This window comes from Schistocerca nitens, chromosome 3 (assembly GCF_023898315.1).
Source record: "Schistocerca nitens isolate TAMUIC-IGC-003100 chromosome 3, iqSchNite1.1, whole genome shotgun sequence".
NCBI lineage: Eukaryota > Metazoa > Arthropoda > Insecta > Orthoptera > Acrididae > Schistocerca > Schistocerca nitens.
In genome coordinates this window covers 437,185,405-437,329,583 of record NC_064616.1, presented here as the reverse complement: position 1 = coordinate 437,329,583, position 144,179 = coordinate 437,185,405, and positions in this window count along the sequence as shown.

Here is a 144,179-nt window from a genome sequence, read left to right as displayed (position 1 = left end):
ACCTCTGTCAACTTATTTCTGCTACGGATTCCGCATTCCCAGTAGAGGATCTCGCTGGAATGTCCACTGGCTTCCCCACTGCATTCCCTCCAATGAAAATGCTTGGAACAGATCCCACACCATAACCCACTAGTCACAAACCAATAACAAGGTCCACACGCCTCACTCATTGTTAAATTTGAACAGTTACTGAAAAAACTAAACGTCTACGTTACCTAAGTTCAATTACAACAGTAGAGCTACTTAAAGAACTAAGAATAGTGGTCTCGAATTCTCTCTCTGCTAAGAAAACAACAACTTTCATTAACACTACTAAACTACAACTAATACCAAAATCACCAAAACTACACACAATTTCTTAGCTAAAACTAAAAACTGAAGCAGACACTCGAACTCTCAAGGAAATTAAAACAGCGAATGAAAATTTTACTGAAATACTTTACTAGAAACAATAAGAAACGTCAGTTGAAAACTACCGCACTAAATTAGCTGGTCCCGGCGAAGGTTCGAGTCCTCCCTCGGGCATGGGTGTCTGTGTTTGTCCTTAGGATAATTTAGGTTAAGTAGTGTATAAGCTTAGGGACTGATGACCTTAGCAGTTACGTCCCATAAAATTTCACACACACACAAATTTGCTAAACGACTTCAACGCACAGACAACTCTAAACAAACAGTTGTCGAACGTTTCCAAAAGTTTATTAAACCGTTATTTCACCACAGACAGCACAGGGATGTTGAAGACCTTAGGAAAACGTCAGATGAGATATGGGAGGCAGCGATAGAGTGCAAACGTGAGGGTAGGAGAGGCAGATCAGTAGCACGAGATGCGCGAAGAAATGCCCAAATTTTGGTACATCAGGCAAAGGTCGAAGTGAGGGCTACCAAGAAGGCTATTTCTGGTCTTAAAAACAGGGACAGAGAATAGCTGAAAAGACGGAAGGAAGCTTAACAGGGTAAGACTCTCAGCGGAGCTCCCTCAGTCAGTGGTGCGAAGCGCACGAATTATCGAGCTGGACGACGACTGCTCGCGACTCAGACATACGAAATATTACCACATGTCTCTGATGACACGAGACGAGGGTACAACAGTATTCAGGGATCGTTCGGCCATGAATCCTTCGACGCACACGGGCCAGAAGTTAGAGCAAGTACAGTGACGCAAAATTTTAAATATTTCGACTTAAAACATTTTCTCTCAGTTTCAAATTTTCAGGTTTGCAAAGAGAATCACATTTCATTTCATCCCAAATGATGGATTGCTCAGTATGATAGGGTACTACCCGAGTCATGGCCAATACTAAACCAACTCGAATTTAAAACTTTTATCCATTCTGGATGTTTTGTGTGGCATTTGTAATAAAATATATATATTTATGACATTACTTTCTTTATAAAAATTATTATTATGTTTTTACATTGCAAAATTTTCTTGTGCTATTTACAAAGTCTACAACAAACTATTTAGGACAATATTTTTGGTTGTTCAAAAATGTTCAAATGTGTGTGAAATCCTATGGGACTTAACTGCTAAGGTTATCAGTCCCTAAGCTTACACACTACTTGACCTAAATTATCCTAAGGACAAACACACACACACCCATGCCCGAGGGAGGACTCGAGCCTCCGCCGGGACCAGCCGCACAGTCCATGACTGCAGCGCCCTCGACAGCTCGGCTAATCCCGCGCGGCATTTCTGGTAGTGAAGTTATTTTTGGCATGTTTCTCATTGCTCAATAAACAGGATAGCATACATATGGGAAGGTTCAAATGGTTCAAATGGCTCTGAGCACTATGCGACTTAACTTCTGAGGTCATCAGTCGCCTAGAACTTAGAACTAATTAAACCTAACTAACCTAAGGACATCACACACATCCATGCCCGAGGCAGGATTCGAACCTGCGACCGTAGCAGTCGCCATATGGGAAGGGGTGAGGGTGCAGGGAAGGATGGGGAAGGAGGGAGGGAGGGAGGGATGGGAGGGGGATGGGAGAGAGAGGGAGGAGGGGAGATTATGTGTGTGTGTGTGTGTGTGTGTGTGTGTGTGTGTGTAAAAGAACTAGAGTTTGTCTGTCGATACGTGGAAGGTTCAGTGTCAGAGCAGATGCGTAGCGTCGCAGCAAACTATCGCAGCTACGGCGAATTCAGAGACGCTTTCCTAAAGACCCACTCGTCACAATACACTCAAGAAAAACAGGAGATTATGTTAGGAAAGGTTTTTGAAGCATCGGGGTGCCGCAGTTCAGTAAAGTTTTTCTAGAGGCTTGTCAACAAGAACCGTTACCTGGTCCAACCGAATAGTGATAAGGAGATAATGAGCCACTGCTAGATGGAACTGCTATTGAGGAACCTGGAGCTGCTCACTGAAAGTGTATTGACACAATAGAGTCGTTCAGAATCGCTCTACTAGAGTCAGACTTTGTCAAGGAAGCACAAAATGCGATCGACCGAAGGAGACCTAATGAACGAAATTGTCATCTGGTGGAAATAATCACGGGCAAAACACAAATAGAAACAGAGTGACAAGAAACCATTATCAAAGCCGAAGATTTAATATTGTGCCTCTGTGGGATGACAGAAGCAGACGGGGGACGTATGGTGGTAATTTTCAAAAAAACAGAAATAGCAACAGGAGGGAAAATGCAAAATTCTAACCAGTTCATGTAGCCGGTCTGGAATACAGGGCAAACAAGGAGTATTGCGGATATTGGTAGGCGAAGTCCGCAATATGATGACCACAATGACATAGGGGAAATCAGATCAATTAACCCCTCAAGCAGAAACCATACCAGAAGTCCGCGAAGGTAGTGACAGCTGGCCGCTGTCGCCTCTGCTCAAAACAATGCCGTACATGATATAGGTAGGGCAAACTTGTACAGTTACATCATTAAGTTAGTGTTACGTATAATTAGTTTCCAATTCATTTATGTAGTGATTTAGTGTAATGTTCTTTGTTTGCCCTTACAATTTTTGGACGATTTGTTATTATAATTAGCGGAGAAGATCTCCTTCGACATCTGATTCAAGGTTATTGCCAAGGTAATATTTTTCTTTATGTAAAGATGATAACATTTGGCTTCATTTAGACATATATTTATGATTAAAGCAAGTGACGGCTTGCAACATCTTCAGAACGAAACGTACTAGTTTATGAAATAGCCTGTAGTCGACAGTTTGGGCTAATAATAGGCAGCTTTAATCACTGAGCGAAAGCGGAGCTAAGTTTTCTCACGGAGACTTTGGCGGTGGCTTTTGAAGTCCCTGTGCCGTTACTGACCGGAGTCTGACCATTCTATTAATATTCACAACCAAAGTGCACGTAAGGAGCCCTGTACTGGGGAACTTTTCTTAACACGTATTGCAAAATGGCGTGTTGAGGAAAGGTTCATTCACATGACAGTGTCCAAAGGCAGAGCATCCCTGGCAACGTGCAGCGCACAACTGCAGTGACATTGGCGTAGTAATGATTAATCGCTTAAATGTAGTACAGCCGACGTAAAAATGACAAGTGCAGTTGTACTGATATGGAGTAATAATGTCAGGCTGACACAATATTTATAACAAATCATTTCGGTTAGTGTTACGTTTATAAAATTGTTAGAGTTTTAGGCTGCCTACATAAGATGTCCACTTCACACTTCTTTATCACTCTGGACTATTCGTGGCCCACTGGGAAGAAGTAAATGGTCATTCAGTGGATCCTCTGTCTACACAGCCATAGCCACCAAGTGTGAGAGGAGGAGGGGGAAGGCTTTAACCCTGTTATTTTAGGAATGGCTCCTGCTGGCGACCACTGGCTAGCAACGTCTTAGACGTGAAGCGAAAGCCATCGTGAACACACACACACTCGAGCGGCAGTGACTGCGGCGGCAGCGCTGGTGGCGTACTGGTAACTATCAAAAGAGAAGAGAGCGCCACCACGAAAATCGCGGCACTATTCGATATGCATGGGAGCACTTCAAAGTGTGGTGTTCGTGTGAATGAGGACGTTTTAAATACTCACTCCTATCTCAGCAGCGATGACAGTTATTTAAACATAATTTATAGACATCACTAGTGCTAATAATGGTGGCTCTTGTGAAAACAAGTTCTTTAGATTTTTGAAAATATTCCTGCGTTATAGCTAAAAAGTAGGGAATTGTGAGACCTTGAAAAGTAGCCGATAATAGGTAGCCGGAAACTTAAAAAGCCTCATTTATTACATGTACACTGCTCAGAACAGTTAGAGGGAAAATACACTCCTGGAAATTGAAATAAGAACACCGTGAATTCATTGTCCCAGGAAGGGGAAACTTTATTGACACATTCCTGGGGTCAGATACATCACATGATCACACTGACAGAACCACAGGCACATAGACACAGGCAACAGAGCATGCACAATGTCGGCACTAGTACAGTGTATATCCACCTTTCGCAGCAATGCAGGCTGCTATTCTCCCATGGAGACGATCGTAGAGATGCTGGATGTAGTCCTGTGGAACGGCTTGCCATGCCATTTCCACCTGGCGCCTCAGTTGGACCAGCGTTCGTGCTGGACGTGCAGACCGCGTGAGACGACGCTTCATCCAGTCCCAAACATGCTCAATGGGGGACAGATCCGGAGATCTTGCTGGCCAGGGTAGTTGACTTACACCTTCTAGAGCACGTTGGGTGGCACGGGATACATGCGGACGTGCATTGTCCTGTTGGAACAGCAAGTTCCCTTGCCGGTCTAGGAATGGTAGAACGATGGGTTCGATGACGGTTTGGATGTACCGTGCACTATTCAGTGTCCCCTCGACGATCACCAGTGGTGTACGGCCAGTGTAGGAGATCGCTCCCCACACCATGATGCCGGGTGTTGGCCCTGTGTGACTCGGTCGTATGCAGTCCTGATTGTGGCGCTCACCTGCACGGCGCCAAACACGCATACGACCATCATTGGCACCAAGGCAGAAGCGACTCTCATCGCTGAAGACGACACGTCTCCATTCGTCCCTCCATTCACGCCTGTCGCGACACCACTGGAGGCGGGCTGCACGATGTTGGGGCGTGAGCGGAAGACGGCCTAACGGTGTGCGGGACCGTAGCCCAGCTTCATGGAGACGGTTGCGAATGGTCCTCGCCGATACCCCAGGAGCAACAGTGTCCCTAATTTGCTGGGAAGTGGCGGTGCGGTCCCCTACGGCACTGCGTAGGATCCTACGGTCTTGGCGTGCATCCGTGCGTCGCTGCGGTCCGGTCCCAGGTCGACGGGCACGTGCACCTTCCGCCGACCACTGGCGACAACATCGATGTACTGTGGAGACCTCACGCCCCACGTGTTGAGCAATTCGGCGGTACGTCCACCCGGCCTCCCGCATGCCCACTATACGCCCTCGCTCAAAGTCCGTCAACTGCACATACGGTTCACGTCCACGCTGTCGCGGCATGCTACCAGTGTTAAAGACTGCGATGGAGCTCCGTATGCCACGGCAAACTGGCTGACACTGACGGCGGCGGTGCACAAATGCTGCGCAGCTAGCGCCATTCGACGGCCAACACCGCGGTTCCTGGTGTGTCCACTGTGCCGTGCGTGTGATCATTGCTTGTACAGCCCTCTCGCAGTGTCCGGAGCAAGTATGGTGGGTCTGACACACCGGTGTCAATGTGTTCTTTTTTCCATTTCCAGGAGTGTAATTTGACAGATTGTATCACGTACCACGTACGTAGTCCGTGGTTAAGATATATACTGTTGCTCTTAGTCTCCCGACGTGTTTCAATTATGAGAACAGTCCTCCAAAGTACTATTGATATCCATGGCTTAGTGGCAGTATTAAAATCGTGCACACCCATGGGTGAAATGGACGATCAATCTCTCAGTGTGTCATCTAGTGTGTGTGAGTAACGACTGCGTCTTTATAGTCTTCGTGTACGTTTTATCTTCCAACTTGATGGCTTCTGATGGAGGCAGAACGAGTTCGGGTTCAAAAACGGCTCTAAATACTATGGGACTTAACCTCTGAGGTCATCAGTCCCATAGAACTTAGAACTACTTAAACCTAACTAACCTAAGGACATCACACACATCCATGCCCGAGGCAGGATTCGAACCTGCGACCGTAGCAGCAGCGCGGTTCCGGACTGAAGTAGTAGCTCCTAGAACCGCTCGGCCACAACGGCCGGCACGAGTTCTGGAAGTGACATGAATGCATGATGGTAGACTGTTCGTGAAATGTCTACAGAGCTCAATGAGGCTTCATCCGTTGCTGGGAACGTTTAGAAACGGTTTCGTGAAACTGGAACATACAGAAAAAGGAAAACGTCGACAAGGAGCGACCGGTATGTGGTTAACTCTTCTATATGTTGGCGCACTGTGACTGCCCAGATCTTACAATATGATTTAAGAGTACCCAATGATAACAGTGTCAATGACCAAACAATACGCAGATGACTCCGAGAGGCCGGTTTGAGACTAAGAATACCTCATCCTAGTCCCGCTAATGGCTACTCGGCACTTAGGAGGTCGACTTCGATTAGCCGAGGAACATAGCCACTGACACTGCGTCACTGGTGCAATGTATTGTTTACAGACGAGTTCCGCTTCCGTCTGGCACGGTGCGACAGACGTACTGGTGTATATCGTCGTCGTGGTGAACGTCGTAATGAAGCAACAGTCGGCCGGCCGGAGTGGCCGTGCGGTTCTAGGCGCTACACTCTGGAGCCGAGCGACCGCTACGGTCGCAGGTTCGAATCCTGCCTCGGGCATGGATGTGTGTGATGTCCTTAGCTTAGTTAGGTTTAAAATAATTCTAAGTTCTAGGCGACTGCAAACCTCAGAAGTTAAGTCGCATAGTGCTCAGAGTTATTTTTTTGAAGCAACAGTCGAGGAAGTGTACAGATTAAGCTGCGGCTCAGTCATGGTAAAGGTGGCGTCACAAATAACGGCCGATGGGACATTCAAACACCGAGAGGTACATCAATGAGATTCTACGGGCTCATGTTACGTCCATTGCAATCGTAATTGGTCCACATTTTATCCCGCAACAAGGCAATGAGAGAGAGTATTCAGCAGCAGCCACAATGGAAACATAACAGGACCTCGCGATTCAAACATTAGAGACTGGCCTGCTCTGAGTCCTTACCTGAGTCCTTTTTAGCATTTGTGGGATATGCTGGATAGACCACTTCGAGCCCGTCCTGCAGCACTACAGGCTCTTGAACAACTTGGAAAAGTCGTTATTGAGGAGTGGAAGAAAGTTCCTCTAGAAAATGTCCTTAGATATGTTAGGAGCATGCATCGACGATGTCAGGCACGTGGAGGGCCTATTAAACACTGAAATATATCTTTTTGTGCCTTATGTGACATACGTGAAGGACTTTTCACTTTGGTTTACGACATTGTGTTGGATTTCTGGTCATAGCACCAAAATTTGTGATTAGAGGAGAACAGGACATGTACTGCAACAGTTCTGTCACTAAATGTAACTGGGTTTTCTCTTTTGATGCTAGTCACTTGTCAGGATGAGCATTACTGCAAAGGGCATTTGATTCTAAAGCATTATTTCAGGGTGAAAATAGTAAATAAATTAATTTTTCTCTCTTAACAACATGTGGGCAGGGTGGGTTCCTTGGCTCGGGAATGAGGTAGAATGAAACAGTATTTTTAAGTAAGATAAATTTTATTGAAGATTTGTACAACGGTTTCCTTACTCGATGTTCTCGCTCGGAGAGCGGCAGCTGTGTCGTTTGCGAAGCCTTCTGCTGCGGCAGCGGCGGCTTCTGATTACGCGTGGCAGTGTGTATCTCGTGTCGCCGTCTCGCCCAGTTGACTGGAGACACGCAGCGCGAGGTGGCCCGTTTAATTATTGAGAGCGAAGTCGTGCACCGTATGGTGATACCTTGCATGTGGCGTCCCAGTGTTTCTCTTCTCTAAGCGGCCGCGTGTGTTGTGCGTCGGCCAGCGGAGCGGCGCGGCGGGGGAAGGCCAGTGTCCCGGACTCGAACAACGGACTCCCGCTTGCCAGTCTTTGGCTGTCAGATCTTCATCCCAGCTCACAGGTGACTGCTGATGTGAGGCCGTCTCCTTCCCGTACTCACGAGTCACCCGGGTACGTAAAAATCAGACTTCAAATATCTTTTACCTTCTGTCTTCTGGCGCCGAGGCTGCGGCTTGCTATTCCATTACGGCGGCGGATTTGGTGCATCTGTGTATGATGTAGTCTCTTCTTGCGTGACGGTCTTCAGCACCGAAACTGACTGAAAACTACTGCTACTCTCTTCTCTTTTCTTCCTTCGTCTGTCTGGCCCACTGCATCTCGCGTATTTATTCACTTCAGTTCACTGAAGGTGAACGACTTCACCGTCATTGCCTCGTCTGTCACGTTGAAAAGCTTCTCGAAGAATCTTCTTAACGTCGGTCATTGGCTCTTGGAATGTAGGCGAGGGCCGTTGCTCGCATGTGACAACTGAGAAACACGTGAGCCGGTCGGGCGATGCCCTGACGGCTTAATCGACAGCGTCCGCTTATGTGGAACTTGCTGACTTCACGGTCATTGTCTCTTCTGCTCCGCTGCTGTGCCCGCTGTTTGCCAGTGTGTAATTCTTCTAAACTAAATTAAGTTTTTCATTTATTTTCTAATGTCTACTTCACTTTGATTTCACTAATTTATTTACTTATCTTAAGTACCACTCAACGGTACGTTTCAGTTAAATAAAGATTTCGTTTCCAGAATAAAATTCGGTTTCACTGCAAATATACACGAAAAAATAATGCAGGTTTTCAAAATGTTGTTCTCCTAATTTTTAAGGGTGTTTGAGATCAAATAAGTGTGTCGAATGCTTAGATATTTGCCACTGTAAACACAGAGATAAGTTGTAGCCAGCAATGAAAAGAGTCGTCTGAATGCTGGGTGACACCACCCAGTTTGTGTTCGCAGCCGAGTACCGTGTAAACACCGAGATGACCAGCCAGTTCGGTGAGTCAAACAGTAACTCGCCTGGTGCGGTGCTTATCAGCTGTTGCGTGTTGTGAGGTATAAAAAACATAAAATATATTCGCGATTGCGAATGTGAACCGCCTTCAGCTGTATAATGGGATGACAACAACGAAAATCTGTGCCTGACTGAGACTCGATCCCGGATTTATGCGAGCGGTCGCGTTAACCGGATCGGCTATCTGAGCCTGACTCAAGGCCAGAACTAAGCTTCGATATGTCGTCGCCCATGTGTCTTATCTGCACTAGAATATTACAGTAATGTTATTCCTGTACAGGAGAGATATATTATTTGTAGCTCGCAGGTCCGATATGTCCAAAGGAACATTGCATTGTATTTCTTTACAACACAGGCACTGAAATTTCGTACTTCTTAGGTAATCGTAGCTGAGCGTGAGACTAGCAACTCTGCAGTGCAGCGGTTATCAGCTGTGCACCGAATAGATTATTTTTAACGTATTATTGAGCGCTCCGTGATGTATTTTAACAGCCTTAAAGTGCAGGAACTGGATCCTACCTTACTACAAACATAATCAATGTTAAGTATTAATTTTCGAGACCACAGTAAAAAGTCAATCTTTTTAATTGCAGTTTATCACTGGCATTTTTGGACAAAAATGCTGTGCGTTAATTGTTAAAGTGCACTATGTGATCAAAATCATTTGCACACCCCAAAAAACATAGTTTTTCATATTAGTTGCATTGTGCTGCCACCTACTGCCAGGTATTCCATATCAGCGACTTCAGTAGTGATTAGACATCGTGAGAGAACAGAATGGGGCGCTCCGTGGAACTCACAGACTTCGTACTTGGTAAGGTGATTCTGTGTCACTAGTGTCACACGTCTGTACGCGGGATTTCCACACTCCTAAACATCCCTAGGTCCACTGTTTCCGATGTGGTAGTGAAGTGGAAATGTGAAGGGAGACGTACAGCAAAAAAGCGTACAGGCCGACCGACCTCGGCTGTTGACTGACAGAGACCACCGATAATGGAAGAGGGTCGTAATGTGTAATAGGCAGACATCTATCAACACGCATCTTTCAACACGATCAAGCACCTGTTCATAATGCACGGCCTGAGGCGGAGTGGTTACACGACAATAACATGCTTTTAAATGGACAATGTTCTGACCTGAATCCTAGAGAACACCTTTGGGATGTTTTGGAACGCCGACTTCACGCGGGGCCTCACCGACCGACATCGATACCTCTCTTCAGTGCAGCACTCCGTGAAGAATGGGCTGCCATTCCCCAGGAAACCTTCCAGCACCTGACTGAACTGATGCCTGCGAGAGTGGAAGCTGTCATCAAGGCTAAGGATGGGCCAACACCATACTGAATTCCATAATTACCGATGGAGGACGCCACGGATACATTTGATCACATAGTGTATTTAAAGCCTTATGTGTTTCTTTAGCGTAAGCTCTCGAAAAGTGAGTATTTGGAGTACTGGGAGAAAATAGCACCAAAATTTTAAAAGTCTGTCCCAAAAATATAGAAATGAAAGGTGCTCATATATTACGGAAAATACCATTGAACATCCATGGCGTCATTAAATTATAGTCGGCCGGAGTGGCCGAGCGGTTCTAGGCACTACAGTCTGGAACTGCGCGACCGCTACAGTCGCAGATTCGAATCCTGCCTCGGGCATGGATGTGTGTGATGTCCTTAGGTTAGCTAGGTTTAAATAGTTCTAAGTTCTAGGGGACTTATGACCTCAGAAGTTAAGTCCCATAGTGCTCAGAGCCATTTGAACCATTAAATTATGGTGCAGTACAACGCCCCAGTACTTCTCACATATCCACTGTACTATCAAAGTATCTGACATCTCAAATCATAATAAGTAAGACAACAGGTTAACACCATGAATTTCCCGCCAATTTTTTCAGCAACAAAAGAAGACAAGCAGGTGGGAGAGGGGAGGCGGTAGTTCGAAAGGGTTCGGATGGAGATACATACCAGTCTCAATTAAATAAAAGAAAGAAGGATTGGTGCTCAATTTTTTTTTACAATAGGATGATAATTTACACTTCAGTAATGTCATTGTTTACGATAGGAAGGGCACATATGCATGGTTCGTTCACATAAGGGCCAAGGTAAAGTGAGCAGTTTGTTTACATCTGTATCGATGCCTACATCGGGCACTTTGTTTATAAGTCTGATGTATTTCTGTATGTACTGTCGATAGGACATGCGGTAATTTTGCTTTATGGGGAGGGGTGGAGAAGGAAGGGCGGACAGGGAGGTGATCTTGGTAGTGACACATATGTCTGTTTACATAGAGAGATCTGGAAACAGTTCAGAGTGGGTCAGTAACTAGCCTGTTCTACCACTTACAGCTCATTTTCTATTTGTCAACTATTTTGCATTTGCTGTAACATGACAGACAAAAAGCTCCTAGTACCATACACACTTGATCTCACTCAGTATGGTTTTACAAAAATTCTGCGCATTAATGACGCTGTATTTCATGTTTATCAGCAATGCAGTGCCATTAAACTTTATACCCTCTTTCTCAACCACCAAGAATCGAATTGCATACCTCTGAGTCTACCGACAATGCTCAAGTGTACATCAGCAATCTCTGCTACATCTTTTATAATTTTTTTTTTTTTTTTTAAATACATTAACCACCACTTCTTCTTTAAAGAGAAATCCCAGTTCGGACCGTGGACTGAACTAAATTTTTTCCTAATTAAAGAACCTCTCAATATTTCAAATAAAAATAAACGTTTTTCTCCATAAGCGCCATTGTGGATTAAGTTGTTGAAATGACACTGATGTCTTTAGAGGCCAGCTCTCATCGTCATATTTTTCTTCGTTAGACAATGTCTTCCGTCTTTGTATAATGAAATAAAAAATAAGCTAGTATGAATAACACTAAAAAATAAAATAAATGTATTTGTCATAAAGCTCATAGCTGTTGGGAAATAAATGATGTCTTGCAAACCTGGAACTGTCTTGAACAGTGGATTTTTCATGCAAATTAAAACTCTTTTGAGAATCTTGATCTGCTTTGCAGCTAAAAGTCGTCTAATGAAGAGAAAATGTTCTATAAACTAATTGATTTCATAGAATTTAACAGTCAATTATCCTATCATATTTGTATTAGAGCTATGAGTCTCGGAACAACTTCAGTCCTTGTAGCAGCATGTCAAAGCACAGAGTTTCGTTTGTGAGTTAATTCCACCGTCGTGCGGTTCTAGGCGCGTCAGTCTGGAACCGCGAGACCGCTACGGTCGCAGGTTCGAATCCTGCCTCGGGCATGGATGTGTGTGATGTCCTTAGGTTAGTTAGGTTTAAGTAGTTCTAAGTTCTAGGGGACTGATGACCTCAGCTGTTAAGTACCATAGTGCTCAGAGCCATTTGAACCAATTCCACCGTCATTAGTATGGACAGGGGTTGTGATTGCTGCGTTGAGATGCGAGCTGAGTTAGTGACCCTTCATTCACAGCTCCAGGCGGTACTGGCTTCGGTCACGTAACTTGGTGCTGTTGCCAATGAGCGTCATTGAGGGGGATCGAATATGGGGATTTAAGAGACGTACAACATGTCCCACGCATCCCTCGAGCCACTACTGTGAGCGAACCGGATCCTGCCTACATAAGTCTCGTCTGTGGTCTAGTGGGTGGTCGTCTCAAGATGTGGCAGACAGTGAAAGATTTTCCGGGGACCGATCGAAAGGTTTCCGCGGTTTGCCTGAAAAACGTGTTTCCGGTGCCATCTGTGGTTGATGTAGATCCTGAGCCAGACACCGTCGCTAACCCTGTTTCATAGAACGCCTCTTGGCCCCCCAACATCTAGGCATTCACAAAGGGTGGGGTTAGTGGTAGATTGTAGCTCCAATGTTACGCTCTTAGCTGAGCCCATTGTGGAAATCGCTGCCAAGCATGGGAAAAACTCCATTGTGCAATGTGTGTGCATACGATAAGGAGTCATTCCAGGTATGAACAGCTGCTTCCATATGCCATGAAGACCACAGATCGTACGAAAATGTAGGTGGTGGCTAATGTTGGAACTAATGATGTGTGTGAACTGAGCAGTTCAAAGGAAAGTTGAGAGTCGTTTCAAATAGGTAACCTACTCATTTAATTATAGTTAGTGCTTGTTTCAGTGTACCCTCGGTATGTTGGCGACAATTAATGTTTTAAGTCGTTGGTAGGCACAAAACATTTTCCAAAATCGTACTGAACGTTTTCACTCAAAATTATTTTGAATTATTAGTAAAGGAGCTCACTTTGAACTGTAAATGGTTACAAAAACATAGATGACCGCTTAGAAACAAATAATCCTGACAACTAAGGAGCATCGTGACGGTTACAGGGATCAGTGGCCGCAAGGTCGTTGTAACGAGACTGAAAAACGTAACATTTAAATCACAAAAAAAAGCACAAAACATATTTATTTATAAAAACAGACAAAAATTCGAGTGACGCCTTTCTAAGAGACAGTCTCCATTCCTTTGAAACTCCAGGCTGTACTGAGGATGTTGCACAGTTACGAATCCAAGTCGCCCAAACGTAGTTTTGTCCAACTGGCAGCGTAGGGGCGGACGTCATCGTCCAGTTTCGACTGGAGGGTCCTTTGCTCGTCGAGTTCCTCCAGCATTGAACAACGATCACTGTGCATCGCTGTGAAAACACTTCGCAGAAACTGCGGCACGCTATAAAGTCAAAACACGCAGGACTGTTGTCGGACGGAATCATCCTGTTGCACGGTAAAGCCCACGCACAACTGCCAGTCGGATGAAGGCTAAGCTTCATCGAGTTGGTTAGGAAACACTGTAACATCCTCTGCGCAGCCCGGATCGTCCACCGTGTGATTTTCATATCTTTGACGACCTGAAGAAAGATATGCTTGGACTTCGAGTTCAGTCGGACGAGGAAGTGCAACAGTGGATCCGCCAGGGACCAACTGCGTTCTACGAAACAGGAATTGATCGCCTCGTCTCCCAGTGGGATAAATGTGTTTGCAAGTGTCTCGTTTACATTTAAATGGAATAATTCCATGGCGCAAATAATAATGGCCCAGAGAACAGAGTTCCAGGATACAAAGAAACATAGCAGATTAAGAAAATACAGTACTAACCTGACTATAGCAGATGTTGAACATGAATTCATCTCTCGGCACTTTTGGGCACTGCTCAGCAAGTTGCCGCAGCCAGTTCGAAGGTGGACTGCTGGAATTGCTGCAGTCTCATCCGAAATGTTTTGCTACAGTTCTTGAAGACTATGTGCGTTGTTGGGATACACCTTTGACTCGAGGGCTATCCATACAAAGTAATCGCACGCTGACAGATCAGGTGACCTGCGTGGGCTGCTAGGGCTACTACCAGACTGACCTTTGCTATCAACCCTATAAGGCGTGCAGAGCGTGTAAAAGTGCTCCAAGGCTCGACTAGCTGTATGAGCAGTTGCTCCATCCCGTTGGAAGTAACTGTAGGTGGTTATACACATACATTCACGTCTATTTGTATCTACCCGCCCGGGCCACTTTTATTTGCCCCAACCTGTAGTATCGGCAGTAATGGAGAGCTTTTTGCCGTATTAATTAGTAAAAGATGGTACTGATCCCCGGTGGTACGCAAATTAAGTTAGGACACTCTTGCACCAGCAATGAAAAAGACACATTTGCCAATTACTTGGCAGCTGACTCACCTGTTATAACAGACAACACGTAGAGAGTAGTTGGTAAAATAGGGTCTTCCGCTATGCTGCGAGGTTTCTTGCTTTTTGCTACACAGTAGGCGACTTCGTGAGATGGAAGAAGAGCCTTTGTCGGAATCCTATCTTGTTTAGTAAAAGTTTTTTGTTTTGTTCTCTCATTTCTTTCAACTTGTGGGAGTAAGTATTCTCGTGGTTTGTTACCATACTATGGTATCGTGAATTAACTAGAAATTTCATTTCATTTTACTAATACGTAGCATATTGAACCGAATAACATATTGTGGTCGTTCTTAATTTCCAACAATGTACACATATACCGAAATTCAAATAACTGGCTTCATATTTCTCACATTTTCGTCTATTTATATTTTTAGAACTGCATGATTTATTTTAAATATCACGTACTGTACTTACACTGAAAACTTTGTCCATATTGGCAGAGCAACGCCAATTACTGAAGACAAACAACAATTAAAAACAATCTCAATTCGACAAAACTAATATTCAAGGTGATCGTTACTGAATAAAAGTAAATGTTATTCGTCTTTCATCTATCACGCTGCCATGGTGTTACCATGCCTGCACACGACAGGTCACTACTAGCTTACACGTTCTTCCTTTATTCAGAGAGCAAATAAATGAGATTATCATTTGTATGAAACTACGGCGATGCCCCTACTGCGACGCTTCAACGCCCCTGGGAGCCGCAACGCATAGTTTGAAAATCCTGTATTAGACATAAAAACTTACCTTGCTTGAGAATTTGGAATTACTCGATTCACTTAAACTGGTACACTCTCATAACTATTCTTAGTTTAATGATAAGATGTGCGAACAGAAACAGGACTGACGAATTATGAAATAAATTTTTTAAAGGGAAAAATAAAGTTTTTGGAAAATAGTTCATTCCAGGGGACATATTAATGACACACTAATCCTGTTTGATGTCACAAAAGATGATCTTGGTTAACTTATTAAAATATCTAATTCACTCTATAAGAAAATAAAGTTTACAGCAGAACATTACTCAGATCATTTCATACATTTCTATAACCTCACGATTGTTAAATAAAACAGAAGTGCAACTCTTACATATACAAGAAATCTACATACATTCATACCAGAATCCACGAATGATAGTGCCTTGATTACAGCTTCCTCTCTCGCAGGCCAACATTCATTCAGGTGCTGGAAGGTTTCATGCGGAATGGCAGCCCATTCTTCACAGAGTGCAGCACTGAGGAGAGGTATCGATGTCGGTCGGTGAGGCCTGGCACGAAGTCGGCGTTCCAGAACATCCCAAAGGTGTTCTATAGGAATCAGATCAAGACTCCATGCAGGCCAGTCCATTACAGGGATGTTATTGTCGTGTAACCACTCCGCCACAGGCCTTGTATTATGAATTGTTGCTCGATCGTGTTGAAAGATGCAATCGCTATTCCCGATTTTATCTTCATCAGCGGGAAGCAAGTAGTTGCTTAAAACATCCATGTAGGCCTGTGCTGTGATAGTGCCACGCGAAACAACGGGTGCAAGCCTCCGGCATAGAAAACATGACCACACCATAACACGACGGCCTCGGAATTTTACTGTTGGCAATACACACGCTGGTAGACGACGTTCACTGGGCATTCGCCATACCCACACCCTGCCATCGGATTGCCACATTGTGTACCGTGATTCGTCACTCCACACTACGTTTTTCCACTGTTCAATCGTCCAATGTTTACACCCCTTACATCAAGTGAGGCGTCGTTAGGCATTTACCTGCTTGATGTGTGGCTTATGAGCAGCCGCTCGACCATGAAATACAAGTTTTCTCACCTCCCACCTAACTGTCGTAGCACTTTTAGTGGATTCCGATGCAGTTTGGAATTCCTATGTGATGGTGTGGATAGCTGTCTGCCTATTACACATTACGATCCTCTTCAACTGTCGGTGATCTCTGTCGGTCAACAGATGACGTCGGCCTGTACGCTTTTGTGCTGTATGAGTCCCTTCTTGTTTCCACTTCACTAACACATCGGATACAGTGAGCCTAGAGAGGTTTAGGAGTGTGGATATCTCGCGTACAGACGTATGACACAAGTGACACCCAATCACCTGACCACGTTCGAAGTCCGTGAACTGCGCGGAGCGCCCCATTCTGCTCTCTTACGATGTCTAATGACTATTAAGGTCACTGATACAGAGTACCTGGCAGTAGGTGGCAGCACAATGCACCTAAAATGAAAAAGTCTGTTTTTGGGGTGTCTGGATGCTTTATATCACATAGTGTATGTCTGTGTTGAACGGGGCACACACGTCACCTCTTACTTACACACAAAATCACAAACAACTGCTAACATTTTTAGAAGTATCAACATAAAAATATTTTTCTCTGAAACCCTTATCTCACGCTGAATCATAAACACTCCTATAAGAGTACGTAGTCAAATATACAAATTACAGTGTAACAGTTCTCCTGCATTCCACATAGCCAAACAGGAAGAGCTTCCAATACACGCTACAAAGAGCACAAAGATGCTTTCAGGCTCATCCGCTTTGACAAATCCTCAGTAACTAACATCATGCATGTGAACGGACACACATTAAATGACACATACAAGAGCTTAACTGTACTACACATAGAAATTAACGGAACAAATCTTGATCTACTAGAAATACAGTTGCACAGCAAAAAATGTTCTGAGAAACTGTTAAACGAACAAACTGAGTTTAACAGCCACAGTGTTTTCAGCAATTTCAGAAGCACATATTTTCATAACGAAAGAAGAATTTAATCGCTACAAATTTTTAAATATGTACTGTTATATATTATATATGCAGAAATAATTAGTTTTCCAAACGACATTGAGGTGGAAATACTAATGTAACATCTTCCTATGATCTTGCGAACGGCCTTGCCACAATGGTAACACTGATTCCCGTCTGATCGCCGAAGTTAAGCACTGTCGGGCTTTAGGATGTATGACATCTGGGGTCTGCCGACTGCTGTTGGCAAGCGGAGTGCACTCAGCCCTTTTGAGGCCGATTGAGCACCTACAGGATTGAGTAGTAGCGGCTCTGATCACGAAAACTGACAACGGCCGGGAGAGCGGTGTGCTGACCGCATGCTCTTCCATATCCACATCCACTGACGCCAATAGGCTGAGGATGAAACGGAGGTCGTTCAGTGCCGTCGGGCTTTCCAAGTCCTGTTCGGACGGAGCCATGAGGTTTTCCTATCATTTTAGGTATAGCGACGTCTATGAATGTGTGGAATTTTAACATCGTTACATTTGGATATTCTTTGACTTGGTTGAATTTGGTTTATTAATATACTGTGAAACGAAAGTTTGTATATGTATGTAAATATTTCTACATATATCGGGCTTAAATCTATGTAAACACTGCTGGAAATCGTAAGTAATGTTTTATTTCCATCTTTGTTCGATAGAAATTGTAGTCACGACGTGCTACCTTGAAGTACATGTACGTTTCCTCAACAGGACCAGTAAAAACATGTAGTCAAAAAATAATGTAAACTCCTCAAGTACCTGAAGGTTACCCCACGCCTCGAAACGCATCGTATATTGGAGTAAAAGTCACTATTTGTGACTGAAGGCTGTTTTTTATTCTTTATTACATTATTACCCTGTAACGAGCCACCGGAGGTCAAGGCTACTATAAGCCAAAATACTCAAAAAATATCCCTTAACTAGCATGGAAATTTGATCTGTGAAGTTGGGATTCACCCTATATAATGTGCTCACGGTTTGAGACGATTCTGAAAACTGTGGACCATTGTCACAATATTCTGCCATACAATTGCGAAATCCCACGCACAGATGCTGCATCCTGCATATTCGACAATTTTCCTGAGTGCATTACGTGTTCCCACCTCTCGCCGTGTGTACGTACGTCTAGCATTGTCAAACATGACCGTTTTGGTGCTAGATGTTATGGTGTGGGAGGCGTAAGCCTGCTTGGGCACACTCACCTCCAAATCATTAAACACGGTACACTCAGTGGCCAAAGTTATTGTGACACTGTACTCCTTTCCTATACGTGACTTTTCTGGGGTGCTTTCGACCCTGATCTAAATTTTGTGGATGACAGTGGGAAACCGCACATGTGCAGTAGCTCTTGCAACGCGAGGCTATTCAGCAGTTGGATTGACCTGGACGTTACCCGACTTAATCCCATCAAACACGTACGGCATGCGTTGGGGAGACAGCTTGCAACATGTCCGCATGCTCCAACGGACATCCAGCAGTTTTCAACAGCGCTGTTGGAGGAATGTCACAAGAACTTCTTACCGACTTTGTGCCAGAATGGGGGCAGGGGGCACAGCATGAACTGTCGTCCCAGAACCACATCCCACCTTTTCAATGTCCAGGGAACTTCCAAGAATCACAGTGATTTCAGTGCTGTCCTTGTCTTTGAACCTAAGTGTCATTGCTGATCCTCTCAGTGAGTATTTCTTTCTGCTACTTTCTGTGTTGTAATGAAGCAGTTCTTTCCAAACACTGTACAAGTTTCATCGAGCACTGTTACTTGGCAATAACACGTCATGCGGAAGTTGCGTTCATCCTAAAGTTTAGCACACCATTTACTTTAGATACGTCGTCCTCGCAGCGCAAGATGCAATTGAAATCATTATAATTGAAGTCTGGTATCCATGTAAGAAGGTTGTAAATTTAATTGTGGCAGCTACTTTTTGCGACTTATAATTAACAGATAAATTTTTAAAAGTTTTACTGTCTTTCAAATTAGTCACCAGCATAGTTTATAACCTGTTACCGGCGATGTGGATGTCATATAATACTCTTAGCAGTGCCAACTGTGTTGTTAGCTCGAGTGGAGCAGTTTATTGCCAGAAGAATCTCTGTAACAGTTCTGAAGCGGATTCCATGAAGCGCTTCTTTCGTCTTAGATATCACGTTTAAGTCAAAAGGGCTCAAGGCCGGGAGAGTAGTGCGTAGTACAGCGTTTCCCAGTCTCACCGATCAACCAAATCATTTACTACTTGTGCCAGAAGCGCCCGGGCATTGTCCTGCAAACTGATGGGTGGGCCCTGCAGGAAGTGTCGCCGCTTCTTTCCTAAGCAGGCTCTCTTCTAGAAATGAACAGCTTAGAGAAAGGACTGGTGACACTCACTGCGAGACCAGACCATCAGTTTGCTTTGGCGTACATGGAACAAGTAGTGACTGATTTGTTTTATCCATAGGGCTCGTAAGTGCTGTACCACCCACCGTACTTAAGCCCTTGTGACTTCAACTTGATTCCTAAGATAAAAGAAGCGCTTCGTGGTATTCGCTTCAGAACTGTTACAGAGATTCATCGGGTAACAGACCGCTCCACTCGAACTATCAACACAACTGGCTCTGCTAAGTGTATCCTGCGACATGCACACTGCTAGCAAAAGGGTTGTACACAATGTTGGTGACTTCTATGGAGGAAAGTAAAAATTTGAAACATGTATCTAGTTTGCACAAGATGTAAATAAATAGTTCGCCAGTATCATCTTACAACACTCTTATATGTGATAAGATCTGTCACGGCGTTTGCATAAACCTCCGTCCAAGCTAAATTCGCATCATCAATTAGCTGTGTTCTTTTCAATAGAAACATCCTGACATCTATTTCGGGAACGTGAGAAATGACATTTCCTTAGAGTTTACACTGACATTTACTTGCGTACAAGCTTACTATCATACGATGTGTAGGAACTTGGCCTTCTCCAGTAGGTGGGCGTGGGCAAATCCAGTCACGCTCAAAATGGTATCAGTCAATTTATTTATAAATCCATATCACATACATTTATAAGAGAGGTATTATGCACAGACCCAAGCGGGACATGGGGGTCGGACCCGCAATACTCATTGCGGAGGCGTTGTCATGTAGGTAACCCAGCTGCCACTCTCAGCATATCTAGGAAGTGGAGAAACGTTTCGTCATGCGCATTCCAGGCCGGCAGTGGAGCTACCCCAGGTGCTGAAGCTGCGGTCAGGCGTCGCTAAGCTGCTAGCATCGGCTTTTACTTCCGTCCTAGCCGTGCAAGTGACGGAAGTGTAGACGTATAGGAAGTGAACCCTGGCCGTCACGTATGGCTGGCGGTGCCTGGCGACGGTGGACGCCTTGCGGATCAGCGGCTGGCATGGTTTCAGTTCGATCCTCGTCTCAACAGAGCGGAGGCTAAACCACCCAAGGTGGCTGGTCCGATAGGTTGGCGAAAGGAATTGGCGTCTTCAGTGGATGGCGAGTGAGCGACGACACCTCGCAGTGATAGCCCTCTCCAAGGTGGTCGCCGACTCCCAGCTGGACAGCCTGTATTTATACACGCAAGAGTGAGGCATATTGGTAAGAAGACGCACCAGCTCTCACATAGAGCTCTCGCTGCAACGCTGACGAAGCATGCCGGACGTCGGTAGTATCATCGGTCATCAACATAACTGTGATACCAACTATCGAGGTGGGTGTGGTGGGTAAATGCTGCTCTAGCTGATTACTGCAGACAGCGTGACTATGGCAATGATCGATGACACCGGCCAGCACTGCTACACATGCATAGCAGAGGGTGGCTTGTACAGCTTGTAGTCATTTCCTCTCCTGTTCACACGTAAATAGAGTAAGATAGAGACGAGTGTCTATAAGCCTCCGTAAAAATCATAATATTTCTCTTGTCTTGTCTTTACGGTCCTTGGGAGAAATACGTTGGAGGCAGCAAAATTGTTCTGCATTCATTCACAAATGCAGGCTCTCTAAACTTTCTCATTAATTTCCGCGAAAAGAACGTCGTCTTCTCTTCAGGGATCCAAATTAGTGTTCATCAAGCAATTTTGTGACAATATTTTCGTGTTGATCAGTCCTAATGGTTACAAAATCAGCAGCACGTTTCTGAATTGTTTCCTGGTCGTCTTTTAATCCAACATGATGGGGATCCCAAACACTCAAACAGTACTCAATAATGTGTCGTACAAGTGCTCTGTACGCTGTTATTTTAATATATGAGTTAACTTCTGTCACCCATTCGCTTTCCCTATAAAAGACGTTATGTGCTCGTTCCATGTGATATTGCTTAGCAACGTTACGCCTACATTTTTAATTGACATGACTGTGTCAAACAGCACCTCAAAACACTGTATTCGATCACGACATGGATAATTTTCTACCCAACAGCGTCAGCTTGCATTTTTCTGCATTTAAAGAAAGAAAAACTGTCAAATTATACTGTATCCTCCTATAGTCACTCAGCGACGACACTTTCCCGTACCTACAGTGTCATCAGTAAACAGACGGAGATTGTTGCTCACCTTATACATCAGATTGTTTTTTTTTTTTTTATATAGAGAACGGACTCTGTTGGCGATACTCATGTCTCTGATGGAACACTCGTTCTCAAGGATCATGAACTGGGTTCTACTACTTATTAAGTCTTAGAGCCACTCACATAACTGAGAAACTATTCTGTATACTCGAACTTTCGTTAACGGTCAGCTGTGGGGCACCATGCCAAATGCTTTTCGGAAACCTAGGGATTGGAATCTGCTTGCTGTCCTTCATCCATGGTCCTTATCGCGAAGCAGTGTCCATGATTTAAGCACAACGGCGGAAAGAAGAAAACGGTAAGAGGAAATGTGAACATCAACTGCAAATACTGGTCAAAATTATCCCACAATCCACAACAATGCTGCCTGTGCAGGAAAGGAAGGAGCACAGGTTTAGAGAGTCCAGTAGACGACGTGGTCATTTCATACGTAGCAGCGTCTGGGATTTCGAAAAGACACGCCAAGAATTCGACTGCGTTCTCTACGAAGAAACTATCGTTGCATTTGCCTTATGCGACTTACCTAAACAAAGGAGGACTATATGAAGGTAAGCAGACGAGGATTTAAGTCGGAGTCCTGTCGAGTGTGATCCCAGTGTCCTGCCACTGTGCCACCTACAGTGATATATATGAAAGTAATGTCTCTGATACGACTGAAAGGTAACCAAAACATTATAGCTTACCCGTAAATATTGCAGTCAAGTCTGCACTTCCGGAATAGCAGAGTATGTTTTGGTGAGGTTTTCCTACGTAACTCGTCAAAGACGCCACTTAACTCTCTTTTGCAGAGTCCTGACGCAGACTGAACACTCATCAATGTTGAATACACCAGAAAGTTTTGTTTCAGGGTCTCCCTGACAGATCCGGTACACAAAAAATGTTCGTCTTTGCTAGTGAAATATCGATAGAGATTACGAACTATAAACCATTATATGTGTCTGGTCTTATCTGCACTACATAATTCGAAGATGTCTACAGGAATACTGTCAGCGGAACTTGCTGCTCATATGTGAATTCCAGTTTCCACTTAGTTTTTACGTCATAGGTTGTGCAGTACGTTTTCCGATCACAGCAAAGAATGAGTAACAAACGCTGGGACTGAATGGCTAATAACTGGAGGAATGTGTTCTTCACAGATGAATCGCACTTCAGTATGTGGAACAATTCTCACTGCACATTCTGATGGAGGGAAAGTTATATCGACTAGAAGCAAAGGTATATTAGGGAAAGAAACATGTTCGGTGGCAGCGAAATGCCGTTGCAGACAGATGCTTGCTAACCGGGGGAAAGAGCTTCAGTTCCTCGTTGACGGTAGGTTCAAACGGTTCAAATGGCTCTGAACACTATGCGACTTAACTTCTGAGGTCATCAGTCGCCTAGAACTTAGACCTAATTAAACCTAACTAACCTAAGGACATCACACACATCCATGCCGAAGGCAGGATTCGAACCTGCGACCGTAGCGGTCGCTCGGCTCCAGACTGCAGCGCCTAGAACCGCACGGCCACTCCGGCCGGCGTTGACGGTAGGAGAAATACTGTTACCACCAAGAGGAACTGCTTGTCTCGGTCCTTTCATCGAAAATAACTGATTTCCTCTTCGCCCTGCTCTGGTAAATTAGATATCTCGCAGGTTATCTACGACATGTTCCTGTGAAACTACAATACAGTTGTGACATTAATTTTTTTCCAACCTTGCATTAGTAAGAATACTGATTTATTCTATGACTGCGAAATTTTAACCGTAATTGCCACCTAAATATGATTTCCATGATTGAAATACTCATACAATGCCGGGAAAAAAATGCGAAACACACAGAAGACATGATGTGGTGGCAGTGGAATTTTGTACACGTATACACCATCTGCAGGTTTGCAGATAATTGGAGTTGCTGTTCTATGAACCTGGCCGAACCACCAGAGAGGGTCAGTGTTGTCATGTTTCATCTTGTTGCCAGGACTGGTAAAGGAGATAAGGGGTGTGAACAGTGTTACGTATTGCGTGATCACTATGAGGGACTCGGAGATGACGCATACTCGTGACAGACAGCTTTGTCAGCACGTGACAGAGCTTGGAATGTGCTTCTGTGTGGGTCTCAATTTGGCCGGAAGGTCGAATCGTGCAAGATCCATTCGTGATTCGGATGTGACAGTGACACAGTGTTGTACTGCATGGTAATGTGAGTAAAGTCATACTCCTCATCAAGATCATCGATCAAGTCTCACCACCACGAGGCTGGATCGCCGTACTGTCCGCCATGCACATCGTAATCTTTTATATCTACGCCTACCATCCGTGAACAAGTAATAGACTGAATGCAACATTATTTGTCATCCCGCACTAATTGTCGGAAATTGGCAGCATACGGACTAGGGAACTACCGTTCCATGCCTCGGTTGTTGTTAACAACACAGCACAAACGGGTGCGTCTGAAGTGGTGCCATCACCAGCAAGCACGTAGTTCTGATGAAAGGTGTCGCATTGTGTTCAACGGTGAATAAAGTTTATGTACTCCAATTATTTCAATGCTCTGGAGATTCAAAGCAGTGTTACTCCTGGTTTCGTGGTGTGGGGAACCATAGGTAGTGACTGCTGGTAGTGACTGAGGGAACTGTGACGCAAGGAACAACAGTGCGTCATGGGTATCCCACGTCATCATCCCACAGTACCGTTGCGCCATTTTCGACGATAAAATGCTCGTCAAAATATGGCACGAGTCTCTATGAACTGTCTGCGTGACGTTGAGGAACTCCTGTGATCAGAACGATCCCACGTCTGTTTCCGGTAGATCATGTGTGGGACCAGTTCGAGCGTCAGTTCTGACCCACTGCCTGTATCCAGGACATCAAGGACCAGTTACAACAGTTGCATGCATGCTTGCCTTAGGAGATGATGCTACGACTTCATAACACCATTCCCTACCGAATCAGTGCATGCATCCTTTCTATAGGCGTTGCAAGGTCATGCTGATAATTGGGCTCACACCGGAACGTTATTTACGAATTTAACTCGAATCGCGGAAGGAACATGACAGACTCTCTCAAGCACTGAAATTTCAATTTTTTCCTCCACTGCATCTAGGTGGTTCTTGTTCTTTTTTCAGTAGACAGCTTGTATTTCGTAAAGACTAATTGTAAAAACCCTTGTAACAGCATATAAATAATTTTGGCACTGCATCTTCGCCATTCGGGAAACATTAGAGAAACGCTACAGGAAGTTAAGCTTTCTGCGTGTTTGGAAAGAGTAAACTGTAATTGCAGCCACGTTACGCCGGGAAGTACGTGTGTTGAGTGCACCATCTCCAACCAGCGTGGAGATGTGTATGACGTGCAACACGATACATTTGTCCACGTGAGGCCAAAACACAATTCGAAAGGCACGATGGGGGGCCCTACAATCGTTTGCAACTAATCCGAATTCTCTCATATGAAGTCGAGCTATTTGAGCATTTTTGCTGGCGCCAGCACTGTGGTCTCAGCAGTATAGACATCCTGTGAGACTGTTCTCAGCAGTTCAGCTTACAACCTTTGTAAAGCATACGCAGTAAATTTCAATGACTCACAATGAATTTGAATAATAACGTTACTTGGGTAAAATTTTTGCGCCCCGAGAGTACCATTAACATGGATCTCGTACCTTTCTAATTTTAAAACAACATAGTGTCATTAATTCTGTCGAATGTAGAAATTCTTCAACAGTTTATGCCAGTTTCGTTATTCTTATTTATATATAGCATATGGCACTATACACATGGTTTACGTGGGTTACATGATCATTGATTAAATGTATTATAAAATATGTAAGTGAAGGTTACAGAATAAAATAAGATAAAATAAGATGAAATATAGAATACAATAAGGCAATAAACAAATCATAATATCGCAGCAGATAAATTGCGGAACTTGTTTTTTCATGTTCAGATGTCCAAATTAGCGAACCATTCGAGGCACGACCGTGTGGCAGTGAAGAAGTCAGCCATACTACCCTGATAGGCTCTCAGTTCACGGCCCTGGGCGGTGTGTTGGACAGTTCGACTTGGAGTCCCAAAGTTACAGTTAGGGCTGGGTAGCTTTCACCAAGTGTAGGGCGTGTGTCCACGTATTCCATGTCCTCCTCGGAGTGGTATTTAGGCAATCTGTCGTGGAAGTTTAAAGCCTTTAGGTTTATTTACTCGATTGATATGGTCACAATTTCTGAGGGAGGCACTCTCACTGCAGCTCTCGTGCCACTTAGTATACATGCTCAAGTTAGCAGTTGTCTGTTGTTGGGCCACTCTAGGAGGGTGGTCTCTAGAACAACGTCGACTTGTTTCCAAAATTGTTGCACCTTCGTGGATCATAAGCAGAGGATTGGTATTTAATTTCGTATATTCCTTCAGCAAAGCTTCCTGTCTCCTCATGGATGGTGGGGCTACAGAGCTAAGTGTTGGGAACCAATATTGTGGTGTACTCTTCATACACCAAGCTTTAATCCTCACAGGAGCGTTGATCTGGATGTCCACCTTCTTTACATGCTTGCTGGTAAACCACAACGCCGCTCAGTACTCTACTGCAGGGTACACTAAGACAAGTACAGAGATGTGTAGTGTATCCGCTGATGCTCCCCAGTTAGTGCTGCAGAGTCTCTGAATGAGATTTCTTGATGGACTTATTTTATGGGTTATATTTTCAGCGCGTGTTTTCAAAGACAGGGTCTTGTCTAGAGTAATTCCCAAATACTTTGGATGTTGTTGATAGGGGATTACAGTGTTATTCATATGAAAAATTCAGCTCGTATCTCATTATTTTGTTGTTAAAATGAATACAGCTGATCTCAGCCTTTGTGAGATTTTGTATTAGCCTCTGTTTAGTGAAATACCCATGTATTTATTTCAGGTCAGTAGTGCCAATGTTTGCAGCATCTTCGAAGTGCTTCTTTTGCATAGCAAGCGCCGTATCATCAGCATAACGGAACTACCCTGACACGGTTTCAGGCGGGTCAAAGATGTAGAGGTTAAAAAAATATGCTCGCTAAGACTGATACTTGTGGCAGCCGGTTATTCAGTTTCCTCTCTTTGCTTACGTTATCACCCTGAAGCGTCTGGAAGTTTCCATCGGAAAGCATATTGCTGGTAGGTCTCAGTGGGATTTGGCATGGGAATATTTTTATCAGTTTTCTTAGAAGCTCTTCTTTCCTCACAGTGTCATAGGCAGTTGTTAGGTCCTTGAAAGCTACCGCTGTCTTATTTTGTTTTGGAAAACCTGCCTCAATGTGTGTGGTTAAGCTCAAAACCTCATATGTACGACTCCTGCCTGCTTTGGTTGGATGACTTCTAGGGCTCATGGACTCATCCTACCCAAAAACACCCATCTATGAGTTTATAGCAGCAGCTGAGAAGGGATATTGGGTGATAACTCTCTGCTTTGTCCGATGATTTAGCCGGCCGCTGTGGCTGAGCGGTTCTAGGCGCTGCAGTCTGGAACCGCGCAACTGCTACGGTCGCAGGTTCGAATCACACATGGATGTGTGTTACGTCTTTAGGTTAGTAAGGTATAAGTAGTTCTAAGTTCTAGGGGGCTGATGACCTCAGATGTTAAGTCCCATAGTGCTCAGAGCCATTTGAACCATTCCGATTATTTGTTTAGTTTCACAATTGCAATTACTCTAGTATGCTTAGAAGCTTTCGGCAGACAACCCTATGTTTGTAAGCAAGAGCAAAATTTGGTCAGCCATTTCGTCGTTTCCATCCCTCACTGAGTCAGGAATTCAAGGCTAATCCCATCAAAGTCAGGCACCTTACCCGTTTCACCATCACTGAGAACATTTTCTAGCTCTTTAACTCTGAAGCTCCGAGACTACTCAGTTCCCTGTGGTGCTGCTCGTTGTGTATATGTATATTACCGTTCTACTTTTTTGTGTGATATTTGTCCCGTTTTTCTCTAGATAGTGATAATATTCTACTTGCTATCTGATCTGGTGATACTGGACCAGTTTCTTTCACTGGTGGTTTTCTTCCCCCCAACTTCTTCAATAAGTTCCACGCTCGCCTGCTAGTTTTCTTAAAATCCATACCAGTCTTAATCCAGCTGTTACTTAATGCCTCGTCCAGTCTCTGTAGCAAGTCGCCGGTTATGTCCGCATCGCTTTTCTTTATGTAGGTCTCAAAAAGTTCTTACCAGTTTTTGTTCCATGCCGGGATGTATTATTTGCGGTACGATCGTGATATTTAATTTCGGCGGCTGCAATCACTGCACCTACGAATCTCTTGTAATTTTTAGATGTTTCTGGGATCCACTTTATAATCTTGTAAAGTTCGCAGTAAAATTGTTCCCTGTTTGCCTTCTGGAAATTTCATCTAGGTCTTGGGACAGATCGGATCATCGGGATTTACATGCGTATTACACATACGACTGGGCGATGTTGACGGCGTGGGACATCTGATAGGGCCATTGTGAATATGCTTAATAGTGGGTTATATTGATTGTGGGTTGGGAAGCAAGTATCAGACCCATGGTGCTGATCTGGGAATTCCTTTATCCTTTTCATCAGATATGAGACAGGTTGTTTTCCATCATCCAGTCTGCGAGAGTCTGACATTGGTGTTGAATTTCTACATTGTATGGTGGATGTTGTAATCTGCCTCATGGAGAGCCGGATGGGGAAGCCGGTGTAGTACCTTGGAAGGCCACTGGGCGAGTAGAGGCATGTAAACATTAGCTATTGAAATCTCTTCTACTTTTGTAGTGACACTGCGAATTCCGTTATCAACGCCAAAGGGCAATAGTAGGTCGTTTTTTACGTTGCTCCGCCGGCCAGAGTGGCCGTGCGGTTCTAGGCGCTACAGTCTGGAGCCCCGTGACCGCTACGGTCGCAGGTTCGAATCCTGCCTCGGGCATGGATGTGTGTGATGTCCTTAGGTTAGTTAGGTTTAAGTAGTTCTAAGTTCTAGGGGACTGATGACGACAGCAGTTAAGTCCCATAGTGCTCAGAGCCATTTGAACCATTTTTATGTTTCTCCGAATAAAAGTGGCGACGCCGTGTCCATGATAGTATGTGGCACCTCTATCTCTTATCCAGCTATTCCGTTTCTTGCTTTAAGATCAGCCACAGTGTCCATGTGAGTCACTTGTGGCGCAAGTGCTTTGATATTCCTCTCACGCAGAATTCGACGCAGGGTTTCTCGTTTTGATCTGCCTAGCCCTTCAAAAGTTAGTTGGAAAATGCGGAGGCTCTGTCCGATATTTCTTATCACAGACCTCTTAGGAGCGCCATTATCATGTAGGATTGATTCCATGTGCTCGAAGCCACGACATGTTCCTGGGAAGGTAAGTCGAGCACCAGGCATCATTCTAGCTTATTTAGTAATTACCAGGGTTACAAGTGTGTAGTTTCTCTACGGACATGAGTTAGTTTACACCCCTTCTTTCAATGAAAATTAATGACACCTTAATGACCCAGTCAACTTATTATATACAATAATAAGGACCGTACATGTAACTACATTTCTGAGAGAAAGCAAATAGTAAAGTAAATTTAAAACGAAATAAGACTGGTAAAGCAAAGATTAAAACAAAAGTTTAATATTATAGATTTTGCGTATCATACTTGTTAGGTGAAAATATTTTCTCTTTGGCCTGATAGGTCGTACTCCGGCGTTGCATTTATGTGTTGAATCTTGATCATTTTGTTTAACGTAAATATTTTCCAATTATTTAAAAAATGAAATTCCATCACTTTTGTTTGGGAAGTTAACGGAATTCACCTGTGAGGTAACGCCGTTTTAACTATAACACAGAGCTTTCACCATCCAAAGATTTCAGTAACGATCATTTGCACAACTTTCCGAACAGTTATTTAAAACATTATCTAAAATTTTGCTTTGTTATCTGGGCCTTCGAATTTTAATGTAAAACACTTAAAGTTTTTTAAATGAAACTAACGTTATTATCATGCTACATGTTTAGTCTTCATGTTTACATATTTATTTCGGAACATAACCACCCAGGCGATGAACATACTTCTCCCAACGAGGCACCAATTTGTTGATACCGTCGCTGTAGAATGTTTGACTTTCTTGACGGAGTCACAACCTCATTCCCGCTTTCATCGCTCCATCACTTTCAAAGTGAATACCTCGACGCCATTCTTTGAGTTCTGGGACAAATGAAAATCGGATGGGACTAAATCGGGACAGTATGGAGGATGATCGATAACAATGAACCCAAGGCATCGGATTGTAGCAAATGTCGCGGCGCTCGTGTGTCGTCTGGCTTCGTCTTGCTGAAGGAAAGGGCGCTCCAGGAACTACAGGGCGTTGTTTCTCACTCACCGACACAGTTACGTAACACATCGCCATGCTACTCGCTCTAATTCGGAACCCTCTAATAGCAGAGGGCCGCAAAAGTAAATATATAAAGAATAAAGATGTAAAATCTTAATAACGTTTGTATTATTTATAAAGAGGCATTACTTTCAGCATACCCTGTATTTCGTCAGTAAGCGTTTGTTCAGATTAACTCAGTTATAATTACTGTCATGAGAACCAACTGCTTAATGAACAAATCTTGTCCACTGGTACTGGAGACTGTATCTGGAAACAAATTCATTCATTTGCTTTGGGTTTCCAAAAACTTTATGGTACTTTTCGTTGTTTTCGTTGTGTATGATTTGCACTATTTTAAAATGATTATTCAGAATTTATGTAAGAAGCGATTGGAGTAAGTTGTTTGTAAAAAAAATTCATTGTGCACTTCACCAATCAGCTGGTACTTCGGGACCGATTGCCTTAATTTTGTGATACAATTAGTCTTACGCAATGACTGCCATTTTCGGGTAGCCGAGTAGAGATGGAGAAAATTAGCTATTGAGCGATGGCTTCACATCTCTATCCCATAGAGAACGTTGGGGACGCTCTGGGGAGACGAAATGAGACGAGATGTAACTCTTCCAGAATCATCAATGTTCATTCTCGCGAACAGGTTGGAATACCAACACATCTCTTGAATTAATTCATAAGGAGTATGCCATAGCGTTGTCAATCACGTACAGTAGATAAGATTAAATGTACAACACATTACCTGATTCGCTGCTGTGGTAGATTCAACGGCTTCATTTCTCTTTTTAAAGTGCATCTTCGTTTATATAACTTCCCTGGCAAGAAATTTGGGACTCCATTGTGTGAAAAATGTTTTGTTGTTACAATTTTCCTTGTTCTGTAATCCTTCCGACACGCTCTACAAAAACTTTCCTCATTCATTGATCCTTATTAAGACTCGGGCAAGAATGTAGGATTTATCACATTAAGATAGCCTGACAGCTTTGGTGTATGTAATTCTACGTCCACCTTTTTTAAAATTACTCTTGTAGCTTTCTTGGCGATGAAGGTAATAAAATAACTTTCAAAGCAGTATTTATTATCTATTGGTTGATATGGTGTCAAGTCTTTTTATATGCAAAACCTCGTTATTATCCAAATATGGAATGTTGAGGATAGATAACCATCGTACGCTTCCTGGAGTTCACCACTAATTCATTTATAAATGCATGAAAGAGTCACAGTATGATGGATATAACACACCTCCTTCGCAAATTGTTGGAGTTCTTAATTACTTACTGATAAATATATGTGAAAACAGAAGAGAACGTAAAATCGGTGGTAATGTTGGTCGGGACATCCTTCACTGTTCAGGCCCTGGTCTGGGACAGTCTTACAAGAACTTGATTGGGAAGCCCTGCGCTCTTCATAACAATGACCCCGTTCCTTTGCGTTCTATGTACTGGGTCTTGAATATATCAAATCAGTGTATTTGACTGTGGTAAAGTTTGAATGTCACATTTGTGTTCTTGATGACGAAGAGTATTAATCCCGGTACCGGAAAACAGCCGCCTGCTACTCTCGAATAATACCAAGGGACCATAGAGTTTACCATCTCCATCTACCGGTCAAATCACGGTCAACAGTGTCACATGCCCTCATTCCATCAGACACTGCAGAGGGGTTTATTTGAACCGTCAGATTGTCTCAAAGTGTGCTAGGCAAGAACTGTACACAACATCCTGTCCGGTCCTTGCCAGCCTAATACTGTCGAAGATAATTTTTCCATGCCCCCGGACTCCACGTTTCTATGTCAGGGTAGAGTGTCATCGCAAAGGCGTAGATACAAAGTAAAAAGTTGCTCGCTCCAGCTCACACACATTTATCGCTTACATCTTCCGTTAAATAAAATGTAAGAGCAAACACAATCGAAAGTCTATATTTTGTCCACAGAAACTGGACTTAATGCGCCATCGAAGAACTTAAAACCGTCTAATAATATATTGTAATATTGTCCCTGTAGAGGAAAGCAGTCGGAAAGGCAGGTATCGTCAAAGGACACAGGTTTCTACTTGTGGACGGGACTCCGTAGTCCACCTTCAATGGAGCTAAAAACAAGAATTCACAATAAACCGATGTCTTTCGCCGTCACGACTACTATTTCGTCTCCACTTCCCTTCTCGAAAAGAGAAGCCGGCAATTCTCAATCGCTGTTCTGCCTGTTGCCAGTTCTCATCGATTTTCTGGAATAAAGAGACGCCTGGAAGACAGCGACGTCTGACAAGCGGTTCGCATTCACAGCACGTGCTTCTCGCCCACGCACCAGCCGAGACCGGAAGCCCTACCACTCCTTGGCAGCAGTCCATTTCCTTTTGTGCCAGGATCCCGGGTACTGGCGCGTATATTGCTGTTTCACAGCGATGAGCTGTTGGATTTATATCTTGAGCTGAATTTCAGTTCGACAACAAATAATTTGTTCTCCCTTTCTCTATATCCTAATATTTCTCTACTAATATCCACATATGCAGAACGTCTTTTCCCCCTCTTCTTTATTCTTCCTCGCTAAAAGAAGACTCGTAGCGTTTACTTGGCCTGTGGCAGGGTTCGATAACGATGAGCTATCACCCATAAATTTTGCACTTCTTCTTACTTCAGCTGTTTTTAGGATTCCCTTTCTGTGACAGCAAACAACAGTTACTCTAAGGAAGGAGATACCTGTAAGTCATTTTTGTATGAATACAATGCGCATCATTCTAGCGCTACAGCTGCAGCTACTTCTACACTTATATTCCACGTATCACCTTATGGCGTAGGAGGGATAAGAGGGAGAGTACTTCTAGTACCAGTAACAGCCTCACCACCCCCCTCCCACACACACACACACACACACACACACACACACACACACACACACACACAGGTTAGCACCCATCCTCTTTTGCACATGTCGACAACGCCCCAGTTTTGTTACCAAGGTACAGCCATAAACATTAAACTCATTAATTTTATTGAAACCTTTAGATTCCCCATCGCCTACGTATTTCGTATATCTAACGTTATAAACGGGCACCAACCTCTGAAATATTTTTAGAGCTCCATCACACTCAATATCTCCACTGTAACTATCATAACTCTTAGAATATTGATGTTCCATATGTCCTTCAGTGTTACCATGGCAGGTGTGGCAGTACTTAGATAAGCACTCAACATCAACAACTTTTCCATTCTCCAGAGAAGTAACACTTACAGCACCATTCAAGGAACAATTTCCTCGATGTTGCCATGTCCCATCAAGTGCAACAGCAATGTCCCTGGTTCCACTAATATTTACAGTTTCTTCTACCACACGTTTCATAGATGCCCAAGACACAACCACCAAAGCACCTAAAAGTATTTTTATGTGCTTGCTGAACCTATTGAGAGGAGGAGGAAGGTCCATTAAACCACAAAACGTTTGAGCAGCTTTTTTTTTCCTTTTCCTATTGCACGCACTGCATACACTAACTTCAAATTCACATAATGTGCATGATACACAATGTTCGAAGTCATTTTCGAGGTAGATTTACAGGAGGATTAACACAGAACTACTAATTGTTACGCTAGACCCTTCCTGCTACTTTGCTGTTCAGTTATTACCAGACAGCCTACACCATAAAATTGTTTACATTTCGCCACTTCCTTTATCAAAGAAGATAAGATTCCCACATCAACAACAACAAATCCACTACAAACAGCGTCATTGTTAACACAAAAATTTGAATCACCAGGAGACGTGCCATGTGGGAGTTTCTCATCTCAGGAGCTCATACATAGGTTACTTTCAAGAGTGTCGCTCGCATTGTTTGTGAACTGGTTACCACGAAATTTCCTTTTATTGAACATCTTGATGCGTGGCATAGTTCGTATTTATGGCACAATGAAGGATATGTACTTCCACAATTATATGTCGCAGTTGGGCAACAAACATTCAGTAACACGCGAACAAACTGCTGGAGTGAAACAAACGTAAATACTAGCAACGACAATCATTTACAAACACTAGAAAGTTGCAGTTTTACCAACACATACAATTTATCATATGTATCATCGCTGGAAACAGGAAGTTCGCAGTTCTTCTCGAAATAATACTGGTTTCTGTAACAGAAATATAGGGGGCGTGGCAGTATACATGGCCGTAACTTTAAAATTCGGTATATATGTGTTACTTTTCATTTGGAACCCTATTATGTATATAACAATGTAATAATGAAAGACTACAAAATTTAATAAATTCATAAAAAAATTTCTATTTTTCCACCATTTATAAGTACCCTGTATCCTTAAAGGTGTTCTTGACAAACATCAATTTAGCACATCCAACCTCAAAGGTACCTTATGCTGAGGACCGTTACAGCGTGTATTTAAAGTAAACCTGATATGTATCCTTATAGCGGTGCTACTAGCGCCGCTCTTATGCGATTGGCGTGAAATTTGAATAGACATTATCTTTCAGATGCAGAAACCAGTCTGCCAACTTTAATTTATGTCGCACAACTCCTTCTTGATGATGCGATTTTTTTCCATCTGTGTACATTGTAAATAATAATGGTCTGAAACTTCCGGGCAAATTAAAACTGTGAGCCGGACCTAGAATCGAGTCTCGGTGCGGCACACAATTTTAATCTGCCAGGAAGTTTCATAACAGCGCAAACTCCGCTGCAGAGTGAAAATTTCATTCCGGAATAATGGTCTGGCACAATTCCTTCGCGTACTCCTGAAATTATGTTTATATCCGTTGATTTTTTTCCATTAAGAGCGATGTGTTGAGGACTGTCAACAAGGAAGTCATGAATCCAGTCACAAATCTAGCCCCTTTTCGGTAAGTTCAGACTTTTTCACTATATGGTAGTGGGGAACTGCACGAAATGCATTTCTGATGTCAAGGTACAAGTCATCAACATCATGTTTTTTTTCTTATTTATTTCATTTGTGGTAAGTTCCTATGGGAACAAACTGCTGAGGCCACATGTCCCAAGGATTATACACCACTTAATCCAACTTCATATAACTTGCCCTAAAAACGACACACACAACCATGCCCGAGGGAGGGCTCGAACCTCTGACGGGGGGAGCAGCACGAACCGTGGCAAGGCGCCCGAGACCATGCGGCTGCCCCGCGTGGAGGCATAAAATGTATTCCTCATTCTACAATAGATAGACGTCGACGATATAGGCCTGTAATTAATGTACAACAGCCCAACGAACTTTCTTAAAAACGGGAATGACCTGCACTTTTGTCCAGTCACTAAGAACCCTTCGTTGTTTCAGCGACGTACAATGAACTGCTGTTCGAAAGGGAGCAAGTTTTTTCCAGATAATGTTTGTATAATCTTCCAGGTACCTTATCTGGTCAAATTCACCTTTCAGTATTAAGCGAATTTAAATAATTTTCTATTCCGCCATCATTTATTTCAGTATTTGTCATTACTACGAACGTTCGACGACTGAGAGGAGGAATCGTATTACAATCTTCCGCGACGAACGAGTATTTGGGCGTCCTCTTCGTCATCTTCCATTTCGGTGTTTGTATGGTCATTGAGCGTCTGTATAGATAGTTTCGATCTGTTTACTGACTTTACAAAAAAGCACAACTTCTTAGAGATTTAATCAGATTAGGTAGCAAAATATTTCTTGAAAGCTTCGCTCCTTTTCGCTACGTTTACCTTTTGTTTGTCAGCAAGACTTTAACTTCAGTTACATCTATTAAACAATCCCCCTTTACTTCCGTAGTCAACTTTCTAACACGAGTATTAAACCCTGGTGGGTCTTTACCTTCCATTAAAACCTAGGTAGCCTGGAACCGCGAGACCGCTACGGTCGCAGGTTCGAATCCTGCCTCGGGCATGGATGTGTGTGATGTCCTTAGGTTAGTTAGGTTTAACTAGTTCTAAGTTCTAGGGGACTAATTACCTGCCGGCCGCGGTGGTCTAGCGGTTCTGGCGCTGCAGTCCGGAACCGCGGGACTGCTACGGTCGCAGGTTCGAATCCTGCCTCGGGCATGGGTGTGTGTGATGTCCTTAGGTTAGTTAGGTTTAAGTAGTTGTAAGTTCTAGGGGACTTACGACCTAAGAAATTGAGTCCCATAGTGCTCAGAGCCATTTTGAAAGCCTAGCTCTGCACGTAATTGTTACGTGAGTACTGATCGATGCCTTTGAATTATATTAATTCGTGCTACACATCTTCGTCCTCAGAAGTGAGTGGGTGAGAGTGTTGTACCTAGAGGATAGTCTGCCCAGGAACATATGATTTTCCTGGTTGGTACGTCAGTCTACTGAGTGATTTTAGAATCACATGAGACAATGTGCACTAGAGACCATCGTGAGCAGTTTCCGCCATTTTATACGGTTTTTGTTATTGCTAGACAGAAGGTGGTGTTGTGCACACTTTGTAAATGTTTCGAGTTCTACATACGTAAGTGTTGCATAATATGCTAAATCTATCTGGAATACGTTGTTAATTCTCCTGATACAGAATTTTATGGCAAGTAAATGGATATACAGTTTTGAAACTAGGTATCTAACGTATCGACTGTTGAGCCACTGTTCGTCGATTATACGCCATCTGTTACTTTGGAAAACAAGAAAGTCGTTTTCCAAGAAGCATTTGATATATGACAATTAATTGGGTATTGTTTATATTTTAAAAATTTTGTCTTTCTTGGAAACGCTAAATTACGTTAGCATCCAACAGCTTCAGTTTCAAAATGTGTTTGACTTGTAATTTTTTTAATAACAGTTTTGCTTAATTTGATTTCAAGTACTTTTTACTGGTGTGTGACAGAGTAATAACGTAACAGACAGACGTCTAAATACGTTATTGATATGATTTTATCGATTGCAATGCTCTTAAATTTCAGTAGAATACTTGTTCCTAGGTACACGACCACCTTCAAACATGTTTTTACATTTGTAATAGCCTTATCTTTCTAGAGTAATTTTTTGTAATTTCAGAAAACGACTGCAGATATAAAAAGTGAATGTCATCATTTAGAAATCGAACCGACAAGAGCCGGAAATCTGAAAAGTGTCCCAAGGGACAACACTATCCCATAAATTAATGTAGACTACTTTTTAATTTGTATCCTGCACAGTAGCTATGCGAAAATATTTCCCTACCTTTGTTAATAGTCTTTTAAGCCCCGTTGTCACTGGCGCTACCACAGCCTTTTGACCACTAGTGGCCTCCTCTACGTGAACTGCTTCGGAAACTTCAAACTGTTCGTCGCTATGGAATCTAAGATGTTACCCCAACGACTTGGTTCCTGGATTTTCTACTCGAAATAATTTTAGGACCTGAATTTCTCGATAATTTGACCCACATCTCTGTCTATGGTACTAGTTTTTATCGTATGACTCTCCCATTCTATAGATGGTATATTTCTGTCAAATCGGTTTTGAAACATCTTCCTGTTCCTAATACCATCTGGGTAATAGCCCTTTAATCAACATTAATCGGTTTACTCATTGACGAGTGTCGTGATCTAATATCTTCATTCGTTTCTTATATAACCGAATCTTCGACTAAACGTCTCCGTCCACATTGATCTTCAGCTCTTCTTAACGTAATGTGAAGAGATAGGTCGGGAATCTTCTCCGCCTGATCCAACGGTCTGCTTGCTACTCTTCATCGTTGCCCTCTGTCTTCCATTTCGCCTTACAAGATAATTCCTTTTTCTAAATCATCCTCTTATTTTCTCAAAATATGCGCAAGAAATAGGAAGAAGCATCGGCTAATATAGGGAGACAAACTTCTTATCACGATAAGTCCTTCTACAACGGAAGCATTAGTTCTTCTTTCTGTCCATGGTACGCGTAAGATATCTCGAAGACATGAATTCGACTTTTATCACTATATTTAACGACCCAGGTTTCAGAGGGATACAGGAACACAGGGAACACCAATGATTCCAGCATGCATATCCTCGTTCTTTTGGGTATTGCCCCCTTCTGCCAGATCTTAGTGAGTTTAACCATTGTGTCTCGGCCAAGGATGATTCGTCGTTTAGTTTCTTCACCACAGTTTCTTGTGTTGTTGATCAGAGAACCTAGATATACAGAACCATTCACTACCTTCATATCCCTTAAGCAACCAGTAAATGGGATTTGATACAAATTTTGTCGATTACTTAACCATTAGTTAAGTCTTTTTCATGTTTATCTCTTGACTGAAATTCAAGCTAACAGTGTTCACCCTAGAGAACATATCACTAAGCCCCTCCTCACTTCCATCACTGAAGATACGTTCATCACTAAAGCGTAAATCGTTTATTTTCCCGCCGCCATATGAAATTCCGCCATCAAAACCATGCATTGCGCCCTTGATGACGTATTGGCTCAAATGGTTCAAATGGCTCTGAGCACTATGGGACTTAACGTCTATGGTCATCAGTCCCCTAGAACTTAGAACTACTTAAACCTAACTAACCTAAGGACAGCACACAACACCCAGTCATCACGAGGCACAGAAAGATGATGTATTCTGCATAGATATTGCTCAGCTGAGTTGACAGTTCGCGGCCTTGTCTGACTCTATATGTTACACAGAAAATCTACAGGTATTCACCATCCACATCTATATTGTGACTGCTATAGAGACCTGTTAGTTACGATACTATGTTTTGGAATATTAAACTTTTATGTTTCCAGTCTGAAAGGACTAACGTTTACAGAGAAAAATGTGGCTTGTCTATCTTCGATTTCGACAGTCTTTTTATCACTAATCCCAAAGACTAACTAATCCGAAGGAACGCTGCATCGTACTTCTGAACAACATAGGCACAACATACCGTATTTATATGCCTACACCGGGTCAAGCAACTTTCAATTAAAATGAGTCTCCTGTATGAGAATATAAATAATGGAGGCCAGAGTACAGGCTGGAGGCACATGGCTAACGACATATGGAAGTTTGAATCTGGCCCTGAAGCACGCTCGTATAGCCTAATGTTCCCGCTTTGCACGTTGGGCTATTAGGTTGCCCTAGTTCCGGCTTCTACCGCAGCACTGCGTGTCTTTCTTGTTTTCCCTTCAGTCTCGCGTGAGTCTACGTCCTCGTCCCATTGCTGTTTGTCATCCAGTGTATGCCCTTCCTGAAGCGGCATTGTCTTGCTCCGTGATATCCATCAAATTTCTCACGTCTATTCCACTTACAGGTACCATCAACTTCACTTTTGATAAGTCCATGCGGCATGAGCAGCCCGGTTCCTTCGAGATACACGACTGTTTGGTAGATAAGATTAAGGTTTCCGAAGATCAGCTACATACTGTGTACCTTTATTTGGAATTATATGCGTTTCTTGTCAAATTTCTATACCGGCTTCACGTTTAGAGGATATTGGTACCAAACGGATCTCAGATCCTTATACCCATCGTGATCGCTTCACTAGCACGGATCGTTTGGCGAATGCAGAACTGCCCTACGCAAATATTCTGTATTTTAATCTTTCACCCGAGGTAAATGACAGTTTTCTATGGTCCATCCTCTTGCCTTATGGAGATAAACACATATTCGAAGAGAACGCTGGTCTGCCAACACCGCTTACAGGTCTAGACTGGGGTTCGGTCGGTAGAAATGGTGGTTAAAAATAACTCTCTCACTCGCAAGTATGTGGTTATCGGGTTCTATTACTTATATCGGCCAGAAAGGAACCTGCTGCATTTGTAATCAGAGCGGCCACCTTCATACGAATTGTCCTTGTTATGTGGGGGTAATAAACCCGCATACGAACAGTGCCAAAAATTGACTTCAGCTTATCTTCTACCACGGGATTCTGACGCTGAGCAACCCCGGTTATTGAGGCTCAAAGAGGATGTTTGAGGGTAATGTTCACGATGTCCCCCCCAATGCCCACACGTAGAGACATTAACACCGTCATTTCCGTAATGCTGACCTTAGTTACTAGAAACAAGCGTCGCAAACGCAGGACGATTTCCATTGGTTTCGGATAGCCGTCAATTTATGGACCACCTTCTGAGGCCTGAGTTTGTTGACGAGGTGCCATGGTTGCCTCTACACAAGATCAGGTGATTAATGATTAGTGAACTGGTGATTCTCTCGTCGTCGTGGCTGCCCCGTCGGCGCCGCCTTTTAAGGAATCTGTTTCAACCCATTTGACTCCCGCGGCTCTATCGGATACCCCTCTGTTGTCTCGGCTTCCAAAACTACTTCTGTGCCGTCTATTGCGGCCTCCACGTCACAGTCTCTTAATGAACATAACTTGATTGATTGCCAAGGGAAGGAGGAGGACTCCGTCATAATTGAACAAATCTCCATACGTGAGACCCTATCCGTCGACGAGTGGTGTGCGGAGGTTCCTCCCCATCACTCTGAGACGGATTTTCTGCGTGACCCAGCCACACAACCGCATGAGGTAGCAGCAGCGATTAGGAGCCTCAGTATACAACGCATTCAGCCTGAAAGAGTTGCACCACGGAAGGAGAAAAGACAGGTGGAAGAGGGAGGATATGTTCACACTTCCTCTCTCTCCTTTTCTGCCATGGATACTGATACGTAGCTCCGTCAGATGAGGACTTTGTAATTTGATAGTTTTTGTGCCTGTTCAGTTTTCTATGCACGCATATATTTTTCTCGCTTTGAATATTAATATGACTGATTCTGAACTCAAGCTCGCCCCTTTGTGGCACTTTATACATGGCTCTGCTGCACACGGTATTTTCTTACAGGGAGTTTTGTTTGACCAGTTTTCAGTTCCTGGGTTCTCAACCTTTTTTAATGTGGCTTCTACGGCTTCTGAACGTTCTACAGGCAGTGCCTTGTTTGATATGGAAGGAACTGTATTACGAGAATTCGAAATCCATGATGATAGTAGGGGTATAGGATGCTCCTTTCGTGATCTCACTTCACTTATTCTCTATGCCCGTTCTGGCTCTGGTCGTTCTTTGGAATGTTCACGTATCTGGAGAGGTGAATTCAGTTACGTACTTCGTAAATCCCCGACAGTAGTTTTAGTAAAGAGCTTAATGACATGTATCGCTCCTTGCACATATGTGACACGTGAGTTTGTCGGTATCCTATACTTGTCCGACATATGTATTTTACTGCCACCACTAGCAGTCGACTAGACAGCTCTTACCTTCCTGATTCCTCGCGTGGACTGGTTTTGGACGTTGACGTGATACGTGACACGTGAGTTTGTCGGTATCCTATACTTGTCCGACATATGTATTTTACTGCCACCACTAGCAGTCGACTAGACAGCTCTTACCTTCCTGATTCCTCGCGTGGACTGGTTTTGGACGTTGACGTGATACCCACCCGTTTTACTGATCATTCTCCCATAGCCATCACATTTAATTCTGTGCAGCAGCCGGTAAAATTTTATCGTCTTTTCTGAATGCTTGGTATTGTCTCTCAATAAGACCAATCTCTTGTCGTTGTCATCCTGGAAGCATGGACCCGTTGCTTTCGTGCTGTAGAACGGTACTCATCCACTGTGGAATGGTGAATACTGTATGCCAAACCACAAATACGTAAATCTCTCATGTTTTCTGGTTCGTGAAGGCGGCAGACGTCCGGCGGACCAAAGAATTTTGTGTCTCCGTATTGCGTCAACTTTACGATAGCGCTAGGCAAGCTCCTCTACGGATTACGGGTGTAGGGCGAACTAAAGCCGAATTGCTACAGTTAAAGCAATTTCAGATGGAGAAACTCAGGATGAGACGTCAACTACATCCCTCTTTTTAAGATGAACTCCCTTCGCAATTCCATCTCATCACTATCAGGCTCACAGGAAACGCGTTTGCATTGCTTCCCTCACTAACATCGATAGTTGGGTACCAACACCTCAACGTGACATTTCCAATTTAATTTTTAACTGCTTTGCTAAATTGTATGATGCCCATGTTCCGGCTGAAAGTTTTCCTGACAACTATTCCCGTTTGGTGTGTTACATCGTCACCCCTGAATTAAATCAAGTGTTTTTGAGTGATTACCACAAGGACAATATACAGGGTGAGTCACCTAACATTACCGCTGGATATATTTCGTAAACCACATCAAATACTGACGAATCGATTCCACAGACCGAACGTGAGGAGAGGGGCTAGTGTAATTGGTTAATACAAACCATAATAAAATGCACGGAAGTATGTTTTTTAATACAAACCTACGTTTCCTTAAAAGGAATCCCGTTAGTTTTGTTAGCACATCTGAACATATAAACAAATACGTAATCAGTGCCGTTTGTTGCATTGTAAAATGTTAATTACATCCGGAGATATTGTAACCTAAAATTGACGCTTGAGTACCACTCCTCCGCTGTTCGATCGTGTGTATCGGAGAGCACCCAATTACGTAGGGATCCAAAGGGAACGGTGATGGACCTTAGGTACAGAAGAGACTGGAACAGCACATTACGTCCACATGCTAACACCTTTTTATTGGTCTTTTTCACTGACGCACATGTACACTCTTTGACATAAAACTTGACCGGCGGCCGGCCGCTTCAGAGGCTAAGTCCGCGCCGATCGCTACATGGGACAAAAAAACTGGCCAACTCGCTAATTCTCTAAGTCCGGTTATCTGCACAATCTGGCAACACTGTAGACTGCGGCACTTCCTGGAGGAAAACTTGTCCCATGATAGAGAAACTCTAGACTGATTACGCCTGTGGTCTAGCGGTAGCGTGCGTTGTTTCTGTTCATAATGTCAGTGGATCGAGAGCAGCTGGCATAAAATATTTTTATAGCCTCTTCTGTCTGAATGCTGAAGACGTGAATGTAATGGTAGCGCAGATTCAATCTATTTCGCTTTGTGTCACACCGATATCAAAATGTTATCCAGTAACGATTTTGCGGCAGATTTCCTGCAGACTGTCCTCCTCTGGACGCCGTATGCGGCAAAGCTCTGGGATCCATTTGCTGGCTACTGGCAGCGGCCGTGGCGACAGCAGCGGCGCTGCACTCCCCCGTTCTTTATCGAAAGCGCCTGCTACCGCTCATCCCTTTTGATGATTTAAAACGCTTTATTATTAAATGTTGCTCCACAGAAAATTTCTACAATTTCCATTCACGCTCAAAAGCAACGGAGACAGACGCCCTGATTAGTAGGCGGGTATTATATTACATTAATCGGCAAGAGCTGAGTATGGCCCGAAATTAATTTTATAGACTGGGACGAAATTAAACCACCTCACTACATTCGATGAATTTATAAATGCTTCATACCTCGTTTCTTTTCCTTTCAAACTCCATTATTTGTGCAACTTTTGGTCAATGTTTGGATGTTTTCGTCAAGCCAGAGTGAGCGTCTGTGGTGTAAAGTGTATTACAGCTCTTGTTTCATTCCTTATGGTAAGTCTATGCGATAAACTGTGTGAATACCTTGCAATGCATGCTCTGTAGCAGTGCAGGAACACTGCACATTTGGAGTTCCATGTATGGGTTCATGAAGTATTTATTGTTGATCGGAAGTGATAGTTAAGGTCATCAGATTTAAACCAGAAAAATTTGTCGTTTTGAAGGTTTCAGAGAACGGAAAGGAATTGCTAACGCCGGTGTTAGAAAACGTCTACAGTTAAATGCTATTGAAAAAATTTAGAAGAAGGGAACTATATTAATGAACATGTGCACTTCATAAACAACCTTCTGACATGTTAGACCTATATGACGAACAAAGCTCAAATTTATATCGTTGACAGTCGGTTTGAATCTTTTCAGGGTCTATTTTACAGTGAAGCACCTTGGAATTTGCAAAGCAGAAATCCATGATAGTAACTTAATTTACTAAGTCGAAATCGGACGAAGATTGATGTTTAAAGGCATTCTTCAGATTTCGCATAAGAAATTTTTACTAGCAGTTTGCAACTCCATTAATTAAAATGGAAAATAAAAGGTTGTAGTCAGCGGCTTCTACCGTGATTCGAACTGCTATGTCTTATAGTACAAGCACTGCAACGCACAAGGGAACCTCTGAGCTAACGACACACTGGCGGCCAGAGGCGGAATATAGTCACTGCAATGTTACCTGAGCCTCAAAACGCAACCTTAAACACACGAACAGAGGAGGTGGAGATTACTGTTTTAACGTCCCGTCGACAACGATGTCATTAGAGACGGAGCACAAGCTCGAATTAGGGAAGGATGGGGAAGGAAATCGGCCGTGCTCTTCCTAAGGAACCATCCCGGCATTTGCCTGAAGCGATTTAGGGAAATCATTGAAAACCTAAATCAGGATGGCCGGGCGCGGGATTGCACCGTCGTCCTCCCGAATGCACACACAAACAGGTGTTACTTATGTGAAGAACGCCGTTCATGGAGTCCAGAAATTAAATATACTTTCTAATTGTGTCATCTTGCAGTGGATTATATCGTACGAGTCTTCGATGTGGAAAACGAATGTCAAGTGAATTTAGCGAGGTAACGCCGACCTACACCCGGAAGTAAATGCACTATCAGAGTGTTGACAAATACTTGCTACGACGCTGCCATTTCTAGGCTCTCTGACGAGGCAGCTCTTCAGCGAAATGCTTGCCGTGATTCTCCGATACGGTTCTTCAGAGTGGAGACGCGCGCGCACGTTTGGTTTTTATGCGGCGTTCTCCCCTGATGGTTTCTGACGTCGCCTTGTGGGCTATGTATACATATGAGACATTCAATTATCATTAATCCAGAATGATACAAGTTTCAGCTTCCGGCGTGGAAGAAGGCTGTTGACGCCGACATTATATCATTTCAACGTAGGGAAAGCAAAACGGATCATTCAATGTTTCTCATTCAACATAAAGCATGTGAGATAATTTTCCGTAACGTTCATAATCATCTAAAAATACAAACGAAGTAAAAATACACCGGAAGCTTATTCGAATTGAATATAACGCTTTGCACCTCGATGTCGAATTTGTCCACTTGCAATCTTTTGCAGCATACACATAGAATGTCATGATTACCACGAGAATGAAGAAATATGTTGGTAAGGATGGAAGCAAGAAGAGACGCAGTCAACAAATATTCTATTCCTCATGGCATTCATTTCATTTGACACGTAAGAAGAGGTAAAGCGGGAATTTACTTTCGTTAACACGAAAGATATGCCGCACATATTGATAACGAGGAAGTCTGCGTCTTCATAAGTTTCCTCCTTGAAATCTGTATGCTCTATTATATACTAAGTAGCCCGATCATTGTTTCAGTAATGTTACCCTCTTGTTTGACCCCGTAACGATGAACAGATTCCAAATGCATGTCTCCCTTCCTGGGTTGTTTTTTGTGTTTTATTGCTTGGAATTCCTGAAGCAGACCACTGTGCCTTCCCCCCTCGTGGGTTAGGTCTCAAAACTAAACCGCTTTGTATCCAATGGCATAATTTATTCAGACAGCATCAGCATAAGACTATCAAACAAAGCCTTCCATTTACAGTTGCAGCACTCTAACCAGCACTGACCAAAGTGTAATCCACGGTCATGGTCCTAAATTACCAGCTGTCTGCTACTGTGGCGAAGTCCGTACCACACTTTCGATTCCGCAGCACCATTTTATCTGGTAACACTGTGTAGTTGCACAGTTGTGCTACCAGGTCTGTCCTCACACTGTCAACTTTATGTATCTCACTTCTCCTGTAGCGTAGATCACGAGGAGCCGAAGTAAATGAGTGTATTCTGCATGACGTAACATTCAGTATTCCCTTCTTTCATAGCCACTCTTCATGTGCATTGATACCAAATAGGAATGCGAAAACTCTTGCGAGTGAGAGAATGACAACAACAATCGTAACAAGAACAAGCAAATAATGAATGATGTTTATTCCAACGCAGAACGACAATGGCTTTAAATATAAAAATCTGTATCTATATCTATATCCATATCAATTGATCTTTGAGTTGGCACAATGCAAACACACTCCTGGAAATGGAAAAAAGAACACATTGACACCGGTGTGTCAGACCCACCATACTTGCTCCGGACACTGCGAGAGGGCTGTACAAGCAATGATCACACGCACGGCACAGCGGACACACCGGGGACCGCGGTGTTGGCCGTCGAATGGCACTAGCTGCGCAGCATTTGTGCACCGCCGCCGTCAGTGTCAGCCAGTTTGCCGTGGCATACGGAGCTCCATCGCAGTCTTTAACACTGGTAGCATGCCGCGACAGCGTGGACGTGAACCGTATGTGCAGTTGACGGACTTTGAGCGAGGGCGTATAGTGGGCATGCGGGAGGCCGGGTGGACGTACCGCCGAATTGCTCAACACGTGGGGCGTGAGGTCTCCACAGTACATCGATGTTGTCGCCAGTGGTCGGCGGAAGGTGCACGTGCCCGTCGACCTGGGACCGGACCGCAGCGACGCACGGATGCACGCCAAGACCGTAGGATCCTACGCAGTGCCGTAGGGGACCGCACCGCCACTTCCCAGCAAATTAGGGACACTGTTGCTCCTGGGGTATCGGCGAGGACCATTCGCAACCGTCTCCATGAAGCTGGGCTACGGTCCCGCACACCGTTAGGCCGTCTTCCGCTCACGCCCCAACATCGTGCAGCCCGCCTCCAGTGGTGTCGCGACAGGCGTGAATGGAGGGACGAATGGAGACGTGTCGTCTTCAGCGATGAGAGTCGCTTCTGCTTTGGTGCCAATGATGGTCGTATGCGTGTTTGGCGCCGTGCAGGTGAGCGCCACAATCAGGACTGCATACGACCGAGGCACACGGGGCCAACACCCGGCATCATGGTGTGGGGAGCGATCTCCTACACTGGCCGTACACCACTGGTGATCGTCGAGGGGACACTGAATAGTGCACGGTACATCCAAACCGTCATCGAACCCATCGTTCTACCATTCCTAGACCGGCAAGGGAACTTGCTGTTCCAACAGGACAATGCACGTCCGCATGTATCCCGTGCCACCCAACGTGCTCTAGAAGGTGTAAGTTAACTACCCTGGCCAGCAAGATCTCCGGATCTGTCCCCCATTGAGCATGTTTGGGACTGGATGAAGCGTCGTCTCACACGGTCTGCACGTCCAGCACCAACGCTGGTCCAACTGAGGCGCCAGGTGGAAATGGCATGGCAAGCCGTTCCACAGGACTACATCCAGCATCTCTACGATCGTCTCCATGGGAGAATAGCAGCCTGCATTGCTGCGAAAGGTGGATATACACTGTACTAGTGCCGACATTGTGCATGCTCTGTTGCCTGTGTCTATGTGCCTGTGGTTCTGTCAGTGTGATCATGTGATGTATCTGACCCCAGGAATGTGTCAATAAAGTTTCCCCTTCCTGGGACAATGAATTCACGGTGTTCTTATTTCAATTTCCAGGAGTGTATATTCTTAGCATTTAGTTACTGAATTTAGTTCTGGATGTTTGCAGAGAAAAGGAAAAGTCGGTACTTCTCGCTAGTGTAATATAATGTGAACCAGCAACCACCCTTTCCTTAGAACACGACTCAAGCAGGTCCTCAAGTAGGTAGCAAGGCACTGCTGCATTCTGTTCCCTGACATTGCTCTGATGACGGTTAATGCAGATAGTTCCGATTATGAAATACAAAACGTATTGCAGGTTAGTTCCTAGGATAGTAACATTAAATTTGCGTTGTAGACGGCACATGAACGTGACGACTATCCATATTACTCATCAATATAAAAAGACAATATTTTGGGAATTTAGCAGGATTACTCAAAATGAATTCTGAAATTGGGTGACTGACTGCACAGGTGCTAAACGTCGTCAAGAGTATACGATGTCCTAATCGCATTAGGAATATGAAGATCGTCTTCGACAGCTCGCAACTTTCACATTGCTATCTCCACCTTACTCCAGACAGCCCTCGGTGGAGTTGCACTACGTTGCCGATGTTATGGAAGGCCTTCAAACCGACAACAGACCACATATTGAAAAATACAAGCGAATTCTCTTGCAGCGTAAGCTTATTGTAACTAATCTAAAAATTATTGGAGAGGAACATTGTCCTATTCAAAAAAAGTAAAATGTTACACACTGTTGACGTCAAACGGACATTATCTATGTCCTGTCTTGTGTCCTACTCATCTATAATATCAAGTGTACTATGAAAATGATTATATGTAATGGATGATAGGGTAATGCATTGATACCAGATGGCGGGGGCCGGCCGGTGTGGCCGTGCGGTTCTAGGCGCTTCAGTCTGGAACCGCGTGACCGCTACGGTCGCAGGTTCGAATCCTGCCTCGGGCATGGATGTGAGTGATGTCCTTAGGTTCGTTAGGTTTAAGTAGTTCTAAGTTCTAGGGGACTGATGACCTTAGAAGTTAAGTCCCATAGTGCTCAGAGCCATTTGAACCATTTGAACTATTTAACACAAAATGACATTAAAAATTAAAGTTATTCACGAGCAGCTAGTTGAGAATATGTATGAACATTAAATGACACGACGAACTGAAATAATATGACGAAGAGTTCAGCGCTCACTGGGAATAGAGCCCCACACATATCGTTGTTGACTACACACAAAGAGACGTCAGCTACCGAATTTTTATCCACCAGCTGCTCAGAATAGCATCTTGAACTTACAGTCATCTCGCAAATAGTTCTGTGTCTCACTGGGAGTTAAAAACGTCAGATATCGTTAGTGTTGACAACGAATGAAAATACATTAAAAATCAAAATTATTATCCACCAGCAGATAGGTGTTCTCATGATAGAGCTTGATAATACATAATTAAATCTTTAGTGCCGGGCCAGGATTCGATCCCATTCACGCGTAACATGTGAAGGTGTTGAGGAATCTGCAGTTTTGAACAAACAACAAATTGTAGCCGAGCTGTATTGCCACGAAGGGATCAAATTCCGCGTTAAGGGCGGTCTGAGTTGCATTCCCAGTTTAGAACCAATTTTATCGACATACAGAAGCTCAAATAAAAGATGGAATAAGTGTACTGTGACCATACATAGCGTTTGTGTCGTCACTTGAAATAAATAACTAGTATAAGAAAGGTTACTGGTGATAGAGTTTCTACATGTCGCCACTCCAGACTTTATTGTGGTTCAACCTACCGTCTACTTGGTAAAGAAGGAATATCATCTTTCATGTGAATTTTCAGACCACGCAGCCATTATATCTCCTTCACTTGGTGTAGCCAGGAGAGAATTGAATCTGTCTCTCCCTATCTAAAATCATTGACGGAAGTGGGAATCGAACCCAGACCATAGGTATAACAACCTACCATCCGTCCAACAGACCACGAAATCCTCTTCTCTGCGATTCATTTTTCTATCGTAACGCAGTTGCGCCACACTGGATGAGAATTCTGACACACAGGCTCCCTGTAGTAATTTGCAGCATGTTCAGTAAATTCATTTACTTGGTTGACCGAATCACCATGAACTAGCTGCCTCGGCTACCCAGTGCATACATTCGACTATTTTGTAATCACAGAAATAAAATCACGTAACTGCCACCTACACACAACTGCCAACAGTGTAGGATGCAGAAGTTTAAATAGGAAGTGTTCCTTTCCATTTGAGCTACTCTATTGCGCTATCTGTTACTAGAAAACGTCGTTCAGTCCAAAAGAAAAGCTGTAACTGTTTGTCTCTCAGAAGTCAAGACCTGGCCATATGCATAATCTCCCAGTGCTGTGGAATCCAAAAGTTCTGGAGGAATAGTTGTCGAGCTCTGGAGCTGTTGTAGCTACGTGTCAGCTAGTAGCGTAGATAAGATGTCGCGAGTTCGAATACATTCAGTGCTACATTTTTTAAAACGCAATTCTGCTCTCTGCTGAAGGTATCAATCTAATGGAACTTTGAACATAATTCCCTTCACTTCTCAACCCAAAGTAGTCGCATGTGGAAAAAGGGCTAACTACTGTGACATTTTGTTCTATTCAGGTTTAATAGACAGCAGGCAGCAGATGCATCTCGAAGATGTGCAGGGAGAGCGCATCGTGCCATAATATGTCAGAAAAGTATTTTCTACATTAGCCGTCGTGTGGTAGTGATATTTTATTCTTCTTCAAACTTTGTTTGACAGCTGTAACTCAGAACAAGTTTTCTACATGCATGTAATCAATAAACTGCATGTGCATTGTCAGACTGTCATACGTAACATCAGAGAATTCGCATATATCGTTGATGTTTAATTTCTCTCTCATGTTTACTATTGTTTTAACAACACTAAAGGAAACCTTACGAAAATTGTGCACTTTATTATAAGAAATGAAATAAAACTAACCATGATAACCTTACGACGAAAGTATCTGTACTCAAGCATGCCTCTATCGACACGAATTAGTAAAATACTACTCACTTAGATTTTGATTGGGTCTGTGTTTAATTGGTATGCTGTGTCATACTCAAGAGGTATGCAAATGTCGCATTTCATAAATATAGTTACGTATTCCTAGAAACCCAAAATTCGCTTGGCAGCAGCGGAAAGAGGCCTTACCTGTTGTGCAGCATTGTAAGTTTTTCAACATCGCACTATGAGCTGAAAGCATTTTCTTGCGATTTCCTTATTGATGTTTGATCTGACTGCTTGTAGCTCTTTCACAGAAGGGATAAAAATGTTACAGTCAGTGAGACTGGAACTGCGAACCGTAACAGACGCTTTTTCACAGGTCAGCACGTTACCACAGAGCTGGTGAGAAGGTATGGGTCTTAGCTTCCTATTACGAGGGCAAAAGTAACTAGAACTCGTAAACCGCTATTTGAAGGTCGAGATTAGTTGCGGTTTCCACCTGCAACGACTTTCCTGGGCTGAAAACCGTAAATTTTCAATCTTTTGTTACCCTTCAAGCGATAATAACTCAGATTATTCATTGGAAATGACAGGTAAAATCAAGTGAACTTTGAGGCTTAATTCCGTGCACACCAGGAAGTAACTCGTCGATCACAGAGTTGCCAAACATACGTTGCCTTGTTGCCAAATCTCAGTTACAGTACCAGCAGGAAGAAGACGAACCGATGTGATCCTACAGCGGTCTGGGAAGTGACCATAGCTGGTGTCTCCAAGTCGCGGCTGCTACGGCCTGGAATACGTAATGCGTCTGATTCGCTTTCTGTAACTAGGTTTAGGGACTGGAGCGTAGTTACTAATAATACTCAGAACTGACTGCAAACTGAGCATCATAAATCAGTAACTCTCATTGTTGTTTTTATATTTCTTTCGTAAGTGTACTCAAAACTAAGAAAGTCATTCACAGGCGTTTTCGTGCCTCGCCGATAGTCGAGCACAACATACAAATAAAAATAAAAAAGAATGTGTGTGTGTGTGTGTGTGTGTGTGTGTGTGTGTGAGAGAGAGAGAGAGAGAGAGAGAGAGAGAGAGAGAGATAAATAAAAAGCAATGAGAGAGAGTGTAAAAAATTGTTGTAAAGAAATTGAATCATGGTATTTAAAGAAATCTTTCATTAAAATGACACGTTCCACATCATTACGAAATGTCGTATTCATGATCTATGGAACAAGAGTTAATCTAATGTAATCTAATCTAATCTAATCACATCATATTGATGATTAGCCATGAAGAGTCATGAATTACCGAAATTTTGGCCAATGTTATCTAACCACGAATGATGTCTGATATACCTCCATTCTGAAGTAACAAAGTGTGCATGCATTTACAGGTGAAGTGCATGATGTGAAGTTCTGTGACGGAGATACGAACCCAACACGTAATCCGATTGTTAACTAAGAAACATCAAATGTTACGTATCGGTTTTTGTTACGAGCCGCTAGGTGTCTGAATCTAAAATAAGGATACAAACTTTTGTTGCCTAAGCGACAATCGAGCTGCACACCTACCGTGCATCCACGAATATAGCTTAAGTATCAGTTGCTTACTCATGAACAGTAAGATGTGTGCGTGTTTGACCAGAAATAACGACACCTGTTGCGATTGTTGGAAACACGTGAACAGACATTGAAATTACGCGTTAATTTTCACTAGCAGGTGGGTGTGCACTTGATAAAGCTAGAAATGAAATTATGAATATTTTTGTACTGGATCAGGTTTCAGACCCACATACTTACCTTTGGAGGAGACCTAGAGAAGATTGCAGTCTTGGGAAAAGGAACGAAATGACTGAACTGTACTGTTCCAAGAGATTCAGATCCTCGAAAGAGGAGATACGAATTCGAATCACAGTCCAGCACCAAATTTTTAAACGTCTCTAGTTCAATCAAGTACAAGTAAAATAAGAGCCCTGTCCCTTTAAATGGCTATCGGTTCATCAAATAAAATAAAATTTCCTAATGTAAGTAAGCTTACTGGCGACTGTATTTCTGTTTACCATGACTTCCGCTGTGTCATTTCCCAACGTAAACCGGCTCTGCCCAGTTGGTAATGAAGGAACGTGATGTTTAATGCGGATTCTGGATTATAACGTCTTTCTCTTGAGGTTACCAGAGGTAAAATAAATCTGTTTGGGCCTCTTAAAAGTAAATGCCTGAACCCACGCATTGCACCTGTGATAGCTCGTTCCAACATACCATTGTGGCCACATTACCCAGCCCCAAGAGTGTGCTGTAACGGATGATGTGCTTAGCTTACAAAATTAGTCACGGTGGAAAAAATGCGAGTCTATTAAATGGTCAAGTAGAAGCAAGCTTCTGACGCAGAGATTATGCTATTCTCATGTCAGCAGGATGTAAAGACTCTTCTAGGCATCATAGGCTGGATGTGAAGCCATTTTGATTTTTCACAAATTCAGCAAATTTCTTAGTTCGAGAAAATCCACTGTGAAGTGTGAAGTTGCCGGATAATTCGATTATTACTGTTATTATTACTATCATTTTATTCATACCGCTGCTGGAACACGACCGAAGTCTTCAGGTAAAACGCGAGACCAGCTAATATGACGTTTGGCGACCGAAAGCACATATAGAAAAAATTTTTATCGCCCCTTTCCTCTCGGTGCTGAAGCTATGAGTGTAATTCAAGCGAATCTACAATATCATACTAGCTGGTCTCGCGTTTTACCTCAAGACTACGGTCGTAGTCAAGAGTAATGTACTAAGATTGGAGTCAAGACTTCCTCTGGGAAGTGCCGCAGTCTACATGTTGCTAGATCGAGCATATTGCCAGACATAGAATTCTGAGAGGAGCACGACTGTATTGTCCAACTTACGTGAACGACTCGGCGGTCAATTTTTTGGTCTGAGACTGTATCTACAACACATATTTCACGCTGAAGACCCAGAAGAATTTAAAAAAAAAGTAGTTTATGAGAGCAACGTTAACCATAGCGTTCGAAGTATTCATAGTATTGTATACGTGTGTGTAAACGCCTTCCAATGACCACTCAAGAAAGACAAGGATACACAGTCTAGCTCCAATATTATAAATACGCCTCAGTTTGTGGATGAACTCAGACGTAGGTCGATAATAATTGTGAAAATTTAGCAGCACTGTACCCATTGGTGTTAAACTCGTGTTCAACCAATGATTCCCACAGCTACAGGGATACTACTTGTGATACCTCTTAGACAAAATACTTAAGCAGTGTTATCAGACGAAAAGATCAACCTGACACAAACTGTGGGAAGTTTGTTTTACAACCTTCGTACCTGGATATTCAGCTTTTTCCTATTTGAGATATCTGTGAACGTTGCTGCTTAAGACGATTTAAGCAGAAACTAAATTCCCTCAGCTTCGACAATGTTTAAAGAAATCGTCTTATTGGCACTAAATCGTGGTTTGTGAATTGTTTACCGGCCGTACTCTGCCGTATTTTGCCGGTTGGAAGGCAAAACCTTACTGACAAATTTCACACAGAAATTACTGTTATAGTGCACTTATGGAGCCAAATGAGTGAATTGCGTATTATCCGGTGAGAAAGAGCACTGGCAAACAGTCTTCGCTACATTAGGTTATTTAAACTGGTGTCACTCTGTGCTAGAATGTATGGTCAGCGACTAAGTGTAAGGTCAACGTTTCGGATGCGAGTTTTGCGACTGTGAAATACTTTCCTACATTATAGAAGCGAATATTAAATTTGAACTAATATTGCGAAAATTTTGTACTTGGACAGCTTAGAATGAAAATACTTCTGTTTATTTCAAAGGGAAACAATAGATTTTCTAAAACACTGTCTGTCATACACAACTTGAAACAGGTCATGTCGACCAAATCATGTGGAAGGACTAACAGCAACGTATATCGGAAGGCAGTAAGATCTATTGCCTTTTGGTTTGTCAGTACTCGATAGCCATTTCTAGACGAAAGTAAATGAAGAAAGGCAGTGCGTTTTTGTTACCAAGTAACGTCTTCGTCAATTACTTTAGTTTTAAAGTAATCTACGAGTAATTGCTGGTGTTTGATATTAACATGAAAAGGATTCCGTAGACAGGGAAAGAACCTGTTCTTGGGAAACTACATCTATAGTGACCAAAAGGCATTAAATGATGTTCAAGCACTTGTGTTACAGCAGCGGTATGAATAGAATGATAGTAATAATAACAGTAATAATCGAATTATCCGGCAACTTCACACTTCACAGTGGATTTTCTCGAACTAAGAAATTTGCTGAATTTGTGAAAAATCAAAATGGCTTCACATCCAGCCTATGATGCCTAGAAGAGTCTTTACATCCTGCTGACATGAGAATAGCATAATCTCTGCGTCAGAAGCTTGCTTCTACTTGACCATTTAATAGACTCGCATTTTTTCCACCGTGACTAATTTTGTAAGCTAAGCACATCATCCGTTACAGCACACTCTTGGGGCTGGGTAATGTGGCCACAATGGTATGTTGGAACGAGCTATCACAGGTGCAATGCGTGGGTTCAGGCATTTACTTTTAAGAGGCCCAAACAGATTTATTTTACCTCTGGTAACCTCAAGAGAAAGACGTTATAATCCAGAATCCGCATTAAACATCACGTTCCTTCATTACCAACTGGGCAGAGCCGGTTTACGTTGGGAAATGACACAGCGGAAGTCATGGTAAACAGAAATACAGTCGCCAGTAAGCTTACTTACATTAGGAAATTTTATTTTATTTGATGAACCGATAGCCATTTAAAGGGACAGGGCTCTTATTTTACTTGTACTTGATTGAACTAGAGACGTTTAAAAATTTGGTGCTGGACTGTGATTCGAATTCGTATCTCCTCTTTCGAGGATCTGAATCTCTTGGAACAGTACAGTTCAGTCATTTCGTTCCTTTTCCCAAGACTGCAATCTTCTCTAGGTCTCCTCCAAAGGTAAGTATGTGGGTCTGAAACCTGATCCAGTACAAAAATATTCATAATTTCATTTCTAGCTTTATCAAGTGCACACCCACCTGCTAGTGAAAATTAACGCGTAATTTCAATGTCTGTTCACGTGTTTCCAACAATCGCAACAGGTGTCGTTATTTCTGGTCAAACACGCACACATCTTACTGTTCATGAGTAAGCAACTGATACTTAAGCTATATTCGTGGATGCACGGTAGGTGTGCAGCTCGATTGTCGCTTAGGCACAAAAGTTTGTATCCTTATTTTAGATTCAGACACCTAGCGGCTCGTAACAAAAACCGATACGTAACATTTGATGTTTCTTAGTTAACAATCGGATTACGTGTTGGGTTCGTATCTCCGTCACAGAACTTCACATCATGCACTTCATCTGTAAATGCATGCACACTTTGTTACTTCAGAATGGAGGTATATCAGACATCATTCGTGGTTAGATAACATTGGCCAAAATTTCGGTAATTCACGACTCTTCATGGCTAATCATCAATATGATGTGATTAGATTAGATTAGATTACATTAGATTAACTCTTGTTCCATAGATCATGAATACGACATTTCGTAATGATGTGGAACGTGTCATTTTAATGAAAGATTTCTTTAAATACCATGATTCAATTTCTTTACAACAATTTTTTACACTCTCTCTCATTGCTTTTTATTTATCTCTCTCTCTCTCTCTCTCTCTCTCTCTCTCTCTCACACACACACACATACACACACACACACACACACACACACACACACATTCTTTTTTATTTTTATTTGTATGTTGTGCTCGACTATCGGCGAGGCACGAAAACGCCTGTGAATGACTTTCTTAGTTTTGAGTACACTTACGAAAGAAATATAAAAACAACAATGAGAGTTACTGATTTATGATGCTCAGTTTGCAGTCAGTTCTGAGTATTATTAGTAACTACGCTCCAGTCCCTAAACCTAGTTACAGAAAGCGAATCAGACGCATTACGTATTCCAGGCCGTAGCAGCCGCGACTTGGAGACACCAGCTATGGTCACTTCCCAGACCGCTGTAGGATCACATCGGTTCGTCTTCTTCCTGCTGGTACTGTAACTGAGATTTGGCAACAAGGCAACGTATGTTTGGCAACTCTGTGATCGACGAGTTACTTCCTGGTGTGCACGGAATTAAGCCTCAAAGTTCACTTGATTTTACCTGTCATTTCCAATGAATAATCTGAGTTATTATCGCTTGAAGGGTAACAAAAGATTGAAAATTTACGGTTTTCAGCCCAGGAAAGTCGTTGCAGGTGGAAACCGCAACTAATCTCGACCTTCAAATAGCGGTTTACGAGTTCTAGTTACTTTTGCCCTCGTAATAGGAAGCTAAGACCCATACCTTCTCACCAGCTCTGTGGTAACGTGCTGACCTGTGAAAAAGCGTCTGTTACGGTTCGCAGTTCCAGTCTCACTGACTGTAACATTTTTATCCCTTCTGTGAAAGAGCTACAAGCAGTCAGATCAAACATCAATAAGGAAATCGCAAGAAAATGCTTTCAGCTCATAGTGCGATGTTGAAAAACTTACAATGCTGCACAACAGGTAAGGCCTCTTTCCGCTGCTGCCAAGCGAATTTTGGGTTTCTAGGAATACGTAACTATATTTATGAAATGCGACATTTGCATACCTCTTGAGTATGACACAGCATACCAATTAAACACAGACCCAATCAAAATCTAAGTGAGTAGTATTTTACTAATTCGTGTCGATAGAGGCATGCTTGAGTACAGATACTCTCGTCGTAAGGTTATCATGGTTAGTTTTATTTCATTTCTTATAATAAAGTGCACAATTTTCGTAAGGTTTCCTTTAGTGTTGTTAAAACAATAGTAAACATGAGAGAGAAATTAAACATCAACGATATATGCGAATTCTCTGATGTTACGTATGACAGTCTGACAATGCACATGCAGTTTATTGATTACATGCATGTAGAAAACTTGTTCTGAGTTACAGCTGTCAAACAAAGTTTGAAGAAGAATAAAATATCACTACCACACGACGGCTAATGTAGAAAATACTTTTCTGACATATTATGGCACGATGCGCTCTCCCTGCACATCTTCGAGATGCATCTGCTGCCTGCTGTCTATTAAACCTGAATAGAACAAAATGTCACAGTAGTTAGCCCTTTTTCCACATGCGACTACTTTGGGTTGAGAAGTGAAGGGAATTATGTTCAAAGTTCCATTAGATTGATACCTTCAGCAGAGAGCAGAATTGCGTTTTAAAAAATGTAGCACTGAATGTATTCGAACTCGCGACATCTTATCTACGCTACTAGCTGACACGTAGCTACAACAGCTCCAGAGCTCGACAACTATTCCTCCAGAACTTTTGGATTCCACAGCACTGGGAGATTATGCATATGGCCAGGTCTTGACTTCTGAGAGACAAACAGTTACAGCTTTTCTTTTGGACTGAACGACGTTTTCTAGTAACAGATAGCGCAATAGAGTAGCTCAAATGGAAAGGAACACTTCCTATTTAAACTTCTGCATCCTACACTGTTGGCAGTTGTGTGTAGGTGGCAGTTACGTGATTTTATTTCTGTGATTACAAAATAGTCGAATGTATGCACTGGGTAGCCGAGGCAGCTAGTTCATGGTGATTCGGTCAACCAAGTAAATGAATTTACTGAACATGCTGCAAATTACTACAGGGAGCCTGTGTGTCAGAATTCTCATCCAGTGTGGCGCAACTGCGTTACGATAGAAAAATGAATCGCAGAGAAGAGGATTTCGTGGTCTGTTGGACGGATGGTAGGTTGTTATACCTATGGTCTGGGTTCGATTCCCACTTCCGTCAATGATTTTAGATAGGGAGAGACAGATTCAATTCTCTCCTGGCTACACCAAGTGAAGGAGATATAATGGCTGCGTGGTCTGAAAATTCACATGAAAGATGATATTCCTTCTTTACCAAGTAGACGGTAGGTTGAACCACAATAAAGTCTGGAGTGGCGACATGTAGAAACTCTATCACCAGTAACCTTTCTTATACTAGTTATTTATTTCAAGTGACGACACAAACGCTATGTATGGTCACAGTACACTTATTCCATCTTTTATTTGAGCTTCTGTATGTCGATAAAATTGGTTCTAAACTGGGAATGCAACTCAGACCGCCCTTAACGCGGAATTTGATCCCTTCGTGGCAATACAGCTCGGCTACAATTTGTTGTTTGTTCAAAACTGCAGATTCCTCAACACCTTCACATGTTACGCGTGAATGGGATCGAATCCTGGCCCGGCACTAAAGATTTAATTATGTATTATCAAGCTCTATCATGAGAACACCTATCTGCTGGTGGATAATAATTTTGATTTTTAATGTATTTTCATTCGTTGTCAACACTAACGATATCTGACGTTTTTAACTCCCAGTGAGACACAGAACTATTTGCGAGATGACTGTAAGTTCAAGATGCTATTCTGAGCAGCTGGTGGATAAAAATTCGGTAGCTGACGTCTCTTTGTGTGTAGTCAACAACGATATGTGTGGGGCTCTATTCCCAGTGAGCGCTGAACTCTTCGTCATATTATTTCAGTTCGTCGTGTCATTTAATGTTCATACATATTCTCAACTAGCTGCTCGTGAATAACTTTAATTTTTAATGTCATTTTGTGTTAAATAGTTCAAATGGTTCAAATGGCTCTGAGCACTATGGGACTTAACTTCTAAGGTCATCAGTCCCCTAGAACTTAGAACTACTTAAACCTAACGAACCTAAGGACATCACTCACATCCATGCCCGAGGCAGGATTCGAACCTGCGACCGTAGCGGTCACGCGGTTCCAGACTGAAGCGCCTAGAACCGCACGGCCACACCGGCCGGCCCCCGCCATCTGGTATCAATGCATTACCCTATCATCCATTACATATAATCATTTTCATAGTACACTTGATATTATAGATGAGTAGGACACAAGACAGGACATAGATAATGTCCGTTTGACGTCAACAGTGTGTAACATTTTACTTTTTTTGAATAGGACAATGTTCCTCTCCAATAATTTTTAGATTAGTTACAATAAGCTTACGCTGCAAGAGAATTCGCTTGTATTTTTCAATATGTGGTCTGTTGTCGGTTTGAAGGCCTTCCATAACATCGGCAACGTAGTGCAACTCCACCGAGGGCTGTCTGGAGTAAGGTGGAGATAGCAATGTGAAAGTTGCGAGCTGTCGAAGACGATCTTCATATTCCTAATGCGATTAGGACATCGTATACTCTTGACGACGTTTAGCACCTGTGCAGTCAGTCACCCAATTTCAGAATTCATTTTGAGTAATCCTGCTAAATTCCCAAAATATTGTCTTTTTATATTGATGAGTAATATGGATAGTCGTCACGTTCATGTGCCGTCTACAACGCAAATTTAATGTTACTATCCTAGGAACTAACCTGCAATACGTTTTGTATTTCATAATCGGAACTATATGCATTAACCGTCATCAGAGCAATGTCAGGGAACAGAATGCAGCAGTGCCTTGCTACCTACTTGAGGACCTGCTTGAGTCGTGTTCTAAGGAAAGGGTAGTTGCTGGTTCACATTATATTACACTAGCGAGAAGTACCGACTTTTCCTTTTCTCTGCAAACATCCAGAACTAAATTCAGTAACTAAATGCTAAGAATATATTTGCATTGTGCCAACTCAAAGATCAATAGATATGGATATAGATATAGATACAGATTTTTATATTTAAAGCCATTGTCGTTCTGCGTTGGAATAAACATCATTCATTATTTGCTTGTTCTTGTTACGATTGTTATTGTCATTCTCTCACTCGCAAGAGTTTTCGCATTCCTATTTGGTATCAATGCACATGAAGAGTGGCTATGAAAGAAGGGAATACTGAATGTTACGTCATGCAGAATACACTCATTTACTTCGGCTCCTCGTGATCTACGCTACAGGAGAAGTGAGATACATAAAGTTGACAGTGTGAGGACAGACCTGGTAGCACAACTGTGCAACTACACAGTGTTACCAGGTAAAATGGTGCTGCGGAATCGAAAGTGTGGTACGGACTTTGCCACAGTAGCAGACAGCTGGTAATTTAGGACCATGACCGTGGATTACACTTTGGTCAGTGCTGGTTAGAGTGCTGCAACTGTAAATGGAAGGCTTTGTTTGATAGTCTTATGCTGATGCTGTCTGAATAAATTATGCCATTGGATACAAAGCGGTTTAGTTTTGAGACCTAACCCACGAGGGGGGAAGGCACAGTGGTCTGCTTCAGGAATTCCAAGCAATAAAACACAAAAAACAACCCAGGAAGGGAGACATGCATTTGGAATCTGTTCATCGTTACGGGGTCAAACAAGAGGGTAACATTACTGAAACAATGATCGGGCTACTTAGTATATAATAGAGCATACAGATTTCAAGGAGGAAACTTATGAAGACGCAGACTTCCTCGTTATCAATATGTGCGGCATATCTTTCGTGTTAACGAAAGTAAATTCCCGCTTTACCTCTTCTTACGTGTCAAATGAAATGAATGCCATGAGGAATAGAATATTTGTTGACTGCGTCTCTTCTTGCTTCCATCCTTACCAACATATTTCTTCATTCTCGTGGTAATCATGACATTCTATGTGTATGCTGCAAAAGATTGCAAGTGGACAAATTCGACATCGAGGTGCAAAGCGTTATATTCAATTCGAATAAGCTTCCGGTGTATTTTTACTTCGTTTGTATTTTTAGATGATTATGAACGTTACGGAAAATTATCTCACATGCTTTATGTTGAATGAGAAACATTGAATGATCCGTTTTGCTTTCCCTACGTTGAAATGATATAATGTCGGCGTCAACAGCCTTCTTCCACGCCGGAAGCTGAAACTTGTATCATTCTGGATTAATGATAATTGAATGTCTCATATGTATACATAGCCCACAAGGCGACGTCAGAAACCATCAGGGGAGAACGCCGCATAAAAACCAAACGTGCGCGCGCGTCTCCACTCTGAAGAACCGTATCGGAGAATCACGGCAAGCATTTCGCTGAAGAGCTGCCTCGTCAGAGAGCCTAGAAATGGCAGCGTCGTAGCAAGTATTTGTCAACACTCTGATAGTGCATTTACTTCCGGGTGTAGGTCGGCGTTACCTCGCTAAATTCACTTGACATTCGTTTTCCACATCGAAGACTCGTACGATATAATCCACTGCAAGATGACACAATTAGAAAGTATATTTAATTTCTGGACTCCAAGAACGGCGTTCTTCACATAAGTAACACCTGTTTGTGTGTGCATTCGGGAGGACGACGGTGCAATCCCGCGCCCGGCCATCCTGATTTAGGTTTTCAATGATTTCCCTAAATCGCTTCAGGCAAATGCCGGGATGGTTCCTTAGGAAGAGCACGGCCGATTTCCTTCCCAATCCTTCCCTAATCCGAGCTTGTGCTCCGTCTCTAATGACATCGTTGTCGACGGGACGTTAAAACAGTAATCTCCACCTCCTCTGTTCGTGTGTTTAAGGTTGCGTTTTGAGGCTCAGGTAACATTGCAGTGACTATATTCCGCCTCTGGCCGCCAGTGTGTCGTTAGCTCAGAGGTTCCCTTGTGCGTTGCAGTGCTTGTACTATAAGACATAGCAGTTCGAATCACGGTAGAAGCCGCTGACTACAACCTTTTATTTTCCATTTTAATTAATGGAGTTGCAAACTGCTAGTAAAAATTTCTTATGCGAAATCTGAAGAATGCCTTTAAACATCAATCTTCGTCCGATTTCGACTTAGTAAATTAAGTTACTATCATGGATTTCTGCTTTGCAAATTCCAAGGTGCTTCACTGTAAAATAGACCCTGAAAAGATTCAAACCGACTGTCAACGATATAAATTTGAGCTTTGTTCGTCATATAGGTCTAACATGTCAGAAGGTTGTTTATGAAGTGCACATGTTCATTAATATAGTTCCCTTCTTCTAAATTTTTTCAATAGCATTTAACTGTAGACGTTTTCTAACACCGGCGTTAGCAATTCCTTTCCGTTCTCTGAAACCTTCAAAACGACAAATTTTTCTGGTTTAAATCTGATGACCTTAACTATCACTTCCGATCAACAATAAATACTTCATGAACCCATACATGGAACTCCAAATGTGCAGTGTTCCTGCACTGCTACAGAGCATGCATTGCAAGGTATTCACACAGTTTATCGCATAGACTTACCATAAGGAATGAAACAGGAGCTGTAATACTCTTTACACCACAGACGCTCACTCTGGCTTGACGAAAACATCCAAACATTGACCAAAAGTTGCACAAATAATTGAGTTTGAAAGGAAAAGAAACGAGGTATGAAGCATTTATAAATTCATCGAATGTAGTGAGGTGGTTTAATTTCGTCCCAGTCTATAAAATTAATTTCGGGCCATACTCAGCTCCTGCCGATTAATGTAATATAATACCCGCCTACTAATCAGGGCGTCTGTCTCCGTTGCTTTTGAGCGTGAATGGAAATTGTAGAAATTTTCTGTGGAGCAACATTTAATAATAAAGCGTTTTAAATCATCAAAAGCGATGAGCGGTAGCAGGCGCTTTCGATAAAGAACGGGGGAGTGCAGCGCCGCTGCTGTCGCCACGGCCGCTGCCAGTAGCCAGCAAATGGATCCCGGAGCTTTGCCGCATACGGCGTCCAGAGGAGGACAGTCTGCAGGAAATCTGCCGCAAAATCGTTACTGGATAACATTTTGATATCGGTGTGTCACAAAGCGAAATAGATTGAATCTGCGCTACCATTACATTCACGTCTTCAGCATTCAGACAGAAGAGGCTATAAAAATATTTTATGCCAGCTGCTCTCGATCCACTGACATTATGAACAGAAACAACGCACGCTACCGCTAGACCACAGGCGTAATCAGCCTAGAGTTTCTCTATCATGGGACAAGTTTTCCTCCAGGAAGTGCCGCAGCCTACAGTGTTGCCAGATTGTGCAGATAACCGGACTTAGAGAATTAGCGAGTTGGCCAGTTTTTTTGTCCCATGTAGCGATCGGCGCGGACTTAGCCTCTGAAGCGGCCGGCCGCCGGTCAAGTTTTATGTCAAAGAGTGTACATTACCATGAGTGGTGAGGTACACGTACACACGTGGTTTCCGTTTTCAATTACGGAGTGGAATAGAGTGTGTCCCGACATGTCAGGCCAATAGATGTTCAATGTGGTGGTCATCATTTGCTGCACACAATTGCAATCTCTGGCTTAATGGATGTCGTACACGCCGCAGTACATCTGGTGTAATGTCGCCGCAGGCTGCCACAATACGTTGTTTCATATCCTCTGGGGTTGTAGGCACATCACGGTACACACGGTACATGATGGCCACCAAATTGAACATATATTGGCCTGACATGTCGGGACACACTGTATTCCACTCCGTAATTGAAAACGGAAACCACGTGTGTACGTGTACCTCACCCCTCATGGTAATGTACATGTGCGTCAGTGAAAAAGACCAATAAGAAGGTGTTAGCATGTGGACGTAATGTGCTGTTCCAGTCTCTTCTGTACCTAAGGTCCATCACCGTTCCCTTTGGATCCCTACGTAATAGGGTGCTCTCCGATACACACGATCGAACAGCGGAGGAGTGGTACTCAAGCGTCAACTTTAGGTTACAATATCTCCGGATGTAATTAACATTTTACAATGCAACAAACGGCACTGATTACGTATTTGCTTATATGTTCAGATGTGCTAACAAAACTAACGGGGTTCCATTTAAAAAAACGTAGGTTTGTGTTAAAAAACATACTTCCGTGCATTTTTTATGGTTTGTATTAACCAATTACACTAGCCCCTCTCCTCACTTTCGGTCTGTGGAATCGGTTCGTCAGTATTTGATGTGGTTTACGAAATATATCCAGCGGTAACGTTAGGTGACTCACCCTGTATATAATAATGTTACACGGTCTAAGTAACGTAAGTTACCTAGACTGGATGGCATTTTTAAAGTATTTCATATTGATTTTGGCCTCTCATACGTGACACAACAACGTCGAAGGTGAATGGAGTGATACAGCGTGTCTCACTTCCTGCTCCTTTCAAGGAAGGCACAATGGTCCTCATCCTGAAAACCATGGGTCGACTTGGTCTGGACTCACTTAGTCTGGTTACTCTCGTAAACTTCGATTATAAAACTTTCTCCCAAACCATAAACACATGTCTCCCTAAGTTTCGTGACAAAATCGTTGCCGTTCACCAAAACTGTGTGCCTGGACGCTTAATACTGACTTCTGTAATGGAACTTCGAGTAGTCATTTCGGTGGCTGCGGCCGCTAATAATTCGGGGACCTTGCTTTTTCTCTACTTCCACAAGGCATTTGACAGTGTCAGTCACAGTTTTTAAAGCCTGTGTCAACCGCCTTAGACTTTACTCAAGATTCATGCCAGGTCCGTACCAGTCTTTTCACTAGTATCCATACCTCAGTGGTTGTGAACGGTCACCAGCCAACCCCCTCCCCTCTCCTCTCCCACCGCCGATTTCGATCTGACGGGGTTCACCCCAGGGAAGCCCCGTATACATGTTACGTTTTGTTTTGTTCTTGGAACACTTGCTTCGCCGTATTCCGTGCAAATACGTGGCTGGACTCTCTTGGGGTAACAATTTTCGGTCCACGCTTTCACCGATGACATCATGATTTTAGTACGACATTTATGGGCTCAAGGATACCATGACTCATTTTTCCACCTTGCTGGTGCCCACATTAATGATCAGAAATGTGCGTTCCTCCAGTTGCCGGCTTTACCCAAATGGTAGTTCCTTGAGCGACGGTGATCCATCATCACAAGACTTTAGGGGCCGTAGTGGATGAAAACCCGACCAAAATGGTAGCATTTAACTTGTGAGAGGTTCCTATTCGTTTTCAGGGAGCGATTCTTGGACACGACCGCCCTTCCGCTAGCCTCCTTCACCAAGTCGGGTCTTAGGCACCCATATTTTCAGTTAAGTGTATTACACTGCACTGATATTCCCGCTTCGCGCGATGATGGCCCACAGACTCAAACAACTATCCAGTCGATCCTTGTGGCGAGGGTACGTCTTTAGAGTTCGGTATGAAGTAGAGGCCAGGTGTCGCAAGTTCAGAGGATTAAGACCTCCCGATATTAAAGTGAAGGCGTCTGTGTTGTTTGTTCGACGCAGTGTCTTAACACTACACAGACGCCGTGTTCCGTCACATCTTGTTTACTTTCCTGTCTCCAGTCGGTTAGTCCGACTCCCCCCGTCCATGTTCTACAGATAAACCTAAACTACGAAATATCCACGAGTATTGCGTTATTGTCAGTTTCTTAGGTGCTGATATACTTACAAAGACGCACCTCATAACTGGGGTCTTATTATCCCGTTGAGGTAAACCGTTTTGCCTCTCTCATGTTGAAATAGCTTCTCCGTCAACATCCTGGAAAGTTGTCTGGCCTCATCTTAGCCTTCATATATTACAGATGGAGATCGCTTCATTGTGGTATAGGGTCAATCATAGCGACTGGCGACCGTCGTTTTCGGCCTTCCCCTGAGTGTTGAATGTCATGACACTGATGCCTTATTCCATAGGCTGGTCTCTTATGGATGAGATCACTAACTGTGGCTACGTCTACTGTTGGCTTTATCTTTCCCCGGCGTCTGTATCAGCTGTTTCTGACGCATTTCTTCTCCGTCTGGACGTATCTCTTTTCCGCAGACGAATACGATCGTCCGGATCATGGGTCACAACCGTAACGATGATTATGTTCTTGAAGGAGGGGACCTAGAAACGACGGAGAGGCTCCGTCCCTGCCGCAGCCGCAGTGGTCCACAACCCCACGACGACTACCGCAGTCCACTTCACCCCTCCGTCGCCCCACACCGAACCCAGGGTTATTGTGCGGTTCGGCCCACGGTGGACACCTGAAGGAATGTCTCACACCAGACGAGTGTAACCCCTATGTTTGCGTGGCAGAGTAATGGTGGTGCACGCGTACGTGGAGAACTTGTTTGCGCAGCAATCGCCGACATAGTGTAACTGAGGCGGAATAAGGGGAACCAGCCCGCAGTCACCGAGGCAGATGGAAAACCGCCTAAAAACTATCCACAGACTTGCCAGTTCACCGGACCTCGACACAAATCCGCCGGGCGGATTCGTGCCGGGACCAGGCGCTCCTTCCCGCCCGGAAACCCGTGCGTTAGACAGCACGGCCAACCGGGCGGGCTTTCTTGTCTTAAGTCGACACGATGTTTGTTACGTTTCCCTGTAGTCCTTAATTCCTCGCTGTAGCTGATGTTCAATCACGTGATGCCTTCTTTTGTTCAATCTTCTTCCTTTTACACAAATAAAAAATGAAAAATAAAAAAATGAAAAATTGACAACATGTTGTGGGTTAGTTTTCAGGTTACTCAGAATCTTTTTGTCTTGTTCGTTAGTAATAATTATTTTTCTTAATTTACAACTCATATTATTCGATGATTGTGACTGTGCTAATCTGAATGTTCATTAAGGTACCAAGTCTATCTGATGATAAAAAAAAAAAAAAACTGGTAAAGGCAGCCGCTCGTGTAAGCGGGAGACCCAGGTTGGAGTCCCGGTCCGCCATAAAATTTCATTGTCGTCTGACCATTATACAGCTGACTATCGTCCATATTAGCAACTGCGAATACATTTCATGTATTTCATAACGGCTGTAGTACTCGCAGTTCATATTCCTTCTGAACAATACAGGCACTGCCATATCGTATTGTATCATGTTTTGGGACATGTTTTTCCGGTTTTAGATTGCAGAGGTTCCCCATTTCTTAATACAGGCATAGTCAATGATAATATGCTGCTTGCGTGTGAGCAGATATCTACGATGCTACATGGTTGCTTAAATTAGATATTGTAGCATTTAACTAGTGAGAGGTTGCTATTTGTTTTCAGGGAGCGACTATTGGACACGACCGCCGTTCGGTACCCTTCTTCATTTTAACAGAAAAAAATATGTTCATTCCATTTTAATTCCGGAAATTCTTGCAAAAATTACAGTTCCTAGTTAGAGCAGTTAAGAGAAGAGTCAGAGCATGACGGGAACCATGTTGTTGTGGCAAAGTACCATTTAACAAATTTTTTAAGGTACCAGAGGCGTTTTTTGTTAAATTGTACTACCGATGCCTGCATCAGTGACTGGTAGAATGTTAATTATTATTATTTTCTCTTTCTTTTATTTGTCCCTATCTACGAAAACAATGGTAGTGTATTCCTTCTACAAGCATTTCGTAATATTTTCTCCTAGTGTTACGTTTTAGTTTATATCACTGTAAGATAAAAAGCACCCTGCGGATCAACATTAAAACTCAGTATTTTGCCTATCTCTGACATAAAACGCTGCAGAAGGAGAGTTCTATTAGGGCACTGATACGCTCTCGCACGTCAAAAATAAAAGAGAAAAATATGTTGGAATCTTAAGAATCAAGTTGCAGACATTCGCGTATGGGCTTCCAAATTATGCCTTACTGTGCTTTTCGTTGAGCAATTTGATACAGGAAAGAGGAGTTTAACAGGTCCATCTGACTTCACGCACAGAGTGGCAACGAACTTTCTCAAGAAACTTTCAGTGACCATTTGCTGAATTTTGATGGACCATTTTGTATGAGAAGCCATTTGTCAGTAGTGTTAGTTCTGTTTCCTATGTATGAATGTACAGAATAGTTCAGTAGAAGACCATTGCAATACAATAAAGAATGAAATAATTTTCTGTGGACTAGTCACCAGCGGTGCAGCGAGACGAAAAATAACAAAGACATAAATAATTCAGTAAAAATTCCATGTTTGTAATGAATGAAGAAAATATGAGGATAGTAGAAATGTGATAACATAATCCTTCTACCTTCAAGTACAAGTAAGGATAACATTTGACGTCTTGAGCTGAATGAACAGTATACCTGCACCTTAGATAAGACAGATCTTACGGATAAGTACATTTTACACGATGGTGTTTAAGAGTAGAGAATGAAGAATACTTACGTGCCTGATACCAAACCTGTGAGAGAATTATTAACAGAAAAAGTGAAATAATTTTACCGTCCACTAACTAAAATTCGTCTGCACAGCTCAGGAAAGGGAGATAATAGAATCAGACTGTTGAGAGCAAAGAAAAGTTTCTTCAAATGCGAACATTTTAGTTTAGACTCTACCGTGACTGTTATTGACATTAAATGAAACAACAAGTTTACTGTTACCAGTAACTATTTATTTATCTCCATTACGCGGTTCAAAGGTTAAAACCAACATCATCAGCTGGATTTATATTTGTTAGTATGACATTTGTGTGTTTGTTGTGCTCCGATTGTTTGGAGGAACTTGTGACACTGTCTAGTGGAGAAAACAAAACAACTATTTCAGAACATGGTTTTCGGATACTTTTGACAAAAAATGAAACGTATATCTATCGCTAAACATAAAATAAGTAAAACAGAGTACCTGCAGTGGTCACACGTTCCTTTCGCTGTCGTAACACATCACATGTATACTGTAATACTTTGTAAACAAATATGGCGTCTGGAAGCTATTCGGTACAAGGATCGTATAGCAGAAGAGAAACATTATTGCAAAGTACAAAGAATATACATCGTAACAACACTAAAAACATTATTACAGAATATTGATTAAGGATTTGGAGGTGTTTGTTTTCAGGTGTAGAATACGTGCGTTGGAATAAATACTTCAGGTGGTACATAAATCCGATTGTTACTCGTTTATACAGTCAGGTGAAACGTTAAAATAGCTTAAACATCATACCTGTTTATACAGTCAGGTGAAATGTTACAAACTTTAAGTACAATAATCGTTGGCTACAGCGGTAAAATTATACACAAATAACAATTTTGATAAGAATTAACAGATAGATATGAAAGGCTGGAGGCGGAAGGAGAGGAAGAAAAAGAGAAAGTGAGAGGGAGAGAGAGGGTGGAAAGAGTAATTGACAACTTTGACAACTTTACATGGCAAGGTGTCTTAAGATTATATCTCTTACATCAAATAATTGCCTAAAGGTTGGGGTAATACATGGGTTAATGCTTTAAAATATGCATAAGGATGTACAATCTGTGCTAATAGTTGATGTAGATATAGTTTCAAGCTGACAAGGGGTACAAGCTGTTGGTGTGATGATATATATGTAAATGAGGCCAATCTCTTGTACTCTTTGCAGCTGTAATGCTAACATAACTAAATATTTGTGGTAAATATTAAGGTAGGTGTGTGTGTGTGTGTGTGTGTGTGTGTGTGTGTGTGTGTGTGTGTGTGTGTGTGTATGTGTGTGCAATTGTAATGATGTAGGCAGTTGCTGAAAACAGAGATGATACTATTGTAAATACAACCATATTTGTCATTTAAGATGGATTCAGGTTGTTTTGTTTGGTGTTGGTATATTTGGAGTGTTTTTAGGATGTCTAGTTTTCTGCCTTTTTGGTGGATGAGTAGGATGCTGATACTAGTGTTGTTAACATGGTGTTTTGTTTCATGCAGGTGCGTGGCTATGGGTGGCTATTGCTGAGGTGTGATATTTGTTGTTTCTTAATGCTGCCATGTGTTCTTTGAAATTAATCTCAAATGATCTACCAGACTGGCCTATATTGAAGCAGTCACGGTCCAAACATTCAGTTTTGTTTACACCTGTGTGATGAAGTGGGTTTCGTGTACTGATGTTGTGGGGTAGCTTCAGTCCAATCTTGTTGTCTATGGTAACGATATGCTTATGCCTTTTCGTTTGAAGACATTGGCAATCTGATATGATATGTTACCTAGAAACGGGACTGTATGGGAGATTTTACTACCTTTCTGTTTTTTTCTATTGTTCAAATGGTTCAAATGGCTCTGAGCACTATGGGACTTAACTTCTGAGGTCATCAGTCGCCTAGGACTTAGAACTACTTAAACCTAACTAACCTAAGGACATCACACACATCCATGCCCGTGGCAGGATTCGAACCTGCGACCGTAGCGGTCGCTCCGCTCCAGACTGTAGCGCCTAGAACCGGACGGTAACTCCGGCCGGCTTTTGTATTGTGATTGCTTTGCCATTATTGTGTGTTTTAGGGTATCTACTATGGAGCTGTTATAACAATTTCCAATAGCTGTTTTTTTAATCATTTCAATTTGTTGGTTACATTTTTCTTCAGAGAGTGGTAGTTCGATAGCTCTATTGGTCATGTACCGGAATGCTGCCATCTTGTGGGCTGTGGGGTGACAAAAGGAGTTGTGGATTCTAGTTAGCGTTGTGGTAGGCTTCCAATTAATTTCAGACACAACTGCTGTAATGAGCAGAGCAACATATGTACAAAGCACTTCAGAATTCTTCAAAACCAAGAACGTAATAGAAATACATATTGATCAGACAGGCATAATACGAAACACCCAATTATGGCAAAGCAATCACAACACGACAAAAAAAATCTTCCATACTGTCCACTTTCTAGATAATATTTCATATCAAATTGACAATGTCTTCAAACGAAAAGGCACAAACATATCCTATACCACAGACAACAACACTGGACATAAGCTACCCCACACCAGCACACGAAACCCACTTCATCATGTAAGGACTGTGACTGCATCGACATAGGCCAGACATGCAGATAATTTGAGATTAGACTCAAAAATCAAATGGCAGTACTAAAAAAAAAAAGCACCCCACATCAGCTAAAGCCACCCACCTGCATGAAACAAAACACCATGATAATAACATAAGTATCAGCAGAATGAAATTTTCACTCTACAGCGGAGTGTGCGCTGATATGAAACTTCCAGGCAGATTAAAATTGTGTGCCGGACCGAGACTCGAACTCGGGACCTTTGCCTTTCGCGGGTAAATGCTCTACCAACTGAGCTACACCAGCACGACTCACGCCGCATCCACACAGTTTTAATCAGCCAGGAAGTTTCATATCAGCGCACACTCCGTTGTAGAGTGATAATTTCATTCTAGAAACATCCCCCAGGCTGTGGCTAAGCCATGTCTCAGCAACATCCTTTCTTTCAGGAGTGCTAGTTTTGCACGGTTCGCAGGAGAGCTTCAGTAATGTTTGGATGGTTGGAGACGAGGTACTGGCAGAAGTAAAGCTGTGAGGACGGGGCGTGAGTCGTGGTTGGGTAGCTCAGTTGGTAGAGCACTTGCCCGCGACAGGCAAAGGTCCCGAGTTCGAGTCTCGGTCTGGCACAAAGTTTTAATCCGCTAGGAAGTTTCATATCGGCGCACACTCCGCTGTAGAGTGAAAATTACCTTTCGAGAAACATCCTCGAGACTGTGGCTAAGCCATGTCTCCGCAATATCCTTTCTTTCAGGAGTGCTAGTTCTGCAAGGTTCGCAGGAGAGCTCCTGCAAAGTTTGGAAGGTAGGTAACGAGGTACTGGCAGAAGTCTGTGAGGTCGGGGCATGAGTCGCGCTTGGGTAGCTCCGATGGTAGAGCAGTTGCCCGCGAAAGGCAAAGGTCCCGAGTCCGAGTCTCGGTCTGGCACACAGTTTTAATCTGCCAGGAAGTTTCATATCAGCACACACTCCGCTGAAGAGTGATAATTTCATTCTAGGAACATCCCCCAGACTCTGGCTAAACCATGACTCCGCAATATCCTTTCTTCCAAGAGTGTTAGTTCTGCAAGGTTCGCAGGAGAGCTTCTGTAAAGTTTGCAACGTAGGAGACGAGGTACTGGCAGAAGTAAAGCTGTGAGGACGGGGCGTGAGTCGTGCTTGGGTAGCTCAATTAGTAGAGCATTTGCCCGCTAAAGGCAAAGGTCCCGAGCTGGAGTCTCGGTCCGGCACACAGTTTTAATCTGCCAGGAAGTTTCATATCAGCGCACACTCCTCTGTAGAGTGAAAATTACTTTCCACGAACATCCCCCAGGCTCTGGCTAAGCCATGTCACCGCGATAGCCTTTCTTTTAGGCGTGCTGGCTCTGCAAGGTCCGCAGGAGAACTACTGTAACGTTTGGAGGGTAGGAGACGAGGTACTGGCAGAAGTAAAGCTGTGGGGACGGGTGTGAGTCGTGCTTGGGTAGCTCAGTTGGCAGAGCACTTGCCCGCGAAATGCAAAGGTCTCGATTTCGAGTCTCGGTCGGGCACACAGTTTTAATCTGCCAGGAAGTTTCATATCAGCGCACACTACCCTGTAGAGTGAAAATTTCATTCTAGAAACATCCCCTAGGCCGTGGCTAAGCCATGTCTCCGCAATATCCTTTCATTCATGAGTGCTAGTTGTGCAAGGTTCGCAGGAGAGCTATTGTAAAGTTTAGAAGGTAGCAGACGAGGGACTGGCAGAAGTAAAGCTGTGGGGACGGGCGTGAGTCGTGCTTGGGTAGCTCAGTTGGTAAAGCACTTGCCCGCTAAAGGCAAAGGTCCTGAATTCGAGTCTCGGTCCGGTAAACAGTTTTAATCTTCCAGGAATTTAATATCAGCGCACACTCCAGTGTAGAGTGACAATTACATTCCAGGAACATTCCCTAGGCTCTGGCTAAGCCATGTCTCCGCAATATCCTTTCTTTCAGGAGTGCCTGTCCTGCAAGGTTCACAGGAGGGCTTCTGTAAAGTTTGGAAGGTAGGAGACGAGGTACTGGCAGAAGTAAAGCTTTGAGGACGGGGCGTGAGTCGTGCTTCTGTTGCTGCGTTGGTAGAGCACTTGCTCGTGGCAGGAAAAGGTCTTGACTTCGAGTCTCGGTCCGGCACTCAGTTTTAATCTGCCTGGAAGTTTCATATCAGCGCAAACTCCCCTGTAGAGTGAAAATTTCATTCTGGGAATATTCCCTAGGCTGTGGCTAAGCCATGTTTCAGCAAAATCCTTTCTTTCAGGAGTGCTAGTTCTGCAAGTTTCGCAGGAGAGCTTCTGTAAAGTTTGGAAGGTAGGAGACGAGGTACTGGCATAAGCAAAGCTGTGAGGACGGGGCGTGATTCGTGCTTGGGTAGCTCATTTGGCAGTCTGCGTTCGGCAGGGCAGCAGTGCGCACCGCGCTCGCCGTCCACGCCGCTGCGCGCACGGAGTGTTTTGTTTACTTCCTCGTCACAGCGCTTCTCAGTCGAACAAGCTGTAATGGCCAAGTCTTACAGGAAGAACTTTCTTAAGTTCACCTTCTCAAACGAATATGCACGACCCAAAGCACTGGCCGTCGAACGCTTCCTACGGGAAGACGTGAAGATCCCGCGTGACGAACTCATCGGCATACACCTATCGATCATTAGCAGCGTCGTTTATGTTAAGATGACTTCCGACGCTGCCTGCAACGAGGTCATTCAAAGGACGCGACATGGACTAAAATTTCGGCACTCCGACGGAAACGTCGGGCCTGTGGATGTCGACCATGCAGGACTTGGCCTTCGGACGATCCGTGTATGCGAACTGCCTTTCGAGGTAAATGAAAATGAGGTCATCGCGGCGCTACGCCCGTTCGGAAAAGTCCAGAGCCACGTAGCCGAGACATGGGCACAGTTTACGACGTATCCGGTGCTTAATGGTGTGAGACAAGTCCGAATCGATCTCAAACGGCACGTTCCATCGTACATTTCTATCGGCGGCTGCCGTGCGGTGGTCATTTACGACGGACAACCTCGAACATGTTCCGGTTGTGGCAAAGAAGGCCACGTCCGTAATGAATGCCTGCAACGCCGCATCACACAACTAAGGCCCGACGATACGAACACCGACAGAACCACGACCACCCTTCCAGTCACCTATGCGGCGACACTGCACGTCCAGCCCTCACAAGGCGCCGTTCATGAGCGTCTCTCTGGTCCGATACACCCGGAGGCGTCCCAGCACCTTGACACCGGCGATGCCGCCCGTGAACATGTCCAACAGCCGGACACACCAACGCTAGAAGATCACAAGGGTACCAATGAGAGTGTTCTGGAGAATGAAGACCGCATCATAGCACCCGCGGCTTTTGTACCGGAACGACGTGAATCTCTTCCTTCCTCAGACACTGAAACTCATTGCCGAAAGCAGAAGTCGCCCAAACGACGAAAAAAACGCCGCAAGACATCAGACTCGACCATTGAGCCCCCTCCGCAGGACGAAGAGATGCCACATCACTCCGACGGAGAACACGATAACACTTTCTCCTCTGCCACGGAGACGCGTCATCCACAAGACGGTGAACCGTCCAACAGAGATCGTGCGCAAGCCCCGCGCCCAGAAGCCATGGAACATAGCACGTCTGTTGTCACCGACGCCATTGAGCCGACTCGGCCAACGTTGCCACCTCTCGCCGATGTCAAACCTGTCGGACACCTTTCATGGGCGGATGACACGGATTTCCCACCTCCATCTGATGCGAAAATGAGATCTGTTTCTCCGTTAGACCAACACTAAAATGGGGGAAGTTTCTACGGCGACTCCTGCGACTTCTATGGACTTCCAGCATCCACCACAACAATGTTCACGAGCTACGAACCTATCGGCAGCATGGATCACCCATCAGGCGTACCGAATAGCTACTATCAATACTAATAATATCGGCTCCCACGCTAAACTTCAACTGCTCTGTGACACGCTAAGAGCAGCGGACATCGACATCGCCCTGTTACAAGAACTGAGGACAGCGACTTGGACTGGGTGTTATGGTTATGAGACGTACGCCGCCCCTGCAGCTATGGAACACACAGGCGCAGCCATCCTCATCCGAGAAGGAATTGCAGTTTCCGATGTCACATACCTCCCAACAGCGCGAGGGGTGGTCATAACAGTTGAAGGACTCAAAATCATAAATCTCTACCCCCCATCGGGCACTGATAAACGGAGGGATCGCTCCCAGTTCTACGCAGAAGATATCACGCCTTTATTCCTCGGTCGATACGATCATCTCATCGTAGGTGGAGATTTCAACTGAGTTCTCGAGCGCACAGACCAATACCCCCATTTCACCACATGTCCCGAACTTCGCTTCTTCGTCCGCCGCCTTCGTGTCCTCGACACTTGGCGAGTGGTACACGTCGACCGCCCGGGGTATACACGCATCACGAGCCACTCCGCCAGCCGACTTGATAGAATATACATCTCTTACGCTCTAAAATCAGTTCTCCTCGACGCGGAACGTTGGCCGTCTACCTTTTCGGATCATGACATCTATATCTGTACCATGAACCTACGTCGACAATCTATATGGCGCAGTGCAGGACCTTGGAAACTCAATATCGCGCTACTGCGGGACCATGAATGTCGACAACAGGTCACCGACACGTGGCACACCTGTGTTCAACGCATTATGCGTTACGAGAGCACACTGCAGTGGTGGTTGCTGTGCGCCAAACCGGCCATCCGACGCACATTGACACACTATGGCAGAGCCAAAGCCAGGTGGAATCACCATACAACTGATTTCTACTATAGCGTTCTACGTGAACTCATGGATCATCCTCCATCCCCGGATCGCCTCAAAGAAGCTCAACGCATCAAGGAAAAGATTTTATCCTTGACCAGATGCCGTCTAGAGGGAGCCATTTTACGAGCCCGCAGCCAAGACAGGATTAACGGTGAGAACCTTCTATGCATCATATTGTTCAAAATGTTCGTCGACGCCGACAAGCGTTAATGACAACTTTAGACTTACCTGATGGACGACGGCCGACTTCGCAAGCTACCATTGCGGATGCATTCACAACGCACTATAGACTTTTCTATCAAGAAGTACCTGCCGGTGCAGAGGCCATTGCTGAGGTTGCCCAGGAGACACTTGGTACTCTACACGCAGCAGCTGCAACCCTCCTGACTGCTGAAGTGACCACCGACGACGTCCAAGGCGCTGTGGCCAAGGCGTCTCTGAATCGATCTCCCGGCCCGGATGGTTTACCTCTCGAATTTTACAGAACCTTCCAAGATTTGATGATGCCACGATGGAGGGACATGTACTGGGAACTTTTGTCCGGCGCGGCGAACCCGCCACCAATGTTCATGGAAGGCTTACTTGTACCAGTCCCGAAACCCGCAGGAGGAACACGACTCGACAGTTATCGGCCGATACGTTACTCAATTCGGACTTCAAGATTTTCACACGCCTTCTAGCAGTGCGACTCAAACGTGTCTTACGGGACATTGTTTCCCACGAACAAACATCCTTAGGCGGCGATCGTAATATACAGACAGCCCTCAGTGAATATCGAGATGTGATCGCTGTGGCAACACACTCGCGACTGCCAGGCGCTTTAATCTCAATCGACTTCAAACAAGCGTTTGACCGCATCAGTCATGCATTCCTCAACGCAGTGATGGACCGAATGGCAATTCCCCCGACGTTCACGCAAGTGATTATGCGGCTCCTTCGTGGAGCAACGTCCAGACTTCTCGTCAACGGCAGACTTACAGAACCTATACGGATTGAACGCTCAGTACGGCAGGGTTGCCCTTTGTCGACGGTGCTTTATGCCATTGCGATGGAACCACTCATTTGCGGATTACGGCGACGTTTGACAGGTATTCCACTCCGGGATCATATGTTCCGCTGCCGAGCTTACGCGGACGACTTGGCCCTCGTCGTACGTTCAGCGGCTGACGTACAAGCTGCGATGCAGTGGATTACCCGTTACACTGCAGGGGCAGGGAGCGCTATGAAGGTGGCAAAATCATGCGCCATGAAGATCGGCCGCGGCCTTCCCGCAGACAGCGTAGTTCCATTTCAACTGGTGGACACCCTTCGTTGTCTCGGATTGGTGTACACGCAAGACATTCGCCGCACCTCGGCGATCAATTTTCGGACGCTGCTGCAACGCATCCAGGCCAACATACAAAATGACATACTACGCCCGCTGAATATGTGCCAGAGAGTCACCTTCGTCAATACCCATCTGGCAGCTCGAATACCCCATATAGCGCAGATTCTGCCCATCACTGCGACAATGGCGGCCAGGTTACAGGCGGCATTCGGCTATTTCATTTGTTCTGGACACATCTTCAAAGTCCAGTATGAAGCTCTCACCTTACCGAAGAGGGATGGTGGCCTCGATCTGGTTAATGTGAGAGCCAGGACTACGGCACTTTACACCAATACTATGCTCCGGTTATGGAAAAGCCAAAATGCTAGTTTTACTGGAATGTTGACCACCGAGCTCGCACCTGTTTCGAGACACCCACCGACGTCTTTGGCACACATCCCACCTCCGATGTCACATATCGGCCGTTTCTTTTTGGAGTACAGCTACATATGCACCGCAACATCTACCGCCTTCTCCGAAAGTCTCCACCCCGCAACCCCGTCGAAACACGACACCCCCAGGTTTCATGGCCTACAGTTTGGAAAACGATCCACCAACCATATCACACCACTGACACCACCTCTATGTGGTACCTTCTCGTCAACGACAAGTATACTACAAGACAGAAACTGCATCGCATCGCATCGCACTGGTGGACTCACCCCCTGTGCCTCAAGTGCAATGTCGAAGATACAGATTTACATCGTTTTGAGTGTGGGCCAGCAGCAGCTGTTTGGACCCTCGTACAGAAGATTGTGGCTTTCTACCTCTGAATACCACCACATCACGTTTCTCCCACTATGATGATATATCCCGACACGACCTAATTTCCATCGGCTAAGTGGCACGCCATCACATGGATCAGTGGCATGGCTGTCAACTACATCTTCCGGGACGACATCGTCGATCCGGCGGACTTTTGGCACGCCTCCAAGTACATCACCACACCCTTCGTCGGCACCGACACTATCGGGCAACTTTCGCGAACTAATTACAGAGCATTTTCACCAACCCGCCTCAAAGCTGGAATCTCAACGAACCGTGCCAGCCAAGACTGGGCGATCCCACGTTCCCCTTCAATGGTCAATGATAGAATGCATTTGGTTCTGATGGCGCGCCAAAGTGGAGCATGGCGCGGAAAGTATTCATATTTTATTTCACTTCTCTTTTCTCCTTCTCTTCGAAGCTTTTCTTCTCCTTACACATGTTTATCCTTTTCACACATAGCTCTCTATCTGCAACCTATTTGTTTTCTTTCTCTTGTGCTCCCCCCCCCCCCCAAAAAAAAAAAAAGTTGGTAGAGCACTTGCCCACGAAAGACAAAGTTCCCGAGTTCGAGTCTCCGTCGGGCACACAGTTTTAATCTGCCAGGAAATTTTATATCAGTGCACAGTCCGCTGTAGAGTGAAAATTTCATTCTAGAAAAATCCCCAGGCTGTGGCTAAGCCATGTCTCCGCAATATCATTTCTTTCAGGAGTGCTAGTTCTGCAAGGTTCGCAGGAGAGCTTCTGTAAAGTTTGGAAGGTATGGGACGAGGTACTGGCAGAAGTAAACCTGTGAGGTCGGGGCGTGAGTCGTGCTTGGGTAGCTCCGTTGGTACAGTTGTTGACCGCGAAAGGCAAATGTCCCAAGTTCGAGTCTCGGTCCGGCATACAGTTTTAAACTGCCAGGTAGCTTCATATCAGCGCACACTCCGCGGTAGAGTAAAAATTTCATTCTAGAAACATCCTCAAGACTGTGGCTAAGTCATTTGTCCGCAATATCCTTTCTTTCAGGAACGCTAGTTCTGCAAGGTTCGCAGGAGAGCATCTGTAATATGAGGAAGGTAGGAGACGAGGTTCTAGCAGAAGTAAAGTTGAGAGGACGGGGCGTGAGTCGTGCTTGGGTTGCTCAGTTGGTAAAGCACTTGCCTGCGAAAAACAAAGGTCCCGAGTTCAGGTCTCGGTCCGGCATACAGTTTTATTCTGCCAGGAAGTTTCATATCAGTGCACACTCCGCAGTAGACTGAAAATTTCATTCTAGAAACGTCCTCGAGACTGTGGCTAAGCCATGTCTCCGCAATATCCTTTCTTTCAGGAATTCTAGTTCTGCAAAATTCGCAGGCGAGCTTCTGTAAGTATTGGAAGATAGGAGACGAGGTACTGGCCAAGGTAAAGCCGTGAGGACGGGGCGTGAGTCATGCTTGGGAAGCTCAGTTGGTAGAGCACTTGCCCACGAAAGACAAAGTTCCCGAGTTCGAGTCTCCGTCGGGCACACAGTTTTAATCTGCCAGGAAATTTTATATCAGCGCACACTCCGCTGTAGAGTGATAATTTCATTTTAGAAACATCCTCGAGACTGTGGCGTAGCCATGTGTCCGCAATATCCTTTCTATCAGGTATGTTAGTTCTGCACGGTTCGCAGGAGAGCTGCTGTAAAGGTTGGAAGGTAGGAGAAGAGGTATAGGCAGGAGCAAAGCTGTGAGGGCGGGACGTGAGTCGTGTTTGGGTAGCTCAGTTTGTAGAGCAGTTGTCCGCGAAAGGCAAAGATCGTGAGTTCTATTCTCGGAGCGGCACACAATTTTAATCTGCCAGGAAGTTTCATATCAGCGCACACTCCACTGTACAGTGAAAATATCATTTTAGAAACATCCTCGAGACTGTGGCTAAGCCATGTTTCCGCAATATCCTTTCTTTCAGGAATGCTAGTTCTGCAAGGTTCGCAGGAGAGCGTCTGTAAAGTTTGGAATGTATGAGACGAGGTACTGGCAGAAGTAAAGCTGTGAGCACGTGGCCTGAGTCGTGCTTGGGTAGCTCAGTTGGTAAAGAACTTGCCCGCGAAAGACAAAGTTCCCGAGTTCCAGTCTCGGTCCAGCACACAGTTTTAATCTGCCAGGAAGTTTCATATCAGCGCACACTCCGCTGTAGAGTGAAAATTTCATTCTAGAAACATTACCCAGTCTGTGGCTAAGCCAAATCTCAGCAATATCCTTTCTTTCAGAAGTGCGAGTTCTGCAAGGTTCGCAGGAGAGCATCTGTAAATTTTTTGAGGTAGGAGACGAGGCACTAGCAGAAGAAAAGCTGTGAGGACTGGACGTGAGTCGTGCTTGGTAGCTCAGTTGGTAAAGCAATTGACCGCTAAAGGCAAAGGTCCCGAGTTCGAGTCTCGGTCCGGCACACAGTTGTAATCTGCCAGGAAGTTTAATATCAGCGCATACTCCGCTGTAGAGAGAAAAGTTTACTCTAGAAGCATCCCCCATTCTGTGGCTAAGTCATGTCTCCGCAGTATCCTTTTTTACATGAGTGCTAGTTCTGCAAGGTTCGCTGGAGAGCTTCTGTAAAGTTTGGAAGGTAGGAGACGATTTACTGGCAGAAGTGTAGCTGTGAGGACGGGACGTGAGTCATGCTTGGGTAGCTCAGTTGGTAGAGCACTTGTCAGCGAAAAGCAAAGGTCCCAAATTCGAGTCTCGGTCCGGCACACAGTTTTAATCTGCCTGGAAGTTTCATATCAGCGCACACTCCGCTGTAGAGTGAAAATTTCATTCTAGAAACATTACCCAGTCTGTGGCTAAGCCAAATCTCAGCAATATCCTTTCTTTCAGAAGTGCGAGTTCTGCAAGGTTCGCAGGAGAGATTCTGTTAAGTTTGGAAGGTAGGAGACGAGGTACTGTCAGAAGTAAAGCTGTGAGGATGGGGCGTGTGTCGTGCTTGGATAGCTCAGTTGGTAGAGCACTTGCCCGCGAAAGGCAAAGGTCCCGAGTTCGGATCTCGGTCCTTCACACAGTTTTAATCTGCCAGGAAGTTTCATATCAGTGCACACTCCGCTGTAGTGTGAAAGATTCATTCTAGAAACATCCCCCAGGCTGTGGCTAAGCCTTGTCTCCGCAATATCCTTTCTTTCAGGAATGCTAGTTCTCCAAGATTCGAAGGAGAGCTTCTGTAAAGTTTGGATGGTAGGAGACGAGGTACTGGCAGAGGTATAGCTGTGAGGACGGGGCGTGAGTCGTGCTTGGGTCGCTCAGTTGGTAAAGCACTTGCCCGCGAAAGGCCAAGTTCACGAGTTCGAGTCTCTGCCCGGCACACAATTTTAATCTGCCAGAAAGTTTCATAAGTATCAGCACCCTGACATCCAAAGAATACGCAGGAAACTAGACAACCTTGAAGCACTCCAAATATACAAACACCAAACCAAACAACCTGAATTCATCTTAAATGACAAATATTACTGTACTTACAATAGTATCATCCGTTTTCAGCAGCTGCCTGCATGAATAAAATCACACACACACACACACACACACACACACACACACACACACACACACACACATATATATATATATATATATATATATATATATATATCACAAATATTTAGTTATGTTAGCATGATAGCTGCCAAGAGTACAAGAGATTGACCTCAGCTACGTATGTCATCAGACCATGTACCCCATGTAAGATTGAAACTATATCTACATCAACTACTAGTACAGATTGTACATCCTTCTGCATATTTTAAAGCATTATCCAATGTATTACCCCAATGTATAGGCAATTATTACATGTATGTGATATAATCTTAAGATCTCATGCCATGTAAAGTTTACTCCCATATAATCACTCTTTCCACCTCTCTCTTCCCCTAACTTTCTCTTTCTCTTCCACTCCCTTTGCCTCCAGCCTTTCGTATCTATCTGTTTATCTGTTAATCCCAATCAAAATTGTTAATTATGTATAAATTTACCGCTGTAGCCTATGTGATTATTGTACTTAAAGGTTGTAACATTTCACCTGATTGTATAAACAGGTATGAAGTTCAAGCCATTTAGACATTTCACCTGATTGTATAAACGAGTATGAAGTTTAAGCTTTTTTAACTTGTCAAAATCGGATTTATATACCACCTGAAGTATTTATTGCAGCGCATGTATTCGATACCTCAAAACACATACCCGCTAATCCTTAATAGAATTACACTGTATTAATATTGTTAGTGTTGTTACGATGTATATTTTTTTGTACTTTGCGATAATGTTTCTGTTATACTATACGATCCTAGCACCAAATAGTATCCATACGCCATAATTGTTTACAAAGTATGACAGTATACATGTGATGTGTTATGACAGCGAAAGGAACGTGTGACCACAGCAGGTACTCTATTTTACTTACTTTATGTTTACCGTTAGATATACGTTTCATTTTTTGTCAAAAGCAACCAAAAACCATGTTCTGAAATAGTTGTTTTGTTTTCTCCACTAGACAGTGTCACAAGTTCCTCCAAAAAATTGTAACACACACAAATGTCATACTTTTAAACGAAAATCCACCTGATAATGGAGGTTTAAACCTTTGATACGTGCCGTGGAGACAAATAAACAGTGAGTGGTAACAGTAAAATTGTTGTTTCATTTAACAGTTTCTTCGATAAAAGCAAAATAATAATAGTACATACTGATATGAAACTGACTAAAAAGTTCTCAGAAGTATACACCTGGAGAATAATATTGTAACAGGAACGTGCACTACGCCAAATATGCAGAGAAGGAAACTGGCAACATTTCAAATGTTATGGTATGGTAGAATTTGAAATATCAAGTGAAGAAATACGACACGAAATGGAGGTATAACAGGGAATAGAAACGGAAGGAAGTATTGGCAGCATAAGGGTAAAATAAGTGGATAATGACGCCGCATTTAGAAGTTAGTAATGCTGGGAAAACATTGTACGCACAGAGAAACGATAGAATCTGAGATACTCTTGCTTGTAGTAGTTACGTACAGATAAAGAGATAAGCACAAGACAGGAATACATGGCGGACTGTATCAAAGCAACTGAAGGACAACTGTCTTTAATAGAATTAACAAAAGCATAGATATCAACGTAGATCCAAGTGCTTGGTTTTTAAAGGAAATGATAAAAGAACTAATGCTGAAGACAAATCTGCACTATGTGCTTAACCTGATAGTGTTAGATTATTAATGTCATTTGCTTGATATGTTTTAATCACCTGTACATATGATGTTACAGCAGATATGAAAACGGAGTATACGATTCACTAATTTTTAATATGAAACTCAGTCAGTTAAGCCTCCAGAGATGTAAAATGTATAACACATGTGTACCAAATTATTCGGACCCTGCGAGGTGGTGCAGTGGCTGAAGGCTTGAATGTATTTTCCCCTTGATGTTTTCTCGATTTGATTAGTGCAGAGAAACAGTAAAAAGTTTCCACTATCATGTCTACAGCGCCTTGCGGAATCCCGGTTTTGTGTGGGGCACATCATAATCAGTACGTAGAAGGATGATAGACAGAGAATCCTCTCGTATTAAATGGTCTTTCATTGCGTTGTTTATGCGATTACGGTGGTCCCCAGTCTAGCAACGATATTTATTGAAGGAAATTTCGTAGCTCAAATTATGTTTTAAGTGTTACAACAAATAGCACTGCCCTATCCCGATGCGCGCTTTGGAAAGTTTTCATGATCGATCAGTGTTCGTTTAAACAATGTTTTAGTCTTGAGAATTTGTTCCAAAGCACGGGTATTACGTGTTGTAGATCAGGTGGCATGGTCTGTCGCTGACTGAATTTTTCTGGGATACAACTGGCTGCCTGCTATGTACCCTCAGCCTCCTACAGAATTTGCAACGACTGTGCAAAACTGCTTGCGTTTATACTATGGAGAAGCTCCATATCACTTCGTTACGAGAAGCGTGTAATGCTGGTTTTACATTTGTAACGTCTATGAATGTAACCTAGAAACAGTTCTTTATGTTGTCTGTGCCAGCCTAATAATCATTTTATTATTGCCACACTTCTGTGAATTTGACTGATAGGTCACCGCGCTTGGTAGCCGCACGGTCTAAAGCGTCTTGTCACTGTCCGCGCAGCTCCCCCTGTCGGAGGTTCGAGTCCTACCTCGGGTATGGGTGTGTGTGTGTTGTCCATAGCGTAAGTTAGTTTAAGTTACATTAATTTGTGTGTAAGCTTAGGGATCGATAACCTAAGCAGTTTGGTCCCATAAGGTCTTACCTCAACTTTACACTTTTATTGATAGGTCACTAGCGCAGAGGGACAGTCTACTTTTCGGCTTAATGACATTTAAGAGTTTCTTGTTGGTAAGCACATGTGTGGAATCCCACTCATAGCACTTAATTCAAATTAATTCTGCTCATGGTTCGCCAGAGTACTATAATTTTTCCTTCAAGTTTTTCCGACTACCATGCACACCAGGTCGAGCAGTTCACTCACAAATTACGTCTTGCTCTCAGCTTCCCTGACATATTTAATACTTCAGTTCTCCTTCAGTTTAAGTTCAGTATATTACACCTTTTCACGCTTTTTAGTAAAATAGTCTTCTGATCTCATTGCTTTTCTTTTTCACAGTCCCGAGGTCCTCTATGATGATGAGGTTTGGTGTGTGGGGCGCTCAATTGAGTGGTCACCAGCACCTGTACCAAGTCCCGATTTTTACACAGTCCCTAGTTTTTCACAGTCCAATTTATCCACTGTCCCAAACACACAGTCCCCGGTCAGAGAAAATCCCCAACCCGGCCGGGAATTGAACCCGGAACCCGGGACCCAGACTCAGCAACGCTAGCCACTAGACCGGTGTCCTCTGTGATCTACTGTTACTTCTTGACTGTTGCCAGGAAGTAACGCTATATTCACTAATTTAATAATTACTCCTTAGCTAACAACAACACTTCGATTATTTATATAGATATAACAACAGAAACATTTCCTTAACAGACTAGCATTCAAACAAAGATTCTAAGGGCAAACAAAATGCTACAACCGGGAACTATACGTTACAGAAAATTGCTTAAATACCAGCCCCTAAACTAGTCACCTGGTTTTAACATCATCTTCCTTCTTCCTAAATAGCTCTTATGTTATGCTTATCATTTTCCGCAAGAATATTTTTATGGTTAGCGTATAAATACTGCATGTTTTAAATAAATCCTCTTAGTCTGAAACGAATGCGTTCCAGAGCCACATGGATTCTTTTTGTACATATACGTCTCTCATGTTTACCATGCCATACTTATTCATATTACGTATCAGAAATTGATGTAAATATTTTAGGTATTCGAATTTCAGTATAGTACTTCAGTCCATAATACATATAGAATTAATAGAGCAAATACTGAAAACTCGTAGAACAGCTGCACGTTTCGCCACAGGCTCGTTTAGTGTGTGAGAGAGTACAGGGATGCTCATCCGATTTTAATGGCAGCCCCTACACAGGAACAGTTGTTCATAATAGTGAAGTTTCCTACAAAAACTTCTGGAACTAACACTCCAAGAATGACTACTCGCCAAATGGCTAAGTTACTTTCCGCAAACTAGTCGCGGATGTGACAAGAAAGTAGAGAACTGCAGCAATGCATGAATATTCTCGCTACACAATGTACCATAGATTGCGAGGCAGAGACGTAAATTCTCATATAGGAAGTTAAAGTTGTTGTTGTTTCTCCATAGAGTTTAGCGGTAACAGACCTCTGAGGAGAATGTCAGCCCACCGTGGAGGGCGCGTGCTGCATTTGGTAGCAGTGTTGGAGGAATAGCTGCTGCGGTAGCGTCAGAATCAATTTGGAAGGCCGGCGCCCCAGTCGCTATCTGCGTGACTGTGTGTCGCCCGGAGCTTCCATTATGTCCCAGTGATAAGGCGGCCCCTTATATTGGCCAGACAAGGCGCACCCAGCCGTCACGCCGATATCACCGCCGTTCGGCCACCCGCATTGCTGATGTCCTTATTTTTCCCCACACAATAAGGAAATTATCCGGAGTGGCTATCGGCGGGATTGGCTCGGGGAGCTGCGAAATGCCCTCAGGATATGACCTCACACAACGCTTCCCCCAACCAGTGCACCCTCGTTTGATCGCATATCCGAAAGCCCAGCCGACATTGCATATGCATTGCGCGCGATCCCGTCACCGCCGCATCGTTCAGGTTTGCGGTATCTGAAACTAGCAACGCTGTTCGTGTCCCTTCGATATCTGCTCTCTCACATGTGTTGTTAGCTTCCACTCTGAGCATCTCCTTCCTCCCCTTACTTTTTATTTTTACGCTTCTTAGAAAGAACGTAAGAGTAGGAAAGCTGTGGGTGTAACAGTTACAATTTCACTTGCAACAAACATCCCTTCGTTTCTGTTGTAGTAGTGTAGGAGTATTAACAGCAGTTGATTGACGTCTTCTTGCCTTTGTCATTCGTATAGTAACGAACACTGAGCAGAGTTTTACGCAAAAACAGTACTTTGACTTTCGTCTACACAAAATTTTTCAAATTTAGGTTTCCTATTATTATGATAAATCCGTAGGCTATAGCCATTTCTTAGCGTTATATAATATGCTAATACTATAATACGGAAAATTATTGCTTTTATGATGGAACGATAATGTTAATGTATACACTTCTTCCTTTGTACAACAAGTGTGCTGCTCTCTATAAGAGATCGTTTCAGAGATTCTCACCTTTTTATTGTCCTTATCGCTTGTCTCTTTCTCTGATATTCTTCAGTTAAACGGCAACTGTTCTATGTTTAATTTTCACTGACATGTCAACTCTGTATTTCTGGATGAACACGCCACCACTTGACTGCATTGTTATGTATTTAATTACGATTCAGGTTTTGGCCTTGTATGCCATTTTCAGGTGACTGGGTTCATGTCATTAACAAATACTGCAGGACATCAGTCTCAAAATAGGCCATAAGTTAAGAGTAATATTCGCTCCCCACGAGATGCCAGATGTAAAATGATCTTGTAAAAAGATCAGTAAATAATGGAGGGAGCATGTCATATTTAATAAAAACTGGTTTACTTTGGTATATAAGACATGAACACATTTCCTTGAGCCGTAATGACTATCATTACGAATGAAGGATATGTGTCATTCTTTCTACCATGACGTAATAATGACTGTCACTACGAATCAAGGACATGTATCATTCTGTCCACGATGTCGTGGCTCTGAGCACTATGGGACTCAACTGCTGTGGTCATCAGTCCCCTAGAACTTAGAACTACTTAAACCTAACTAACCTAAGGACATCACACACATCCATGCCCGAGGCAGGATTCTAACCTGCGGCCGTAGGAGTCGCACGGTTCCGGACTGCGCGCCTAGAACCGCGAGACCACCGCGGCCACGATGTCGTGCGGCTCCCTCCGTCGGAGGTAGGAGTCCTCTCTCGCTCATGGGCGTGTGTGTTGTCCTTAGCGTAAGTTAGTTTAAGTTAGATTAAGTAGTGTGCAAGTCTAGGGCCCTATGACCTCAGCAGTTTGGTCCCATAGGAACTTACCAAAAAATTTCCACGATGTAGCTGTGAATGGAAGAAGAAAATATCTTGGTACAATCTTTGGCAAATACAATAGAAGTGTCTTCTACCAAACACTCCTCATTTTTAGATTATAGATGTCGATGTAGTCTTTCTCTGGAGCTATTTGAGTAAAGCAGTTCCTGTACATCTTTTGTAGCAGGATAACAGATTTGATCCGTCATTATTTTTGTTTCTTTATAAATCAGGGAGGGATAGCTTCATATAAAGAACTTATTTTAATTTTTATATAGTTACTTCGTTTACAGTATTAAGAGGAAATGAACAACGGAAAATACTATAACGATATTCCTGTAACACCGGGCCCCTGCACGAAATTGACTTTTCACACTATATATTGGAGTCTCCATGCTTTATCTAAGATGACAAAACACGTTACACTATTATCAGGAAGGAGGATTGTATTATAGCAGTGATTGTTTATTGCTTTTACATATGACTTACAAAAACTGCTGAACAGTTATTAATAAGTAACCATTTGTTTGAATAGTAACGCATTAATAACAATAACTCTTCAATACCTGAGATTATTTTCGTTCAGCCCTTTCAAACGTTCCAGTTAAAATATGTAAGTTTGTTCATACCATAGATGTTTTAACAATGAAGGACCATAGATTTGAAATGACAGAATGGAGTCAGTAACGTACAATATTTACTGTTTTCCCTTCCTGCATCTATGTCATTGTTCATTGCTGGTGTGTCTCCCTGATACTCTTTTTCAGTGAACCAAATAACTGAAAGTGCTTTCCTGTTTTTGTCTATTTGTACACATGGGTGTTACTTCCTCTCAGTTATTTAGTTTTCACTGCATTTTGTTTGTCCCGTATTTTGGTGGATATTGGGTACAATGTGCAACATTTCAGTTTTTATCTCCTATTTCTTCTATTGGTGTCTGAAGTAGAATTAGGCATCTCTTCAGCTGCTCCTCAATTTTTGACCAAGGCTAACATGTTCTGAAAGCCATACGTCAAAAAGAATGAAAACAATCCTGTAATTTGGAACTACGTTCAGTAACACCTGCGTTCCGTTCTTGATTTGATCTGTCATGAGAGCTTTACAGCGTCTAAAACAACGTAATTACACCGTTAGTGGCATTGTGTTTTGGGAGGTTTCGTTGATCTGCTTCCATTATTCCGCTTTTAATCGTTCTGCGAAGAAGAGATATACTAACAATATAAGGATAAAGAAAACAGTGCAGTCGTTATCATTACTAAAATATTGGCAATTATTTATAGGTGTGATCTACGCATGAATAATTTTAGTTTAGTGACCTCTTAAATTGTTAGGCATTTGTGTGAGTAACAGTTACAGTGAGAATTATCTGAGTAAGCCTACAACTCACACTCACGTTTCTCGTCATTTCACATATCAACCCCTCCTACGAATGAAGTCATAACGAACATTATACAAGGGTTATTCGGAAAGTAAGGAACGGTCAGTTGCGAAATGGAAACGACAGTGAAAATCCGATAAAGTTTTGCACAGGTGTGTTGGGCAGTGCCCGTCGGTAGCGTTATGTCGTTCTTTTTAGTTCTGAGCACACAGGGAGCACATGAAGTACCAAGAACAATAGTGTCTCCCGCCAAGTTCGAGGGCCTGGTGAGAAATTTCACCTGAAGCTATGCAGCCAACGTTACAAAACTGTCGTGCGCTTTCTTCTTCAAGACAATTCTCAGCCGCATTCTGCATGGGCAATGAAGGTCCTCCTGAATCGCTTTCAATAGGAAATGGTTGATTACCCACAGTACGCCCCGCAATGGTCTTCCCCTGAGTTTCATCTCTGCTCACATGAAGACAACATTTTGGCACAGACAACGAGCTGTAGGCCAGCGTAGAGAAATGGCGGAAAGCACTGGCGGCTGCCTTCTATAACGAGGGTATTGGAAAGTTGGTGGAACGCTGCGACAAACGTCTAAGTCGGATCGGCGACTATGGAGATAAGTAGCTGGAAGTTGTAGCTAACTGTAGCAAATAAAAGAGTTTTGACTGTCAGTGTGATTTCCATTTCGCGACCTATCGTCCCTTACTTTCCGAACAGCCCTCGTACACATCGCTCTCGATTGAGATCTGACCAAGAATATTCGTTTCTGCACGCGCTCTGTTGCCGATTGTTGTTTCCTTGAGTTTTTGGTGATTATCGGGGTGCTCCGACGTAAACGTCACGATGATTCTATAATTTCTTTTTCTTTTTTCGAAGTAGGCGCTAAGAAGAAATTCCATTTGCAGTGAAAAAGTTACTTACGAGAATGGTTTAAATGTTTACCACAGTTACATATGTAATCCAAAACATGATGCAGCTTCCATACTTTAATGACATGGAATTTTTTCCCCTCGTGATAAAACAAGGGTCGGAGGGAGAAAAGAACAAAAAGAAAAAAAGAAAAAAAATTGACAAACGACATAGAATCAACATCTCAAAACTTTTCTTCTATTTAAGGCTTACATCCTCATGTTATTTCGTGGTAACAGGATCCGATATTGCCTAATTTGTTCAAAATGATACATTCAGCGTAATACGTGAACCAGTTTACAGGGGTGTAATATGAAGCATCCTAATATAGACGATTAGAATTTTATAAAAGCCCTTTCTTTGCGTCCTCCACGAATAAAATTCATGGACTGTAAATACGGAATAAGGAAGCATTCGGTTCGCAGAGGTGTCATATTCTAAAGATAACAAGTAACCCAAGATTTTTAACATACAAGGAAAATGTTTGCGTTAGAAAATTATTGCATACTGATAGAGGAAAACAAAAATATTTTGGTTATTTATACGGTCATCAGTTAGAAACGACAACTTCATAACTTATTTTAATGGAATTTTGAGGAACATTTTGAAATATTCAACCGGATGACTTAATGTGTAAGATAATGGTCCGGCATTTGGAGAACAGCGATTCAAATTTAGATTTTCTGCAGTTTCCCAGGCGAATTACGGGTTGATCTCTTTGAAACAAAGGCAGAAGATTATCATTCTCGCACGTCCATACATATACCCTCCGAATTGTATTGCAACACGACTTTTTGCTGCGAATACGTGTCTCGCCATCACCGGTACGTTACATAAGTAAAGTTGGACCGGCTTTACTGTTTTAACGGGACGTTAGAAGCTTCACCACAAAGCTTATCATGTGTCCTAACAGAGACACTCTCACGAGTTTCAGGTCTTAGCTCAGAACACTGACGCACAGTATAGTGGTCAGTATGTATGCAACACCTTCTCGATTCCCTTGTCGGCCAAACATTAGTGAAGAACGTATTAATACACTCCTGGAAATTGAAATAAGAACACCGTGAATTCATTGTCCCAGGAAGGGGAAACTTTATTGACACATTCCTAGGGTCAGATACATCACATGATCACACTGATAGAACCACAGGCACATAGACACAGGCAACAGAGCATGCACAATGTCGGCACTAGTACAGTGTATATCCACCTTTCGCAGCAATGCAGGCTGCTATTCTCCCATGGAGACGATCGTAGAGATGCTGGATATAGTCCTGTGGAACGGCTTGCCATGCCATTTCCACCTGGCGCCTCAGTTGGACCCAGCGTTCGTGCTGGACGTGCAGACCGCCTGAGACGACGCTTCATCCAGTCCCAAACATGCTCAATGGGGGACAGATCCGGAGATCTTGCTGCCCAGGGTAGTTGACTTACACCTTCTAGAGCACGTTGGGTGGCACGGGATACATGCGGACGTGCATTGTCCTGTTGGAACAGCAAGTTCCCTTGCCGGTCTAGGAATGGTAGAACGATGGGTTCGATGACGGTTTGGATGTACCGTGCACTATTCAGTGTCCCCTCGACGATCACCAGTGGTGTACGGCCAGTGTAGGAGATCGCTCCCCACACCATGATGCCGGGTGTTGGCCCTGTGTGCCTCGGTCGTATGCAGTCCTGATTGTGGCGCTCACCTGCACGGCGCCAAACACGCATACGACCATCATTGGCACCAAGGCAGAAGCGACTCTCATCGCTGAAGACGACACGTCTCCATTCGTCCCTCCATTCACGCCTGTCGCGACACCACTGGAGGCGGGCTGCACGATGTTGGGGCGTGAGCGGAAGACGGCCTAACGGTGTGCGGGACCGTAGCCCAGCTTCATGGAGACGGTTGCGAATGGTCCTCGCCGATACCCCAGGAGCAACAGTGTCCCTAATTTGCTGGGAAGTGGCGGTGCGGTCCCCTACGGCACTGCGTAGGATCCTACGGTCTTGGCGTGCATCCGTGCGTCGCTGCGGTCCGGTCCCAGGTCGACGGGCACGTGCAACTTCCGCCGACCACTGGCGACAACATCGATGTACTGTGGAGACCTCACGCCCCACGTGTTGAGCAATTCGGCGGTACGTCCACCCGGCCTCCCGCATTTCCAATATATGCCCTCGCTCAAAGTCCGTCAACTGCACATACGGTTCACGTCCACGCTGTCGCGGCATGCTACCAGTGTTAAAGACTGCGATGGAGCTCCGTATGCCACGGCAAACTGGCTGACACTGACGGCGGCGGTGCACAAATGCTGCGCAGCTAGCGCCATTCGACGGCCAACACCGCGGTTCCTGGTGTGTCCGCTGTGCCGTGCGTGTGATCATTGCTTGTACAGTCCTCTCGCAGTGTCCGGAGCAAGTATGGTGGGTCTGACACACCGGTGTCAATGTGTTCTTTTTTCCATTTCCAGGAGTGTATTTCCAGTACTGAAAGTTTGTACCTCCATACAGATCGTGTCTATACTATGGGACGTTAGCGACTTCATCTACGGAGGTGTGAAAAAAAAAGAAAAAAAAAAGAAAAGAAAACTCCGTCCGAACAGGCCTCGGAAGACCCAACTGTACCGACCGACCGCCGTGTCACCCTCACCGGATAGGCGTCACTGGATGCGGGTATGAATGGGCAGTACACTGCTCTCCCGACCGTTGGCAGTTTTCGTTATAGGAGCCACTACATTTAAATCAAGTAACTCTTCATTTGGCCTCACAAGGGCTGAGTGTACCCCGCTTTCCAACAGCGTTCGGCAGATCTGAACGGACACCCATTCAAGTGCTAGCCGAGGCTGACAACGCCTAACCTAACTACCACCGAGGCAGGGCAATTGGCACAGGTGCGTAAAAAATGTAAGGAGAAAATGGAAATTTAAAGAGACCTAGGAAAAGCTGGAGGATGCGACAGGTAATAAATTGCCAGAAATCAGAAGGAAACTGATCAGCAGAAATAAGAATTGCTTCACAATAGTAAAACACGAAAAACCATTACCATCTTTTAGACATTAGTAACAGAGTGCTCTATAGATCTGCATTCTATTTTCTCAAGAAATAAATTATAGGAACAGAAAAGGTGTTGTTGTTAAATAATGTTCCTCGTGCGAAAGAATAAGTGCAAGCTGTGAAAGGGAGATTGTAGAGCTTAATATAGACAGAGATACGGTGAGCGAGGTGTAAGCATCGTGGGAGTAAGTGAATAAGTTTCCATTTCCGACATTGGCTGCGGCGGCACGACGTACATTCACAGTAAATGTGCGGAAGTGAGGAACCGCGGCTTGGCGGGAACACAGACGCAGCGGGGCGCCTGCCATCAGTGCTGTCAGGCTGTGGCTTTTTGCAGGCCGCATCGGCAGTCGTCGCTTCACCTTAACCGTGTATTTACCCCCCGCTAAGCGCCAGCCTTCCAATCGATTCTGCCGCAGCTGACCGCGCACGCTTGTCTTGGTTCCGCGACAACACTTGGTCGTTTCGTGCGCCGTATCTACAGTTGGAGTCTAAGCCGGCTGCAATAAATTTCCCCTGCTTATGGAAATAAAATCGTCTCTCGAGCCACTTTTTTAAATATTTAACGGAGGAGTGATACATGAAATTCGTCTGGAGACAAAGAAGATAAGCTAGATTATACAGACGTTGCAAAAAGTCGTGTGAACACCCACAAATAATACTTTATCCTCAGATCTATTTTCTGTATCTACTTTTCCATCCTTACGGTGTTTAGTCAATACTTTAATTTTTTGTTTGTATGCTATCCCTACAAAATATCAGTTACCCATTTAAAAGAGCACGTACCTCCCTTGGACCACTATAGACGGTGTAGAACTGCTGGCGGACAGTCATGTGGCTCCCTTGCTGACGTAAGCCGCGACAGTCAAGTACGAGGAGCATTCAATAAGTAACGCAACATGTTTTATTTCTCTGCCAATTTCGTTGGAAAAAATCGGAATTCGTTGTGGGGCAACGTGGAATTTTACCGCTTCAGCCCCTATATTTTCATGAGCTTCCGAAAGGCAGCAGTTCTATACTTAGCCTTCAAAATGGCGTCCGTAACGATGGTGCGTTAGTGAGTTTCGTTTTGTGGAAAACAAGAGCATCACAGATATTCTTAGGTGCTAGCAGAATGTCTACGGGACCCGGCACTGTACGGTGAACGGTGAGTCGTTGAGCGAGGCATTTATCATCATCGCAACAAGGTCATGCTAACCTGTCCGATCGCCCGCGTGCCTGTAGTGTTAGAACGTGCGGACGCTCTCATTCGAGATGATCAACGGATCACAAACACCTTGCTGCACGGCTGGAGGTTCCTGGTGGTAGTTCTGACACACTTGTCCTCCATTTTGGGGTAATCAAAGATGTGTGACCGCTGGATCCCAAAGGGGTTCTGGCCACCAAACAGAAGACGATAAAGAACAACGAAGGGCCATCTGTACGCAATTGATTGCACATTACGACGCTGATCGTGACGATTCGCTGTCGAACTTTGTCACAGGAGATGGAACATGGTTCATCACTTTGAACCGGAAACGAAACGACAATCCATGGAATGGAGCCACACCATCTCTTCACCGAAGAAAAAGTTCAAGCCGCAAACTCAGTCAGTGGAACCGTGGCGACGGTCCTCTGGGACTGTGAAGGGGTCACTGTGTTTGATATCTTCGCTCATGGGACAACGATCAACTCTGAAGTGTGTTGTGCTGCCTTCAGGAAATTCAAGAAATTTCTTCAGGGTGTTCGTCGTCACAAAAATGCAAACGAAATTCTCCTTCCCCATGACAACGCAAGGCCTCACAGAAGTCTGCGCACCCGAGAGGATGTCACAAAACAGCGCAGGACGGATCCGACCTATAGCCCAGATATCGTTCCTTCCAACTTTGGCAAAATGGAGAATGCACTCCACGGGGAGCAGTATGTGGATGAAGGAGCAACAAGACGATGGCTCCGACGTCGACCAAAAGAGTGGTACCATGCTATCATCAGGCCCTCTAGGTAAGGTGGGCCGTCGATTTGAAAGGAGATTATCTTGAAACGCTGGGTTTTGTAACCAAAAGCGTGGGATATAATATGGTGTATTGGTCTCCTGAATAAAACCAACCCACTTTAAAAAAAAATGTGTTGCATTACTTATTGAATCCCCTTTGTAACGTGTATGTGCCAGTCGCTTATACGGAATGACCGCAGTAAGATGGGTACACGTGGGGACGTGACAGAATGGTAGGAGGGTACTATAGTGTTTGTACGTAATCATGACCATACTGTGAATGGTATTGCCTGAATTCTTGGTGTATCAAAGAGAACTGCGCAACGCGTGTACAAGGAACATTGTACCACTTGGAGGTATGTAAAACAGAGTACCAAAAGTGATCATACGAAGATGGTAACCAACAGTGACCGGAGACTTTAGTCAAGCCTTGTCAATGACAATCCATTTCAGACCCATCAGGAACTGCTCCTGTCAGTGAATGCAGGTCCACCTTTAAACAGCAGCTGAGACATCACTATAACGGGAACTGCATATAATCGATATTCATTGCCACGCGACATGTCAATGCTTACAATGACACGCAGAGCTGCACATCATCAGTGGGCAAAGGAAAACAGATACTGCACAGTAGCTGACTTTAGGCTCGTGGAGTGATCCAACGAGTCACGATTTTGTCTCTTTTAAAATTATGCAAGACCTCCAGTGCTCCGATGTACAAAAAGAAGGAAGGAAGATGGGAATTCCCTGGCCGTCTACAACGAGATCATTAGATACCGAGCACAAGTTCGGATTGTTTCAAGGATGCTGAAGGGAAAGGACATGGCCGTTCAAATGAAACAGCTCGGCATTTGCCTGGAGCGATTTAGGAAAACAGCTGGAAACTTTAAGTCAGGATGGTTGGACACAGACTTAGATAGTTGTCTTCGTGAGTGCTGGCCAATGTGGAGCCTCACCCGGTGCCGCCGCACAACGAAGGTGCTTAACCTGTAGGGCGATGGGAGATGGTTCTGTGATGTTTCTGAAGTGTTTCTCGTACAAAGGCATCGACCCACTCATTCAGGTTATCGTGAACGTGTACCACGATATTTATTTTGACATTTTCAGTGCTCAAGTGTTGTCTTTTCTTCAGTATCTTCATTACGCGTATTCTGTCGGATCCCTCGTTACCCATCTTCCAAGATAACTAGAGACGTATACACTGAATTGAAAGTTCCTGGTTTGACGAACAGTCAGGTGCACAGTCGTACCACGATTCTTCCAGAAACTCCCCCAACCCTACGTCCACAGAAAATTTAGGGGAAAATTTAGAACAAAGCAGTAAAGAAAATACCTTCTGTTCTGTAATTCTACAGGGACCAATCAAGAGTTCCAAACGTATGGAAAAAGATGCATTCTGTTTTCGGAGAAGGGTAGTCAGACAGATGTGCGTGACTATAGAGGGTGTCTCAAACCTTTCGGGTCAAATTGAAACAGGCAGTGGCAGTTCCACAACCGATTACATTGAGGCAGGGAACCAATAGTCGGAAATGCATATTTATTGTCTTGTGGATATGTACAGCGTACACCACATAACAACAACTTAGCTCATAGTAATTGTTCAAAGCGGCGATCGACAGGCTCAATGCATTTATTGCAATGGCGCATGCAGTTCTGCCGAAGCCTCGCAAAGGTCACGGGTGTCTGTTGTACACTGGAACAGACAGCGCGTGATAAACACCGTACACCCCTGACCACCACCAGGCATACTGTACACAATTTAAGTCGTGCCTTATGTGACGACCGCATGCATCGCACCGGCGCATTAATCTGTGCCGCACGCACTTAATTATCCATTACCCCTGTTGTCAGTTGTCCGTTGCTGCAGACAGCTTGTAATGTGTCATGATGAGGTGTGTTACTGTGATGACGTGTAGTCAAAGATGGTACGTTACTCGTCACGAGAATTGGCAGACCTGCATTTAATTTACAGTGCGGCGGCATGTAGTGCCAGTAAATTAACATGAAAGCACAGAGAACGCTTTTCCAACGGGTGACACCCCAAATGAAAGACGTTTATCTCCATGGATACTAATTTACGAGAGAAAGGGTCGTTCACGCCACAGAGAGGCAGCCAGGGTTCCCGCCACAGACATGTCAGAAAACTAGACGTTGAGGAGATTGTGTTGCATCATGTGGTCGACCACCCCAGCAATAAGTACCCGTCAACTTCCCCGTGAAACGTATACGTCGAAGGATACAATTTGGAGACTACTTGTGGAACAGGTAATACACTCCTATCATAAAGAGGGTGTGCAAGCGCTGGAACGAACTGACTTTAACCCCGCGTACTCCTCTGTCAATGGATTACCACTGCAGTTCTGTAATGCAGAACTTTGTGTTATTCACAGATGAGGCCTCAGTCACCCGTGATGGTGTGTTCAATAGGTGCAACAGCCATTTTTCGAATCAGGACAATCACCACGCCGTCCACATCAGTGGGCACCAGCAACGATTCTCTGTGAACGTATGGGTGGGCATTGCCCAACATCACCTAACAGGACCTTAATTCTTTCCTCCCTGTTATGCTGGCCCACGCTACCTGGTGTTCCTGCGTGTTGCCACAGATTAGGAGACTGTATCCCGTGTTGTCCGCGAAAGCATGATGTTTCAGTACGTTGGTTCGCTAGCCGACTTCAATGTTAATATCCGGGAGCACCTAAATCACACGTACACACGTCGTCGGATTGGAAAAGGAGGTCCTGTCCTACGGCCAGCGCGATCGCCGAATTCGACTGCAATGGACTTTTCCCTCTGAGGCTACGTCAAGACGTTGGTGTATGAAACCCCGTTAGATATGTGGTACAACAGACGCCAGGGATCTTTGGGAAAAAGCGGCAGAACATCATAAGACGTTGCCATGCTCACATTGAACAATTTGTGTGAGCTACATTGTTGTAATGCCATCTACGCTGTGTATGTCCATAACGCAATAAATATGCATTTATGACGATTGGTTCTTTATGTCAGTATTATTAGTTGTAGAACTAATATCACCTATTTAAGTTTGACACAAAGGGTTTGAGACACCATGTAGACCTGTGTATCTGATGTCAGCCTGTTGTAGAACCAAGAAAAAAGTTTCATATTCGTCCATTACGATCATTTCGGGCATCGACAATCTTTTCTGTAGTAAACAATACCTACATCTACATACATATTACGCAATACAACGGTACGGTGCACATGGAAGGTACCTCGTACTATTACTAGTCGTTTCTTTTCCCATTCCACTCGCAAATAGAGTGATGGAGGAACGACTGTCTCTATGTCTCCGCAAAAACTCTTCCAGAGATATCTCTTTGAGTTTCCTGATCGTCTCCGTAATACTTGCGTGTTGTTTGAACCTATTGGTAAGAAACCTAGCGGCTCGCCTCTGAATTGCTTCTACGTCTTCCCTTAATCCGACCTGGTGGTGATCACAAACATTCGAGCAGTAATCAATGATTTGCACTAGTGTTCTATATGCGTTCTATTTTCTCGATGAGCTACATTTTCTTAACGTTCTCCCAATAAACCGAAAGAGACAGTTCACCTTCCCTTAAGTTAATGCAGATGAGTAGGAAAACAATCCAGAAATATGTGAATACAACGCAGTCACATCGATTTAAGGAGGAATCCATCCAACTATGAAAGGGAACTAATGGTCACCATAATAATACGGTTCCCTGCCAAAATACAGACATCAAAAAAAGTTTAGAATCATCCCGGCTCCCAGAACTCCTGAAAATAGACTTTGACTGTGGATATTGTATCAAAGACACAGCCCCCTTGAATGTTCAGAGATGTCATTAAACCCTGCCCTGCCAGCCGAAGTGGCCGCGCGGTTCTGGCGCTGCAGTCTGGAACCGCGAGACCGCTACGGTCGCGGGTTCGAATCCTACCACGGGCATGGATGTGTGTGATGTCCTTAGGTTAGTTAGGTTTAACTAGTTCTAGGTGACTAATGACCTCAGCAGTTGAGTCCCATAGTGCTCAGAGCCATTTGAACCAAACCCTGCCCTAAGATGTAAACAACTATGCATGAGCAGCGCCTGTTAGACGGAGAGGGTCCGACAGCCTATCAGTTTCAGTCACTCCACCAGGAAGGAGGTACACGGCTCGTGTTGTCTTAGTTCACCCATGCCTAGACGGTCAATACCGCGGTTCAATCGCGTCCGCATTGTTACTTTGTGCCAGGAAGAGCTCTCAACAAGCTAAGTGTCCAGGCGCCTCGGAGTGAACGAAAGTGATGTTGTTCGGACATGAAGGAGATACAGAGAGACAGAAACTGTCGATTACATGCCTCGCTCATGCAACCCAAGGGCTACTATGGCAGTACATGACCGCTACCTACGGATTATGGCTCGGAGGAACCCTGACAGCAACGCCACCATGTTGAACAATACTCTTCGTGTAGGCACAGGACGTCGTGTTACGACTCAAACTGTGCACAATAGGCTGCATGGTGAGCAACTTCACACCCGACGTCCATGGCGAGGTCTATCTTTGCAACCACGACACCATGCAGTGTGGTACAGATGGGCCCAACAACATTCCGAACAGACTGCTGAGGATTGGCATCACACTCTCTTCACTGATGAGTGTCGCACATACCTTCAACCGGACAATCGTCGGATACGTGTTTCTAGGCAATCCGGTCAGGCTGAACGCCTTAGACACACTGTCCAGCGAGTGCAGCAAGGTGGAGGTTCACTGATGTTTTTGGGTGGCATTATGTGGGACCGACGCACCCCGTTGGAGGTCATGGAAACGATACGTGAATGCCATACACCGACCGATAGTGTAACCATATCGACAGCTTATTACCGAGACATTCGTCCTCATGCACGACAATTCGCGCCCTCATCGTGCACGTCTTGTGAATAACCATCTTCAGGATAACGACATCGCTCGACTAGAGTGGCCAGCATGTTCTCCAGACATTAACCCTATCGAACAAGCATGGGATAGAAAGATAAGGGCTGTTTATGGACGACGTGGCTCACCAACCACTCTGAGGGATCTACGCCGAATCGTCGTCGAGGAGTGGAATAATCTGGACCAACAGTGCCTTGATGAACTTGTGAAAAGTATGCCACGACGAATACAGGCATGTATCAATGCAAGGGGACGTGCTACTGGGTGTTAGAGGTACCGGTGTTTATAGCAATCTGGACCACTACTTCTGAAGGTCTCGCTTATAGTGGTACAACATGCAATGTGTGGTTTTCGTGAGCTATATGAAGGGTGGAAATGGTTTTCATGTTGATCTCTATTCCAGTTTTCTGTACAAGTTCCGGAACTCTCGGAACCGAGGTGATGCAAAACTTTTTTTTGTGTGTGTATATCAAAAGATGATATACCCACTGAATCAAGAATGCAAACATATAACAAGTGGACAAAGGACTGCAAATATGAACTACAGCATTGGCACTTGTGGGTGGATACATATAAGAGCGATATAAAACTGTCACAAATACTTCATATGATTGCTGGAAAGATTAATAAAGAAGGTCCCCAGAAAAACAAACACCAGTACTCTCACCTAAGAGTGCTATGGTAGCAACTAAACAACTAGCTGCCGGTGAAAACTAGATCTGCGATACGAAACCCTGATGGAAATTAACTGACTTCACTTCACGCTCTCAAATGGTTCAAATGGCTCTGAGCACTATGGGACTTGACATCTATGGTCATCAGTCCCCTAGAACTTAGAACTACTTAAACCTAACTAACCTAAGGAAATCACACAACACCCAGTCATCACGAGGCAGAGAAAATCACTAACCCCGCCGGGAATCGAACCCGGGAAACCGGGCGCGTTCACGCTCTCGTCTTCTCAGTGGCTACAAAGCCGGGGTATGCTTACCACTCTTAAGCTGTGAGAGGCTAGAAGGTAGCTTCGGCGGAGATAGATATTCTAAGCTCGTCTCAGCCTCGGTACTCTGCTCTAAGTTGGAGACATCTCTCTCTCTGTAGTTCTCTGTAACGACTTGGAGCAAGTATCTTCCACGGATGCCTAAGCAGATGTGTTCTTGACGGTATCCCTGAAGCAGATGAGTTCCAACTTTTCTTTACGAAATTTAGCTGGTTCTGCCAGTATTGGAGTCCCACCAGACAACTGCAGCATAGCTTGCGACAATTAATAACATCAATCAGTGGTTGCCCCACTATATTATTAATACCAAATTCTGCCTCATTCACAGCATTTGCTTGAAACAATAACCCAGTGGCAACTCCCTCCAAATGTGGAAGTTCATCATCACTACCACACCCCTTTCTACAACAACAATATCGCTTTCTTAATTCATTTAATTTAAACTACATCTCATACAGTCCACCACATTATTTTCACTTGGGTTGACATCGTCGTCTACATACTTATTAACACAATTCACATGATCTGGTTCAAGACACTCTCTTGACACCATATCAGATAGTGAGCATGACTGGCTACTAATCAGATGTAGGTCGTCATCTCCGAAATTGATTTCATTAAATAATCCACTTAAACTGAAAATTAATCAATAATAAACAACATTGTCTTCCTCTGAAACCCCTGAAAAGACATTATCTATTCCATTATGCTTTACCTACCTTAAAAGGTTATTATTCTCACCAGAATGCTCTCCGTTACGTCCATTCTCCTACGACAGGTATTTCGATGAAATATATTCAATGTATCCCACGTCACACAACTTAACCTTAAGTGAAGTGATGTAGTATGGGAGACCCTAATGGACTCTTTCAGCAGTCTGAAGATAATGGGCGTATGGAGTGTGGTGTCAAGTTTGCACTTGATTATGATGAGGGAAGGGAGAGAGTGGAACCTAGTGCAGGCACATAGCCTATTCTATAGAAATAGCACCAAATCGGCTGCCGAGCATAACGAGCCTATCTGACAGGTAGATTTCTATCAACAGTGTCACATGCCCTCACTTCAAGAGACACTGTAGGGATGTTTGTAATTTAGTTCAGAACAGTGGCGCAAAAGTCAGGTGATAACGAACATTACACCACCATCCCTTCTCTTTACCGTAAAGGAAAAGTGACAGCATCCAAAAGGACATAGTTACCAATGCGGTTATCCATCCAGGTATTGGCAAGGTGAAATGCTGCTGAACTTTTGTGATCTGAGGAGAACCTGTGTTTTCAACGAGGCAAGAACGGTGGCGTACTTAAAACTGCCCCTATAAGACACACACCATCACTACTTGTGCTGCAACAATCCTTCTGTTATCCATATTCTGACCATCATTCATTGTTTTCTTCCTTGTCCATCTTGGGCCACATTTGAGACGAACTTCACCTTCCCAGAAGATTTTAAAGCCGCATCCCCTTGTGAGTGTTAACCATCTGTTAATTTATTATAACTCCGTTACTGTCTTTAAGTAGTAATTTTACCTTAGTTACTGCTAAAATTGTATCTAGCCAGCACTGCCAATTATTATTGTCGCTCCTACAATTATTATGTGCGCATTTTGTCCTGTCCTGCGTCTGTGTAAATCATTCCTGCCGCTAGTTGTTTATCTTTGGAATCATTTTATATATGCCAGATTCAGGCTCTCTGTACAGCCTAGAAAATTTTCTACACCATCAGGTTTGTTAATCAATTCTTACTGCAGCTGTTCAGGCAAAGGCCTTTTCAAAAGTACAAATAGCTCTAGCGTTCTCTTAAAATGGTTTAACTCAGTTAATTCCTCATCACAGAACTACCTCATACTTTGCCTGACAATTCCCTGTACAGAACCATTCAAAAACGAATTCCATAGATTAATTTGTTTGGCCTGGCTTCAGTATTTCTGCCAAAATAGCTATTCAAACGGCTGGTAGTTTCAGAAATCAAATGATGATGATTCGCCCAATTCTGCACAGAACCCTCTAGCTTGCTCTGTACCAATTTCATATTAGCTTCATCACTCACTCCAGTTACAAAATTTTCGTGACATGATGACATGAAATCTATTACATGATATTTCTTATGACTAGAAAATCAATTTTCAGTACGATAGAAGAGAACTGTTAGGATCAAATTCACTAGACTAGCACGCAAAATGACCCTCTCCACTCCTCCTACCCTCCCTCCACATCACGCTCCTAACCTACGCACCTTTATAGTAAACAGGGCCATCGGAAAGCTCCTAAACCAACACACTTGTTTTGCTCTCTTTATTGCAGTTCAGTATTTTACCGTCTAGTCACATTCTTCAATTCCTTCTTGAGCCATGGCCCCCGTTCTTTGGAAATACACAAAAGAGAGAGCTCCACTCAGAGATGGGTGGAGCATAACATCTTTCTCGTCTATGTTGGGAGTTGATTAATATCTGCGTGCTGTCGGATATATTCCCACTACCGGCGTTGTTACTTCGTTTCCCTCATCTTGGACCCCTAGAAAGAAGAAACATTGTACTATTTGCGTTTTGATAAGTTATTATTGGATTATTTTGTTAAATGTTCTGTACTTGGTATAGTTATTGTGAGCAGTATGTGATAAAATACACTAAAAAGCCTAAGAAACTGATATAGGCATGTATATTCAAATACAGAGCTATATAAACAGGCAGAATACGGCGCTGTGGTCGGCAAAGTGTCTGGCGCAGTTGTTAGATGGGTTACTACTGCTACAATGGCTAGTTATCAAGATTTAAGTGAGTTTGAACGTGGTGTTAGAGTCGGCGTACGAGCGATGGGGCACAGCATCTCCGAGGTAGTGATGGACTGGGGATTTTCCCGTACGACCATTTCACTAATGTACCGTGAATACCAGGCATCCGGCAAAACATCAAATCAGCGACATCACTGCTACCAGAAAAAGGTCCTGCAAGAACAGGACCAACGACGACTGTAGAGAATCGTTCAAGCTTGCAGAACTGTAACGCTTCCGCAAATTGCTGCAGATTTCAGTGCTGGGCCATCAACAAGTCTCAGCGTGCGAGTCATTCAACGAAACATCATCGATATGGGCCTTCGGAGCTGAAGGCCCACTCGTGTGCCTTTGATGATTGCACGACATAAAGCTATACGCCTCGCCTGGACGCGTCAACACCGACGTTCGACAGTTTATGACTGGGAACATGTTGCCTGGCCGTACGAGTGTCGTTTCAAATTGTATCGAGCGGATGGACGTGTACGGGTATGGAGACAACGTCATGTATCCATGGAGTCTTCATGTCAGCAGGGGACTGCTTAAGTTGGTGGGGGCTCTGTAATGTTGTGTGACGTGTGCAGTTGGAGTGATATGGGACCTCTGATACATTTAAATACGACTCTGACAAGTGACTTTTACGTAAGCATCCCGTCAGAACATCTGCATCCATTGTTTACCCCGACGAACTTGAGCAGTTCCATCAGGACAATGCAAAAACTCGCACGTCCAGAATTGATATAGAGTGACTTCAGGAACACTCTCCTTGGTTTAAATACTTCCGCTGGCCACCAGATTCCCCAGACATCAGTATTATTGAGCATATCTGGAATGACCTGTAATGTGCTGCTCAAAAGTGGTCTCCATCCCCTCGTACTCTTACAGATTTATGGAAAGCCCTGCAGGATTCATGGTATCAGTTCCCTCCAGCACTACTTCAGACATTAGTCGAGTCCACTTCAGCGTGCTCGCAGGGGCCCTACACTATATTAGGCAGGTGTACCACTTTTTTTGGCTCTTCAGTGTATATGTGTGTTATCCTAAAGGCCATAGCGAAGTAATGCTTACATAATGCCATAGTTCACCTTTTTCGTATTTTCACATTATGCTAGAAAAAGGCTGGTAGTTGCAGCTTTTTCCATTTCAAAATTGTTCGGTTCTATATTAAATTATTTTTGAAAATATGTAAACAGTCTCTTTAGTTTACTTATAATTTCGCTCTTTTAAAACACTGTATTCCAAGTAAAACATGTCGAATATTGATGACAGTGTAGTCTGCTATATGTGGACAGCTTCTGATATTGCATATAATGTTAAACGGACAGTGGGTACAATACACGAAAAACCATCTCAAGATGCTTTTATAAGATTTTTCAGTCATGGTTCACTTCACCAACCACTATTTTACGGAGAAGAAGGTAATGTACTTTGTTCCACACCGATAACTGATGTGGTGACTGGCTGAAGTCCGCCCCATTGGCCCAATAGCCAGAGCGTCCGATTGTAATGCAACTGAGTACGATTCCTGGCCGGGGTGGAGATCTTCTCCACTTGGGGAGTGGGTATTCTGTTATCCTCACCATCAATTTTTCATCATCGATACGTAAGTCGCCCATTGGGGCATCAAGTGAAAAGACTTGTATCTCGGTGACCGAACTTCGCTAGGTGGGGACTATCAACAATTAATGCTATACAAACATATTTTTGACTAACATGGGTTCATATCATTCAATTTTATGCCTACTTAAGCTATACAATTAATGGACTTTCATGAGCTCACAATTTTCGGAAGTTTTCAGTAATGGTTCCCCTCACAAGACACCATTTTAGTGGAGAAGAACATACTGCATCAAATTCTACACACGAAATGTATAACTGACGTTATTGAATAGGTAATGTCGGTTTTTATTATTTTCCCTTTTAGGCATAGTTGAAGTTGTGTTCCACTGGGGTGGTGGGTGGATTGGTGGATAACAGTTATTCTTATCTACGTGATAAACACAATCGAAGTAGCAACTGAGGAAGACTTGTTACAAATACTCAAAGTATTAGTACTGCCTATCAAGCTAGTCCATTCGAGAACTGCAGCCCGTACATGAAGCCCCTCACCCAACTACACAGAACATAAATACACTCCTGGAAATTGAAATAAGAACACCGTGAATTCATTGTCCCAGGAAGGGGAAACTTTATTGACACATTCCTGGGGTCAGATACATCACATGATCACACTGACAGAACCACAGGCACATAGACACAGGCAACAGAGCATGCGCACTGTCGGCACTAGTACAGTGTATATCCACCTTTCGCAGCAATGCAGGCTGCTATTCTCCCATGGAGACGATCGTAGAGATGCTGGATGTAGTCCTGTGGAACGGCTTGCCATGCCATTTCCACCTGGCGCCTCAGTTGGACCAGCGTTCGTGCTGGACGTGCAGACCGCGTGATAGGACGCCTCATCCAGTCCCAAACATGCTCAATGGGGGACAGATCCGGAGATCTTGCTGGCTAGGGTAGTTGACTTACACCTTCTAGAGCACGTTGGGTGGCACGGGATACATGCGGACGTGCATTGTCCTGTTGGAACAGCAAGTTCCCTTGCCGGTCTAGGAATGGTAGAACGATGGGTTCGATGACGGTTTGGATGTACCGTGCACTATTCAGTGTCCCCTCGACGATCACCAGTGGTGTACGGCCAGTGTAGGAGATCGCTCCCCACACCATGATGCCGGGTGTTGGCCCTGTGTGCCTCGGTCGTATGCAGTCCTGATTGTGGCGCTCACCTGCACGGCGCCAAACACGCATACGACCATCATTGGCACCAAGGCAGAAGCGACTCTCATCGCTGAAGACGACACGTCTCCATTCGTCCCTCCATTCACGCCTGTCGCGACACCACTGGAGGTGGGCTGCATGATGTTGGGCCGTGAGCGGAAGACGGCCTAACGGTGTGCGGGACCGTAGCCCAGCTTCATGGAGACGGTTGCGAATGGTCCTCGCCGATACCCCAGGAGCAACAGTGTCCCTAATTTGCTGGGAAGTGGCGGTGAGGTCCCCTACGGCACTGCATAGGATCCTACGGTCTTGGCGTGCATCCGTGCGTCGCTGCGGTCCGGTCCCAGGTCGACGGGCACGTGCACCTTCCGCCGACCACTGGCGACAACATCGATGTACTGTGGAGACCTCACGCCCCACGTGTTGAGCAATTCGGCGGTACGTCCACCCGGCCTCCCGCATGCCCACTATACGCCCTCGCTCAAAGTCCGTCAACTGCACGTACGGTTCACGTCCACGCTGTCGCGGCATGCTACCAGTGTTAAAGACTGCGATGGAGCTCCGTATGCCACGGCAAACTGGCTGACACTGACGGCGGCGGTGAACAAATGCTGCGCAGCTAGCGCCATTCGACGGCCAACACCGCGGTTCCTGGTGTGTCCGCTGTGCCGTGCGTGTGATCATTGCTTGTACAGCCCTCTCGCAGTGTCCGGAGCAAGTATGGTGGGTCTGACACACCGGTGTCAATGTGTTCTTTTTTCCATTTCCAGGAGTGTAATTTGAAATTCTGTGTGTAATCAGTACCGTTTGACTCCAAATTATATTCATGTAAAATTAAGTACAGATTCCTAAGCAGCACAAACCGTTTAGTTAAGAGGACCGACACATTACTTAAATAATAAAATACACAGAATCAAAACAACCATTTCCAAAAGTACCATGACATAACTCATGTAGGTTAGAAACAGGCCACGCTGCTCCTAAACTACCCACTTTCAATAACTTTCCAAAAACGAGGTGTGCTATGCTTTCAGCTTTCATCTTTAAACTACTTATCACCCAAGAAACACGTATAGATTATCGTAAATGGGAGACTGTTTTAGCATTTCAGACTGAAGTAACGAATATGAAAACAAGCGTCATTGTAAAATAATTTATTAATTTATGCATGTGGACTTACACTTTCTTGTTACTGACATTGCCAACATAAATTACACAAAAAATGGCGTGCTACTTAGCAAGAAAAATGTAAAAGCGGCTACACCGATAACAGAACCGTTTAGTTAACCCATTAGGGTACTTAAAACCTGTGACCAGTTGTCAAAATAGAGACAGCGGATTCGAAAGCATGAATGCCAAATAATCAAGTAATATGGGACTTACCTCCATCCAGCGTGCTGTTCAGAGTATTTCGCAATTCTGATTACAGGTTTATATGGGGTGTACAGAGGAGTTAGTAGATAAAGTTTCGAAGACTGGATCACTTTCAGATATCCTGCCTCATATTAAGCACAAGTGAAGGCAATGAGCTCTGACCTGTATGCTGTACACGACAGCGAGCTGAGTTGGTGACCCTCTGCTCACAGCTCCAGGCTGCGTTGGCTTCCGCCACACAGCCTGAGGCTGCTGACAATGGGCATCACTGTGGGGGGCTGCAAATGGGGATGCGAGAGACGTTGAGCACGTCCCACTTGTACGCCATTCAGTCCACTGCTGTGGCCGCCCCGGGCACTACTGCACTGAGGTTGACCCCTCACCTGTGGTCGAGTGGGACATCATTACCGGTTCTAGGCACTTCAGTCTGGAACAGCATGACCACTACGGTCGCAGGTTTGAAACCTGCCTCGGGCATGGATGTTTGTGATGTCCTTAGGTTAGTTAGGTTTAAGTAGTTCTACGTTCTAGGGGACTGATGACTTTAGAAGTTAAGTCCCATAGTGCTCAGAGCCATTTGAACCATTTAACATCATTCCTAAGCCTGGCAGGCAGCGAAAAACTTTCCGAGGTGCCGATCGTAGGGCCACCCTGGTTCGTTTGACGAACATGTTTCGGGCGTTATCTGTGGATGACGATGTCTCTGAGACGGATGCCGTCGTCCACCCTGTTCCAGAGGAAGCTTCTCGGCCCGCAAGGTCTGGGCATTTACAGAGATTGGGTTTGCTGGTAGCTGGGAGCTGCAACGTTAGGCTCGTAATGCGGGCCCCTTAGAAGTAAGGCTGCAAAGGAGGGGAAGGAAGCCAGTGTACACTCCGTGTGCATACCGGGGGCAGTCATTCCGGATGTGGAAAAGCTGCTTCCGGATGCCATGAAGAGTACAGGATGCAGCCAGCAGCTGGTGGTGGCTCATGTCGGTACCAATGACACATGTCGCTTTGGATCGGGGGAGATTCTATCTGGTTTTGGGTGGCTATCGGAAATGGTAAAGACTGCTAGTCCTGCTTGCAAGATTAAGGCGGAGCTCACCATCTGCTGCATCGTCGATAGAGCCGACAGTGGTTCTTTGGTGCAGAGCCGAGTGGAGGGTCTGAATCAGAGGTTCAGGCAGTTCTGTGACCGTGTAGGCTGCCAATCTCTTGACTAGCGCCTTCGGGGCGTGGGTTTCCGGGTCCCGCCTAATAGTTCAGGAGTCCACTGCACGCAGGAAGCGGTTACAAGGGTAGCGAGGGCTGTGTGGAAGGAACTGGGCGTTTTTTTTTTAGCTTACAGGGCCTCAAGGAAACACATAAAGGGCGTCCGTCTAATGGGGGCAATTAAAACACAGAAAGTTAGTTGTAGAAACGATCGGTATTGTGGTTGTAAATTGTCGTAGCTGTGTGGGGAAAGAATCCGAGCTCCAAGCCCTAATAGAAAGCACTGAAGTGAAGTGACAAGACGCAATCAATACCTTTACTGCGTATTAACAACGGTGAAGTCATTGACGACAGTGCCAATAAAACAGAGTTATTAAACGCGATTTTCCAAAACCCCTTCACCAAAGAAGGCGAAGTAAATATGCCTGAATTACAATCAAGAACAACTACCAAGATGGGAAACAGAAATAGATATCCTCGGTGTCGCAAAGCAGCTTAAATCACCCTCGGTGTCGCAAAGCAGCTTAAATCACTTAATAAAAGCAAGACTTCCGGTCCAGATTGTATAAAGGTTCCTCTCAGAGGATGCTGATACAATAGCTCCATACTTAGCAATTTTATAAAACCGATCGCTCACAGAAAGATCCCTACCTAAAGACTGGAAAATTGCTCAAGTCACACCAATGCCCAAAAAGGGAAGTAGGAGTAAACAGTTGAATTACAGGCCCATATCACTAACGTCGATTTGCAGTAGGGTTTAGGAACATATACTGTATTCGAACTTCATGAAGTACCTCGAGGAAAACGATTTATTGACACATAGTCGGCACGGATTCAGAAAATCTCGTTCTTGCGAAACACAACTAGCTCTTTATACTCATGAAGTAATTAGTGCTATCGACAGGGGATGTCAAATGGATTCCATATTTTTAGATTTCCGAAAGGCTTTCGACACCGTTCCTCACAAGCGTCTTCTGACCAAACTGTATGCCTATGGAATATCACCTCAGTTGTGCGACTGGATTCGTGATTTCCTGTCAAAAAGGTCACACTCCGTAGTAATACACGGAAAGTCATCGAGTAAAACAGAAGTGATATCCAGCATTCCCCAAGGAAGTGTTTCAGGCCCTCTATTGTTCCTGATCTATATTAACGACATAGGAGACAATCTGAGTAGCCGTCTTAGATTGTTTGCAGATGATGCTGTCACTTACAGTCTCGTAAAGTCATCATATGACCAGAATGAATTGAAAAATGATTTAGATAAGATATCTGTATGGTGCGAAAAGTGGCAATGAAAAGTGAATAAAGAAAAGTGTGAAGTTATTCACATGAGTACTAAAAGAAATCAGCTAAATTTCGATTACGCGATAAGTCACAAAAATCTAAAGGTTATAAATTCAGCTAAATACTTAGGGATTACAATTACAAATAACCTAAATTGGAACGATCACATAGATAATATTGTTGGTAGAGCAAACCAAAGACTGCGATTCATTGGCAGAACACTTAGAAGGTGCAACAGGTCTACTAAAGAGACTGCTTACACCACGCTTGTCCACCCTATTCTGGAGTATTGCTGTGCGGTGTGGGATCCGCATAAGATGGGACTGATGGTTGGCATCGAAAAAGTACAAAGAAGGGCAGCTCGTTTTGTATTATCTCGAAGTAGGGGAGATAGTGTCACAGACATGATACGTGAATTGGAGTGGCAATCATTAAAACAACGGCGTTTTTCGTTGCGGCGGGATATTCTCATGAAATTACGATCTCTAGATTTATCCTCCGATTGCGGAAACGTTCTGTTGGCAGCCACCTACATGGGGAGAAATGATCATCATAATAAAATAAGAGAAATCAGGGCTCGCACAGAAAAATGTAAGTGCCCGTTTCACCCGCGTGGCGTTCGAAAGTGGAACGGTAGAGAGACAGCTTGCAGCTGCTTCATTGTACACTCTGCCTGGTCCTTTATTGTAAATAGTAGCGTAATCAGGTACATGTAGATGTTTTTAGACTACTCTTTGGGGTATCTCCTCTGCGTGACAAAGCACGTCGTCTACATAGTCGGCAGTGCGGCATGCCCGGAGAGCACACCCGTAACAAAAACTGTAAAACATGCTGAATATATATATATATATATATATATATATATATATATATATATATATATATATATATACTCCTGGAGATGGAAAAAAGAACACATTGACACCGGTGTGTCAGACCCACCATACTTGCTCCGGACACTGCGAGAGGGCTGTACAAGCAATGATCACACGCACGGCACAGCGGACACACCAGGAACCGCGGTGTTGGCCGTCGAATGGCGCTAGCTGCGCAGCATTTGTGCACCGCCGCCGTCAGTGTCAGCCAGTTTGCCGTGGCATACGGAGCTCCATCGCAGTCTTTAACACTGGTAGCATGCCGCGACAGCGTGGACGTGAACCGTATGTGTAGTTGACGGACTTTGAGCGAGGGCGTATAATGGGCATGCGGGAGGCCGGGTGGACGTACCGCCGAATTGCTCAACACGTGGGGCGTGAGGTCTCCACAGTACATCGATGTTGTCGCCAGTGGTCGGCGGAAGGTGCACGTGCCCGTCGACCTGGGACCGGATCGCAGCGACGCACGGATGCACGCCAAGACCGTAGGATCCTACGCAGTGCCGTAGGGGACCGCACCGCCACTTCCCAGCAAATTAGGGACACTGTTGCTCCTGGGGTATCGGCGAGGACCATTCGCAACCGTCTCCATGAAGCTGGGCTACGGTCCCGCACACCGTTAGGCCGTCTTCCGCTCACGCCCCAACATCGTGCAGCCCGCCTCCAGTGGTGTCGCGACAGGCGTGAATGGAGGGACGAATGGAGACGTGTCGTCTTCAGCGATGAGAGTCGCTTCTGCCTTGGTGCCAATGATGGTCGTATGCGTGTTTTGCGCCGTGCAGGTGAGCGCCACAATCAGGACTGCATACGACCGAGGCACACAGGGCCAACACCCGGCATCATGGTGTGGGGAGTGATCTCCTACACTGGCCGTACACCACTGGTGATCGTCGAGGGGACACTGAATAGTGCACGGTACATCCAAACCGTCATCGAACCCATCGTTCTACCATTCCTAGACCGGCAAGGGAACTTGCTGTTCCAACAGGACAATGCACGTCCGCATGTATCCCGTGCCACCCAACGTGCTCTAGAAGGTGTAGGTCAACTACCCTGGCCAGCAAGATCTCCGAATCTGTCCCCCATTGAGCATGTTTGGGACTGGATGAAGCGTCGTCTCACGCGGTCTGCACGTCCAGCACGAACGCTGGTCCAACTGAGGCGCCAGGTGGAAATGGCATGGCAAGCCGTTCCACAGGACTACATCCAGCATCTCTACGATCGTCTCCATGGGAGAATAGCAGCCTGCATTGCTGCGAAAGGTGGATATACACTGTACTAGTGCCGACATTGTGCATGCTCTGTTGCCTGTGTCTATGTGCCTGTGGTTCTGTCAGTGTGATCATGTGATGTATCTGACCCCAGGAATGTGTCAATAAAGTTTCCCCTTCCTGGGACAATGAATTCACGGTGTTCTTATTTCAATTTCCAGGTTGTATTTGTCTTTGTAAGAAGGACCAGCCAAGTGAGAAATAAAATAGATCACCTAGAAGCTCTTTTAAAGACTTCTCTCATGGTACAAACAGTCCATCAGTGATTATAGTTCTTTGGAATCTACAGTCGTGCAAAATATGCTGAATTTGCAAATAAAAGAAATTAATGACAATATCGGCAATCGTCCTACAACAGTATACGAGAGCGCAATTGAATGCCATTGAGGGGTGATTTTATTTCACCTCAGCACCTGTACTACCCAAATTCACATACAGCCTCTAACGGCTGCAGACTACACCCACCTCTAATAAGAAATTTTAATACAGAATTTGTGCTTCAACACTCACGTAAATGTATAAACGTTGACTACTTTTCGATTTTCTTTCACTAGTATCTTGTGACATCATATTCTGGGGCAAATCTTCATCCAGGAAAATAAACGTTTGTTGCATAGAAATATGTAATAAGGATAACGTGTGCGTCCACTCTAGGACCCCTGGAGATGGCTCTTTAAGAGTTGGTCATACTGACAGCAGCCTCACAGTACGTTTGCTGCCTTCAGAAAATGGTTGTCAATAATCAGTCATTGTTTAAAAACAGTATTATCGTTCACAAATATAATACTAGGAGAAGTGATTCAAACTACCCATAACTCAGCCTAAGTTTGCCACAGAAAGGAATGAGGTGTTGGGCCACAAAAATCTTTGACCATCTACTCATCTAAAATGTTTTAAAATTAATTTTAACACAATCTGCAATCGTATCTGCTTGACAGCTCTTTCAACTCCATGGAATGAGGATTTGTAGTAGTACCATTTTCTCTCTGTGTGTGTGTGTGTGTGTGTGTGTCACGAAACACACGTAAAGAAGGGAGAAGGAGAAAATAATACACTTGTGAATCATGTGAACGGCCTGAATGTTGGCACAGTTTCCGTTCAGGAGATAATTGTACAGCTGAGTCATTCCATATCTTAGCCAGAGTATAGCGATCCTATTTCCATCTTTCTTATTCTGAAGTACAGATTTCCCTTTAGGTCTGTTTTATAAGAATCTTGTCGCGTCTGTGAATTGGTGTGACGTTGCTGCGACTTTGTCTTCTGTAACGTCTACATTCGAACTCGGGTGTCAAAGTAATGTTATTAACACTTTTAACACGTGTTAAACTGTAATGCATCCTTTGACTAATCTGGGCAGTATATTTACAAGTCTGCATTTTAATTTGACTATCGAACTTCTTATGAAGATTTTAGCAAACAAATTCTCCAGTCCTTGCATTTACAGAACTAAGTATTCGCTGCACTTTACTGCTTACTATGAATTATTGTTTTGATAACATACGTCTTCCAGTAAAGATAGCGGATGCATTCACCACTGAACAGGAACCGTGACTAAACTTACTTTAAGAAATTACTCTTGAAACTCAACTCTGCTCTTTGCTATTTTCAGCCTTCACGTTCTGAAGGAAAGAAATTTGAAAGTAAAATCTGTTAATTCAGTTTTAATAAAGTTTTAATTTTGTAGAACCAGAGTGAAACTGACAATACATACATTAACTTCCTTCCGTTACTTTAAGTCTCTGAAAAAAAATATCTAAGTCAGTATCGGTCATTTGAATAAAGTTGATATACTCTTGAAACATTGAAAGACTGATTTTATGCACATAATTTTTTTTCAGGTACTGCAACAGAGCGATCCATCAAAAATGTGTAATACTCTGTCTCACCGAACTGAATGTAATATTGCTATTATTTTTACTGCTGTTATAGTCAGCATTGATAGTTTTTCATGTGCGATTTAAGAAAAATGATATGGGTACTTGAAATTAAATGGCCACAAGCTGTAAATATATGTATCACTATACTGACCAAAGAAACACTTAATCACAGTAAGTGTTGAATCAAGTGTGGCGCTCAACAAGAATAACAAATAAATAGTCAGATGGTTGCCTTGTTATGAGCAGTGCAATTGAGGATATGGTGCCAAAATACTTCTGCAAATTCTTCACGTCTGTGGTTAAATGATATGGCAATGGTACAACATAGGCTCCCCTTATTGCACGTGATTGAAACAAAGAGGAGCAAACGTTGCTACGCCATAATCTGGTACGGTCAGTCTAGCAGACACGGCTAATAATTACCAGAGACGATTTATTAATGCAGCGGTAGTAATAAAAGTATTCTCCCAATAATTTGTGCATATCTTAAAAAAAATAATGTCTTGAGAAGAGTGCCAATACATGACCTCTCACCATCATAACAGAATGGCTACTCTCCACTGCTCAATCGATCTGCAGTAAAATTTTATCGACGCAGAAAATGTTCCCCAAAACGGAAAACGACAAGGTCGCCTGTTACCCACATCTCAACACTGACTGCCGGGTCTGCCTTCTGTACTTTTTCTCTTGCAGAATATGTATTTACCGAACGGGAAAGACAAGGGCAAAAGCTTGACCTTCAGGCCTAATGACTTTCTTCTTTCTTTTGCATGATAATATACTTTTCGTAATGACAAATAACGTAACGTAAGGAGCAGCTCAGGCTTTTCGTAAAATATTTGTTTCATATTCTTAGTAGTAGAACAATAAAATAACTGCATTTCCCTATCTGATTCAACTTTTCCAAACAGTAGCATGTGATAAGCTCAGGACAGTTTTAGGATATGGTATTGTGATAATCATGAATTTCAATGTTCTTCAGTGCATTTCGTACTATCGTAATCGCACTATTAAAGAAGTTGCTATACAGTATTTTAAAAACGACTCCCATTCCGCAAAAAATGAACTGCCCCAGTGAAATCAGCAAGCGAAAGCAGCGTGTATTTACATGCTACAGTAATAACTGCCACAAGAGTAAGTGTAAACATCAGAAGCACAAAATGAAACATTATCTGACGTCTTATGAGTCCTATATTGAAGTAATTTTTAAATTATTTCCAGCTTTTAACTTATCTTGAAGGCATCCGTTTACTCGTATAGTTGGGAAATTATCCTTCAAAACCCATTCATGTAATTTGTTGAGAACAGTATATTCAGATCTGAAAGTAATACGACTACTGACAAAACAATATTTATTGAAGGAAAAAAGTTCTAATCGCAGAAAGCAATTAAATGCAAAGCTATAAAATTCATTCACAATTTACTTCCAAAATGAAATGCTTCGCAGAAATTAAGAGTGTTCTTGATATTTATTTCATTTTATTTGCTGCGACTTACAAATGTCCTGCCACCTTTTTACTAACACAGGTCTCATTTCCACAGTAGGAAACTGTACATATACTTAATTTGAACTTTATTTGATTTCTTCTTATTTTTAATAACGTCTGACAGTACTGCCGCTTTAAGTACCAATAAACTTAAAAGTAAGAAACGGAAATACTAAAAGCTAATTGTTTGTGTCAAGAAGATATTAATTTAGGAATATAGAAACGTTGCTATGCCACATTTTAATTTTATGAAATATTGCAAAATAGGAAAAATATTTATAAAATAACTAGATTTTAGCATTTAAGAAGGAAAAAAACGATACCAGGAAAGTACATATATTCGTGTTAGATATTCAACCACCTAGCTATCTCGGGTGTGAGGTCTCAGCAAATCAAGCTTGTCACATTCGAGGTAGCGTAGAAAATATATCCTCAATATTCATTAGATAAATTTATGTGTAGTGATCTGTATTTGTATTACTATCATATCACATTTGTTACAGGCCATATGTGATTCACACAGTGCGTAATCATTGCATTATTTGTGTATCTTTGACTTCATTACGCATGTGTGTTTTGTGAATCGTGTTTGTGTTGTCATAAGGTAAGAATTTATGTAAGCTTTTTATCAGTTTCATTGCAGGTCTTACTCTGTTTAAGGTGAATAATCAATTATATCGTTATCTTGATAGGAGGTTCTTGACAGTACATTAAATCTGTTTGTCAACACAGGAATCAGTTACAAATAAGTAAATGGCCAGAAACTAGCCACACAGCTAAACGACTGTTCATTTGGTATGTTCCACTTAGTAGCGTGTATAATGGATCAGATGTCACGGAGACTAACTAATCAACTAACGAGAAAAAGTTGCAGTTTAAGGAGGACTGTGTGAGTTTAGTTGTGGAGGCCTGTGACAGCTAACCCTAACACAAGGGCTGCGTGGCGATATCGACCTTTGTGTCGGCCGCCTGCGGGGAAGCGAGTACGGCTTGGGAACTGTGCATCTGCACGGCTCCATTACCGCGCCCGATAAGGAAATTATCGCCAGGAGGTAACGGGTGCGCCTGATAGGCTGACCACTCAGGTACCCTGCTCCTAGTTCCGATGCCCATCTTGGGCTTGGTCCCCAGCCAATTCTCCACTGCCGACGTACCAACGTGGCTTGCATGCAGAGACGAAGCGAATCCTAATTCCAGATCTTGCCGTCAAAGTATCTCCTTTCGAGTTTAAAGAGTTTTAGTAAAGTAAATCAAACGTCAGAAAAAATTAATATGGTGAAAAAAATAACCATGGAAAGTAAGTGCGTAATACGATCCATTCGTCAGTCTTACAGTTTACATATCATCAGAATATCGGAAAATTTAGTTCTGAACAAGAGTAAAACAAATAGATTCAACAAAACTATTTTCAGTAGTCCTGCAGGACGTTTCCAAAGCCTTCTAATGCAAAAAAAAGGAAGAATTGTGCGTGTTTATGGCTTATATTCAAACACCTGAGTTTCAGTGATAACACTTGCTGTTTGCCTCTAGTGCAGATCAGTTTCAAAAACTAATGGTAAGACTTAGCTTAGCAAGTATGGAACTAGGCTAGAAAACCAATTATAACAAAAGTAGAACATTGCATAGTCATCCAAAAAATTTCTACAAATGAAGAGTAAAGTCGTGGACCAAACATACTAGTGTTTCAGATGATTGTATTTAGGGAAGTTAAAACAACAATTGAGTGTACAGAAAACAGTGAAAATGGACGATAGCGATTTTGGTAAATTAAATAAGGATAGTGGTTTTGGTACTCTAAAAAGAGTTCTCGTCATTAAGCTTCTGATCTAACTGTTACTGGAAATTGACAATCATTGTGTGCTGATAATTTTGGCTTACGGCAGTGATACATAGACTTTCGAAACAAAATCTTTCAAAAACTGAAAGTTGCCAAATTGGAATCGGAGAGATGCAAAATCTCTTACTAAGAGAGTAGACTGGCGCACACTACGTAATTATGACCTTAATGAGAATGAGATGGAGGTGGACTGGACATGTAAGCCAGGCCAATAGATGAAAGCCGAATATCTTTGTTGGATTCCAAGCGATATGAAGAGACCGAAACGGTGATTCAATGTAAGATGTGATGATAAAATTAGAAGAATTCAGGAGCAACATTACTGGGTACAGCTTAGGACTATAATGCGTGGAATAGTCTAGACAATATCTTTATCCAGCAGTAGATGCGATTCCGACGATCACGATGACTTTTATTAGAATCCATGCTGAGTAATATTCTATACGGTTCATGGTAACGCTTACCCTGCTATATACCACAGTGTGGCGTATACCTACCACAACGACCGTAAGACAGTGTAAAGAGCTCACAGTATGTGTGACAGGACTGTTTACAAGGTGGGAAGATCAACTCAGCCGACAAATACAAAATCAGAGATGAATCATTATTTCCTAGAATCTGGTGCTTCCGTTTTCGTCTTGAATAAAACATGTGAAAATTAGCTTGGAATGGAAAATACCATTTGCTTATATGGCATCAGGGACCTTTAACCCAGATTGGAAAGCTCTTGGGACAAATTTTCCATGAATCTAGCTTACAAGGGAACCTCCCCATCGCACCCCCTTCAGATTTAGTTATAAGTTGGCACAGTGTATAGGCCTTGAAAAATTGAGCACAGAGCAATCGAGGAAACAGGAAGAAGTTGTGTGGAACTATGAAAAAATAAGCAAAATATACAAACTGAGTAGTCCATGCGCAACAGAGGCAACATCAGGGAGGCTTAAGCTTAGGACTGCCGTGGTCCCGTGGTTAGCGTGAGCAGCTGCGAAACGAGAGGACCTTGGTTCAAGCCTTCCCTAGAGTGGAAGTTGTAATTTCTTTATTTTCGCAAAGTTGTGCTCTGTCCGTACGTTCATTGACGTCTCTGTTCACTGTAATAAGTTCAGTGTCTGTGTTTTGCGACCGCACCGCAAAACCGTGCGATTAGGAGACGAAAGGCCGTGCCTCTCAAATGGAAACCGAAAACATCTGATCGCAAGGTCATAGGTCAACCGATTCCTCCACAGGAAAACACGTCTGATATATTCTATACGACACTGGTGACGGCATGTGCGTCACATGACACAAATATGTTGTCGACCCACCTAACTTGTACACTTGGTGAATGGGTAAAAAGATTCTTCTGCCTTGCCCGATTTAGGTTTTCTTGTGGATATGATAATTACTCCTACCCATGAACCATGGACCTTGCCGTTGGTGGGGAGGCTTGCGTGCCTCAGCGATACAGATGGCCGTACCGTAGGTGCAACCACAACGGAGGGGTATCTGTTGAGAGGCCAGACAAACATGTGGTTCCTGAAGAGGGGCAGCAGCCTTTTCAGTAGTTGCAGGGGCAACAGTCTGGATGATTAACTGATCTGGCCTTGTAACATTAACCAAAACGGCCTTGCTGTGCTCTTACTGCGAACGGCTGAAAGCAAGGGGAAACTACAGCCGTAATTTTTCCCGAGGACATGCAGCTTTACAGTATGATTAAATGATGATGGCGTCCTCTTGGGTAAAACATTCCGGAGGTAAAATAGTCCCCCATTCGGATCTCCGGGTGGGGACTTCTCAAGAGGACGTCGTTATCAGGAGAAAGAAAACTGGCGTTCTACGGATCGGAGCGTAGAATGTCAGATCCCTTAATCGGGCAGGTAGGGTAGAAAATTTAAAAAGGGAAATGGATAGGTTAAAGTTAGATATAGTGGGAATTAGTGAAGTTCGGTGGCAGGAGGAACAAGACTTTTGGTCAGGTGATTACAGGGTTCTAAATACAAAATAAAACAGGGGTAATGCAGGAGCAGGTGTAATAATGAATAAAAAAATAGGAGTGCGGGTTAGCTACTACAAACAGCATAGTGAACGCATTATTGTGGCCAAGATTGACACGATTCCCATGCATACTACAGTAGTACAAGTTTATATGCCAACTAGCTCTGCAGATGATGAAGAAATTGATGAAATGTATGACGAGATAAAAGAAATTATTCAGGTAGTGAAGGGAGACGAAAATTTAATAGTCATGGGTGACTGGAATTCGTCAGTAGGAAAAGGGAGAGAAGGAAACATAGTAGGTGAATATGGATTGGGGGGAAGAAATGAAAGAGGAAGCCGCCTGGTAGAATTTTGCACAGAGCATAACTTAATCATAGCTAACACTTGGTTCAAGAATCATAAAAGAAGGTTGCATACCTGGAAGAATCCTGGAGATACTAGAAAGTATCAGATAGATTATATAATGCTAAGACAGAGATTTAGGAACCAGGTTTTAAATTGTAAGACATTTCCAGGGGCAGATGTGGATTCTGACCACAATCTATTGGTTATGAATTGCAGATTGAAACTGAAGAAACTGCAAAAAGGTGGGAATTTAAGGAGATGGGACCTGGATAAACTGAAAGAACCAGAGGTTGTAGAGAGTTTCAGGGAGAGCATAAGGGAACAATTGACAGGAATGGGGGAAAGAAATACATTAGAAGAAGAATGGGTAGCTCTGAGGGATGAAGTAGTGAAGGCAGCAGAGGATCAAGTAGGTAAAAAGACGAGGGCTAATTGAAATCCTTGGGTAACAGAATAAATATTGAATTAAGTTGATGAAAGGAGAAAATATAAAAATGCAGTAAATGAAGCAGGCAAAAAGGAATACAAACGTCTCAAAAATGAGATCGACAGGAAGTGCAAAATGGCTAAGCAGGGATGGCTAGAGGACAAATGTAAGGATGTAGAGGCTTGTCTCACTAGGGGTAAGATAGATACTGCGTACAGGAAAATTAAAGAGACCTTTGGAGAGAAGAGAACCACTTGTATGAATATCAAGAGCTCAGATGGCAATCCAGTTCTAAGCAAAGAAGGGAAGGCAGAAAGGTGGAAGGAGTTTATAGAGGGTTTATACAAGGGCGATGTACTTGAGGACAATATTATGGAAATGGAAGAGGATGTAGATGAAGATGAAATGGGAGATAAGATACTGCGTGAAGAGTTTGACAGAGCACTGAAAGACCTGAGTCGAAACGAGGCCCCGGGAGTAGACAACATTCCATTAGAACTACTGATGGCCTTGGGAGAGCCAGTCATGACAAAACTCTACCATCTGGTGAGCAAGATGTATGAGACACGCGAAATACCCACAGACTTCAAGAAGAATATAATAATTCTAATCCCAAAGAAAGCAGGTGTTGACAGATGTGAAAATTACCGAACTATCAGTTTAATAAGTCACAGCTGCAAAATACTAACGCGAATTCTTTACAGACGATTGGAAAAACTGGTAGAAGCAGACCTCGGGGAAGATCAGTTTGGATTCCGTAGAAATGTTGGAACACCTGAGGCAATACTAACCTTACGACTTATCTCAGAAGAAAGATTAAGGAAAGGCAAACCTACGTTTCTAGCATTTGTAGACTTAGAGAAAGCTTTCGACAACGTTAACTGGAATACCCTCTTTCAAATTCTGAAGGTGGCAGGGGTAAAATACCGGGAGCGAAAGGCTATTTACAATTTGCACAGAAACCAGATGGCAGTTATAAGAGTTGAGGGACACGAAAGGGAAGCAGTGGTTGGGAAAGGAGGGAGACAGGGTTGTAGCCTCTCCCCGATGTTATTCAATCTGTATATTGAGCAATTAGTAAAGGAAACAAAAGAAAATTCGGAGTAGTTATTAAAATTCATGGAGAAGAAGTAAAAACTTTGAGGTTTGCCGATGACATTGTAATTCTGTCAGAGACAGCAAAGGACTTGGAAGAGCAGCTGAACGGAATGGACAGTGTCTTGAAAGGAGGATATAAGATGAACATCAACAAAAGCAAAACGAGGATAATGGAATGTAGCCAAATTAAATCGGGTGATGCTGAGGGGATTAGATTTGGAAATGAGACACTTAAAGTAGTAAAGGAGTTTTGCTATTTGGGGAACAAAATAACTGATGATGATCGAAGTAGAGAGGATATAAAATGTAGACTGGCAATGGCAAGGAAATCGTTTCTGAAGAAGAGAAATTTGTTTAACATCGAGTATAGATTTAAGTGTCAGGAAGTCGTTTCTGAAAGTATTTGTATGGAGTGTAGCCATGTATGGAAGTGAAACATGGACGATAACCAGTTTGGACAAGATGAAAATAGAAGCTTTCGGAATGTGGTGCTACAGAAGAATGCTGAAGATAAGGTGGGTAGATCACGTAACTAATGAGGAGGTATTGAATAGGATTGGGGAGAAGAGAAGTTTGTGGCACAACTTGACTAGAAGATGGGATCGGTTGGTAGGACATGTTTTGAGGCATCAAGGGATCACAAACTTAGCATTGGAGGGCAGCGTGGAGGGTAAAAATCGTAGAGGGAGACCAAGAGATGAATACACTAAGCAGATTCAGAAGGATGTAGGTTGCAGTAGGTACTGGGAGATGATGAAGCTTGCACAGGATAGAGTAGCATGGAGGGCTGCATCAAACCAGTTTCAGGACTGAAGACCACAACAACAACAAACATGATAATTACTCCCAAAAAAGTGATGAAAACATAAGAGTTTGTCACATAAACTGCAACAAATGAATGCAACAGTTTCACAGTCGCAAAGTTTTCCCTATGCTCTGTAAGACAATAATTGTCTGAAAATAAAAAATTAAACTTGTCACTCGAGGGAAGACTTGAACCAAGGACCTTTCGTTCCGATGCTGCTTACGCTAACCACGCGACCACGGCGCTCCTGAACTCACGCTCTCCTTGGCGTAGCCTATGTTGCGCGTGGACTACTCAGTTTGTATATTTTGCTTATTTTTTTCATAGTTCCACACCACTTCTTCCTGTTTTCTCCGTTGATCTGTGCTCAGTTTTTCATGGCCTATCCACTGTGCCAACTTATATCTAAATCTGAAGGGGGTGCGATGGGGAGGTTCCCTTGTTAGTAATTATCTAGAAACTGTATGAGATAGTGCAACGCAAGGAAAATGCAGTTTTTTGATCATCAGTTTGTCTCTTACTTCAAAATGATTCGTTGATGTTGAAGTTCTATCTATAAGGGCATGAGAGGAAATAGCTTTCGCACGTGACGGGTTAGAGCAACCAACAAATCTTGAATTATGGTCGCCAAGCCTCGTTTGAAAGCTACTGTTCTAGAATAAGGAATCGTTCGTAGGATGCTCTGCAGTCGTTTCATTTTTTAGTACACCATAGTACTATGAAAGATTTATACGAAAGTTTTAAAAGTTGACATAAGTAAACTAATGTAGTAAAAATGAACAATTTGAGTTTATAATCTGCTCAAGAACTAGAGGCCCTTAAACTACTGAATTACTTGTTTCGGAACTCTTGTAGACTACTTCACTTTCTTGGAACGAAAAAATATCACAAGGAATTCAGTCTGTTATTAGCAATGCATTTTGATTATTAATATATGAAGAGTCTTCTGAAGCTTAGCCGTCTCTTAAAAAATAAGTTTCAAGAGCTACGACTCTGTCAGCCACGTCTCTCTTTGCTTTCTATACAACAGATGTATTGATATCTACACGACTACTACGTTCGTTATTGTGTATGGTATCCATTTTGAGAAACTAACAAGAAGATTTTTGTAATTTTTATGCTATGGTATATGAAGTTCACAACTCAAATATCAATATCCTAAAGCAGTTCAATGCAACTCTCAAAAATTCTGCAGAAAATCGACCTTGAAGTATTCCATTGATCTTAAATTTGCGAAATTTACAATTTTCGATGGCCGCCTTGGCTCTGTGGTAGAATGCTGACTAGACACATGGGTAGCCCAGGCTCGAGTCTTAGCTGATGTAAAATTTCAAACAAAGGTGCACGTTCTATGAGCAGTTTCGTGAAGTGAGAACTACATAATGACGAATAAAATAATTTGTAATACTTTTGTTAGTTGATAGTCTTTATTGACATTCTTTAATAAAAGATATGTAACTAAGAATTTATAGTGGCAACGAAAACTAGACTTATGTGTGTGATATGCAGTTAGATACAAGACGATGCACATTTTTCATAAAAATGACAATTAGATATGTGTTGATTAGCAGATATAAGAAATTATGTATTTAAATGACAGAGCTATTCGAACTAGACAAAAAAGGAACGAAAACAATTGATGACCAAAAGAATTCTTGAACAAGAAATCCTGCTATTACCAGTCTCGAAAGCTACCAGTTTCTCTTCGTATTTACGTATTTCACGCTTCACGGAAATTATCGTTCAGCATGCACCTTTGTTTAAAAAATTGCAGCGGCTAGGAATCTTACGCAGACCCGTTCCAGACGAGCATTCTACCACACAGCCGCAATGCCTGTCGAAAAACAGACCTTACTTTAGATATTAAACACGTTCAGAAAGCTTCAATGTCCATTTTCTCTAGAACGTTTTAGAGCTGCATCAAACTGCCTAGGGATTTCAGTACCTCAGTTGTGCAGTTCTTGTACCATAAACATTCGACTGCCGCGATGCCTCTTTGTAAGTTTAAAGTTAGTGTGCATCCTTTTACATCAGTTTACAAATACGCAAAATATCGAGTAATTAAACAGCATTATCAACAGTAGCTGGCTGCTGTTTTCTTCCCTGTAAGAACCAACCATTAGAAATTAGTTTGCTGTTTCCTTCTCTGTAAGAATCAACCTTTAGAAATTATTTCATTCGACTAAAGTAAGTTTAGATTTAGGTTTTTGGATTATGTTTGAAGCAGTCTCCATTCTTAGTCTCATGTGTCTACTAATTACCGAAATTATTGTTGCGACAAAATCAAAAGAAGAACTGTATTAAATTTTCTGAACATTAAAATAATGGAAAACAGCTCGCTTAAGTACAATGACTAGAAGCAGGTGTATGTATTGCTTATGGTTACAGAGCAATCCGTTGTTGAGCCGACGTGTGGTTATTTTACGTCCTGTCACGTGCACCTGTTCCCGCACATCCGTTTCCTGTACACTCTCATTTCTGTGCTCATAAACATGCAAATCCAGTGAACAAAGTGTTTATGCAGTCATGCATATCAACACGTGGTCCAGCGAGATGGACTGTAGCTGTGCGAAAAATACACATGTGTGAGAAATGATGAATTCGAGCAGCTCTTAAATTTGAGACGTTATCTTTCAGGAGTTCTGTTTTTATTGAAAAACTTCTAAATTATAAGGTGTAATAAGGAAGTTCCATAAATTTTATTAAAAAAGGTATGGAACTTTAAACACGGTTAAGTCAGTTACAGTGATCCTTACATAGACCCATAGTGAGGGAGCCTTCAAGGCTGTGTAACCTACCTTAAAAACAAAACAAAGCGCGTAATACACATGTATAAAATAATTTTTGGTATTCCTACTCACAGATATTAAGAGGAATGGTTCTGAAGAATGTGGAATAAGTCTAAAATTTTAAACATGTTCTGATTTATAAACTAATACAGAGTTGACGGGAAACACGAAGATATATGGAAACAAATTTCTGATTATATTAGTCTTCATCGTCTCAAGAACTCAGTTTACAGTGCTTACGTACACTGATATTGTTATTGTATAGCAGATGTGCAGAAATAAGATATTTCCTACAACTCGTATTACGTGATATTACTCATAATGTGTCAATCTACTGATTCTATCGAGAATTAGTCAGCGGAGTGGCACTTTTTTAACTATAATTTATTAGTAGCTACACTCTGTAAGGTTGCCGCAATTTGACTGAAAACATCTGTTTCTGAGTAATGCTACCCTTCCTGGACGATAGTAAGTTAATTTATGTCGTGATGTAAATTTGTCTGACTCTTGGTACTCGTTCCGTGAAAATAAGACCTTGGTTTCAAAAGGAGGCATATTATTAATGAAAAACTCCATTAGGTAATTAATATGCTGAGAAGAAATTGTTAGTGTCCCCAATTTTATGATTAGGCTTCTATAAGAAGTTGTCGGATTCACACCACAAATAATTCATACTTCACAGTTCACACTTTAGGACTTCCGATACTCTGACTTGGATTCATTATACAATTTTATGTAAAAAGAACATGATAAAAAATACGAAAATTTTCTTAACATCTCTTTGCAAATTTGATAAGCTTTTTGTCCTAACTTTGGTATCACATGAAAGAAAACAATAATTTTGGCACCTAATAATGTAACTGACGAATAAAAATTAATTTATAAAAAACGAGTTCTTTGGGTCTCTCAGTAAATAACACTTAACTAGCTCCTAGTTGGATGAGGACTGCAGTATTTATAGGGAGATAATTCCTCTTGTCATCCTTTGTTTCGTCTTAGACAGGTACGGTATGAAATTTCTCACACGACTTCCTATAACATCACGATAATTACAGACATTTGAAAGTATTTAGTGATTTATGCGGCCTCGACAGCTCCCAGAACATACAGGTAGTCTGTTAGTTATCGTCTAATGAATATATATAAATCTTCCCGATACTTGTAAATAGTCTTCTCAGTAACAGAACCTTCCGAGTACTATTACTCATACTCTTGAATCCATCACTCCTATCCTATGGAATTAACACAACATAAATAATATTTCATGCGAAAAAGAAAATGTCTTGAAATTTGAAGGTACTTCTATGCTTGAAGCCCTTCCTTGCCACAAAAGCCAATCATTTAATTACGGAGGGTTTCGATTTAAACAGTTCTGTATTTACTGTATACGGATAACTTTAATTGTTCACAGTTATCTGTGTTTTACGGCAGTGTCTTTTATCATTTACACGATTTCCAGGACATTTTATTTCTGGATCTTCTGCTTTCAAATGACGCAACGGTATTACAATTTCACTTACATTCCTTATTCCACTGAATTAAATTCATAGATCTCTAAAAGAGCCTATATCATTTGAAATAAAAGTGTCTTTAGCTGTTATCGAGCATAATAGAGGATATATAAATAGAACATAGATTCCGGAAATTTTTCTGAAATCTAGTCAGGCTCCAACTGTCACCTGTTACACACCTGCAGAGCGGTAATTAAGGTATTCATGCTTGTCTTGTATTTCCTTAGTAGTATATTACCTCAGTTTTGTGCGGACTTCTTTATTTACGAGGTTCATTTTCATGTTTTGTAATTATAAAGTATAGAAGCACACAGCCTGTAGCACAGCTGTCATTGCTTCTGAACAGTCAGCTAAACAATTCATTAAGGGGTCAGCCTCCATATGTGACAAATGGTTCAAATGGCTCTGAGCACTATGGGACTCAACTGCTGTGGTCATTAGTCCCCTAGAACATAGAACTACTTAAACCTAACTAACCTAAGGACATCACACACATCCATGCCCGAGGCAGGATTCGAACCTGCGACCGTAGCAGTCGCACGTTCCGGACTGCGCGCCTAGAACCGCGAGACCACCGCGGCCGGCTATGTGACATGTCAGGAGGGCAGCAAGTTACGTTTCTCGGTTTTTATCTACTTTTCTAGTTTGCATCTTCAGTTAGTCGTGCTAGGACGGGTAGGATGAGTGCATGCTGTTGAGAACACTACGGGAACTGGCCGCAGCTGCGAACAGCTAAATACTCTTTTGGCCACAGTCAGCTGTCTCCATGCTGCTGCTGAGGTTGTAGTGGTGACGAAGAATCTTGTGCGTTGCATGGGACACCTGAGATGACACTTGTTTCCCCTACGGGTTCTGTTGCCGAGACACCTTCTAGTGTACCCGACGCGGTGGATCTGCCCCTAGTGCAGGATAAGTGACAGGTGGTAACGCGTTCGCGTCGCTAGAGTCGGAGGGCAAATTTAGAGACTGGCGTCTGACCTCGCTTATTCGCCCTGCGGATCAACATGTGGCGGTTCCTTCAACAGAATCCGAACAGATACATGGCGTCACGCGTTCGCTAATTATCGCTAGCTCCATCTTAAAGCGCGTTGTGGAGACCCTTACGGAAACATCCTTCAGGGCCGGAAAGAAAGCCAACGTGCTCTCAGTGAGTCTGCCTGCGGCCTCAGCCGAGATGTGCAATGGGCCTTGCCAGCGGCTATTCAGCGTGTAGGGTGCAGTCGTCCGCAGGCTGCGGCTCATGTCGGCACCAATGACGCCTGTCACGTGGGTTGTGAGGCCATCCTCATTTCATACAGGCGGCTGGCGGAAGTGGTGAAGGCTGCCGGCCTCGAGGGCGGGATACAAGCAGAGTTCGCAGTTTGCAGTAATGTCCCCAGACTGGGTCGGGGTCCTTTGAGTTGGAGTCGAGTGGATGGTTTCAACCAATGGCTTCGTCGACTCTGTGACTGTCGGCTGCAGATTTCCTAACCTTATCGTGTGGAGAATTGTAGGACTCCCTCTGACAGGTCAGGGGTGCACTACTCGGGTAGCAGAGTACTTTTTGAGTGAACATATGGTTTTTTTAAGATTAGGCGGTAGTATCTTATACTCTGATGAACACTCGCCGGACGACACGCAGATAGTGAAATCAGAACGTGTTCACAGTAAGCATATGTCGACTATCAAAATTTTATCAATTGATTGTCGAAATACTCGTAACAAACTTCGAGAAGTTCTGCTCTCCTGGAAGTTTCTCGTGCTCAAATTATTCTCAGGATCGAGAGTTGGCTGAAAGCCGAAGTAGAAATGTCTGATATATTCAGCGAGTCATGCAAGGTATGTCGGAGAGACAGATTAGGCGCCATAACTGTTCAGTGCGCTTGACAAAAATATTGTCCCTATTAAGGTCAAATTTAAGAGTGATTTTAAATTTATCTGGTCGCATGTATCAGGTATAGGCTAAATCAAGTTTATTGTTGGATCTTTTTATCGGCCATCTGAATCCGCTGAGACTATTTTAGAATCATTCAAAGAAAGTCTACAGTCAGTAGAGCTAAAATACCCAGATAATGCAATATTAGTTGGAAGTTACTTTAACCTAACGTGTGTATGCGGAGTGTATGGGTAGACAGTCTTGCGAAGTATTTTGAACAAGTTTTCCGAAAACAGTCAGCTAGTCCTGCAGCCCACAAGTAATGGAAATATTTTGGGCTTTGTAGCTGCAAACAGGTCTGGCTCTATCGATGGCGTCAGTATAGAGACGGGAGTTACTGATCATGAAGTCATCACAGCGAGTATGGATACTATTGTTAAGAAATCAATCAGGAAGGCTAGGAGATTAGTTCTGCTAGAGAAAGGAGATAAGCAATTATTTGTATCCCACTTACATGATATGGAAATGTCGTGTGACTAGGGCCTCCCGTCGGGTTGACCGTTCGCTGGGTGCAAGTCTTTTGATTTGACGCCATTCGGTGACTTGCGCGTCGATGGGGATGAAATAATGATGATTAGGACAACACAGTACCCAGTGAATGAGCGGAGAAAAATCTCCGACCCAGCCGGGAATCTAACCCGGGCCCTTAGGATTGACATTCTCTCGCGCTGACACTCAGCTACCGGGGGCGGACGCTTGGATGATGACATGACATCATTTAGTTCTAGTGTGATGGACGTATACGAAGTATGAGCCAATAGAAACGGACTATACACCATGCTCTGGAAAATTGTGTGACCAGTAAGTGGATTAAGGACGGAAAAGACCAAACGTGGTTTAAGAATGAAATTAGGAAAATGCTGAAGAAGCAAAGGCCGTTTCAATCTCGGTTCAGAAGAGAACGAGCAAAATACGATAGCCAAATGTGCGTCCAAGAGATGAACGATGCTAGAAGCGCACAACTACCTCCATTTTATCTTAGCAAATGATCTTGCCGAGAACCAGAGAAAATTCTGGTCCTATGTAAAATCGTTAAGCGGAGTTAAGGCTTCTATCCAGTCATTTGTTGACCAGTATGCTGTGGTATTAGAAGACAGAAAAACGAGGGACAAAGTTTAAAATTTCACGTTGAAGGAAGCGTTCACGCAGAATAATCATACGATCATACGTTTGGCCATCGCACAGACTCCCGTGTGGACAACATAGTAATAGGCATCACTAGCGTAGAGAAACAACTAAAAGTCTGGAAAACAAATAAGTCACAGGTCCGGATAGAATCACAATTAGTTTTTACTAAGAGTACTCTAATGCATTGGTCCCTCACTTAGCTTGCGTTATCAAGAATTTCTCGCCCAGAGCAAAGTCCCATGCAACTGGCAAAAAGGGCAGGTGACTCCTTTATATAGCAAGGGAAAAGTACGGAAGGCAAAATTAAAAACTGGTGTCCTTAACATTGTTTTGCTACAGAACACTCGAATATGTTTTCAGCTCGAAGATATTAGATTTCCTTGAGACAGGCAAGTGCCTGTCTACGAATCAGCACGGTTTTAGAAAACTGCACTCGTTGGAATCTCATCATATCCTTTTCTTACATGATATCCTGCGACTTATGGATGAAGTGCAACAGGCGGATTCCATATTGATAGGTTGCCGAAAAGCATTTTACACGGTTCCCCACTGCATGCAGTTAACAAAGGCACGCAATAAGGAATAGGTTTCCAGATACTTCACTCCTCCGCCGCCCCACAGCGAACCCAGGGTTCTTGTGCTCTTCGGCCCCCGGTGCCCCCCCCCCTTCCCCCAGGGGACGTCTCACACCACACGAGTGTAACCTCTATGTTCGCGTGGTAGAGTAAAGGTGGTGTACGCATACGTGGAGGACTTGTTTGCACAGCAATCGCCGACATAGTGCAGCTTGGCGGAATAAGGGGAACCTGCCCGCATTCGCCGAGGCAGATGGAAAACCACCTAAAAACCAACCACAGACTGGCCGGCTCACCGGACCTCGACCCAAGTCCGCCGGACGGATTCGTACCGGGGACCAGGCACTCCTACCCGCTCCGGAAACTTCTTCAGTAATAGAACGCAGTACGTTGTCGGGGACCAGGCGCTCCTTCCCGCTCCGGAAACTTCTTCAGTAATAGAACGCAGTACGTTGTGCTCGACGTTGAGTGTTCAGTAGAGACAAGGGTATCTTTAGGAGCCCCTCAGGAAAGTGTGATAGGACCACAATTATTTTCTAAATACATAAATGATCTGGCGGATAGGGTGAGCAGCAATCTGCGACTGTTTGCAAATGATGCTGTGGCGTTTGAGAGGTTGAATGACTGTAGGAGGTTACAGGATGACTCAGACAAATTTCTATTTGGAGTGATGAATCGTAGCTTGCTGTAAACTTAGAAAACTGTAAATTGATACAGATGTGTAGGGAGGACACAGCATTAGTAATGTGCTGCTTCGATAGTCACGCTGTTTAAATATGTGGACGTAACGCTGCAAGGCGATAGGAAATGGAACAGCATGTGAGGACTTCAGCAGGGAAGGAGAATGGTTGATTTAGGTTCATTGCGAGAATTTTAGGGAAATGTGGTTCATCAGCAAAGGAGATCGCACATGGGACGCTAGTGCGGCCTATTCTTGAGCACTGCTCGAGTGTTTAGGATCCGCACTAGGTCAGATTAAAGGAAGATATAGAAACATTTCAGAGGTGAGCTGCCAGATTTGTAATCGGTAGGTTTGAACAACACGCATCTGTTAAGGAAGAAGCTCCGGGAACTCAGATGGAAATCTATGGAGGGTAGGCGACGTTCATTTCCAGAAACACTACGGAGAGAACTTAGAGAACCAACTTTTCAAGCTGACTGCAGAACGATTCTACTGCTGCCAACACATTCCGAGTAATGACCACAAAAGTAAAATACGAGAAATTAGGGCTCGTACGGTTACATATAGACAGTCGTTTATCTCTCGCTCCATCTGCGGGTGGAACAGGAAAGGAAGTGACTAGTTGTGGCACAGGGCACCCTCCGCCACGTGCTGTACGGTGGCTTGCGGAGTATGTAACTGTAGATCGCTGGGAAAGAACTTAGTTCACCACAGGCACTGACACTAATATCTGCCTCCACATGTCCCAGTACCCTCCAAATACTACATAAGAGCTATATTTTTACTGTTTACACTAGATGCTGTTATGGTAGTACCCAATTATCTAGAATGGTGCAACAAACGATCGCAAAAAAATCTGGCTGGCCATTACGCAGGGTCCATAATCATTAATCTTTTACTTAGGGCGTATCCACGTTCGGTAAAAAAGATGAACGGAAGATAAGGTTTAACGTCTCGATAACTGCATCTTTAAACTAGCTTATTAAATGTCCGTAATACCAGCGTGAGTCTTCTGTTATCAGAATGAGCATGGGCCTGCTGAGCGGCATATAGCTCCCCGAAATTCAATGCTTAAGAAAAGTTACGCAACGGATCTCACTAACGCAACTAATGGGAAAGGGTGGCACCAGCAATGAATACCAGGAACTGGTGTTCCTACAATTTACTGTTAACTAACTTAATGAAAGGGATTTACTAATTAAAAATCAGAACTTTGTCCCAGTGCACAAATTTTTCAAAGACATTGCAATATTTCTGATGACGCGCACAGCGAAAACATAAAAAATGAGACATGAAACACTTTATGATTAGCAGTGTTGTGGCTCACAAAGATAGTTCGACAGGGAAACAAGAATCCTGAAAATCAACTCCCTAACGTATTAGTTCCATACAACGTCACAGCGAAATGAAACCAGTGATTGTGTAGTCATGTCGAAATGAGAACATTACATTACATATAACTTGCCGGCCTACCTGCCAAACAAGAAGCAACTCATATTTTTATTTACTGTGTGCATTTCAATTTAATATCTTAAATTTATTGCGTATTTATGTTTCTAGTAGCCGCAGTTTCACCTTTTAAATACTGTGTAGTGTATATTTTCGCCATTCGTTCTGCGTTACGCGGTTTTCTTAAAGTGAGTAGTCAGAACCCGTTAGTTGGTTAGCAGCTCACATTTAGCCAGCAGCACTTCAGAGCACCGCATTTCACTTGTGATCTCCACAGTTTAATCACAGTATATGCTATAGTTCCTCCAACTTTTGTATGGACATGGACTATAACTGCTGTGTTCAGATGTGAAGCCGGCCGCGGTGGTCTAGCGGTTCTAGGCGCTCAGTCCGGAATCGCGAGACTGCTACGGTCGCAGGTTCGAATCCTGCCTCGGGCATGGATGTGTGTGATGTCCTTAGGTTAGTTAGGTTGAAGTAGTTCTAAGTTATAGGGGACTGAAGACCACAGATGTTAAGTCCCATAGTGCTCAGAGCCATTTGAACCATCAGATGTGAACTGAGTTGGAGACCCTTTGCTCGCAACTCCAGGCGGTGCTGGCTTGGGTCACGGAGCTTGAGGCTGGTGCCAATGGACATCAATGTGGGGGCTGGACATGGGGATGAAAAGTAAGTCCAGGACGTCCCTCGAGTCCTCCGATCGGGCTACTAATTTGACCGCCACGGGAACCACCCGCTCTGTGGATGACCCATCACCCGTGGTCGAGCGGAAGGTCGTTTCAGGGTGTGGAAGGCAGAAAAAATTTTACGGGCGTCGGATCGAAGAGTGTTCCCGGTTCGCCTTACCAACAGGTTTCGTTTACTATTTTTGGATGGCAAAAATAGTTAGCCAGGTGCAGTAGCTCGCCCTGTTCCAGAGGAAAAGATTTGTGCATTCACATGGAGTGAGTTTACTGGTAGCTAAAAGCTCTAGTGTCAGGCTCGTAATGGCGCCCATGAGGGGTATGGCTGCCATTGAGGGGAAGAAATCCAGTGAGCACTCAGTGTGCATACCGGTAGTAATCATTATAGGTGTGGAGCATGAGCTTCCAGAAGCCATGGAGCGCCAACTGCAGGTGGTGGCTTATGTCGATAGCAGCGACGTGTGTCACTTTAGATCAGAAGAGATTCTCTCTGGTTTCGGTTGACTAGCTGAAGTGGTACGGACTGCAAGTCTTGCTTGCGAACTGAAGACAGAGCTCACTCTCTGTAGCACCAACGACAGGACCGATTGCGGTCCTTAGGTACAGAGCCGAGAGGAGCGTCTGAATCAGAGGCTCAGACGGTTCTGCGACCGTGTAGGGTGCAGATTTCTCGACATATGCCACAGGGTGCTGTGGTTTCTGGTTCTGCTTGAAAGTTCAGGTGTCCACTAGACGCAGGAGGTGGCTACAAGGGTAGTGGAGACTAAGAGGAATGGACTGGGCTGGTTTTTAGGTTAGAGGTTCACGGGAAAGTGTAGAAAGGTCTTCAGTAAAATGGGCACGGGGTGAACACATGAAGAGGGTAGGCGGAGCCACAACCAATAATGTAGTAAACTGCCGTAGTTGTGTAGGGAAAGAACCAGAGTTCAAAGCGCTAATAGAAAGCACTGAAACCCAAATCGTTACAGATACCGAAAGCTTGTTACATCCGGGGGGGAAAGTCAGCCAAAATATTTTCCAAGAAGCTAACGATATTAAGAAAGGATATATTACATACACTTTGTGGCCGCGTCTTCGTTTCTGTTAGTAGTTGATCTTCTAGCGAATTGAAGCAGCAAGTTCCTATGGGTTAGTCTGGGTAGAGGCTATACTTGACAATCGAAATAAATTAATAATTAGTTCCTTTTACCCAGCCCTCGACTCAGACGATACAGTTTTTGAATAGTTCAAAAAACTTGAGTTTCGTCACAAACAAGTGCCCCACTAATGCAATTATATTTGTATTGACTTCAACGTACCTTCGATTTGTTCGCGAAAATACGTATTCAAAGCCGACTGTGGCTATGAAACATCACCATAAATTGTGCTACATGCGTTCTCCGAAAACTGTTCTGAGCAATTAACTCAGGAGCCCACTCGAAGTGCAAATGGTAGCGAAAACGTACTGACCTCTTGGGAACAAATTTTTCAGGGCCAATAGGGAACATCATGACGGATACAGGGATTAGTGGTCACAAAATCTTTGTACGAGACTGACGACCGCAACATAAAAATCCACCAAAAGTAAACTCAAAATAAATGCATTTAAAAGAGCAGAGAAACCTTCGCTTGACGCCATCCTAAGATACAGCCTCCATTCCTTCCCAACTAACCACGTGAGTGTAGACGAGACGTAGCTTGGATTCAAAGAAATAGTATCTGACGGAATTGAGAGATTTATATCAAATAAATTAAAGAAAGATGGTATCGATCCACAATGGTAAATAACACAGGTCAGAAAACAGTTTCAGAAGCAACGAAAAAAAAAACTTGCCAAATTAAAAGAGCACCAAATCTCCAAGATCGGCGATGTATTACTTAAGCCCAAATCTCATCACGGAATTCAGTGACACATATTTTTAACAGCTTCCACAATGTAATATTTGAGAATTCGAAACGAAAACAACTGCCTACAAGAGAAACTTACAAGGGAAAATTTCCATCGCATTCCCCTCAGATTTGGTGATAAGTTGGCTTATTGGATAGCCCTTCAAAAATTGAATGCAAATCAGATATTAAAACAGGAAGAAGGTGTACTGTACTCTGGAAAAAGAGAAACAGAATAAAAACAGAGAACCGTCAACAACTGGTACGTGCAATATCGAGCAACAAGATTGACCGCAGCGTCGTGGTTGTGTGGTCGCGGTGTTAGACGGCGAACAGGGAGATCCAGGTTCAAATCTCTCTCTTGCACTATCTCCTTTTTTTTTCACCAAATTATGAACTGTCCATCCGGTCATTGACGTGTCTGTTCGCCGTATTCAACTTTCTATATGTGTCGTGGCGTAATGTGAATTTGCAACAGTGACATTTAACGAAAGTTACTACAGACGTACGTACCTCCTATTTGTTCTACACAGGTAACACATGCTATGCCTCTTGTGTTCCGTTTTGGAAGTTTTGACTCTTGAATTCCTTCGTCGTAACGTGGTTCGCACCCGTTTATTTGTTGTTTTCCTTTCTGTGAGAGGTCTATGCGGCATCTGACCAGCTCTCTCTACTCGTCACATCTACTATAGTCTTACCACATCACTCATATTCTGTGATGAATAGCGAGAGCAGGCGAGATGCCGTATAGACCTCTCACAGAAATAAAAACAAATAAAGGTGTTTGAACTATGTTACGACGAAGGAATTGAAGTGTCAAAACTTCCAAAAGGCATCACATGTGACACCTGTGTGAGACAATTAGGAGGTACGTACGTCTGGAGGTCCCTTGGTTACATGTCGCTGTTGCAAACGGACATTACGCCACGACACAATTTGATCGGTCATGTGCTCTTCAGTTTTAGAAATATTTGTCTAAGTTTCAACAAATCTATTTCTCACACGAGTAGCAAAATACCAAATGATATTTTGAACGTTGATCGCACGAACTGTTGTACAAATTTTCATAGAACAAGATTTATTTGTATTTATATTTTACAAAGCAAACAGTGCCCACGTTGTTACGAAACTAATCCGTCTTGCAGATACACTGAAACCTGCCACTTGATTACCCGTAATCCACAAAATGTCCCGATTGTATACAGTACTTATTTTTGAATTGTATATATTTCTGCGCTTGTTTTAGGTACCCGTAGATATATTAATTAAAAACATATCAGTAGGAACTCCGCTTTTTCAAGTGGACTTATATTGATGTCTGCTGCTAGTATAGTACAGTGTTTAATTTCTAAGACGTTAGGTGCTGGAATATCTCTCTTCAACTACACAACCAGCCCCCATCCCCCTCCCCAGCTCTCTAGCAATAAAAATCAAAAATTTCGATTTTTTAACCCTTGTGTTAACACGTACAGTGAGAAGTCATTTCTTTCACAAAATATTGTTAAGAAATTCAGGTTCTTAAAACATGATTTCTTATAATGAAAACAATAAAAACACAAGATTTAATATAAAGAACATGTGCTACCGTCAGTCCTCGTAGTAGTGTCAGTTTTATCCCTAGTTCTGATCAAAACACTTCCGTACAAATCGTTGGTCTTCGTGACTATGACGTCAACCATTCAACTGATGCCAACCATAACATTGAAAGAGTTGCATTGTAGCTGCGCTGTGAACGTGGGTCAAGTATTAATTAATAAAGCGTTTTAGCGATGAATGACTATGAATATATTCGTGGTCCATCGGCGTCGTGTGCAATTCCGAATTCCCGAAGAGTTAAGAAAAGCGAATCACAGTGTGACGTAAGAAGCGTATTAAGATTTTTACTAAAATATTAACGTCATTTGTCATCTAATCATTGAATTGTATTACAAATGGATTGGTTTAAATTCATATTCATTAATAAAAATAAGCAACTAATTCCGTGCGATATTTGCACCATAGCAGCTGATCGGTGAGTGGCGCGTTAATTGGTAGCAGTGCAAGCTAAAGGGAAAAATATTCCCTCTCGCTTCTCACATTGGGGCGTCCAATATTTTGCCCCTCTCCTCCCCACCTCATGTAGCAGTGGTATGGGGGAAGACTGTACGTAATATCATTCACACACACACACAAACACACACACACACACAAACACAAACACACAATGATACTAGATCTGGCTGAAGTCTCCTAAGCCGGCCGCGGTGGTCTCGCGGTTCTAGGCGCGCAGTCCGGAACCGTGCGACTGCTACGGTCGCAGGTTCGAATCCTGCCTCGGGCATGGATGTGTGTGATGTCCTTAGGTTAGTTAGGTTTAAGTAGTTCTAAGTTCTAGGGGACTAATGACCACAGCAGTTGAGTCCCATAGTGCTCAGAGCCATTTGAACCATTTTTTTTGAAGTCTCCTAAGTTGCATAGAAAAGGTAAAAGGCATAAAAATGCCATTTTCATTTATTCAGCGAACAACGAAGCTCACCGTATCTTGGGTATACTGTACGCGCGCACACACACACTCACACACACACACACACACACACACACACACACACACTCAGTACGTCGCCGCACTCCCCCGTCCATAGCATGACCCTTTGTCACGTTCACGGGCGACGACGTATCGGCATGTTATAGTCACGTTGCGATTTCATAGACGTGTACTATTTCAAATCCGCAATGAGTGCAAAAACAAAAAAAAAAAAAAATCCTGGGAGTTGCTGAAAGGCCGTTCCGGTCGAATTAAGCCCAAGTAACTTAGTTATAGAAGAGGCGAATTCAGTGACGTTTCACTCTTAATAATCCTATGGCTACTTTCGGAGGAATTACAATATTTAGAACTCGGGATTCATCTCCTTTGAAGATGAAACCAATGGCTGTCTTATGCAGAAGTTCACCATTTTGTAGCCAAATAAGGAAATGCGTCACGTCGAATGTGGAAGAAACAGAGTGTTGATCCGCCTATATAAAAGGGACACAGAGGAAAATCAGCTTTCATTGTGTCCTTGTCGTTCGCGTGTGTCGACGGCTCGTTAGTTTGAAAAAATAAATGTGTTTCACAAATCAAGAGAAACTAGACAGCTACTTCCCTGCGAAGAACGCAGAAGCAATACGAAGAAAACAGACGAGCTGTATGCACAAAGATATACCGATATATGGCGTCAATCAAGATTGAAAATTCAGTGAGTGTGAAATAATAATAATAATAATAATAATAATAATAATAATAATAACATACCCACACAAAATCACACATTTGCTATACATGGATGATCTAAAACTACTGGCAGCAACAAATCAACAACTCAACCAATTACTAAAGATAACAGAAGTATTCAGCAATGATATAAGTATGGCCTTTGGAACAGACAAATGTAAGAAAAATAGCATAGTCAAGGGAAAACACACTAAACAAGAAGATTACATATTGGATAACCACAGCGACTGCATAGAAGCAATGGAAAAAACGGATGCCTATAAATATCTAGGATACAGACAAAAAATAGGAATAGATAATACAAATATTAAAGAAGAACTAAAAGAAAAATATAGACAAAGACTAACAAAACTACTGAAAACAGAATTGACAGCAAGAAACAAGACAAAAGCTATAAATACATATGCCATACCAATATTGACCTACTCATTTGGAGTAGTGAAATGGAGTAACACAGACCTAGAAGCACTCAATACACTTACACGATCACAATGCCACAAATATAGAATACATCACATACATTCAGCAATAGAAAGATTCACATTAAGCAGAAAGGAAGGAGGAAGGGGATTTATCGATATAAAAAACCTACATTATGGACAGGTAGACAATTTAAGAAAATTCTTTATAGAACGAGCAGAAACTAGCAAAATACACAAAGCAATCACTCATATAAATACATCGGCTACACCACTACAATTTCATAACCACCTCTACAACCCTTTAGACCACATAACATCAACAGATACGAAGAAAGTAAATTGGAAAAAGAAAACACTTCATGGCAAGCACCCGTATCATCTAACACAGCCACACATCGATCAAGACGCATCCAACACATGGCTAAGAAAAGGCAATATATACAGTGAGACAGAAGGATTCATGATTGCAATACAGGATCAAACAATAAACACCAGGTATTACAGCAAGCATATTATTAAAGATCCCAATACCACAACAGATAAATGCAGACTTTGTAAACAACAAATAGAAACAGTAGATCACATCACAAGCGGATGTACAATACTAGCAAATACAGAATACCCCAGAAGACATGACAATGTCGCAAAAATAATACATCAACAGCTTGCCTTACAACATAAACTTTTAAAACAACAAGTTCCTACATACAAGTATGCTCCACAAAATGTACTGGAGAATGATGAATACAAATTATACTGGAACAGAACCATTATAACAGATAAAACAACGCCACATAACAAACCTGACATCATACTCACCAATAAAAAGAAGAAATTAACACAACTAATCGAAATATCCATACCCAATACAACAAATATACAAAAGAAAACAGGAGAAAAAATTGAAAAATACATCCAACTGGCTGAGGAAGTCAAAGACATGTGGCATCAGGATAAAGTTGACATCATACCAATTATACTATCAACTACAGGAGTCATACCACACAATATCCACCAGTACATCAATGCAATACAGCTACATCCAAACATATATATACAACTACAGAAATCCGTAATTATTGATACATGTTCAATTACCCGAAAGTTCCTAAATGCAATATAACACATACCGTACAGTTAATAGGAAGTGACGCTTGATCAAGGTCCGCGTCACTTTCCATTCTCAACCAGACTTAACGTCTGAGAAAGTAAAGAAATAATAATAATAATATTGAAAGGGCTTCTAAGATCACGCAAGGGGTAAAGAGCAAGCCAATAAACGGTGGTCTCGAGACAGATATCCTGGCAGCTTCTGCTCCAGAGAAATCATGAGTACCTCTGGATTAGGTTCAAAATGGTTCAAATGGCTCTGAGCACTATGGGACTTAACATCTATGGTCATCAGTCCCCTAGAACTTAGAACTACTTAAACCTAACTAACCTAAGGAAAGCACACAACACCCAGTCATCACGAGGCAGAGAAAATCCCTGACCCCGCCGGGAATCGAACCCGGAAATCCGGGCGTGGGTCTGAATTAGGTGTTCACATTTTATGTGTGGTCAGTTTCCATCAGTACCATGTGTCACTTCACCAGCAGATTAACCAGCAAGAGGGCACAAGACGCAAGAAATTCTGTCGTTTGGTTCTGACGTGACATCAGGATAATAGGTTCTTTCTCCAAGTGACCCTCTTTACGGATGACTCTACCTTCACAAATGATGAAAATCTGAATATAAGAAATATGCAGTATCGGTTCGCGGAGAATCCGCACTTGCTCAGGAAGGTTGGCCTCAGACGAAGTGGAGCGTGAATGATTGTAGCGAAATTATAATAGACAACGTAGTTGTTTTCCTCACTTTTCTGAAGAAACCTATCTTACTTCACTGAAGAAACCTAAACGGATAAAATGCTAGTAGAGTTTATTACCGAAGTGCTGCCTACTCGTCTAGAAGAAGTACTACATGAAACCCGCCGATGTATGTGATACCAACACGACAGGTGTCCTGCCTGCTGCTCTCATGTGGCTAGAAAAGCGCTTACCCATCACTTCCCTAGGCACTGGATAGGACGTGACTGATTTATCAGCTGCCCTGTATGGTCTATTGATTTGATGCCACTGGATGTTTCTTTATGGGGTAAATTCAAAGATGAATTCTACACATAAGCTACGGCGATCCAAGAGGATTTAAAGCCTTACATGTAGCAGCATACGCATTGACCGAGTGATTGTCTTCATCTACCCAGGAGTCCTGGCACGAGGGACTGCAAACGTGAAATTCAGTAGATGGTGAGCAGTTCTAACACTTGATGACATAAATAGAATTTTAAGCAAGTTTTTATCATCATAACTTTCGTGATTTCCTTTTTGTTGCTGTTGCTGATGTAATTCGCAATGTAAGTATTAATCTTGACATTACACTCATAACCCGAAGTTGATATTTAATAGCTGCACTATGTGGCGTTTGTAAGTAGACTATCTTACCTATGTAAAAACTGGGGCGCCCCACCAGCATGACGCAACTATTCCATATAACCACACGAATTTCGCTTAAGACAGCAACTGATTTCATGTTCAAAACAAAAAAACTCTAAGTTCTAAATGTGTTAATATTGTGAAACTATTAATCAGATTTTGAAGACAGAAATTACGTTGATTTGTTTATTTTACAAGTATAATAACAACATCAGAAATTACTGTAGTTCCATCTGAAAAAGCGAAGTTTATACCGATATCCGTGTAATTAATATAGCTATGAAAATATACTATACGTCATTTTATGAGGACGTTATCACTATTCGTTTGAATGAGAACAGAATTCCGGTATCTTAAGCGTTTCAGGAAATATCTGATGGGAACTGCTAACCTAAATTACTCTAGATATTTATCTCTGAAGTTTCATGCAACCAACGCAGTGCTTTACCAGCAACGATCCTTTTGGTGGTGATATATCCTCTCCTTCCTGAACTGACGTAAAGAAAACCTACAGCAACTCCTAAATGCTGTGAAAGATGGAACTTTCCACATCAGAAAAACCACTTACAGAGGAGACAAAACAAGTACGTGCCAGAAAAAAGTTCTTGGACTTACTGATGACTTAGCACAGAACGTAAGGATTTGTATTCTGATGCTTAATTTGTCACCATGCCAAACTTCTTTACGTGAATAATGGATTTTCCGCTAACTTGGTCTCCGTACGTAAATTAAACGTTCACCCATTTCAATTTGTGTTATGCCACTTAGAATACACTGGAGAAGCAGACAGACTTCATTTATTTGAGACAAAAAGGTTACTGTTCAAATATAGGTAGTAATTAATGAATAAATTAAACATAATTATTTTTATGTACCCAATACTTCTTCAAGACCCAATGCCGTACGCAGTGTTGCGATAGCTCTTTCTGACTGTTAATTTCAAGCTAAGTACGTGAATGACTTACATTATTGGAAAGAGTCAACTTTCGTCCTCATCATAATTTCTCCAACACTCACAGTTCCAAATAAATAAGAGCAACATGGTGTTGGAAACACACAATGAAATCACCTTCCTCTCTAGACACCACAAAAGAAGTTAATAAATTAATAAATAAAATTTTAAAACACTGTAACAAAACTTACGTTAAGGTTCTCATGGTCCTTCTGATACAAAAATTAAATACAGATGATATAATATCCCTGCGGCATATTTATTTTGTGACGGGATTAACGTGTCGTCGACGCTGAGATTGCCAAACAAGGAAAAATTTTACCTATTTGGAGACTGCTTTGTGTTGTGGAAGGAAAACTTACATGTGTTTTAGTAAAAAGTGTTAATGTGGTGAAATTTGGGAGTCATATCAGTTGTGCTTGTCTATGTACAGTCGCAAAAGAACACGATCGATAGTGTGTAATTAATAATGTAATTTACTCCTGTATTCGTTCGTATACCTCGTGTACGAAAGCCAATGTGATGCAAGACGTATTCTTGATATTGCAGAGGTCAAATGTTCTTTGAGAAAATTTTTGCTGTATTTTGCTTCATGGTAGATGTCATCGCTAAATAAACGAGGAAGGTACTGCAAATCTTCTTAGCCATGTATAGCACTCTCTCTCTCTCCCTGAAAAGTAAAAGTAAGTCTGTAAACAACTAATTCTTCCCGGTCAGAAACTCACCTGCTACACAACAAGAGATTTTCTGTCTCTGTTGATCCTCATCGACAGGGGACATCCGCTGGTTAAGTAATTGCAAATATCAATGAAATTCTCCAACAGCCGTGTAACCGATACGTTATTTTATTTTGACGACAACCAGTTTTGGCATTCCGCTGTGCCACCTTATGGGCCCATATGCATCTCTCAAAATAAACGATAATGCCATACAGTGCCATGTATCTCTGTATATGGCATAGTGGAAGGCCGAAACTGGTTGTCGTTTAAATAAAATAACATTTTAGTTACACGGTTGTAGGAGAATCTCATTGATATGGTTGATTAGAGATTTCCTGGGATATGGAGCTTCAAGTGGATGAATTAATTTCTTTGAATATATTACTAAAAAAATATGATTGACATTGCGAAATTGATAAGATGGTATTGATTCTGATCCCATATTCAATGACATTTTGGAATTAGAATATCCTTTAGTAACCGATTTTATTATAAAAATGTCGATGTGGAAAACCTGTTTAGTAGCCACAGTACATATCTTGCAAACTTCGCAATGAGAGACTGCTATTTGCCAACCAGAAGGATTGTACCAGAGATATACTAAGAGGTCAGCTGATTATTCAGGTGCAGAAATTACTGACGCTAGTTTCATTTGCTGCAGGACACGAATCAATTCAACTACCATACATATGACTGGGTCTGTATTGAAAGTAATGAAAATATGAAACGGGAATCAGTACACCCTTCGACACTTCGTACACGCTCTGTAACGTTCTGTTGTCGGTAGCCAGTCGTCTAGTGTTTAGCTTCGCTGACTCTGTATCCCAGGGTTCTGGGTGTTATTTCCGTTTAGGTTGGAGATCTTCTTAGCTCTTCTTAGCTCAAGGACTGAATAACCGTGTTTTCCTGATTATTTCACCTCGTCATCACCGAAGGACTAGAAACCGAAAGGCGTTCAAGTAGAAAGAGTCGTGCCAGGCTGCCGAGCAACACCAAACAATGTCTCTCGGCCAATAATGCGATACCATCACTGCATTTCATTTTAATATTCCACTCCTCGAAATACGTATATCTCAGTAAGATAACATATTTGAAATTGTCGTTGGAATACGTAGAAAATAAAATGAGTTTCAACGCACTGTCGGCGTAATCGAGTTAAGCATATTTTGCTGGCGAGCTTTGATCACACGCGGTGGGCACGCCGACGTTAATCTTAAGCTCGGCGGGCCGCGCAACGAGACAATCAATGAAGTTTAGGAGGTGAATTTCATTAATGTGAGCATATTAACGGGGGAGGGGTGGGCAGGGCACAGCCGTAATGAAACTCTGGCGGACCCTCGCCGCGCCGCACCCAGCTGGCGCGCCGCCGCTGCAGCCGCAGCCGCTGCCGCAGTTTTAGATTCAGCTTTAGCAACTCAACTCACAATCATCTCCAATGCTTGTGTCATTTTGCTTGTGATATTTTATAATATTGCGTCTGTTCTTGCTACCATTATTCCAGTTACAATATTTATTAATTTCGCTATGATTTATTCTGGAATCGCGGTTTTTGTTGATAGAAATCGATATATATCGCTAAGTATCATAGATGATTCAAAACATTCCATTTACTGATGACACAGGAGTTTGCATAAACAGACATGTGTCCAGGGATACCGCAATCACTTTGTATACAATGTTACTTATAATCCGTCTTGATTGCAAAAATGTTTATTCACATGTTTCGGTTCCTCTAGAACCATCTTCAATCTGCAATT